The sequence below is a fragment of the Chaetodon auriga genome, chromosome 22 (genome assembly GCF_051107435.1).
Source record: "Chaetodon auriga isolate fChaAug3 chromosome 22, fChaAug3.hap1, whole genome shotgun sequence".
Taxonomy (NCBI): Eukaryota; Metazoa; Chordata; class Actinopteri; order Chaetodontiformes; family Chaetodontidae; genus Chaetodon; species Chaetodon auriga.
Genome location: NC_135095.1, coordinates 5,950,016 through 6,089,020, shown reverse-complemented (window position 1 = coordinate 6,089,020; position 139,005 = coordinate 5,950,016). Strand labels below are relative to the sequence as shown.

The window sequence follows — 139,005 nt, the reverse complement described above, 5'->3', positions numbered from 1 at the left end:
CTCAAAGGCGCCCTGCTCAGACTTGTGCCACACTTTGGGGAAATGATACAAGCTGCTCAGCATCTGACATTGTCATTTGTCATTGTCACATTCAGACATTGTCACTGCTTCTTAGTCTCCTCCTTGACTGACCGTCTTCAGACAGCTGCACCAACATCTGCTCATACCTTCACCTCCAGTCATCCACACAGACTGAGGTAAGCATGCACGCTTCATTCTGAGTTAACATTGTAATTCCAGCACAGCATTTGGCAGCCTCAACAGTTCCCTCAGGCTAAAGGTTTACATATGCACAGTTACACAATCCATATTTAGCACTCACCTTTGACACAGTTTTCCTTTAGATTCCCTCGTATGTCCCACTTTTCTGCTCCTGTGTAATAGCTGGCGGTGCATTCAGCTTCATTTATTCAGGAGACAACACAACCCAGGCTTATTTTTAAGCTAGTTTCTTGGCATTCCAACTGAATATAGAAGCACTGACGTGGTGATGTTGTATGCTGTTCCTTTTTTTTTGGTAGATACACTCTTGATACCGACCTGCTGACCCCAGAGCAGCGACTCTCCTATGAGGAAAATGGCTTCATCGTCATCAAGAATCTGGTGTCTGAAGAGGACATCAACAGGTTCAGGTGAGCATCGGAAACTCTGCAAAGACAAAAAGAAAGTTTTATCGCAGCGTCTCAGTATAAAAACATCACAACAGCAAACTCACTCAGCATGAACTGCCTGTAAAGACACTGTTATTTTATATTTGTACCAGAATGTAAATTTCATTTTTATGGATCTGAATATGATCTGTGTGTGCTCTTCAGGGAGGAGTTTGAACGCATCTGTCGACAGGAAGTGAAGGTTCCCGGTCTGCTAGTGATGAGGGATTTGGCGATCATTAAGTCAGAGTTTGTTCCAGATCAAAAAGCGGTCTCCAAACTCCAGGACTTCCAGGAAGATCCTGAACTGTTCCGGTACTGCGCCTTACCACAGGTAGAACACACACGAGTAGCTCAAAACAGGACCTTGTTTTAATCTGTCGGCTTTATGAAAAAACTGTTTTTTTTATTCTGAAAAGCAGCTTCAGTTTAATATCATTTAAACCTGAACACTCTTGGACAAAAATTCGTCTATGTCTTTCTATGTCAGATTCTTAAGTATGTGGAGTGTTTCACTGGACCCAACATCATGGCCATGCACACAATGCTGATCAACAAACCTCCCGATGCAGGTACGGAGCAATTAAATAATATTTACAAGTAGCTGGTTAACATTCATAGGTTTGGTTTTCATCTGGAACCACTGGGACCACCTGTCAATCATCCTCACTTCAAACTTAAAGGTAACCTGTGCAGTCTTTGACCACTAGTTCCTCTATGGAGCAAAGTTTTAATGAGCAGGTCCCTGTTTTGTTATCTTGCTGCCACTTTCATGCTATTCTGAGCAACAGTTGGCCGTAATGTTGTTTCACGGGTTCAGGTGTTGTGAGATGTCTCTCTTTTTGTCTCAGGTAAGAAGACGTCTCGTCACCCGATGCATCAGGATCTGCATTACTTCCCGTTCCGCCCAGCAGACAGGATCGTCTGCTCCTGGACGGCGATGGAGAAGGTGAACCGGCAGAACGGCTGCCTGGTCGTCCTGCCGGGAACACACACCGGCACCCTGCTTGAGCACGACTACCCGGAGTGGGAGGTATAAACACAAACTCACAGGAGACTCGATTACAACCGCTCGGAAGTATACTCACACATACACACTGTTTTGTGGGTCCTCAGGGTGGCGTAAACAAGATGTACCATGGAGTGCGTGGCTACAACCCGCACCACCCCAGGGTGCACCTGGAGATGGAGAAGGGCGACACGGTCTTCTTCCATCCACTGCTGATCCACGGCTCTGGCATGAACCTGACGCAGGGCTTCCGCAAGGTACCCATAATCCATCTGGAAAATCATAACAATGGATGTGATGCAAATACACACGGTGAATTATATTATCAATTTGAAAACGTGAACGTGTGTGTGTGTTTCCAGGCCATCTCCTGCCATTACGCCAGCGCCGACTGCTATTACATCGACGTGAAGGGAACCACTCAGGAGAACATTGAGAAAGAGGTGATGGAGATCGCAGCCAGGAAATATGCTATGGGCGGCGAAATGGCCCTCAAGGTCAGATATTCACATTACGTTCATCTTTTTAGTACCATTGAATATATTCATATAATATGAAGTATAATATGAGTGTGAAAGTGTTTGATACAGTTCAATTAGCTCTGTATTTTTGATATTTTGCACTGTTTGCACACAATCCTACGTGATGATACACAATGCTGCATGATTTCAGTCATGAGAACAGATATATGAGAATGAATGGCAGTGTGTATGTTGTTGATTTTCAGCTTGCAGGCGCACACTTTAAAGCTTTGTGCAATGAAAGGCAGACACTTCTGATTTGTTTTGTTGAAATGACCCTTTAACTGTGCTCCCCCAAACAGGATACGTGGGCTTTCCGAGGCCGCCTGGTGCAAGGAGAGAGGATTTCACTGTAAAGACACCACAGGAGTGCTGCAAAAAAATTACAGGGTGACTAATCACGGTGCTGGAATTAGAGAAGATTGATGGTGATTGGATAAGAAGCAACAGGGCATGTTCACACTGGCACAGAACGTGTTCGAGGCTTTCTTTGAATGCTCTGTAAAGCCATCATTAAGACGTTCATATCATACAGTCTCTAATTTCCCTTCATGACGGAGGAGTGTAATATTTATTTGGCCTCAGAGTTTGTTCCTCATTGTAACATTTCGGAAATGAAATCGAGAAAACAGAAAACACCTCATGCTACTTGCCTTGCAGCAGTTTACAGCTCAACAGCGTGAATGCATCCTGAAAAGATCGGTCGGCGCATTGACTCAGAAAAGAAAGACTTATTATGCTTGAAAGAGGTGGAGCGAGGTCGAGAGGGAGAGAGAAGGTGAAGGGAGTGAAAGAGAGTGTTGAAAGCTTTGTGTGAGAAATGTGTGAATAATTAGTGATGACTGTAGCTCTTGTTAATTAACACTAACAGAGGCCTTGATCTTACGCTGCCTTATGTATAGGTATCATTGTGACGATGATGAGTTAATGGACGTTTGTTTTCTAGAATCTTGCTGTGATGAGGGAAATGTGTTAACACTAATGATAGAAAAGGACTCCTATAATAATGAGACGTGTACAATTGTAACTAGTAAATAATAGTTTTGTAATAAGATTGTAAATGATAAAGTCTACAGCATAAATAAGAGCAACTAATGTAATAAAATCTTGAAATTCTGAAAGCATAATAGTTATACGTGGCATGCAGTAATCCAATTCATGACATAAGTAATCTGCTGATTATGTTAAATCAAGTAAGTAATGTGCCGATCATGATTTAATATGTGTTTATTGATTGATTTATCTGAAAAGTCTGCTTTGTCCAAGTGATAATGACGCTGTGTGAAGTCTGGTGGCATCAAGTAATGACACTGAGGCAGGTGGAAATGTGTTGTGCTTCATTAGGGGTGAAAATTATGTAACCAGGCAGAATAACCCCTAACTTAAGGGATTATGGGTAGGTTAATCATTCTCAGTATCTGCCCTCCACACATGTTCCGTGCTGTTCTAGGTGCATCAGAGGAAGTTGCTCAACACTAAATGACATTTCAAAGGTCACATGTTAGTCTCAGAAGGTTTGGCTGTTTTCAGATGGAGGCCCAGTTATTTCCTGGCTCCCCACAGTGGAACCCCCCCCCCCACCACCACCACCATAAAAAACCCACCTGATCCAGCACAGCTAAGAGAGTGTGTGCGTGGGTGTACTCAAGTGGCGGCTTTGTTCAAACCCAGAAGGAAGCTCTCAGATCTTAGTTTAATCCAGAAATGCAGGAAATTCATTCACATGCAAGAGAGCTCAGATGCTGAGGCTTTGTCGCAGTCAGCATCACAGGAGGTGGTAAACTGCCTCACACACACACACACACACACACACATTTGTGCGCATAAGCACAAATGCACAGAGGGACACACTTAAAAACTGACACAAACATGAACCCTACAGCTTAGCAAAAGCAGATTCAGGTGTATTTACATACATATGCCCACAGGCAGCATGCTCACTCAAAAGATATATGTATAAATACACATTTGTACTGGCACACACATGCAAATTCACAGAAATGAGCACACAGCGAAGTTTCTCACACACAGGTCTAACTGCAGGCTCACTGACTGCTGAACGCTCCCCAGACTGTAGATCTGTTGTCATTTTTCTGAGCAAAGCGGCCGGTCGTCTCTGCCCAGTTTCCTTTGTAGGAAACTGACACACAATTCAGATTTCACAACATCAGGCACAGTTAAAGGAAAAACCCAGAGCAACCTCTGAACTTCGCGTCTCCCAATTCAGGCGACGCTCCTCATATGCAGTTCAATAGCCTGCAGCACAATGTAGCATTAATCACAGGTTAGTGCAATAAGGTATGCTGAGCCTAGAGTGTATTCATACCTGGAAGGATAATGAAGGGGTCCAGTACAGTTTCAGGATGTTACCGCCTGCACACACTCTGCCTGCGAGGGAAATATACATCAGTCAATACAGAAAGGTAACAATGCACAATAGAGCATGTTATAAAAGGTAGAAAAAAAGAGCTCTCTTAAATTCTGTTACTAGATAATACTACATTATCTATACTTATAATATTCTACCTATACAGTATAATAGATCTTCTTTTGAGGGGACTTATGGTTGATTTCAGCCTGACACTTTGTCAAGTAGTCTTCAAATTGCAAAATGACCCATTTACCTCCCATAATAAAGTTCAGGCTTAGTGAACTTTGGTTAGCAAATACACTAAACATAAACAGTACATGTCTCTGTGAACATGTGGAAGACTGTTCAAACTCCATCAACTTATAGAGGCAAAAAGACCTCTGACCTCCAGAATGAGTCTTTGATAAAGGGCTGGTGGTGAGAGACATGTCCTCATTCATGTCAGCCACCCATACTTGGCCAAAGAAATTCATCTCATTGCTACTCGTGACATGGACATGATTTGATGTCCTATCCTGTAAATCCAGCTTGCGGCTCTGGTTACCTGAAGGCACCACAGCAGCAGACAGGCCTCTCACTTCCTGGTCCCATTTTTCAGAATTACAGAGGCAGAAAAGCCCTCATTGCTGATGATACTTAACTGTTACAGATTGCTCCTTAAGTCTAGATTCCGTGTTAAAATCCTGTGAAGACCCAGAAAACAATACACCAAATATAATTCACATCAATTTCTGCATGTTTAAAGCTGCTTTGTTCAATACTTCTATAGCTATAGGGGTCATATGACTATGCGCAATGTGAAAAGGGGTCACTCGTGACAAACCCACAGAGAGCTATCACCTTAATGTTTTGGTCATCCAGCTGGTGCCTGTGCTTTTTAGGTTCAGACTCATTGCTTTAGTCAACCTCATTTGTAGCCACGGCAGGCGATGATACAGCCACAGTACGCTACCTGCCCTGCACTCAACTGTAGACATACAAATTAGCGACAAGTCTGTCAACATAATAGAGCATTTTGCAGCTTAAAGAGTCAGATATTTCTCTCAGGAGACCAGAAACATGACCCCAAATGAAAATGCTAATGCTGCTCTTTGTCTGCAGGATGTGTAAGCAGGTTATCGTTTGCTAACATGGTGGCACATCAACTTTATGAGGTGACAGTATGTCAACATGTTGTGCTGCATCCTGTCGCTGTGGTTTAAGTGAAATGATGCATACATACCGCAAGCTAGCAGTGATTCAAGAAAGTCTCCATGATACTCTGTGTATACATATAGCACTTTGAATCTGTATCATCAGGGGTCACCAATGAACAGGGACATCTTGATTTCTGACTTCCGTGTAGTACAAATCCTGGTTTCCATTCCACTGCCCTCTTCTTTTTTCACCTCGCCCCATCACTCATCCTTTTCCACCATGTTTACTTCTTCTTCTTCTTCTCCTCTGGGCAATTGAATTTCCAGCAGCTTCCCTCCCCTCCCTGACCCTTTCTCTTCCTCTTTCTCCTCCCACTCTCCCTGCCTCTCCCACCTTCCTCCCTTCCCTCACTCATCTTTCTCAGTTCACTTCAGTTAGGTTAGGTGTGCTGTTAGGTCCAGTAGAGGTCTTGCTTTCCTGGCTCAGGATGTCCTGGACTCGAGTCATTGTGCTTTCTTTGCTCACCACCCTCCTAATCCTCACCTGTGAGTACCTTGTCTGGGTGGATGGGGAAAAGGGAATTTGGGAAAGGGGGATTTTTGGATTATACATCCTCAGGGGAGATAGACGGAATAGTTTTTAGGGAACAATGCACTAATAAGTGCTGTCATCCCTTAATATGGAAAAGAATACATTAGAAATCTGGTGGTATTTTCTTGCCTGGATCATGACCTTTGTGGGTATCAGGGATTAAATAAATTCTACATATATTCTTAAGTGCAAGTTTAATAATAGCATATAATTTGTTCACTATTGTTTAGGGGCATAAATGGATCACTGTGAATCAAATTGGAAAACTTTTGTGAAAGTTTGATTGGATTAATGGTTAAATCTAACGTCCGATTACAAATATCCTGAGGGAAAAATCTGGCTCACATCTGAACTCATAATCGCACTAAAGTTTTCAGTCATTGTTCTCAGCGATGAGAACAGGCAAGTGAGGACAGTAAATGTTGTATGTTGGACTATAGGAGCCAAGGCAATGTTACTCAGCTGTTACTCAGACCAATCAGTGAACTATTGGGCGTGGCATCGATAATGATGACAGTGAGGCGCACAAGTCTGAATTGTGAGTGAAGTGAAATTTGATGGATGTCCTTGCAAGGCGAGACATCTTCCAATTGACGGTAATTCGCAAAAATTATGGTTTGGGCTATTTTAATCCTGTTTTATATGTGCTCCATCGATCATGTGTAAAGGGACAATAGCCAACGCAGTCTTCCATATACGGTGACGATGGAGACGCCTGTGACACTAATCTTGTGTGACTTAGCTTTTGTGTTTTTATAATTTCATTTTACATGTATTTTTTGTTTGCGGTTTCATTTGTATCAGCCTTGAGACATAATTTCTAACTGTAAGATGAAGTAGTAGCTAGCATATGACATTTTTGGCACAAACAGCAAACAATGGCTAAGTTAAGATGTAGGAAGTCATGATTTCTTTAAATATTGTGTGTATACATTTTAAAATCTGGGCAAATGCGTACAGTTTGAGATATAGTTATACAACTTTCAACATGCATCTGCCAATAGTAAAGTTACAATGTTGGCCTCATGTGCTTGCTTTGTATTTAAAGACAAGAAATTATAATTTCTCCATTTCCTCACACTGTAGTTTCCAGTGTGATGGAATGTGCAGCGGTCCGGGACGACTCAAAAGAAGACAATTCTGAAGGTGATAGCTGTTCAACGCCCTCTCACTGTTTCACATAACCTTGCTACATATGCCTGCCTTACGTGACCTTCACCTTCTGACCTCTGACTTTAAGGGGCAGCACGGCAGGTGTTCATGCCCGAGTCGGATGCCTCCAACTTCTTCAAACGCCGCAGTCGCCGCTCAGTCCGATACTATGAGTATCAAGGTAAGTCCTTTTAATATCTGTCTAGCTGGCTGCTGTTATCTGCCAGGAGGAAAGTGTTTTGAGCTGTGTGCAATGTGCTTAAGGGCTGTCAGTCATCTCACTGGCAGAAAACAGCAGGATTGTGAGTAAAGTGGTTGCTCGGTTATATTTATTTATATTTGGTGTTATGTGCGGTTGACTTGCCTCAGTGTTGCCCGAGTGCTTTATGCGTGTACATTGTGGACAGTATAAAATATGGCATGTTTGGCCTCCCATAGAGAACTTGTGTGTGTGTATGTGTGGGAGTGTTGGTTTATTGGTTTGTAGTTGGACTCTGAAGATGATATGGTTTGAGGTTTTGACTGCAAGCTGTGAAAGTCCAAGAGAGAAATAGAAAGAGAGTAATGGAAACTCAAGCAGGTGTTGTTCTATAGAGTGGCAGCTCTTAAATCTGACAGACACACACACGCACACACACAACCTGGAGGCTGTAGAGGGAGTCACAGGGTAGTATGGAGCAGGCTCTCCCTTTCTCAGTTTCTTAGTACAATAAGCTCATTCTTCCACTGCCAGCATCCTGTACGATACAGAACGCCAGCGCACCTCAAACCAAATGAACAAACACACAAAAGAGGTGTTTCTGGACAATCCTGCATATACATAGGAACTTATTATACATACTCTATCACCAAAATCTTTCTAAAAAGTAAAAACAGGATTCCCATACTCTTTAAGCTGAGATAAAAGCAGAAAAAAGGCCAGACTTACCGAAATGATTTTCAATGATTGTCACCTTTTCAGTGAAGTTTGTCCTTGTTACTTCATCCTTTTCACCGGTGGAAAACCCATCAGAGAAGCCCATGCGTGCCCCTGAGCAGGCCTCCAGAGACAGGCTGTGGGTCATTTCACCTTGCCCACCCATTAGAGCGCTAAACGGGCCTCGGTGCTGGACAAACAGGCCCACATTCTTGGAAAAGGAAAAAAAAAAAAGGCTGACTATGTTCCTTGCCACCTCGGTTCATGGGAACATGAGGGGACAGCTGTGGGACTCGTTTGTATGGACTTTATTTTTGTCGCAAATTCATACCAGGCAGGACCTACCTCAATAGCTTGTCGTGGTTTGTCAGCCAATTTCATTATTTCGTATAATCTTTTTAACCTAACTTGTAGTAAGATAAAAGTAACAAAATTTACACAGAAAAAGAGAAGTTTCGTGCTGCATTGCTCTATTATTCTAAAGATAACACACAAAGCGGGTATGTCCAATATTTCCAACAGATGCTGGATGATTGCATAACCAAGTGTGACCTCAGTGCAACTGTCTTATAGCTATAGTTGTCTTTTCCAAACTTCTTATGATTTTCCCTTTTACCATATGATCTGTTACTCAGAGTCCAAGAGGAGTTAGTTAGGAAAGACATAAGGACATTATGTCAAAATTCATTGTGGAGTAGACAGTCTCCTATTTCAAGTAAGCCTCGTGCTGTCACTTTAGCATACTTCATATTCAAGAACAGTATTCCAAAAAGATGATTGAGCAGTGTCAAAATAAAGATGGGGTTGGAGGCAGAGGCAGCAGAAATACCTGTTAACAGGCGAGTAGTTTTACATGTGAAGTGACTGTGACGGTGGGTGTGAGCCATGTACAGCTAAGCCCCAAATCAGCGACCTATTTGGAGGGAAAATCAGTTTGCAGACTGTTTGCAGGACTGTGTGTTGACATGAAATGTGATGTAATCCTTACACTTTTCACAAGCTTGTTGTGATTCGAGTAAAATGAACTTAAAGAAGAACTCAGACGGCCTGGTAATGTGTACAGTGGCTGCCCTGTACCTGCATGGGAGGGGATGTTTGGTATTTTACAGTGATGGGGGAGGGAGGTGTCGGCGTTTACACGATTTTCTAACACATTACAGTGAGGAGTATGGGTTACCCATTTTAATTTGCTTTTAACACCTCACTAGGCCCATGAGAGTTACTCATTTAAATCTAATAATTGTGTAAACATAAGCTACTTATTCAAACTCAAATTTTGACCTGATGAGGGTGCTCAATGAAAATTCAGGGGAGAAATCTGTGCATCAAACTCAATAGCAATCCATCAGGTAGGTGTTGTAATTTGTGACTCATAATAAAAAAAAATGTCACCCTCTTGGTGGCAGCAGTGGACTCGGGTGATCATCAAAGTCAGTAGCCCTGGTTTCATCTTCTGTGGAGCAGCAATGTCTGAAGATTTGGTGCGCATACATCAAGTAGATGTTGAATATTGCACAAGGCAAATAAAAACTTGGACCTCCAGTGAGGCTACAGGGCAGGTCAAGGAACCACCAAAGTCATTAGGATTCATCCTCTAAGACCATGAATGTCTGTACAAAATCTAACATCAATCCTGTTCAACCATCCATTGGATTACTTCTCAGCTCTTCTTTCCCTTCTCGTCTCCACAGCTGAGCAGAGGGTGAGGCTTTCTGCAGACGAGCGCAGGAGGGAGTACAATGAGGAGCAAAGGAACGAGTACGAGAACTACGCTGAGGAGGACCGTGATGGTAGGACATGGCTGCAGCTGCTTTCAGTTTCACAAGCTTTCCCCTTGACTGTCTTTCCTCGACTTGAGGGTACAGTCATCAAGTGCTTGAAGCTGAAACTAATTCCATTTCCTATGAAATAATAGACATAACCTTCCATTTTCCACCCCTTTTCACCCCTAATTTAGCAACTTTATGTCATGCTGTGAAGGCTAACCTTAATTGATCGTTGCGAAAAACCTTACATTTACTTGAAGACAGAGTCCTAGTTTGTGTCTTAAATGAACTTCACGACACCCACGAGCCTCTGGACCACTGCAGAGCGTCTGAGACTCCACACCGAATCGAAGTGACCATTTGTGGTCGACCACAAGCTGACAATCTTCCCTGTGGTTGTCTGTCCGGTGTGATATAGCTGCAGTGAGTTTCTAAACTAAGAACTGCTGACCATAAAGATGTGACTTGGTTTTATATGTAAGCAACACAGTGTTTTGGGTGGTTTGGGTTGATGAGTTGTTACAGGAAAACAAAAAGATCTCTACCAGGTCACACCAAAGTTTTGTAGAAACGGCCAAATGTCAAAACTGTTATATTTCTTATGTCTCTATTAGCTCTTTCTACTGCATTTACGCCATGCAAGTAGAGGGGGGAAGAACAAAAATATCACCTGTTATTCTGAATTGAAAATGTACTTTATTCTAAAATGGTTAACCCCATTGCTAGCCCTGTTGTCCCACCAGTTTATTGGAAATTTAGCCTAAATTAGCTATTTTTTCACGTGACATATTTGTAACAAGTCATTAGTAAGTGAAACCAGACAAAACAAATTGCATTTGTTGACTGAATTGACTGAATTTGTGTTACTTTTGGACTTTAAGTAGACGTTCTGCTAGTGGGCCGTTTTGTTTGTGGTTTATTGAGGCGTGTTGAGGCGTGCTGAGGCGTGCACTTGTAGTTGTATCCACCAAGTGGATACTGGAGCTAACTATTGTAGCTACAAGTATAACTACAACTAATATGGTTTTTGCTTTCTGGCTGCTTGTAATTACAGTCTATATGATAATACGTGTAAGCCGGTTTGCTAATCCAAAGCTAGCTAATTGCTAACAATTTATATATATTATCACCTTATAACTGATATATCAACTGTGTTAGCACACAGTGGCCTACACATTTGGAGACATGGAGCATATTAGCTTTCATCTGGTGTTTCAGGCACCCTGACAACTATCCTGAGAGAAAAATCTGGCTCTTCGCCGCTAAATGCTGCACTATGCTCAGCAGCTAGTCCCTCATTTTGCTTGCCTGCTGTTAAGTGCTGCACTGCTAATTGCTATGGCTAAAAATTCCAAATGCTAACCAAAAGAGTAAAGCTGTGGGCTGGAAAACCAAAACAATTAGCTACAAGACGCTATAAAGATGGACAGAGGCGAGGGGCACTGCAAAGTTGAGTGATAATTTTAACTGTGATTGGAAAATCAGTATTGTACGTATTAGTCATGTGATCCTTTGCTAATATAGAAATATTGATTTTAGCCACTTTTAAAATTTATTTTTTACATTTCTCTTCATCCACAGAGCAAAATGAGAGATCGAGGGAGATAAATGAACAGCTGCGAGAGTATCACTATGACGGCCTGTATCCTCGCTACTACTGGTTCCACTGAGTGCAGCTATGGAGGACTGGGCTGCAGCACATCTTATCGGCACAGTGCTTACACAGCCCAACACATCACAATGTACATGTCTTAGTTATCTCCATGTTTTTTCCTACTTTAATCTACAAGATAAAGGGTTTCTTCTCTTTTTTTTAACAAAGCCTAAATTGTGCAATATTTATCTCCATGTCAAACTGTAAAATGTGCATTTTCTGTATTGCTTAACTATCATATTAAATGGAGGTATACATTTTGCATGCTTGTTTTTACTGTCTTTTTTTTACCTGTACATACAAGCTACTCAGTGTCCAGCAATAAATCAACCTCTTTCATTGACAGCTGACTTGTTTTGCTTGAGGGGGATTGTAGCTTTATTTTTTGCAAAGAAACTGACTTTTAAATAAAGAGGAGTTTCCTGATTCCCAGACCACTGATGTGTTTTTGCTCGCACTAGCACTGTCTGGTATTTGGAGTATTTAAAGGGAGGGAGGCGGCGTGGAATAAAAGAGAAGATGAGGTGAGCTGCAGAAGTCATCAGGCCAAAATGAATCCCACATTCCAGAGTGGAAATATTAGACACAAACTGGGCAAAGGACAGACAGAGGAGGAGAGAGAGAGGGAAAGAAGTGGCGACGGGATAATGAGTGCAAATTAAACCCTCAAAATGATGTGGCATGGCACGCCGTACTTGCTAAACACACAGCTTCAAATCCAAAAGCCTTATTTTATCTTGATGATTCCACCTCAGACCTTTCCTGTTCAAGGCCGTGTGGATTGGCTCGCAGACTTGAATGAGCGCCACCTGGCCTCAGTCATCACGCCAACACATGGAGTGTGTTAGAGGACGGTTGTGTCCTGTTACAGGAGACTGGTTCAGTCCCTGTAAACCTACTGTTTAAGAAGGGCTTCTTAGAGGCAATAATGTTTCAACCTCCCACTGTTACAATAAAGAAGTGCTGTTATTTTTGTTATATAAGCAGCCGGCCTCGTCTTTATTGGGTTCCTACATTTTCCAGGCTACCTTTCAACCACCTGTGCAGGAGAGGCATAAAAATACTGCTTTAATCGCATCACTTTTACTCAAACTCAACCTGCTTTGCATTATGTGGGTTATATACATTTTGTCTCCATTACCACCAACATCTAACATTTATTTGAAATAAATCACCACCCAGCACAGCAGGAAATAATTAAAAGCTGCCACACTTCCATGGATTACTCTTCAGTTTGAGAGTCACAGGTGTTACTAATAAAATGATCAATGGCTCTGTTCTATTCAAGTGTCCCAGTAAGTCATGACAGGGAGCCAGCATGAACAATACCAGGACCCTGAAACTTAGGCAGCTAAATGGACTTCAGCCATCTTTTTTTTTTTAATTTGCATGTGCTTTTCCTACTGTGACATGTCAGATTGTCTTTTGGGATGAGGACCTAACAGTCAGGAAGCCATTAAAGATGACATTGGAAAACATGTTTGCCACCATACTATTAAATTAGTACTGATTCCACACTTTCCAGATTGACACCAGAATCTGAGCTCAGCTTTTCTTAACCGCAGTATCTATCAACTGAGTAGAGACATTCGACGTGAAATGTTGCAAATGATTGCTTTAATCAGCTTATTTCCAGCACATCAATAATATTGTTCATATCTCCATGATCAAAACAACTAACTTTAAAAACAACATTTGTACAAACCTAAAAATCTAAATACACGTTCCCTCAACCACCAGCTCCTTGCTGTCACTTGCTGTTGAGGAACTTGCCGTGCTCCTCTCCTCGAGGCTGGAGAAGCTCACCGGCGATCTTTGGTCCGGCTTTCTCCTGAAATAAAATGGAAAGAGCAACATCAGGTCCGTTTTCTTTCGCAACAGCGATTATTATTTTTTCCTTTTGAAATGATCTACGAGGCAGAGAGAGATCTTACCTTCAGCATCCCATCTCGCTCCCATTTAAACAGACCACAGTTACTGAAATGGTAAAACGTCATTAGTTATGATGAACACGTTTTTTCGACATTTGCGTGACCAGAGTGAGTGAAAATCAAATGAGGAAGACATGTCAAAAGCATTAAGAGTCTTACCTGCAGTGTTTGTGGGGCAGTCTGTCCAGAGCGATGGCTCTCTGTCCACAGGGACATTTGAAGAAACGTTTCACGGCATCGTGCCACCGCAGGTCATGATTCTGCTCCACACAACGATCCGCCGGCTTGAAGTACGTGTAACAACACTGGTAGCAAAGGGACATGGGATATAACAACCTCCCTCTCCTACCTCTCAATGAGAGACAGACATTTCTATATCCATACATTCACGCATCTTAATCAAACTCAGTACCTTTCTGCAGGTAACAGCACGACACTTCATCTCTCTGATGCCCTTCATCTTCTCCTCCATCTGCTCCTTCTTCACCAGAGGATCAAAGTAGTGCTCCTGCAGCTGGTACTCAGCCTGAGAAGAGATTCAGATGGAAAAGTCTTTAAGTCAGACACATTTTGCAATATTTTAAAGGTAAATCTGTTTCAAATCTATGTGCAACAGTTGTAAATCTAATGGGCTAGGAAAACAAGTCTGAATAGATGCTTGTTTTAAAGAGCAGCTTGTCATACCGCCTGCAGCGCTGCCCCGTGGCGAGATTTGGCATTGAGGATCTTTTGAAACTCCTCTGACTGGACGTAGAGGAGTTGATCTCGCTTCTTCTTCTGGGCTGGTTCCTCCTCCTCGTTAGTGGACGATTCATCTGCACAGGAAGCAAAAGGACAGGCTATGACAAGCAAGTATAAAGCCTTTTATCTACAACTTAACTGACCGCAGAACTCTAAATTACTCAAGGTTTATGAACAACATCTACGCATATGAAGTGTGTCTGTACCCTTGGGTGAGGTGAGATTCTTCTCCACCCGGGCGCTGATCTCAGTGCTGCTACTCCTCTTCCTCTTCACAGCATTGGGGTCTTCCTTTTCAAGCCCGATCCCTTTGCTTCTCAGCTTCTTCAGAGCAGCCAGCTTGGCAGCTGATAGGCTGAGAGCGCTGGAGGTGGGCGCTGGTGGTGGGCTCTTATCAAAGAACAGGATGTCTTCCCCCTCTGAGAAGCCTCGGCCCAGGGTGGGGGTGTGTGGAGCCGCGGGGCTTTGGGTGGCCTTGGGGACCTCAGATGCTACTTTCGGGGATGTCAGACCATCCCGGCCCAGTGAGGACGACGACCCGGGTCTGGGCCCAGCTGAGCTCTGCAGCACCCTCTTCTGGATCTCATCTGCTCTGCGCAGGCGGTTCTGCAGAAGCTCCCGCTGCCTCTGTTTCTGCTGCTTCAGCAGGTCTGAGGCGGAGATGGACTGAACTGAAGGTCCAGCTGCTTCTTTAGAGACTGAGGATGGACAACAACGTAAACACCAAGCTACTGTATCAACCTGTGAACAGCCCAGGCCACAGACATTACTTTATTTATACATTTTTTTGGGTGAATTAGCACAGCGAAAGTAAATAGTGACTATTGATAAAGGATTGAACATCACTGAACTGGACTCTAAATTCACAGCTCTTTCAGATTCAGGTGAACTTCTTATTTTCTTTACACTATTTGGGGTGTATTTGTGCTCAGATCCGATATACTGCCTCTTCACACAGGTCAGTACACTGTTTTGGAAGAAGAATCTGTCTGTCCAGTGTGTCATCTGGAACAAGTAGAGAACAATTCAACCCTAACCCTTTGTGTCAGTAACAGCTGGTTGATTACAACTGAGGGATGGGAGATGAGATGCCAGGGCACTTAACTAAAATACAAGTCATTCATAAACTTATAGCTGAGATCGTCAAAGGCACAGAGATATTTCCAGGGTGTGTACCTGTTTGGCTGCCCTGTGTTAAGTGCTTCTTCAGCTGCAAAGCGCCGGGTGTTGGCATCGACATCAGGCTCTTAAATTCATTCGAACAACCTGAAACTTCACCAGACTGCATGGCTGTAAAAACAAACAAACAAAAGTACAACACAAAGCCACAAACAATTTTACTTTTACAGCTTTTGCAGTCAGTTGTTCAATGTTCTCTGCCTTCACAGTCACTGTCAAGAGTGAAACTGACAGTCGTGAAGTGTAGTAGGAGTGTGTGTAAGACAGAGACAATGGGAACTCACCCAGTCTCTTGGCCTGATCGACGAGCTGAGCCGAGCCCTTCACAAACAGCTTGTCCAAAGTCTTCTGAGTGGGTTTATTCGGCTTGGATGCCGTTCTGCAACACACAGATCTGTTACTGGAAATGTCCGGTTGCTCACATTCTTGCCCAGTCCCACACGGTGTTCCTGGCTTCCTAAGTTGCAGTTAGTCCTGCACAAATTGACTTCAGCACACACTGTGAAAGTGCGAACGGAATTTCAGCCAGAATCCAAACTGGACAGAGTTGTGACCTCAGCACAGGATGTGTTATTGTCTGCGACAGTGTCTTTTGGATACAATCATGAGATGACTGCAACTCTTAAATCGCACACATAGGGGCTTCCATTATTACGGCATTCATTTTTTGTATTTGTGAAATGGCTACATGGATCACTCACAGTGAGGCGGCACAGGCGGCTGAGGACATGCCGCCGTAGTAGAAGCCGTCCTGACACAGACGCTCTCTCAGGCTGCCGCCCTTCCCCTTCACCTTGTTGGGAGCTTTTCCAGAAAACGACGACTGCAGCTCGGCCCTCTTCGAGCTCATCTTCTTATACTGAGCCTTAACGTGATACTGGCAGAACTGGCACTCGTACTGTAAACGAACAACCCCGCAGAAACAAGATAAGATGGAATATTGATCCCTGATGAGAAAGGAAAACATTTCAATCTGCACACAAACACGCACACACAGCAGGAGAAAATGGACCCACCATGTTAACAATCTGGGAGCAGGGGTCTCCGTTCTTCTTCATGGCCTTGCAGGTGCCGTAGTCCTGAGCTTCACCCATCAGCAACACCTTCTGTGGGTGGTCCACCGTCAGGCTCACCTGCACATGTTCAACACAAGCTTTTATTATAAACTGCAATGTGCTTTCATTATTTTCCTTGGTTACAACAATGATAAATTAATGGCTTCAGTTATTTTTCATGCAAAAAGGGAAAAATGTTCAGTGGTTACAGCTAATCTGTAGACTTATTGATGATGAAAATAAAGTGAAGTGAATACTGTTGCAGAATAAGGATGTTAACACTGAAACTTTTAAAAGAGAGACGGTGGTTAAGATTCTAAAATAACATGCTCAGAAAAAGCAGAAGGAGGGCAACGACAAAGGGAAGAGAACTGCAAAAAGCCAAAAAAGAACACCCCACTAACTTTGCATCACAGTCTTATTACATCGTTTTTTTTTAAATACCAAAGCCAAAATTGTGTGTTAATGATCTGACCACAGCACATGATTTCATGATTTATGAGAAAGGTCCCACTGAGACACGAGAGGCTGCGTCTAAACTGTGACTGCAATGAAGGTGACTCCTCGAATCTCCTCTTTTCCGAGATTAGAGGCTCTGAACTCAAACCTTCTGTGGGTGGTAAGGGTGTGTGTGTGTGTGTGTGAGAGAGAAAGAGAGAGAGAGAGAGTGGTGCTTTTGGGAACAGCTATGGCTTTCCTCGCCACATTCCTCTCTTAACATCTCAGTTTGTCATGCGATGCTGACCCCAGCGACCTTACCGGCTATTTTCATCAACACTACCAGTCTGTATTCTGCTTTTATTGGCTGAAGTTTTCGTTGCCAAACCAGTCAATGTACGAAAAAAAAAAAAAAAAATCTCACAACCAGTTCAGTAAAACATAAATAAAACACGGTTATCACTTCACCACGAGTGAAAAACGGGTCATTTTCAAGGGTAATAAGCGACAAGTGACACGCAACATCGTTTTGACCCAGTTTTCTGCCACCTGGTTCTGTTCTTTCATCTCTCTGCTCTTCTACTGTAATGTCTACACATGGCTCATCTTTGTGTAAAATCAGCAGAATCTAAGATGTTTCATGTAAGAAAAGAATAAAAATTACCAGCTAGGCTTTGATTGTACTTAATCATTTGCAAAATAATCTCGCCTGGATGTGTTATTTCTATCTTTGTTTTTATTTATTTATTTGAAAATCATGTAACAGGCCCCCACAAATACATGAATATATGGAAAACCCTGGTATATTCTGTTTAGTCTGTCCACTCACCCCGTCATATCCGTCTTTCGGCTTCATGGGGTTTGGGTTGAGGAGGCCGATGACGGTGCCTGGCTCCGTCTTCCAGTGTTCTTTATGGACTTCACCAAACAGGAGCAGAGACACAAACACTTCCAGGTTATGGAGGTCGTTCAGCTTCCAGATGCTGAAGGTTTTGCCCTGCAGAGGAAGCGCTTGGTCAAAAATGAGGCAGTTCGCAGTATTTCCAATACATTTTTGAACTTAAATGTAGCTTGGGATGAATTTCAGTGCATAGACCTACACTGCTGTTGCTTTGTGGCGTGGCCTTGTTGACCAGCACTGCAAAAGTCACCCAGTCGCTGTCCTCCAGCTTCTCCCGAGCCAAGCGCTCCGGCAGCTGCGACAGACGGATCAGACGGCGGTCAGCCATCTTGTGGTCCATGTCGCTAGAGGAAACTCTGGGTTTTCTGAGACGGAAAAGAGCCCAGATTCAGACGGACAGGAAAGTCTGGATTTATTTGCATGCATGAGACTCAAAATTCTGGCTTTTAGCAGCTGACTTTTTTTTCTTTTTCATTTCTGTCATTTCAGTGTCCTCACCTGAGCCGCAGTCCTGAGTATCTCTCAACAGCCACATCCTTAGGAAGAGGAGGAAGAGAAGATGGTTTTGGCTGTCCAGCTGGTGCAGGTCTGCTCTGGGAGGACGGAGGTGAACGCAGAGGATTGGTGACCTTGCTGGTGCTCTCTACAGGCTGGAAGGAGCTGCCGAGCTTTATCTCCACCAGTGGCCCTCTGTCCTCTGATGAGAAACACAGAATTACAATGTCAAACTTCTTTGTGTAATTCTGGTTTATGCAAATGGATGGACAAGGATTAGTTCTGTACCTGGCGAAGTGCTGGGTTTGGGATGGTGAGCTACCCTGGGTTTGCGCTTGAAGGAGTCAGCATTGTTGAGCTGATCAAAAAAGTCAGAAGATTCCTGGAGCTTCACACTTCCTCCTCTGACTGGAGTGGATGAAGATGTTGTTGCTTTCAGAAGACGAAGGGAAAAAAAAGCACAATGAATTTTGGAGCTGTTATGCGCAGCTGCTTGTGTCTTTGTAATTTACTTTGTACTTTATGTATAAAATAAAAGTGGTAAATGTTTACCGGCTTGTGTCTTGGTCTTCTGTGCGGCTGATTTGGCCTGCGTCACTTTGGAGGTCGGCTGTTGAGGGGGTGTCGGTTTGGGGGTCATCTGTTTGGGACCAGCCGAGCCCCCTGCAGATGTGACTGGAGTGGAGGATGAGGTGGAAACCTTCTGGCTTCTTTCCAACTGCTGCTGTAACCGCTGCATCTGCTCCTGCATGCGCCTCAGCTCGTCTGATGGAGGAAGACATAAAGCTCCACTGGTGAACCCAAAAAGCAACACTTTAATGAACCAAATTACATGATTGTATAACAACTAGCAGCAGATCTGAGGAGAGACTGCAACAGCACAAACCTTGTAAATCCTCCTTGGACCTATCCAGGCTCTCACATGGTTTTCCTCCACTTTCCTTCTCCTTAGTGTCTTTCTCTTCATCTTCAATGTCATCCACATCTCCGAAAATATCCGACACTGCATCTTCTGTCCCAACATCTCGCCCTTCCTCCTCAACGCAATCTTCGTACTCTTCCTCCTCATCATTGTCGTCGTCAAACAGGGCGTCCAAGTCGTCTGCCTGCTCCTGATTGCCCTGCTCTTCTCCGACACCCTCATTCTCAGCCAGCAGCGCAATCAAAATGTTCAGATCATCCTCACCTGGACAGAGAAGTTATAAACTGATTTCTGTTTTGACAGATTCATAAAGCTGCACTTGTGCTTTAAATCCTGACCCTTACCGTCCATTTTAGAGATGTTTACGGTGTGTGCTGATTTCAGATGACCTGGTGACCTAAAGACCTGCAGACGCTTAGAGAGATCATAGTCCTATGAAAATCATGTTAGATCACAGTTTAATGACAATTATTCTTTGTGATTACTTGAATCTGTTAAGTTAAATTATTGGTACAAGCACTGTCTCAGTCACTGCTGATGTCTGTGTAACTACACAATAAAATATGTTTGCACAAGGACAGAACACAAAGTGGCAATCATCATATAGTGGAAAGTAATTTCAATGTGTGTATACCCACGGTGTATCACGCAAAAAATGCCCTGCAAACAGTGTCAATCTGTCCAGAGCATTAAAACACTGTGCAGGCAAAACACTCAGGCTGTCTATTCCGGAAAGACATTTTAAATCATTTGAAAGAGATGAGGAAAAAACTGAAATTCAGGTTCAGCCTGAGACAACGACCTCGTTCATCGGGCCCATTTAAACAGTCAGTCATTTAAACAGTTCAGTTCAACACTGAGCATGCCAAACAGTTACTGAAGTCATCATTAAATATCAACATTTGTTTGTTTCCTCTGTGAATATCAATACGAAACATTAACAAGATATTTTCAGCTTTCCGTCTATTTACAGTAACTCAAGGATAATGAAACCGCCAACTTACCTTCGAGCTGTGTTACAGCTTTGTGTCCTTTGCTAGCTCTAATGCAACTTTGAAGGATTTTACAGTGACGTCCAACCAGTCAATGTACGGCGTATTTTTCAATATTTAGCATTACGCGCAGCAATGTACGAGTCAAAAGGTTATATTTTATAAAAATGACACATTAGGCCTGTATTATAATCTTCCCTAGCTGCCTTCATACAGGGGGATGAAATCCAAACTGGCGCTAAACGAAGGACCCAGCTGTGTTGTCAAAGTTCTGATAGGTGTCGAACGATCTGCCTCAGTGAAAAAAGAAAACATTTCTCTATCATACATATTTTTTTTAACCAGATACAAAGATCGGATTTCTTCTACGTGTAAGACTATATTAATGTGAGAAGAAATATATTAAGCAACATTTCTGCTGATATTGACTATTTGTAATAATTGTGCACGGGAAACTCGCGAGCCTAAAAGGTGTTGTCACAAGGGTGGGACCCTGAAATCTGTCCCCGATACTTAGCTCACAGTCACAGTTAGTTCCTCGCATGGGCTTTTAAACCCAGTTGTGGTACCTGTCCAAACTTCAGCCACAGCCTCTACTGCACTGCCTTTTGCAGTACGCGCTTTGTTGAGCTCCATAACTGTCTCAGCCCGTCCGCTGAGAGCACTTTCAAGACATTTCCTACGATGGAGGGTGAGTTACGTTAGCGTTGTGCAGATAATGCAGATGACTGCTTTTAATTTACACTATCCACTACACAGCATTAACTATTGCTAACTTTAGAATGCTATTCCACATGCCCCATATATTATGTGCTATGAAAATACTGGGTAAAATTTACTAGGTAGCTAACGCTAGCAAGCTAAGTGTTAGCTAAGGTTTCCATTGTAAACAAGCCTCACGTGCTCTGCCTTTGGCAACGTTTGCCCCGTGAAGCTATAAAGAATGATGTCACCCTTGTCTGTTATCGACATGAGATTGGTTAACCCCATCGTTAAATTATATGACCGTAACATCACCGGTTTGTCATTAAATTTAAAGTGAATGGCACCTTTTCTTTAGCTGTTCAATTGGCTAGTGAGTGTATGGCAGGTGTACGTGTGCGAGTGAGTCAGAGTGAGTCAAGTAAAATCAGTGTGATTGGACATGAAGTAATCTGTACTGTGTGGTTTAACGTTTTATAGATCTATCCTGGGTGCCTCCATCCTTTCAAATCCTGAATAGAAGCGGTGGCTATATCTCTGGGATCGTGAACTCGGAAGAAGAACTGAGAACCCTGTTAGAAAACCACAAAACAGCCACTCTCACTTCTTTCAACAAGTGGTAACGTTATGTATGAAATAACCTTTTCTGGATTTGTGTTTCTTTTCAGTTTGATTTGGTTGACATTAACATGGCCCTTTCTTATGATCCCAGGTCTGACACTGTGAAAGACTCCAGCAAACTGAGACGGCTGTGGCAAGTGGAGGACTACTCTGAAGATACCCCCCTGTGTGTTACAAAGAGAGTCATTCTGACGTGTCATCATGGCAAAGCGCCATGTAGAAGACCCTCTTCAGCGAACACTGTACAGAATAAGGCTATCAAATAATGACCCTTTGAATTGAAACGCTCTGATATCTGATCAGAGATTCAAATCTACATGTTTCTGATTACTTTTTGGATATTTTGTTGATCTCAGTTTGTGTGGCTGCACCAATCATTGATGATCTTGCCCAGCAGGAGGCTTCTCTGGAGCATGCCTGTAAGAAAAAGAGGATCCGGAAAGGGAAGAAATTGGACTGTCCAGCAAAACTATTTATTCGACATGTGATGAGGTGATTTTTTTTTAGCTTTACTTTAAAGAATGATTCCATTTGTGATCTCCACAAAACTGAAAAGGTGTGATTCTTTTGCAAAACCTCTTTTTTTTCTTTTAATTGCTTTAGGTATGACACATTTAGTGTGAAAGGAGATGCCTCCAGAGCCAGAAAAGAAGACGCCATGAAGAGGCTAAAGCAAGAATTGGCCCAAAGAAACCCACCAACCTCAACATTTATCCACGTCAAAATTCCACTGTTGGAAGCTCACCAAAACCACACCATGGACTCAGGATGCTGCTTCTCAAAACATATACGCCCCAAAGCGAGAGACAAAATCCAGGAGATGGCAGGACTGGGAATAACCTCTGTCACATTTGTAGAAAGACCCTTGAAGCAAAATGTGTTGACAGACTTATGCAAATCCTATGAAGAAGATCAGCACTACTTCCCAGTGACATTACACATCTCCAAGTTGGAGCTAGAACCTTTTGGCAGAGAAGAAGAGGTGTATTCAACAGGGGCAGAACAGGAAGTAGCAGGAAACAGCGATGATGACACTTTTTCATCACTTCTTCCAGGCCTGCTGCTGGATGAAGCACACAGTAACTCTGAAGACACAGTAGCAAGTCAAGAGGTGAGTTTAGGTGCTAATTGCATGAGAATATGAAATACTTTACAACTGCCTAAGTTGACTTTTAAGTAATAAACTTGTAAAAGATACTCAAGGATCCTTTCATTAGAATTAACCTTCACAATGTTTATTACACATAGGTACCAACTTACCCAGATGAAGCTGCTCGCAAAGAGAGAAAAAAGCTACTGAAGGAGCTAAATGCCATAAGGAGGTTGTCCAACATGTGCACGGATGCGGCCAAACTGGCGAAACTAAAAGCTGGGATCAAGGCTCTCCATGGAAAGTTTAAGAACTCCTTACAGAAACCACCATTGTCGCCATCAGCTTCTGCACGAACACGAGCACCAAAGCGTAAAAACACCACTGGGCTGCCAACCACAAAGACTGTGCAAAGGGACAATATGGACCATGAATACTGAAGCAAGCATTGGGGCAGGCTCTGCAGAGTACTGAGTTTCTTGCTGGGATACTAAAAAAAAAAATATTGGGGAAAGCTATTCATCATACATGTCTTATTGCACAGCTCTCAACAGCTGCTGAAGTTCAAATATGTGCAATTTGTTGTTACAGCCCTTGTGCAGATTTCACACACAAGGTGTTTGTAAGACCTCAGGTGCCACTGTGTTCAGTTTCATTACATAAAATATCTGTATCAGAGAAATAAGCTGCTGGGTTTTGTTTTGTCACAGTACGACTAAAAGCAGTTAAAATTTTTCAGAGTATTTTTATTTTCATTCACAGAAGTACAGCGTGGAATCAGAAGGCCTCTCCAATCGACAGACTACAGAATCAGCAGGGTGTGGCAGTCTTCTGCACATAGACTTTAAAAGGCTGTCACATACAGTAACAGGTTGATTAACAAGTTAAATATATTAGGTTCAAATTACCAGGAGTCATCTGCAAGTCAAAATAAAATATATATATATATCCTTATAATAAAGTGCCTACATGGTGCATGCTCCTTTTTCCAACAACAAACCACTCTTGGGCAAAAATATCCTTTCAAAGCTGAAAATATAGAATTTCATTTGTTTTGATAAGGAAACCGTCAAAAAATTAAAAAAGCCATCAGCGATCAAACACTTTGTAAACAAATGCAACTTGTAAAAGCTGAACTTAATGTGTGCACGACAGGCAGACAGCGTGTTCGTGCAGCCTCCGTTTAGATATTCCAGACTTGTTTTGCTCTGAAGACACAAATCTTCAGTTCTTCGCTACAGCAGCAAACAATGCACCAGATGACATGGGCCCAAAAAATGCAACATGTGTTCTACAATACTTTTGATGTTCTATTCCAAATCAAAGGAATTTTCAGATTTAACAAACTGGAGAGGGCCGACTGCTTTCAGATTTGAAATCCTTCTTAAACTCCACCAAGAGCATTCATTCTGGGACGGGAGATCATCATGGAACCATGGAGTGTCGTCTCAGGGACATCAGAGGAGGTACAGGTAAAAGCATAGGAAGACTCAGATTACGGTGCTAATGGAGTCGCTGTTGTTGTGGATGCTTGTACTGATGGAGGACTAGTTGATGCAGTCCATGATGTGGATCTGCAGGGAGTCCAGGTCGGGCAGGATCTCATTGCACTTGGGACAGGCATGTTCGGGAATATTCCCCTGATGTTGCCAGTCAGTACCTGAGAGTCAGAGACACTGGTCACAACCTGAACATGCTGGACAGATGTTCAGTAAATCCACCAAACTAGCACTTCTTCCAAAATGCGACGTATGTTGCAACACATTCCTTCAAATTCAGCATACAGACATGAGACTGGTATCAATGGAGTTTGTACACAGCCTGACAGAAGCGTGTCTGGAAGGAGACACTGAGGACTTAAAAAAAAAAAAAGCATGTGTACCTCTTCCAACCAGAGTAGCGCTGGCCCCATGTACATTTCCCCCCGCTGACACGTGTCTTCTCTGCATCTCATTCAGTGACCGCCTGCAGAGAAACAGGAGAAAAACAGCTGTAGGAAAGAGAACAGGGTCCCCACTGACAGAGGGTCTCACACATCCAGGTCAGGAGGACGTGATGCAACTCCACGTCTACAGCTCTCGGTTACCAGTTGAACTGACCGACAGGCGTGAAGAGCGTGTTCTGCTTGATTCTGTACCTGCCCAGTGACTCCATCTCCTCCTGCAGATGGGTGTTCTGCTTCTTCACATACTCCAGCTGAGCAGCCAGACGCTCCCTCTCTTCATGGAGCTTCTCCCTCGCTGCTCGCTCTGCGTAGAAGTCTGAGGAGTACACCTCCGCCTGCACAGCAGAAAACGGGACGACCGCCATGAAGCTGAAATTTGACGACCTAATCAAAGTCAAAACATTTATACGCCCACTGACCTGAGCCTGGAAGACAGATATGGTCTCCAGCTCCTTCTCCTTCTGGAAGATCTCCTGCTTCATTTGATCAATCTTGTCCTGTTTGGCAACCAGGGCCTCTTCGGCGGCAGTCAGCTGTCCCTGCAACTGGTCCACCACCTCCTTCTGCACCAGCTGGGACTGCAGGACCAGAGGGCAAAGGTCAAACATGTCTGCTTCTCATATACCTGCTGAAAATCAGAACGATTTGGTTTGATTATATGTTGCCAAAATGAGAAAAGGCTCCTCATTAACCTCTCTCTTCTTCTTCTCCTCCTTGAGTTCGTTGTAGTCTTCAAACAGTTTGGTGTAGGCGTCCTTCAGCTGGGCCAGAGTGTTCCTGTGGAGGGAGGGAGGGCGTTATCGATGACTCTGTGCGAGTCCAAATCAGAGCTAATCATTACTGCGATATAAAAAATGGGGCCTTCTGAAATCAAATCAATGCAAATCAGTGTTGTCTGATAAGTTCTGTCTGTACATGTTACAAAAAATATTTCAAAATGGTTCAGATTTCTCATTTTTCTGCAGAGTAAACGCAGTTGAGCTTCACATGACCCAGTCAGCATCTGTATACAGTGCATGTGTGTGTGTTGCCTCTGACCTCTCCTCTCCAGCCTTCCTCTGCTCCAGCTGGCTCTGGGCCTGCATGCTGTCCAGCTGCAGCTTCAGCCGTTCATTCTCCGACTGAACAGCCTGTTTCTCCACCAGCTGGGCCTTCAGGGTGGCCACGTCCTGCTCCACCTCCCGACATCTGTGCAAAAGTGGGTGCGGATCGATTAAGCCCGTGAACATCGACTGAAAGAGGGAACCTTTGCCTTCCTTAAAGGATCCAAATATGTAAACAATATTCAGAAATTCCTATCTTTTGTGACTGTGTGGGTATTTATTTCTGCATGCGGGTCTAACCTGTCCTGCAGGTTCTTCTTCATGCCTTCTGCTTCATCCAGCTTGCTCTGGGCCTGCTGCAATTCTTTGAACAGCGTCATCATGTGAGATTTCAGATTCTCCACCTCAGACGCCGCCTGAAATACAAGAAACAGTTTGCAAAACAAACAAACTGATTTTACTGATAGTGGTTTTAAGAAGCGTTCCTGAGCTCATGTAGTGATTTCCCTTGCATGTGTTCATCATTACTCCAAACATTTCCCGCCACTGCTAGTTTTTTGTATCATTATACCTTCTCCTCTTTCCCAGAATCCTCCTTGGTCTCTGTAGTCTCTGCTTGGACGGTCTGTGTTGATTTGTCGACATTGCTCTTCCTTTCCTCCAGCTCTCTTATTCTGTTGGATAATTCATTTCAAGAGGTGAGATTCAATAAAAAAACAAAGCGCTGTAAGTTGTTGTGTTTCCTGATGCTCTAAACTTTGATAAGAGAGCAGCTTATTTAGCCGCGAGCTGCTGCCTTAAGTTGCCGATCTCTACCTGGCAGCATAGGACTGTATCTTGGCCTGCAGCTGCTCGGCCCGCTGCGTCTCATTCCTCAGCGACTGGAGGAGCTGACTGACCGTCACCTCCTCGCTGTCCAGCCGGGACGCCGTCATGCTCAGCTCCGGGCGTCTGCTGCGCTCCAGACCACACACATCGTTCACGCCGTCGACGCCTCCGTCCTGAGAGGAAAGTTAGATCAAAGAAACTTCAGTTTATGCACGTGTTATTTCATCAAAATCATACAATGAAACTTTTTTTTTCTTTTTTCTTTAAATTACAACTCTGTGTGTGTGCATGTGTGTTGCTCTTCACCGACACCCTGATGATCTCAATGAAGGAGTCGCTGTGTGAGTCCTGGTCGGCCTTCAGCTGCAGCTCAGAGTTCATTGCCACCAGGTCGTTCTTCTCCGCCTGCAGGCGAGCAACCTGGGCACGCAGGGCGTCCAGCTCTGTGCTCTGATTGGACGACACCACCTGGAGACGACATCGCACGTCACCCACACAGATTCATGAAGCAGTTTAAGCGTTGATTTAGAAATCTAGTGCAACTCACCGGCAAGCCTGACTTCCCCTGCTCCCCGATTCTCCTGCTCAGCTCCTGGTTTTGGAGGGTCAGCGCCTCCATGCGGGTCCGAGCCTCCTCCAGCCTGCTTTCCAGGAAGTCCCGCTCCTCCCGCTGCTTCTCCCTCCATGCAGTCAGACCCTCAAAACGCTCCTTCATCGTCAGGTTGGTCTGACGCAGGGCCTCTGAGCAAGAGACACACGGAGGATTTGAGTGAATGAACGTTGTACGAGCCAAATCATTTGAATTTTGACCCTTTCTATATCTATTGAGCCGTTTTGGCCTCCCCTGGCCAGCTGCACACTGTTCCAGCTGCTCTGTCACACTACACCTCACCCTTCAGGTCTCGGTTCTCCTGGATGAGGATGTTCATCTGCTGCAGGGTTTCCTCCAGTGTGCCAGACTGACCGGAAGAGCGAGAGATGTCGCCGTTCATCATGGGGCCTCCAGATGCCATGATGCTGCAAGGAAGACGAGGAAAGAGACACACGTACAGAAGCTGTGAGAAGCAGTTATCAACTTGATTTGTCATTTTGTGGTTTGTTAATGCAGCAAATCAGTTTTAGGGTTTTAAATACACCTGATATTAGTATATATCCACTGACATCACATTACCTTTTCTGAATTCAACACAAGCTGTGTGGATACAGTCAGTTTTTGAAAGACTAAGACTAAAAATTCTCATTTTGAGGGGAGTTTTACCATTGCCACACAGTATGAATACGGACTGTGAACACTTTGAATGAAATCCCCTTCCACTCTCCTCAGTCTGATGGTCTTCATTTGCGTATTTTGTCGCCAGTAAAGTATGTAGCATCACATGCTGACATCACCAAGTGACTCAGTGCTTTCAGCATGCAGCAGGGAAGCAGCACACAGCCAGTCAAGCAGATCACATGATAATGCAAGTCCATTACACTAATAGAGAGCAGTATGCTGTGCACACTGTGCTCTGCTTCTGTCCTCATTCAATCACTGAGTCTACGATAAATAAACAATCATGACTGACGCCACAAATAACGCGAGATATCACGGTTGAACTGGAACCTAGGTGCATTACAGAGGATACCAGTGGGACTAATACTACTTAAAAAAAAAAACCAAAACACTGAATATTACAGACACACTGTCGCTCTGTGAAAACGTTTCAGGGGTAGAGTTGCGGTTTCTGTTCAACGTTAGGTCGAGCATTTTTACTTTCGCTTTCTTTGGGTGGGCCTGTCCCGTGTATGACTCTTGGTAAACACTGAAAAGTTAGCACAGTAACTTACACAACACGGATGTGGTTCAGCCAGAGACAAACTGCGTCACATCAAATGTTAAACAAGTCGAAACGTTAGAACTCACCTGCTGTCAACTCCTGGACTAAACAATGTCGGGATGTTCGCTCCAGGAATACATAGAAACAATCGGAGAGACGGCAAGCTGTGTCGATCAACCTTGCTGTTCCACTTCTGGTTTGTAGCAACGTCAAGTCACGTACAGGATCAGCGTGCTTCCGGTAATGATTTCCAAAATAAAACCAGTCTCATCTTTTTTTCAGTTTGAGTGTAGGAGAATTGACCATAACTATAACCGTGGCCAGATATTTGTTTTATGTTTTCTTATAATCGATTTTTACTGATTGTTAGTGGTCATTTAATCATTTTAATAAACATAACATTTAAGTGTAAGTGTGTATGTGTACAATTAGGCTGTAGTACGTCAAGTTTCCAACTTTAAGGCCAATTTTTTCAAGCGTTTTCTAGTTTTAGCTTTTATTTCGAAGGCTTAGTTACCTGTCTTCCTGTTTGCACAGGTCTCAATGTCGCTGATTCGACGCAACTGTGACTCGTGCGGATTGAACGAAGGTTTTCGTTTCCTCACCGTGACGTCGCAGACCAGTGACTCGATGTGAGAACGAAGCGCAGCCTCGTGTGACCGTATCCTCTGTGGGGACTGTCCATCCGCATGTTTTCCACATCAGCGGCGGGCGGGGCCAGCGCACAGCTGACAGCGGGAATTCCCTTCAGGAGTCACCTTGCACTCTGACAGCGTTAAAGGAAAGACTGGAGATTCCCGAACCTGCGCAGACCGTCATGCTATAAAAATATAAAATATGAATTCAAATAAAAATGTATCGTGCTGTAATATGAATACTATTTTAAAAAACAAATCAGTGTCATTATAGAATATAAATGCAGTGTAATAAGCTTTAAAATAATATATACTTGTTTACAAAGTGGCCCATGGAAGCAAATGATCAAATTTTATTTTGTTTAATCAGATCATCTGTTACATAAAAAGAAAAATATGTGTTCATGTCAGTGTCCACTAGATGGCACTGTTGCCTTGGCAAAATACATACTGCCAGAATAGATCAATGAAGTCTCAGTACTGATGGGCGGGGGGGGACTACTTTAGCATGATCTGTGTGTATTCTGAGGCCGAACTGTGTGCTGTTTTATGGAGAACAGATTTAGGAACAGGAGATAGATCCACACAGCTGATAGATCCACACAAAACCTACACTGACGTATCATGATGTCCGTAACCTTGGCTTTTATGGTCTGCTGTGCTGTGGGCTGTTGCTATCAGCCACTGAGACTTATCCACATTATTCACTTGGAACCTGTTCAAGAAACCACCTGAAGAACAACTTCTGATCATGCTCTCCATCATTTAAACCAATTAGCTACTACTACAGTGTTTAGATATTATCTTGGATGGTTTCAAATGCGCTGAAGGGAAAATGGAAAATTCTAAAGAATTAGACACAAAAGCAGCTCAGGTCGGTGATGACCTGGATTAAAAAAAAAAAAAATAAAAATCTAGTGATGTAATGTAATGCTTGCGTTTTGCCACAATGGATACGATTACTATTTGTATATGCATACTGTTATATTCATTGATATTATGTTTCCCTGACAGTTTTTAGGACATTATCGACCTCAACAGGTTTAGTACCTTAATATTTATCTCCAATTCTAATATTTTCCGACGAAATAGCTCTTCAGCGCCCCAACAAGCTCACGTGGAAACGTACAATGTCGGAGCGTCACATCAGTCCTTGAACGCAGCGCCCGTGTGCTCTGGTGGGGCTTGTCGCTCCCACAGCAGCCAGATGAGATGGAGGCAGTGGGAGCACAGCAACAGGTTGGAGTTGCTGAAGTTTCTGCGGCTTGATTTAACTGTTGCGTTCACTTTAAGAGGCTGCAAAGGTGATACGAGCTGAGCATCTGCGAGTTTGGTTAATGGACAAATGCACTGTGGGCGAATTTTGTGTGCAAAGTTACTTGGCGTGTATTTAGAGGTGTTTTGGTCAAGCACAGCATCCTTACGCGTCAAGGCAACCATCAGAAGTTCCTAAAACTTTTTTGTTCGCTTTTTTTTAGCTCACTTCTGGCAACTTGGGTGCTTGAGGGGACTTTTGTTCAGTCAAGCATCACCACAGGGTTTACAAACGAGAAGCTTGTAACTCCTCTCGGGCTCTTCAGGATGTTTGCCGCCGCTCTCCTACTCGCAGCGCTCGGCGTTTTTACGCATCTGGACACTTTTACGCACGGGTGCCAGCTCCCCTCCGAGTGGCGGCCGCTGAGCGAGGGCTGCCGGGCGGAGCTGGCGGAGATCATCGTGTACGCCCGGGTCCTGGCGATCCACCGGGAGCCCATGGGCGGCGGGGCGGGCAGCCTGTACAACTCGCTGCCCTTTGGGTTCGGGTATGGATACGAGGGCGCAGAGGAAGGGCTGCTGTACTCTGCGGAGGTGGAGCTGCTGTGCGACCAGGCCTGGGGCAGCATGCTGGAGGTGCCCTCTGGATCAAGACTCAACCTGACCGGACTGGGGTACCTGTCCTGCCAGTCCCACACAGTGATGGAGAACTACTCCTACTTCTTCTTCCTCAGGTGAGGTGCAAGGCTCGGACACAGTTATCCATGTGTTTTCCAGCACACACTTGGACTCTAAACACAAAGTCAAACAGTCCAGAAATGAGTTTTACTGTCGCCATTAAAATTAAACCACATCCCATAAAACGTTTTGCCAGACAGAAGTGCATTTTGCAAAACAGCAATTTTGAACCAACAGTGCAATAACTCTTCAGAACTTGTTTTGGAGAAAACTGTAATCTACAGTCAGATGTGTAAACAAGACTACTGCATTTAAATATCATTTTGAGGCATACCACTAGAGGCTGTGTAAATACTTCCATTAAGTGAGACTTGAAATGTTGCACTTTTTATTCACAGCATCTGTCTGCCAGCTGGAGTTGCTTGTTCTTTTCTAAAGGAAGATTCTACCTGCAAAACAAACTACAGGCTCATTAAATGCGATGCACTATAAGCTATGAAATGCTGCAGTTTATGAATCTTGCATTCAATTTGATTCCTGCAAATTCCACACCTCAGCTACTGGACAGGCCGATGGTTCCTCCAGCAGCTTCAGCTTTCTCCTCACAGCTTTCCTCTCCTCTGCAGGATGGATGAGAACTACAACATCCTCCCCCACGGTGTCAACTTCCAGGATGCCATCTTCCCCGACACGTCCGAGAACAGGCGCACCTTCTCCAGCCTCTTCCAGTTCTCCAACTGCACCCAAGGCAGCCAGCCTTTCCACACCTTCAGCCCTGAGTGGGACACTCAGGAGGACAACAGGGTAGGGCAACACTCATACGTTTTCATGTGTAATGTCAACTGTTTTTCATTTGAACGGCTAAAACGAAGCCAAGAATTGACTGAGAGCTGGTTGCCACAGTAAAGACAGCTGTTTCCTTGAACACAAAAATGATTCCCATCTCTGTGTACAACCTCATCACCTCCTGAGAAGATGAAAAATGTCCCCTTCAACTGTCGGGTCAACTTTTTTGGGTGTTTGCAGTGGACGTAAAGAAACCCGACACCAGACAAACTGGAGCTGGAGGGACTAATAACTGCTGTTGGAGTGTTGTGGTTTGTTGTATTCACAGCCTGAATATACTGTTGTAGCTAAAATGTGAATGTGAGTGCAGTGAGAGAGCAGAGCAAGGTCCTGGTTTGTGTGTGTGTGTGTGTGTGTGTGTGTGTGTGTGTGAGATGTGAACACCTAATCCTGAGCTGAATTGTGACTCTGCTGACAGGAATGTGGTGAGGATCAGTAGAAACACAGTTTAACTACCCTCTAGCGAAGTACAGAGCTACACAAACACACACAAACACACACACACACACACACACACACACACACACACACACACACACACACACAAGCATGAAAGAATACAGGGATACTTAGACACAGGAAAATTGATTACACTCTTAATAGATTCCCAGCGTGTGGTTGGTCACATGGAATCACGCCCCAGCCAGTTGAAGATCAAAGCAATGGCTGATTGGTCGAGGTTCGTCCATCCGTCTGTTCACTTGGCTCCTCAGGCAGACAGGACACTGACTGTACAGAGGTCAAGGGTCAAATAGCAGAGATCCACATCTTTGACAGGCAACAGTATGCAAGTGTGTTCGTCTGCAGCTTTGATTCATATCAGTATGAAGGAACGTAGCCTGCTGACCTGGGACCAGATAGAAGCCGGACCCTGTCAGAAGTCGGCTGCTGGCATTTATTATCGCACCTCCTCTGAGCGAGCTGAGCGCGTCACACTTCAGACAAGACAGAACACAGCAGCCGGACGTGGAGCTACGCGTGTCTTCGTCCTCCTTAGGAGCGACTTGAGACTCAGCCTGGACTTCCTCTGCCTCCATTGACTCCACCTGGACTTTAAAATACATGAGAGCAGATTAGCATTCAGAAAATCAAAAAGTGATACAGGCCGAGCATCACACAGCATCTGCATCATTTCACTCATGGAAGAATCAGTGCATTTGCACCTGTTTGTGTAATTAGTGACAGAAAGTGGCTAAATTACATCTATTAGCATCATTGCATGAGGAGTCTGTTGCAGCTTGTGTCTCACCGACCTGAACGCCGCCTGCAGCATACACAGAGAGAAATACGCTTAATTGTTTCTGAAAGGGATTCGTGGCTCTTATTTCCGTTGCCTGCAGTCAAAGCTGCAGAGCTAAATCAGGAAAGGTGCAGCGGTGTAGCGTCTTCTTCTTCTCCCTGTTGCTTCGGCTTTGACCTGCAGGACGTGTCCACTGGGCTGTGTGGTCAAAGGTCAGTGAGGCAGGGGTTAAAGTCACTGCTCATCTAGAGGACGAGCACTCACATGTAGAGGCTGAGACCTTCAGGCAAAGTGGAACAAAACAGGTGTTTTGGGTGTTTTGCTGTGGGAATTTATGGAGGGGTTTGAAATGGAAGGACCCTCTTCTTCCTCTTCATGTCCCTCCTTACCCCTCCATGTTTCCTGGCCCTGTGTCTTTTGAATTTGAAAGCATCGGGTTTGAAGCAAAAAAAAAAAAAAAAAGCTTTCTTTTTGTCTGATTTGCTTTGGCTGCAAATGAAAAGACATTGAAAACAGAAGAACAAGATCCCATTTCTAATTTCAGTATCTAGAAGTCTGACTTTTGTCCAGAGGATGTGCTCCCCTGGCTGCACCGCTCTCTCTCTCATTTTAGGTCTCAGACATCCTTCAGCTGGAGTTTTAACGCAAAACATCCCTAAAAACGGGGAGGTGGTTTGCTTCTGGTTTCAGCCTCGTGGGAACCAGACGCCCCTCCAGAAGCACAGACAAGAGACTTCCTCCACTTTTCTGCCAGAACCTTCAATTAGCTTTTGTGAAAGCCTCCTCTTATCAGCAGCACTCAGAGCAGCTTCAGCCATGAGCTGGAGGTAGAGACCGCTGTAAGCCAAGCAATCTTACACATTTCTCTTTTCACATTTTCTCCCATCTCTCGATAGGCCACGTTATGATAAAGACAAATTCCCCACATACTTCTTAATCAGCACATTTCCACAATAATGTCTCCATAATGTAACCACAGCGAGGGAGCACTCCGGCTGTAACTGTCATGTAAACACCTTTTACAAGTTCTCTGACTCTCATTAACATTTTATGTGGACGCTTAGTGGGATGAAAGGAGGACAACACAGTTTGTCTTTTTCACTCAGGAGTTAAAGCTCAGGATGTGTGTGTGTCCTTTCTCTGTCTCCCACTTTATTTTTCTCATCTTTGTTTTTCTTTCTTTCTTGGCCTCCCCGTTGTTCCTTTTACCTCTTCACCTCTCACTGTCTCTTTCCGTCTTATTGTCTCTGTCCTCTAACCATCCGTTTCCATGCTCACCACACACGCACAAGACAAAGTCTCTTTGACGTCAATAGGGAAGCTCTAAAGACACTGAATGTATATGTGAGTGTGTGGTAGTTGGGGGGACTCATGCTGAGTTCTTGTACAAAGTTAGAAAGAGGGATCAAAAGTGTGCAGAAATAAATGAGCTGTCAGGTCAGGCTGGACACACACAAAGACACGTCTCTGCTCTTCATTCTGTCTTCATCGATCTGTGGATGAACTCACGTAAATGCAGACGGTTCTGCAGTCTGAGTGTCAGTCCTAACAGTCAGAGGTATTAAAACCGTCCTCAGCGACATTGAAGCTGCTGTCATGAGGTGCCCGCGGCTGCTTTCAGGTGATTGGTCAGTGAGTATGAGGAAGGTGAAATTGCCACATAACATTAGCATTCTTTTGAAATCATGTTTCTGGCCATCTGACAAATTGAAGTCCAATATTCACTCTCCTTTAAGCTCTGTTTTTGGTCTCCACCAACTCCTGAGGGAAATCCTTAAACCTCACCATGTTCACCAGCTGGTCGCTAACTGTGTGGTGCTCAGCAGGTAGCGTACAGCGGGTTTTTCCGAACTTTCGAACAGAAACAACTTCCTGCTGAGACAATCGTCTGTGACTTCTTTTATTTTACATGCAGTCTTTTAATTCCATTGTCAGTTTAAGAATATTGTTTAAGGCATCTTTACAAGCATTTGATTGGATTTTTAACAAATGACGACTCTCCTCCTAAACGTTGACGCCCTGCAGCCTCGACAGAGCTTTGGACAAAGAGACCTTCTGTGTTCAAACTGAAGGTCCTCACTTGAATTTGAGGGCATTTTGTACATGCATGTGTCTTCACATGTCCTCTAAATACTGTTTATACAGATGATGCTGAACAGCAGGCAGGTGACGCCGGATGTTTTGACAGGTGTTGTGCGTTTGTGTGTCCATGTGTGTGTTTGGGGCATCCCACTGAGAGGCTTCCTATGAGAATGAGAGAGGGATCACACTGTAACAAAAATGTACCAATGTTATGTAATGTGGATTTGACTTTTGTTTTGAGAAATGGGAAGAAAGAGGCTTCCCTTAAAGGGTCAGTTCACCTCAGTTGCAAAGAAAAAAATGAAAAGACAGAAAAAAAAACAATAATAGATAAGAATTAAGATAAGATAAAGCCAACAGTGCAGTTTAATGCTGAGTGTGCAAAATTTCTAAGGAAAGTAAAATAAAGTTCAAAGTGCAAAGTCCCTCAGATGATGTCTTCTCTCCGTCCACAGAGGAATGACATTGTTTCAGAGTCAAAAGTATGTTTTACTTATTGATATATTCAAATATTCAAATCATTCATTTCATATAAAGACAAATTTGAAGATGTGTTTGGTAAAAACCTCTGATCTCCAGTCCCACTGATGCCAGAAAATTACAGTTTAGGGAACTCTGTGAAGCCTACGTGGAGCTTAGGTTGAAAGCTAGCGCGTAGATCAGTGACTGAAAGCGACATCTGAGCTGAGACATCTGTCATCCAAGCAGCTTTAAACTGTCTTGAACTGAATCAAAGTTCAACATTGTGAAGATACACTTCACTTCCTTGCACAGTGCGTTGATACCACTGTCCTGTCTTTGCATTAGCTGTGGAGCTAAATCCAGCAGTTGATTAGTTTAATACAAAACTGAAAACGGGGGAAAATAGCCTGGTTCACAGTCACTCAGACCAGCTGCTGGATGTGAATGTGAATCGTATGCTGAATTGGCACAACTTTTTACTTAAGTACCAGTGAAAATCAGGTTCATGAGCATTCAAAACACATTTGCAGTACAATTGCATTCTATCGCTAATTTGTTGTTAAGAAGCTTAAAGATACTTAAAGTGAAGTGAAGTCATTGCAAGTACACAGTATACTGACTTTTCTATACTTAAATTGTATTTCTAATACACGGAATTATACTCTTTTTTTGTCCCAGGATGTCATAAAAATTCATGTTTCAGTGACTTTAGCACAGCAAAGAATAACCACAGTAATTCAGTCACTGACTCAATACACTATCAAACACACAACCTCTGGTGATCCTGGCGCAGTGGACTCTGCTGTATTTATTAGCAACGTGTTAATGGAACACAGGAGGCCGATTAGCATTCGCTTCAACTGAGATAACAACATGGTGGCCGTGATGGGGTTTTATAGATTTTTTTCAGGTTTGTTTGTTCTCCTGACAAAGTGCAGGCGTATATGAACACACTTGCATTCCCCACTGTGTCTACGAGAGCACTCACCCCTGTTAACCCTGCTGCTCCAGGTCAGCTCTGGTCTACCAACGAGATGGAAAATCAGGGCCCCTGAAACATCAAAGTCCGTGACCCTCGCATTGTCAGGCAAGGGGTGGGAGGTCCTAGGGGTGAAACATTTATGTTACACAGACACACATAAACAGCATACGTCGTCTTGTCGTGTTTTTGTGCTGGTAGCAGGGAGCCTGTGTGGATAAATGTAACAGACGAGGGTCAGGACCTCGACTTTATTTCCCCATCCTCCCTCCTTCCAAGTGTGATGGGCTTTGCAGAGGAGAAGAAAAACATGAGTGAGGGAGAAATAATAGCAGTGTGGAGATCAAAGCAAAAAAAAAAGCACTTTCTCAGAGAGGCTGCTGGGAAAATCACATCACCAGTGCTCCCACACTGTACAGCCAGCTGACTGGATGGCAACTGGTGGTTTACAACACTCTGGTTTGCCTGTTAAGAAAACAGCCCTCCATGTACTGTGTGTTAACTCACTTTCCCTCTCCTCCTTTCTCCAGCTGCTGTGCTCCTCGGTGCAGGCCGCGTTGTTCGAGGAGGAGGAGCGAGGCCGCAAGCTGCAGGACCGCCTGGCCGCGGCGGAGAGGAGGAACCGGCAGCTGAAGGAGCGCGTCCGCAAGGTGAAGCGCTCCTTGAGGAACGCCCGCAAGGCTGCGCGCAAGGCCGAGCAGGAGGCGCAGGGGCTGCAAGAGAAGCTGAAGGCTGCAGAGTGGAGGGCAGGGCATCACCTCAACGCCATCACACAGGAGGAGCCTCCACCCGGGCGCTACGCGAGCACGGGGAAGCGCCAGCGAATGCAACTTTAACTAATCCCACACTCCCCAAACTGCCACCCACCTGGACTGAAAACTGGCTGTGGAGAGCGAGAGACTGCTGGGCGGCCTCTATGTAAGGGACAGACAAATAGCAACGGTCACATAGGAGTAAACACACTTTTAAAGTAATAATCTCCATAGTTTTCTTGTAAATAAACTAGTCTTTCTCTCTTTTGTAACCCCTCTTTTGTTACACTACAAGAGTGATGGTCAGCACCGTTCCTGGTCATCTGACAAAAAGTGAATCAAGAGAGTCAAACATTTATTTTCTCCATGAAGTGGAGCACTACTTAAACACTGCGCCTGCCGCTCAGAGCTCCTCTCAGGCTGTGGTCACATAGGACGTGTTTTTGCCCCATCACAAAGCAGGAGCCTGAAGAGTGATGCGTTATTCTGTCTGACACACAACCTGAAGTAAAATTAGTTAATGTTTTAAAGCAAAGAGATGGAAAAAAAAGTAATATATTGGTCTGTTTATGTTGGAACAAGATGATGAGCGCAAGGAATTTAGCTGAGGTCAGTGTATAAATCAGGCTGAGTATGAGTCAGGCTGTGAAAACAGTTGTGTAATATCTCTTGTGGCACTTTGGCAAGTCTTAAAAATAACCCAAGTGATGTCATTGGGGTTATTTTGGCTTCTTTTTTTTTTTTTTTTTTACAGAAATTCTCATTACAGAAAGTGTCACATGTTGCAGGTTGAGTTAGCTTAAAACTTTTGTTAGCAGACAGTTGATTTATGCATCCAGAAGGCACAAAGCAACATTAACATTCATGAGGAGTTAGCCACCTGCTAAATGCTCCACTATGTTCACTGGCTAGTTTGTCCCTGGCCTTGTGCTGTACAGTGACTTTATTAGAGTTTTTCACTCCAGAAAAAAGCTGCCTGCTGCAAATGGAAACAGTGCTGATGAGGGCAATTAAACTGAATCAAACCTTAACATTGCAGGCCAAAAAAAAACTAAACAATGAGCTGAAATCAGCCAAATACTCTGTAGAGCTCAGCAGAACTGCACAGTCGGTGGATAATTCATCACTATAAGTGACCCCTTCCACAGTACACATAGTAATTTGAGCCATTGTTAGTATAAAAATATTGACAGTAGCAGCTTTAATTAATTGAAAGACTTTTTTAGTCTTTTAGTTTTTGCTGCTTTGTGTGAACAAAGAAAAGACACATTCAAAAATGCCTTTTATGTAATCACAGCCTAATGACGCAATAAGAGGAGTTACATTTCATTTTCTAATGTGATTTATCAGCTATTTCTACAACTGAAATTATGGGCAGAGAGTGGTGTAACTGAGAATGAGAAGATGTTTGAGGTTTTGTTCTGAATTTGAGTTTTTAAAGTCTGGAACATCAGCTTGTATGTGGACGTTTCTGTGTTTGAGTGCTTTTCTGCATATAAAATTTGATTTGGATGAACACCCCTGTGAACGTGACAGTGTTTCGAAGTAGGATATTAACATCTGGGTCACTGGAGTAAAAAAAACAAAAACAAGCAAACAGCCACACACACTGAGCGGTTCAGTTAAGCCCTGCAGCATCACACCGAGAGTGAAAAGAGAGGTGAAGGTCAGGAGACGTTTTATGTGTACATGTGTTCGGGGAGCCAAAGAAATGAGTGCATGTGTGTGTGTGTGCGGACATGTGTTGCTCATGTTGTGGGCACACAATGTAAATCATTACATTTTAGGGTTAGGTTAATGTAAGGTGAGAGCAAGAGTTAGAATTAGGCAAGTAGTGGTTATGGTTAAGGTAAGTGTCAAGGAAATGAATGTAGTCCCCAAAAGTGTTGGAAACATGACTCCCCGTGTGTGTGTGTGTGTGTGTGTGTGTGTGTGTGTGTGTGTGTGTGTGTGTGTGTGTGTGTGTGTGTGTGTGTGTGTGTGTCTGGTCCATCAAGTGACTGGAATGTGTTTGTGTGGGCAGCAATGTTCTGAACAGCAGGAAGTCCCTGAAATATTCCTCTAATTCAGTCTGGACAACCAAAAGCTCTGGAGGGAGGCGAGCAGCCGTCGCATCACGGGACCGCAGCGAATGCATCGAAAACATCAAATCACCAAAAGATGACAACACGAGAGGCAGGGTGGATGGAGAGGGAGCGGCGGAGATGTGTTCATCAAAAGCTAAATTGCAGTTTCTCTCTTGTGGCACAAACATAATCAGACGCTCATGATGAGGCGGCGATGGCGAGGTGCTGTTTGATGACCTGCGGTTGGTGACTGAGATGCTGAAATGATAAAAGGAAAACAAAAAAGGCATTGCAGACGTTCATAGTGTATGTATAGTCAACATCCAGATAACACAGGTACTGGAGATACTTCATGCATCTGTTAGCCCTGCAGCAGCTAAACATGAACATGAAGTTTCAGGTTAAATGTTACTGCAGAATCATTGAAAGAAATGCAGCATAAAAGTATCAGTCTGTAACCGACAGCCCACGCTGTCCTGCTGACAAATTCTCAGACAGAATAATTCAAAAGGTTAAAGCCACGATGTGTCCAATTCATATGTGATTACAGTAGATTTCAAGTTGGAGTGTTTGGAGAAAAATCTGACTCAATGAAAAATGGTGCAGTCCAATCACCTGAGTGACCCGGGGTGGTCTTTTTTAATATGCAACCTGGGGGTCACCAAAGTTGAGCTTTTAAAATTCTTTACATAGCGGCTTTAAATATCTGATTCGCACATCATGGTCACTCAAAACTTAAGGACATGCAATGAATGCCTGGCCATAACACTGTACAGTAAATAGATAGCCACTCAGGCTAACAGAACATTGCTGTGGTTGCTAATAAACCGGCTTGCTGATGGTGCACCATGGACACTTTAGACACTCTGGGCCTGCATTCATGTATCAGATCTCCTCCTTAGGGTTGAGAGGATGTTGAGAGTTGTGTTAGTGCATTTAAAAGAGCATAATTTTGTCCCAAAGTCATTTCCCTTCAAAGTAAAAATGATTCTTGAAGTCATTACTGATGTTGTCGTGCTACTGCAAGATAGCTTTAAGCTTACTACCTGCTTGCAAACAGACAGTGGGACAGTGGATGGAAACATCACAGGACCCCCTGCTGTCTGTCCAAATGACACGGGCGGTCTTTGCACAATTCAAATTCCCCAGCATGCCACAATCCCACCTCTATTTCCTGTGAGACTGCGTGCTATCTCCCTGTTTCAGATGATCTGCCTGTAATTAGTTTTATGGAATATACATATGCTGCATGGCAAAGAACAAAACAACATGTCTCTGCGGGGGGGTGGGGGGTGGAGAAACCCTGCAGCGACAGAAGGCTGGAGAAGAGGATGGGAGACAGGGGAAGGGAGGGTTAAGCCCTGAATTAAAGATGAGGAGAAATCAGTTTAAGAAGCAGAGAGATCAGTGACTCTGAGCACAAACACACTTACAGCTTGACAGCCAAAGTCAACAAGCGGTGTTTGTATGTGTGTGTCTGACGGGTAATTTTGATTTAGCGGAAATTCAATTCTGCTGCTTTGCTGTGTGAGTGTGTGTGTGTGTATGTGCGCGCACGCACAGTTTTCAGCTGTGTGCATGTTATTGGGCATGAGTGTCAAAGGGATATAGAATACTTTTATTTCCCAATTTTCATTTCAGTGCTTTAGTGTGAGTGTGTGAGAGGGATGAATAATTTTGAATGGGCCAAGGCATTCAATCTGTGTGTGTGTGTGTGTGTGTGTGTGTGTGTGTGTGTGTGTGTGTGTGTGTGTGTGTGTCCTCTGTACTGAACCAAGATAGACATTCAGGAGGAAAATGTCCTACCGAGATGGAGGGAAAAAGCAGAGGAAGTGTGATGACTTGAACCACAGGAAGCTCCGCCTGGTCAAACTCTGTTAATAACGGACCAATATTAACACAACCATCTGTGATGAGCAAAGACGAACCTTCAGGCGAAGGCAGCTCAGCGGGGAAAACTCAACATCATCTCAAGCCACGCTGCACTCACTTCAGCGGAGGATAATTTAAAAATGATCTCCAAAATGAGCTTGCTTTCAAACATGAGCAATGTTAGCTTATTCACGACAGTGTTGACAAGAGCAGGAAGAAGTTGGCAGCTTTTCTGTCTCATGTTGATGTATCACCTCACACTAATGGTTTCCTTCTGTCTTCAGTCATGTTTAGAGCCAATAGAACAAACAGACACATATTTACTGCAGTGCAATATTAAGTGAGGCTGTGTCTGCTGGAGTGTTGAGAGTTGAGAACCCCACCAGGCACCAGATACATCATGATGGAGAACTAAACAGTCGCGGTTTGCTGTTATTGTGTCTCCAGCAATATTAGCGGTGCTGTGAGGCTACACTGCTCACAATGACAGTGCTAACTGTGGCATTGCCAATGAGTGATTCAAGGCATTTGTTGGCAGGAGGAATGCATTGGCGGATGAATACATACACAATGCATGCAGCAGGTAGATTAAGAGTTTAAGGTGAGTCAGGTAGCTGTCGTACCTCTTCAAGTCCTCCCCTGTCCAAGTGGATCAATGACCCAACACAATGGAGAGACATTTCTGGATTATCTGGACAGTTTTAAATATTTGAACTGAATTTGAATGCATCTCAGTGAGGCTGATGTCATGTTTATGGATGCAGCAATACTGAATGACTGTACTCCAGCAGCTGAACTATCCATCAGCAGCAACTGTCACCAGCATCTTTCACTATTTACAACACTGGCAGTGAATATTCATGCATCTTTCATACTGAACGATTGCTCGTAGTTTCACAACAGCTTCACACATCAACATATGTTGAAGTGCCAGTCTTTCCCCAAAAGGGGCCTTGGCAGCGTATGTCACACCTTCCAAAAATGCACATATGTTGAAATATATTTTTAAAGTAAAAGCACCATTAATGGGTTTACTTATTTCAGCCAATAGCTTATCGAAGAACCATCCACTCTGGCGCTGGGCAGCTGTGAACAGTCAGCAAAGCTTGGAAACTGCTGTTGCAGAAACGCACTGATATTGCAAAAATGCTCAGCAGTCTCCAGCCTCTTCAAGCCTGTAAACGTGTTTTTATCTGAACTCCTACTGAACCCTTTGTTGCAACTGCACAATCGTTTAAGTGAGGATACTAGAGTGAATACCCAAAGGAGAATCCATGCAGGCTGAACATACTTTCATATGAGGAAATAACATCTGCAGACAGTATGTTTTTAATGCTATAGCCCTCATAATGTATTCCAACATGTGCCTCATGTGTTTGCAACATCTGATCTGTCTTCTGTCTGCTAAACATATGCTCTACAGCACACACATATATATATATAGGTATAAATAGGCTAAATGTCAGTAGAAGTGGTTGAGAGTGTCTGGTGTCTGCTTTATATCCGCATGCATGGATCCTGGAATTTGCAAGTGTTGAAATATTGAGCGCAAACACACAGAGACACACACATGGCTTTACATTTGTTGGAAATGTAGTGCTAATTCTGAGGAGTAGTACTGACAAACCACCCCTATCTTATTCTGCCAGACACCATTGCACACACACAAAAACACGAGCTATATTCCGATCATTCAGGATTTATTCCAGGAGAAACACAAACGAAACACAATCAGTCGTTCTGGCCTGTGTCATCATGGTAACTCTGATATGTGCACATGATTGTCGAAGGCATCTGATATACAAGCCCCATTAACAGAAAGTCATCATCATCATTATCATCACAGCACAATAAGTGCGGCAGGCAGTGCCCGCTCTGAGACATGAGTGTGTCGTCGGTGTGACGACGTGCACAGGATGGGAGTTTGTTGTGGTCACATGCAGAGAGTAAATACAATACAGCCAGCTAACTCAGCAGGCTCTGGACAAGGACAGCCACAGGGAGACACTGGGTCCAAAAAAGGAGCTCGTGTAAAGTTTCAGCCCCATGAACGATTCTGACAGGCAGAGCTGCTCTCATTAGCTGAGACAGATCTTAAGGGCAGCGATGAGGGACAAACATAGGTTAGACTTAAACACAGCTGCTAGAACGGCAGCTCTGCAATACATTTACTGATGCTAATGAAAAGCTAGCAACTCCTTCAGTCCATGCAACAATGCTAATGCTGTGGCTCCTAAAGCATTTGGCAACAATTCAAACACTCACATTATGAGTAAATATACTTCCTTGTCTAGTCGAATAAGTCCAATGAGCATAGAGCAACAGATAGAGACAATAAAACAAATATATTTTTGTGTAAAATTAAGCATTACATCCACACAAAGTAGCCTAAATAAATAAAATACTACATAAAATACAGCCATTAGCCACATGTGCTTGACCTCCTTGGCTTTTGTCCTTTTGGGATAAAAAAAAAAATTCAAGAGAAAAATACCCTAATTTAGCTATATGAAGCAAGCTAAGTTAGCTAGCTGAAATTAAGCTAGCTACCATATGTTATGGCTAGCTTGTCATACAAGGCTAATGCTAACTAGGTAAGCTTATGTAGTAAATTTCAAGGTCATGAAAGAATGAAAAGCCAGAGTCTTCAGTCTTTATATTTTTTCATTTGAAATTTTACCAGTTTTTGTAACATTTGCCCCTGGAACGGCGCTAGCTTTGAAGCTATTTTGGCCACAGTCTGAATTGCAGATAACTTGACGACTACTGGCCAAAAGAAATCAACTTGTTCTTTTTTGTTGCAATAACCAATGAGATTATTTCTGCCTCTCAAAACTGTTTGTGGAACTGAAACTCTTGACTAAACTCATCTTTTTGTGGCTCAGGCATCTCGACCCGTGCATGTCTGTACATAGAGATACTAACATCATACAAGGGCATATAAGATTATGCAAACACTCATGGTGAAATTGAATTCTTGAAGCACTTTTTTTCCGACATGCTTGTGTTTTCATCTTTTGTGACGTTGCACTTCGGCGGCGTCTTGGTTAAAAAAAAGGTCCGAGGAGTGTGAGCTCAGGGGGGCGGACGGGAGCGGGTCGCAGCCGCCCCTCGTCCTCAACAGTGTGTTTCTGAGTCGGTCACAGCTTTGGATTTCTTCCTTTAGAATGGCAAAAAACGTAAGCCTGAGTTCAGTAAACGATGCTTTCAATTGGAGTTGGACTGACGCTGAAGTGGTGGTGGAACACTGATGGCATTAAACTGCACTGTGTGGCTCTGCAGTCTCACAGTGCTGGACAGTATATGAAAGCAAACTGCAGTCGGGAGTAAAGGGGATTTCAGTTTTTTTTTTTTTTTTTTTTGACATTAAACATTCCATAGAGAATACAATCAACTTCCCTCGACACGCACTCGCTCACTCATTCACTCTCACGTGCCTGAACAGCAAAACATTTGTAAATATTATCTTGAAAATGATCATTCGTATTCACAGTCTATTTACAGTAGCATCTTTAACGCAGAAAGAGTCATTCAGATTTTTTTTTGTTGTTGTTGAACAGCAGACATAAAACCACTGAGCAGCATGAACCCGAACCCTCTGCCTGCCTCACAATACATTCGTAAACCCAAACGTCCAGACTGAAGTGGACGACATCACATTTAATGAAACATTCTCGCAGTGTTGGCTGGTGATCCAAACCTGGCGCCCTGTTTCTCCCCTGCAGCTCATTCAATAATAATAATAATAATAATTACTAGTTAAATGATTATATTGTCTAAGATCTTTCTATCTACACCTGCTGATGTTGTTTCCTTTGCTTCCTGATCCCACTTCCAAGGAAAAGCATTGACGACACGCTTAAAAAATGTTAAAAAAATGCATAGCAATCAATGGGTATGTATACATGGTTACAGTGAGTACTTAGATTAAGGTGATCATTGGAATAAAGCCCTTACATGGTTGAAAGTTTCCCTCAGCTAACACAGAGATAATTGCGTGGTTTGACTTGAGAGTTGGGTGAGGAGAGAAAAATGTAACACAAGACCCTGCTGTAAAAAATTGAATATATATGTCTGAAAGGTGAACTGTGAAGCCATGCAGCACGAGACACATGGGTGTTGTAATTCAGTAAGAAACACTAAAAAGTACGCTTTCTCTACGACAGCACGTTTGAAACAACAAAATAAATCAGGCTAACTGGCCCTTTCTTACACACCTAACTCTATTACTGAACTAAAACTCTATTGTGACTGGATTAGTTGCTAGAACAACATGCATAAAGTAACTGACAGTGTTTTCAGTCAAATCAACAACCGCGTCAGCGTTGTTACCACATATGCAGGTTTCACAATTTCTGCTTCAGCTTGAACAGCAGTGCAGCAGATCTGGTGTGTGTGTGTGTGTGTGTGTGTGTGTGTGTTTGCAGCTCGTACACAGGAACGACTGGAGGGATCGAGGTGTTCTGTTAAAGTACAACTCCTGCATCATTAGCATGAACACAGGCACTGTTATTTTGAGCTATCACCTATGGTGCCGGGCTGCTGCACATGCGTACCAGCGCAACAAATGTGTGTTAATCCACCGCTGAAAATAGTCCCCAAAAATGCACTTCTTCCTTCTGTAACGTAGCGTAACTATATATTTGTGACTCATTTTGAAGATTTACTTTAGCTTAGGGCTAAAGATAGGGTAGTAAGGTATTGAGAAGCAGGCTAGCACACTGTTGCAGTGGCAAAGAACAGTGCAGAGGTTACAGAAGGAAGGAAGGAAGTTGTGCTCTTAAAGAACAGAGAGGACGAATGCAGAGATTTAAACTGGATAGCATTCACAAATGTATAGCCTTTTAGTCGACTTCAGTGCCAAACAGGTGGAGCTCAATACACACAAAAACACAACGAGCCAGAAGTGAATTCCTCAAAGCTTGGGTGAGAGTTGATTTACTGTCATTCATACCCATCTTTGACTTCCATCCAGCTGTGGTCTCACACTCCTCTGACAAGCCAAACAGATCAAAACAAGCACTATGAATAATGTGCAGATGCTTTTCAGCACCACTGTGTGCAGATAATAAAAAAAATGTAAGATTAGGAAGGGACCAAAGGTCAGAAAACGTCTCTCCATATTCATTTGCAGCTGGAGTTCAGCCCTTAATTTTAGGTCACTCACAAAGCTTCATATCTGACTGGTTCTGTTCTAACCAATTCATCAAGTACAACGAACCCAGTTGTCTTCATGTCTAGCACTGGCCTTTGGCAATGATTCACAATAAAGGGATCAGTAGAATTGCATCTGATGGCTGTCTGATATGTGTCAGTGAGCACCCAACGCTGCTCTCTGAAAGGGCTCCATCAGGGAGTCACATTAAACTGTCATTCTAAACTCAAGACTATTGATTAAAATTTGCCAGTGCTGGACCATTGTGAGAACAGAGCTTTGCAAACCAGGCTTCAGATCTGGGTCGGGTCATCTGTTAATCGGCGGTTCGGTCCTCAACTGCTGTGTATTGGGCTTTAAGAGTTTTCAAATTTGGATTTAAATCAACAATAAAAAGCGCCACCTTTTCACTGATTCTTTTCCTGGCGATACTCTCTATGAGTGATATAGATTCTCAGCTGAGGGAATACATGACACATGCGAACTCGCTGAGCTGTACATTGGTATTGCCACTGAACGAAGCTGTGTAGTTACATGTACGCATCGCTTTGTGGTTTTATGCCACAGCAACCCTCACACGTTCAGTTGGTGATGCAGAAAATCCTTTTTTCCCCCGTTTGCTTCAGGTAATACTAACACTTTAAATCACGAGTCGCTAAAACACTGCAGTCAGAACACGGCTAATATCTTGAGCCCTGGATCATTAACTGTGATGCCACAACGCAGGGACCAAAAACACTGACAGGAAAACCTAAACCAGGAAGTCAGTATTGGCCAGCTCACAGTGCAGCTGCAGTTTTCCCTGAGCACTTCTGAGCTGGGCGCAGCTTGACGATGCAAAAAGGTGTGATCATGGCTTTTTTCGAGGGGGGAGGAACAGTAGCAGGCAGCAGCTTCTCCATCTTGGATTTTGTGTCCACACAGGCCAAATATCCACGTGAGAGGCAGTTAGGTATCTCAGAGATCGGCGCTGTGCTGCTTGTGGCTGCTTACCTTGGGAACTCAAAGCTATCATGGAGTCGCTAACATTCTCAACTGGAGGCAGTTTTCCTATGAATACCTCTCTATCCTACACTAAACCTGCTCTGTGTTTCATAGTAACCTGTATGTGTGTCCCTTAAAGGGTGATTGTTATAAAAATCTTACAAAGTAAGAAAACAATAAACAAATCAGAATCTTTCAGACAATAAACAAACGTTGTACAATGCTCTGACATCCACTCTGGGCTTTTTTTTTTTGTGTTAAATAAAGGTTTACAATCTCAACTCTCTGATAAACATAAGTGGATGGCGGCTAATCCGTGTCTGAGAAACATCTGACCCTCTCTGTGCAAAATACATAAAGCGCTTACTCATGTTTTCATAGCTCAACAGTCGTATGGTACTTTTAAAGCACTTCTTAAAGCACAAACGAACAAACAAACAAGCCCATAAGGACATAGAAAATGTCTTAAAGGTGCTATACGTAGCGTTTTTACATGAATAAATCATTGTCACATCAGGTGGCTACATTCGTAAAATTAGTGTAAACGAATCAGGTCATCGTGAAGAAGACCTTCTGTATGAGCCTCTACTCTGCGTTCAAGCAGTCCCCAGGTCAGATTTGGGGAGAAATCTGCTGGATTGCTTTATGGCACGAAACAGGAAGAAGGTGCTGCTATTCCAGAGCAAACAGAGCCAAAGCATTCAGAGATTTTGGTGAAATAAGAAAAAACACAAGGGTTATGGAAAATGGGGTCTTAATGTAAAGAACAGCTGTTAATTAGTGTGAGGTAGAGGCGGCCAATCGTCTTGGCCATGGTCTTATCTATTTACAGTAATTATACCAAAGTAGCACGATCAATTTGACAATGACGCTTGCTTTTCAGAAGTTACACATACCACCTTTAAAATTAACAGTAATAATAAACAATAAAACAATCCAGTTGCCAACAGTCAAACCTAATTTGGAAAAAAGCTGAATAAAGTGGCGCAGGAAAGACCAGATTCAAGAGGGAAGCTGATGTGGACTGACATTGAATAATACGATACCACCGGCCCCACCGTGAACCACCAATTACTGCTTAAGCTCGCAGCAGCAGACACCTATTCATCATGAAACGGCAACCAATCACCGCAGGCCGTGCAAACACCCTCAGTGGGAGTCAGTGGCCGCGCTGTTGCTGTGGCGGCAGGGATCCGACGCGGCGTCCTGGTGGGTGGGTGGTGGGTGTACAGTATGGCGCTGTGTGGCTTGAATCGGTGGGGTGGAGGTCAAGTCCTCTGCTCTCCCGGGAGCAGGGCGGGGAACTGGCTGGGTGGGCGCATCCAAGTGGAAATGCAGTGAGGAGAGGGAGGGAAGAAGAAGAAGAAGGGGCATCCTCTTCCTCTCCTTTCATCCTCCATCTCTTTCCGTCTCTCTGCCTCACAGCGCTGTGGCCTCCCAGCTGGTTCCCCGCGGGACCTGGCGTCACTTGGTCTCTGTGAGCACCGGGGCGGGAACTGCTGAGGGATGTGGCCGGTTCAGCTCTGCCCCGGCGGCGGGAGACGAAGCTGCGGACGCCAGGCTGCAGGGCGTGACTGGTGCAGCTACACCTGAGAGGGGAGAGTCAGTACATGGCTTTTCTAATCCTGCAACTGACCCTCTGCTAGCTAGCAAGGTAATTAAGCTAATGGAAGCTTCATGAGTGGGTTGAAAAGTGGACAGTGGATGTGCTATCGTGAAAAGTTTCACTGACTCATACTTACATTCCTTGCGAGGAGCTGCTATGTTGTTGTCTATGGATGAGGCTTTGCTGGCGGCCGTGGTGGTGCTCTGGCTCTGCGCCGCCTGGCCGGTGTTTGGGCTCTGAGCTGGCTGGTTCTGGCCCGCCTGGGCCGGCTTCTGCATCTGGCTCGGCCTGGTCGGCGGGTTGGAGGCGTCCATGCTGCTCCCCATGCTGCTGCCAAGCTGCAGCCGCCTCATGTGCCGGACCACAGCGGTGGCATTGAACGCTTGCTGGAGAGAGGACACAGAGAGTTCTGACTTTGCCTCAATTATGTGTCTCTTGTGAAAATAGGATGTTTTGGTGTGACAGAACAGTAAACCAAATGAATGAATGAATGAATGTTTATCATGTAAATAAAGGGTTTTAAAAACTGCTAACACATGTGCTACATTCTCACTAATTACGCTATTATGTTGCCAAATAATTGGCACATCATTGTAGCTACTTCTTTAGCTCATACAAATCAATTAACACCAAACCATGGAAACAATGACGAATGCAACCATGAAGCATCACTGCTTAACTCAGAAATGTTCAGACAAGCTTTATATTTGGTTATTTTTTACACTATGTATATATGCAATTCAAAGATTTTGCCGCATCTCCTTTCAAACTTATTTGGTCATTTGGTAATAAGTGCATAAAGTTGCTTTCAACAACTATGATTATTTAGGAAAAGCCTTCAGTATAAACCACTAGATGGCAGTATAAGACAATGATCATCAGAACATGACAATATTTAATGGGCTTAATCTAATTAGATTCACCAAAAGTTCTGGTTGGGGGGAAGATGTCATTATCAGATCTCCTGCAAGTCAAAACCAGTCCAACTTCGATGACGTCATCGCTGATGCTGTGTGTGTCACAGCCTCAGGTGTCTCACAACATTACAGGCTAGTAGCTACAAGTGCTGTCAAAAGAACCAAAATCAGTGTCGAATTCTTTCTTTATTGACGCAGTTCTAAAAATAACTGCAGTTGAAAAATTTTTAGCCTGCTTTCTGTCATACCCAAATTTAGCCCTGCTGACGCGGATGAAATACAACTATCCAGCACTGGTTAGCACACTGAAAAGATATGTTGTAGAACTTCACTTGTGCATTGAGCTCCGTAACATTAATGCTAGCTAGCTAACATTAACCTGCTGACACTGTTAGCAAATAGCATTTTAAAGCCTCTGAGGTTAGTGTGAATGTTACCATAAGCAAACTAATGATGCTTGCTTGTTGATGGTGAGTCACCTTGTAGCTGTCCAGCTACAGCATGTTTGGCTGGGTGAGATCTTATTCACCAAAAGACTTTGGTGAAAGTCCCCCCAAATATCCAATTGCAGAAGCGGCACCTTTCTTTGCCGTCTTATTCTCTGGGGGTGCCGTTGGTGACGGTCCAGGGTTTTGGTTGCTTTCTCCGCTAACAGTTGGAGCTTTTTTAATGAGGTACAGGTTCATTGCAGCAGCCAACTTCACTGCAGGTGCAGGACTGCCTGGCCTCTGTCAGGTATCGTAACAGCAGCGTTTGTACCTTAAACTGATGGCTTAATGCAGGATTAGGATATTGGCCCAAACTACATACAAAAACTAAAAATTTTCCATCCTCTCTTTTTTTTTCCATACTTATCCAGACCTGAAAATTAGTAACCCAAATTCCAGACTTTTACACGCACTGTCGTAAACCTGTATCAAGGATTTTTTTAAACGATAATATTGTAAAGATCAAAAAAAGCAATGTTTCATTTCATAGGGGCTTTGAAGCTACAGAGCTGAATCTGTTTTCAATGAGCTGGCACGAGTGCAAAGATACCATGATGTGGTCTTCTGTTGCAGTTTGTCTTCCATTAAAAACACCTGAGGCTCAAGTATTACACTGTGCTATTAGCACCCAGAGCTAAGAGTGACGTCCTGTGTGAAGAGCAGCTCTTAGGGAAAGAATAAGTTGTCTCAAGCCTTTGCATTACCCTACAGAGTCCAGGCCCTGAAAACACAGACCATCGTTCGAGGAGTCGTATTGGAGGAATCCAAAAGTTTCCTGCAACAGAGCCAAGACCACCAAATATAAACTGCAGTAAACAACATTTACCCTCCATTTGCTCTTGGCGAAGTTCTTCCTGATCTGTCGGCTGACTGACTCATGGATGTTCTTGCAGAGCGCTGTATCCCCAGCGATCCTAATGTGTACACACACACACACACATACAAACACAAATTCTCTGTTAGCACATCAATATCTGTATTGATTTAATGCCTGTGTATGACATTCTGTGTGTGTGTGTGTGTGTGTGTGTGTGTGTGTGTGTTTCTCTAACCAGGGGTGTCTGAGTGCCAGTTCACAGGTGAAGCGCTTAGCCGGATCTTTTTCCATCAGACTGCTGATAAAATCCTTGGCTGGAGGAAAAAAAACATCAAAAAACGCCATAAACATCAGTGAGTTTGGACAAAAAAGAAATCAGTGACATAAATAATTCTGACAATCTTTGACATTTCAATCCATCTGAATTGCTTGTGCAAATGTCCACCTGCACGGACTGCCATTTTTTGTTGGCGTCTGCAGAAAAGCTAAGCAATGATGTTATGAGGGTTAAATAAAATAGCAGAAATCAGTAAAAAACTCCAGTTTAGGACTCTAAACAAATGTTCCACATTCAAATTTCTATTCGAATTGTAAAAAAGACAATATATTTGATTGTGAAAATTAGTTTCTGCTATCCAGAAATTTCAGTTTTTTTGGTTAATACCAGGAAAATCTGTTGAAATATACTTAAAGATGTCAAAAACAGTCCAGCTCTACACAAGGTTGTCGCTGCTTTTTTTTGATGAATTTGAAATATAGGTCAAGCACTTAATTCACCAACACGGTGGAGGACATTATTTCATTTATTCCTTTTGTAATGTGTCGGTGTGTTGATCTTTCATATTGATGATTATATTGAAATGATACAAAAGCCACATGTCTGATGCTGTATTGGTTTTTCCTCTTGTGGAACGTAACGTTCAAAAGTAGATCCTCGAATGGTTTGAACCTCGTGGTTTCTTTAGAGGGAATATTCAAACGTCATTTTTGGCCAGTTTTGACGGCCCTGCTCTGGTTTGGACGATTTCCATCTGCTGTATCTAAAGAGGAAACCAGACTCTTTGGAAACACCAGGGTTTACCTACCAGCACATAAATAATACACAAACAGACACACACACACACACACACACACACACACACTGGACTGGAATCTCGAACAGGTTTCCAGGAAACACAAACTGGTTTTATTGCCAGGCTTCCCACATAGCTGTGGTAGTGAGTGATACACCACCAGCACGGCCACCCCCACCTCCCCCCACACGCACACGCACACACTTTCCCAAATACATTCATTCCAGGCGCATGACATCAGAGGCTGTGACGGAGAGGTGGTGTGTGGTCCATATGTGCCACATGGTGGATGGAGGAGGAGGAATGGAAAATGATCAAGGAAGCAGAAGATGGAGGAGGCGGAGGAGGAGAAGGAGGACAAAGGCTCACCTGAGTCCGATATGTCGTCCCAGTACGGTGCGTCAAACTCGTAGTCGGCTTTCAGGATCTGTTCAAACAGCTTAGAGTCGTTTTCATCGTAAAACGGAGGGTAACCACACAGCCTGCAGACAAGAGGTTTTCTCAGTCAGCCGTTCGTTCTGTGATTCGCGGATTCATTGATGACATCATTATTTTTTTCCTCATTCAGCCACTGATTAGAGTGACATGCATGTGTCAATCCACAAAAAACATTTAAAGACATTATTTTCATGTTTCCTGTTCTCAGAACGTTTTCTCTCACTCCAAACTGAATATCGTCTGTTGATTGGACAAAAAAAGCTATTTGAAGATGTTAAATCATCAAAGTGACTTTAAAATTCCAATTTTATACACCGAGCAATTAATGTCCTACCCTCCTACCTGTGTTTCCTCTACCCCTCCATGTCATGTCAGTTTCTCCGCGTTTGGCCTTGTGTGTGTGTGTGTGTGTGTGTGTGTGTGTGTACATCTGGACTTGGCATTTCCCTGCAATCTCAGCTCACCTACACCTGCTTCTAGCACCAATCAGCCACCACAGCTGCAGCCAATCCACACTCACCTACCAGATCTCCTCACCAGTCTTTTGAGTGCTGTACTCACTAGCCTCTGTTCTTTTGCTGCTTCTGACTTGGCCTCGTCTGTATGACTAATACGATTCTCTCTGTGCCTCAGGATCATCTCCTCCATCCACCTCTGCCCAGCTCCAGTCCACCACCTGAAGTAAACACTGACTCACTGCACCTACCTGCCCGCTCCTCGCCTGGATCAACTTCTGTGAACATTATCCAAGCAAAATATTATTTTACACTGACTTTTGGTAGAATCTCCAACCGAGTTGTAACTACAAAAGAACAAAGTACGTTGAGGTTTTTGTCTCCAGCTCCAAAAAACACTACTGCACTAAACATCAATCTGATTCTTCTATTCTCGTCCTGCTCTGGATTGAAGTGGTGTCTTTTAATTGTTTAAGTGTCTTCATGGTGTCTTGTCCGTGTTTGTGGTAGGGGACACAGTGATTTTGGTCGCCAGCCTCCTGTGCTCCAAGCCTGGGCCGTAGTTGGCTGTATCACCTTAATCATGTTAACATGAGATTACTGGTTCCCAGTGTTGGTGAACACAAATTAACTGACGCTCCAGTCTGATTCTCCATAATGAGCCAACTGAACCAACAGCAGAGCGGCTGCTCAACCAAAAACTGAACCTCATTAGTGAAGTTCTGGATGCACCAAGAGATTTTCATAAAAACTCATTAAAATGCCGTTCTCCATCGATACACACACACACACACACACACACACACACAAAGAAGAAAGTTTCTGCCTGCAGTGAGCAAAGTGAGGCTTTCCGTTTGTTTTTCTGGCTTCTCATTTGGTTAAAGACCCAACTGTCACTCAGCGAACCCTCCACTCCATCGAACACACACACACACACACACACACTGAAACACACACACGTCAGGAGGAAAGTCGGGTTCCGCCTGGTGTGAAGAGATGCTTCCCTCTTGTTTTTCTGCTTTCACATTTGGTTGGAGACTCAGCCGTCGCTCGCCATCCATTCCACTGAACCACACGCGCATGCACACACACACACACACACACACACACACACAGGATCCCAGGTGATTATCATGGATGATTACCTGATGTGATCTTTCCACCTGAGCAGCAGCTAAAAGCTAACAAGGTCTGAATCCCAACGCTAATTGTGCTAATTGCCAGCAGGGAGCCGTTCTCCCTCCCTCCCTCCCTCCCTCCCTCCCCGTCTCTCTCTCTGTCTTCCTCCAATGAGACGGCAGCCTGCGCCAACCTCATTTTACTCATTTATCGAAAAGGCTTAATTTAACATGCAGTTTATAGACATATAAAGACACACGCACACACACAGACTGCGACACATACAAACACACCATTGCATGTAACAGGAAAGAAAGAGAGAGAGAGAGAGAGAGAGAGGGAGAGAGAGGGAGAGAGAGAGCCGTGGGGGTGGGGGTGGGGGGGGTGAGTGACGTTCACTTTTCACATGGCAAATCTGTTTGAGACGCTAAAGTTCATGCTTCCTTTCTGCCACCATTAACCTGCTGCTGACCTCTGACCTCTGATCTGACCTCATGCTCAAGATAATAATGTTTCTATCAGGTGGAGCACACACACACACACACACACACACACACACACACACACACACACTCACATCAATAGAGATACAGATGGGGAAACACACACACACACACACCTTTAAACAATTAAAGCAGTGGCTGCAGGCATCAACATCGTATACACATTAGCGGTCATACTCTAAAAACACACACACAAACACACACCCTCGACATAACAGTAACCTGAGCACACAGATATTGTTGTTTTCATTGTTCACGTCCACTCAAACGTGCACATGCACTCACGCACGCACTTGTGGTAAGAGGTGGGGGGTGACGCGGCAGAAGAAAAATAAAAAGCAGGGAAAAAGAAATCTCGCCTGCAGCTCCATATCCATACAAGGCCATTCAGCAGAGCTCCATCTGGCTCTAATGTCAGCACACAAGCAACATCATTAACACACATACTCTCAAAACACACACACACACACGGGACAAGCTCAGGATCCATGCAAACGTTAGCATATGTAAGCATTGCTAGCTGTTATTGCAGTTGCTAGCGCTCGCTAGCTTAATGAAAAGAAGGTGAAGCTGGTTTGTCGTTGGGTTTTAGGAGTCTGTAATAAATCACAGAGCAGCCTGCGGTTTCGAGTGTGTGTACAAGCTTAGCTGGAGGTGAATCATTCTGTGTCTCACTCTTGTTTTCAGTCGATGTTTTACTGTTACAGATTCCTGTGTGATGAGGAGGACGGAGGTCATAGATTTATTAGGCCATGTTTTTTGTTTTTTTTTGTCCTAAATTCTAAAGTCATGAGTCAAAACTGATCAACGCTCTGCTTTCAGGTGTTGAGAGTCAGCTGTTGTGTTTAAAAGGCCCCGCACATCCACACAGGTGGTTCCACTTGTTCTGGCTAATTAGACCTCTGCTCACGTTAAACGGGGCTGAGAACAGGCCTTTTTATCACAGCCGACACTTTGACTTATCAGAGTCAAATGAGTCAAATCTTGCAACAAAAGAGAGTTGCAAGAGATGTTTGCAACTTCTTATCTGACATGAGGTGTTAAATGAAGTAGTTCCTGGTGAGAAACTGGTGAACACTGTGACTTGATACAAAGAGGACAAGCTGGTACTTACAGGATGTAGGCGATCACTCCAATGGACCAGCAGTCCACCGCCTTACTGTACGGCTTCTGGGCAAGAACCTCTGGAGCTGAAGGTGAAAGGAAATGCTGGTTACATGGCGCCTTGTTTTGGAATTATTGCAACTTCAGTGCTCATGTGCCTCCATTTTGCAGTAGCCTGGAGTTTCACCAAGCTTAAATGTAGATGTGTTTTTAGTAGCGTTTTATGTTCCTGTCAGCTGGAGGTCCAGTTAAAGTGCTGTGTGATTTGCGTTTTATAAGGCTGAAAACAGCCAAAATATGCAGACTCTCCATGTCGGTTCAAATTAAAATCACATGTCAGATTTGTTAACGGTGGGAAATTTTCTGCAGGAGGTACACGACTGAAAAATACCCTCAAAAAACCCAAAACAAAAACCCAAACAAAGCAATGATGTCACCACTGAAAGACTTTTATTAAACGTGTTTAGTCTTCTTCCAGTGTATTTAAACACAGAGCGAAGTGCTGTTTGGTAAAATCAGACATATTTCTGCTGTTCATGTAAACTGGGGCCAGATGCATGAAACTTTGTGTAGACTCACAACTAAAACTAGACAGAAGCGTGCATACACATTCGTTTCATCAGATTTATAAAGCCGTGCACAAGCATCGTTTCCACTCCCACCGCTGCCCAGAAATGGATGCAGAAACAGCATCAAACATCTGTACACATCTATACTCCACCGCTCGTTAGGCCTGTCAATGAGAAGAAAAGTGCAACTGTGTTTCATCAGTGGGATTCTCCAAGAGAACAGCCGTCATTAAGCATGACTGTAGTGGTGGTGGCTATTTATAGCGCGAGTACCACTCAACACATGTACCTGTAAACCATCATCATGGTGATAATCTCAGTAAAGGTCAGAAGAACGATCGATGATTAATCAAAAGACTGAAACAGACTTCATAAAGTGCAGTTCAGGATGAAATGAGAGATCATTAAGAGGGAAATGACGGCTCCACTGTAAGTAAAAACCTGTAGCTCCCTCTTGAAAACCTAATGCACGCCCGCTCTGAAGCAGGTGTGAGGCGCACACGTTCTCACCGCACAATCGTCCCTTATAAAAAACAGTTTACAGTATATGTGTGAAAAGGTGTGTGCGTGTTTTTTTGTGCCCACACATCATTTCTACATCTGGCCCCTGATGTTTGTAAGGCAGGCAGGCCCGGCCTGACCTTCCTCTGCAGCTCATTACCGAGGCCCGGACAGAGCAAATTACTGATGACAGTGAGCTCAGCATAACATCACCTCACACACACACACACACACACACACACAAGGCTGGACGGATAGATTGGTCACACACACACACATGAAAAAATACTGATCGTATCTGGGGCAAAATCTAAACTTTGCACACATGTGCTGAATCAGAATGCTCAGCTTTGTTTATAGGTCTACCCTGACTCACTGTGAAGGTGTGTGTGTGCGTGTGTTCTTGTTTAGCTGGATTCAGAATTAGGACATTTTCACACAGTGAGGTCATTGTGTCTGGTGCTCACTGCTTCAATGAGCGGGTTTCGAGTCAAACGCGCTGATGGAGGGTAAATGTGTAAAGTGTGGTCGTAATCTGAAATGTTTTTCTTGCTCTCTTTAAATCGCTTCCTGCGCTCACGTCTCACCGCTCTGGTATTTTTACAAATCACCTGTCGAACACTGCGCTGGCATCACCGTCCTCAGACTTTCCGTTCAGGAAGTTTGAGTCTCTGTTCTTCCTCTTCTGTTTCCAAACAAACTGCTGTTGTTGATTGCGTCGTGCCAAAATTTGTGTCTCGCTAATGATGAATTTTTTTTTTTTTTTTTTTTGGGATGGAAAACAAATCAGGTCAAAGGCGTGTCTGCAGCTGCTTCACAGTAAAAGCGACAAGGAGTCAGACAAAGGTGTTGCAGCAAACTGTGTTTTATACATCACTATATATCTATTTATTATGTTGAATATATGAATCTCATGAGCTATTTTGTTCTGGTCTATTTGGACAACGGATACGAGTCTTCCAGGCCAACTCTGACTCATTTACAATCCTTTTATTTTTCCCTGTTGATCAGTGAGCGCTGTCTATCAAATTAACTAAAAATAAAACACAGTGAAGGAGGTGTCACTGGGAAGCTGTGACAGTGACATAGCAGCAGGTGTGATATGTGTAATAATTGATCCAATGCTTGTTCTAGAAACTTTTCAGCAATGACTCAGCAGATATTTTGGCTTAATCTTATGTAATTTCTGTTCAAAGAGGTTGTTGGGGACAAAAAAACCTGGACCTGCTGCTGATACCGCAGGTGTGCTCTTATGATAAGTTCAGCTCAGCTTTATGTTCATGCATTATGGTGGAACACTGAACAGTAGTTCCTCAGCTCTGTGAACCTGCCTTGTGTCTGAGAACTCTGTGTACCCAGGGAGGTAATTTTGTCAATGGAAAGTCTTCATAAGTACAGGAAAACAACGCATGTGATTACACATACTCATGCTCATCGCTCAGGCCTGGTTTTCATTTGGCGCGCTCTGAGTTATATTTAGACACACATTGTCTGGAGTGGAAATGCCTTGTGGCCAAGCAAACCTCTGCAGGAGGGCGGGGATGGGGGGCCTGGGTTGGGGGTGAAGCCCGAAATGAGATAGAGGGATGGATGAGAAGGGTACAGAGAGGCATGTGGCAAAAGAGGGAGAATGACATGAAGATTTGACCATTTTAAGTCAAATCCTGGCTGGTGGGACTTCTTCTGAGTGTGTGTGTGCCTCCACATGTGCATACCTGAAGCATTAGAATCTGAGTTTACTGAAGTTGGCCTGACGGGGGCGCTACAAATTCAATTTCAAGTTTAACAAATTGTTATTAATGTATCTGCATGTCTGTATTTCTATGACAGATTTATTTATGTGAGAGTTTCTGTGATGTTTGTCAGGACAGCCAGTCTGTTTGTGTTCCAACATGAAAGTGTGTGTGCTGTCAACTGCCGAACATCTGTCTCTTATAACGACGCGCGCACACACACAGAAACACACATATGCACGCAGGCAGATGCACTCAGCTTCACACGCAAATCAATGCACACACACAAAAAAAGATACGTCCAAATGTATGTATGCATTCACACATTCATACTAGCGCACACACACACACACACACACACACACACACACACACACACACACAACTGTTTGGTCCCCGGGAATGAACAAGGATGATGCAGAGAGCAGGAAGCGTAAATGGCGTCAGATGGAAGCAACATTTGCTCTTTGAATCTTTCATTCGTTGGATTGTCGCCGGCAGAAATCCAGCAAAGTCAGCTCAGTGCATATTTACACGCTGTGACACAACGAGACATAAAACCCGAGCTGTGACCTCCTTCACCAAACCACGACGCTGATATGAACGCAAAATCCCTAAGCCCCTCCCTCAAACAGTGACTGTCCAATCACAGCTCAGCAATTAGGCACAGCATGTCTGTCGAACACAACAACAAATGGTGACTTTGGGGAGGGAAGAGGGAGACTACAGACACCTGGAGACCAGGGAAGACCGGCTAACTTACCCACATATCCCGGCGTGCCGCAGGCGGTGGACATGACGTCGCCGCTGCCCTCCATCTTGGACAGACCGAAGTCGCTGATCATGATCTTTGACTCGTCTTGAGGATTAAAGTACAGCAAGTTCTCTGGCTGGAGGATGAAGACGGAGATTTCAGGTCATTTTAGTCAATTTATTGTCTCATGTAAGAAAAACCTGAGCTAATGAACTTTAAATGTGACAAAACACAGGCCTCCTTTCTTCCTCATTTTACAGTGGCGCTTTTACGGAGGTCTCTGCGACCAATCCCCTCTCCCCCAACAGCCGGCACACGACTCGTTGACCCATAATGCACCGCGAGTGTCAAGTCAGTGGCTTTATTGCTGCAGTAAATCATTGGCTGTCACGTAAAAACAAACTGCTTGTGCGGATTTAAAATGTGGGAGGTGTGTATGTGTGTGTGTGTGTGTGTGTGTGTGTGTGTGTGTGTGTGTCCATGTATTACTCTCATTGTGGGGATTCACCTTACTTGTGGAGACAAAACACAGGTCCAGGAAATGAAAGTAAGTCTATGTAATGTTCCCAAAAGTGATGAAAACCTACCATCTGTATGAGTGTGTCACAGTACCTTCAGGTCTCGGTGTACGATGCCCATCTTGTGCAGGTAGTTCACGGCGTCCAGGACTTGTCGAATCAGCGTGCTCGCATCCTTCTCCGTGTAGAAACCTTTTTCCACGATTCGGTCGAACAGTTCGCCGCCGGACACCCTGCAGAATGAGAAGCCATGCGTGTGTGTCAGTGTATTGTGATTACTGATTCCCAACTGAATTAAAAATCTCCCCACATACAGTAAGACCAAAATCTTTGTGTAGCATGAGTGACACAGCTTCTGGGAAAGATAAATTATGAAGCATCTTACAAAAACACACATCAGAACTTAGCACTTGTGCTCCATTATCAATTGGAATTCTGCTCTTGAAAGGAGTCAAAGCTTCTGCCAAAATATTCTTGACATATCTGCAGTGCGGGTCTATGTAAGCACACTGAAACCCACCGATGCTGGAAAAAAAAACACATGACCCAAGAAAAACACGTAATGAAGTTCGTCTGTAATCGCTCCCCTCTGGCAGATTCTTTCAATATTTACTTTCATGTTTTATGACTCCAGATCACATGAAATGACTTGTTCAGGTGTAGATACAGTATGCACAGATGGCCGCTGGCTCGTCATCTGCTGCGCAGACACACAGCTCCCCCTGCTGGAGGGTAATCTGCCTTCACCTCACAGTATCATCTCATTCTCCATGTGAATGTGGACTGTTTGCAGGACAAATGGCAGCAAAAAGTGCAGACATAAATAAGCAACAGCAGCAATAATTGTACATATAAAACCACTAATAACAATAGTAGCAGCAGTAGTAGTAGTAGTGGCAGTAGTAGTAGTAGTAATTCAACCACCCTTGTTGTATTCTCTGTACTGCATGTTTATACCTAAAAGCATAATGAAGTACACACACAGGCATCTGCACTCAAGCTCTAATATACACAAGGTTGTGACCACAAACGTGCAGACACACAAGAATACACAAAGCACATGCACACGCGCACACACACACACACACACAGATCACATGCACGGAGACAGATCAGATTAGAGCCTGTGGAAGTTAAAGTCTAATGAAGTTTCTGAAAAAAGAGATCAGAATTAATTGCTAATCCTCTCTCTCTTCAAAGAGGGCAGCGACTCGTTGGGTTTCAGAGGCAGTCATGTCTGGGAATGACAAGAAAGGGCTAAATACACACACACACACACACACACACACACACACACACACACACACACACACACACACACACACACACACACACACACACAGAGCAAACGGGAGATCAGCCACCAGGCTGCATGGTTGCGTAAGCGTTTGCGTAAGGAGACCATGGCAATCAGACAGGAGCACCCACACAAGAACACACAGGGACACACATGGGCACACACACACACACACACACACACACACACACACACACACACACACACACACAAAAATGCAGATGCAAGGGAAGGACCGCATGAACACACACACACACAGACACAAACATATTAAAACGCACTCATAAACGCACAGACATGAAAAACACAAGCATACACACACAAGGTCACACATACACATGTAAACACAACACACACACAGTTAACACAGTGTCACACACATACACAAAGCTAGTTAAACAAGGCTCAAGGATTTCATTTGATAACAACAGAGTTCTCAAAAACATCCAACGGTGAGGAGGTCGAACCCTGACAGCTTCTCCATGTCCCCGGCTGAGTCCACCCCGCTCCCTGTTTACCCCAGTGCTCATGTCTGGAATGATTGGCAGTAACAAAATAATATCTCATCAATTCATTAACGTCACTCGTCTCTTGTGATTGGACAGCAGGAAACCCAGGCAGACGAGGGTCAGACAGTCCATATTTATTTCTGACTCAGACATATTCTTACCTTTATAGGACAGTACGTGTGGAAACTGTGCATTAGAGAAAAGAACAGCACACAACACTGTGCAGCAGCTAACGTGGCCATGAAAACGATGTCAACCACAGAGGAACAAGACACATTAAAGCCACAGCAGAATGATCTCCAGCTAGCTGGTTTTCTAGAACATTATGATGTCAAAGCAAAGTTGACCTTTGACCTTTTGGATATAAAACACCATTGCTTCATTGTTTTATCCTATTGTGTGACTTTTTGTCAGTATTAGTGTGTGATTCTTAAAGTTTTGGCCAAAAACGTGTGTTACAGTGACCTCTGATCACCAAAATATTATCAGCTCATCCTTGAGAATTTTCAATGTCATTACGAGAATGGGACGGAGGGACGTACGTATGCACAGACGGACAAACGGATTTGTCCTCGCCTTTTTAACAACTTCCATACAGCATGAACAATTCTGCGGTGACCTTTAAAGGCCCTCCGCACCCGTTGTCCATCCGCGCAGGTGTTTTCACTTATTAAGCCGATTAAAGCTCTTGTGAGCAACGCGTGGGCGCGAACACACTGTGCTTTCATTGGGTGGGCTCCAAATCTGAGCGCCACTGTGGCGGTTTGTGCTGTTTGGGTGTGGTTTCAATTGGACACTGAACGCGGCACACGCTGCTTATGTCCACCTGGATCGGCATCTTTAAAAACACACTTCTTATTGGTCCATGAAGTTCGTTCGCATCGTTAATGTAGACTCTATCACCACCTCCTGGTCAGACAGGCTTGTTTGAGTGCTTAGAAATGCTTTTGTTCTGTGTTTATGGAGATATTTTGTTACATGTGCGGACAATGTTTTTTTCAAAGGAGGGGGAAAACATATGTCTACATGTGGTGAAGGCCTGAAGCAGCTAATTGGGACTCAGCCATCAGTGACTCTATCATTTACACCTGTGCCCACTTCCACCTATTCCTCCTGTGACATGTCAAAATGTCATTCTCAGTCATCTTCAGATGCTTTCTTGAAGCAAGGAAATGTTCATCTCAACTGCTGAATGAATGAATTTCCATATTAAATATGGCCACGCTTTCTTTCACCATCCCTCCATCCATCTCGCCTCTGTCAGCTGATCTGTTTAGAGGCAGGCGGTGTTATTGCTCTCTCTGCTGACAGTTGTGCATTAAGGCTGACAGGAGGCCTTATTTTCAAGCCTCTGTGTGTGTGTATGTGTGTGTGTGTATGTGATGCATGCTGTTCACCGCAGCAGAGATGAAGAGTCTTTACAGTCTTGGGACCTGACTGACTAATCACAGCAAAGAGTCGGAGGTCTGACTGGAGCTACTGAGCTGCTGCTGGGATTAGCAGTCAACAGGGGAGGAGAGCCCCACTGCTCCTCAGGCTGCACTTACTCCGGCTTGCTTTCTTTGATCCAGTCGATCTTTGCTCACATAAACACTTACATCAGATTAAGGCAATTCTGTGGAAACGGTAACGTAAACACTATAATTACACTAATGAAGCTCCAGTGAAAGATCAGTCAGGGGGACCGTTCCTCTGCACGCTCAGGCCTGTAGTTTATTTCATTCACTCCCCTCACGCATGCTCACTCATCACTTCTTTGCTGTCACTGTCTCTGCAAATTGAGATATTAGCTGTTCTCATCAGCTGATCACATCTATGCAACAGCACAGCGACACACCTTCATTGTGAGCCCATCATGTCTCTGCTGTCTTTTCAAATATTCAGTCATCAGCTCCACCTCCACCATGAGCGATGCCCTTTTACGGGTCGCTCTGGTTTATTGACAGCATTCTAATATATCAGCACAACGTAACTTGGGTGAGTAAACTGTAAAATGACAAGACGGTATGACACAATTTTACCAAAGAAATCAATATTTACTATTTTTTTTTTTTTTAATTTAGAAGCTTGTTGGGGAGAATCTTGTTTGTAACTCGGAGCCGACCCATCTGCCCATTAAGGTTTATTGTTTTATTGTTATTGACGTTTTTACTTCAAAATGTGACGTTGATTTGATGCTATCAGAATTTAATGGTTCTCACCTGCATAAATTGATTAAGCCTAATAAGTAAAACGCAGCAGAATGAAAATTCAGATAAATAAGTTACAAAAACCAACTAAGAAATAGCCTGTTACTGTGTCCTGCTGCCTCGGGTTCCCTTTGCAAATCCACATCTTTATTGTCCACTCATGTGGAAATTTGTTTTTGGCTTCAAAGCAAAGTACAAGGTGTGATAAAAATGAAAAGAAAAGCAAGGGACCTGCTATAAACAAAGGGAGATGAAAAACAAAGCTAATCCTCTTCACCACCACGTAATCTGCATCCCAGTATGAAAGGGGAAACACGATAGTATGAAATTGTTTTTTTTCCACTCAGCTGATGGTTTTTATAAAACCTGGTTTAGGTGCTGCAGTCCCCTTTGAAGAGTGAAGGAAAATAACTTGCAAGAAGACATCGTCACCCAACATTGGTTACATTAAGGGATGTCTATAAGTGTTATTCCTTCATAGGTTTCAAAAGTGGCAGAAAAAACACAGCGACCGGCAGTGAAAAAAAGTTCATTTCAGCCCCTCCTAATATGCAATTCACAATACACACAACATCAATAGAAAGCCCAAGTTGCACTGGGTTGCATCGATTTTCATAGCAGCGCGGACTGATTGCCTCCCTGCGGTTGAGGTTACATAAGACAAGCTGTGATGAACGGGAACGAAGGAAACGCTGTCAGACTGCATTGATCTGCCACACGGCGACTGCACAGAAAATGCTCCAAAATCCTCGTTCCGAAATGAGATCCCTGTCTACTGAAAAAACAAAAACAAAAACAAAACCCTGACATCTCAATAACTGCACATAATTACAACAACTGAGGTTACTTATTACAGGAGTGACTTCTCAAATTTGTGGAGCAGAAAGCCCCACTTTCACATTTGCTGAATCGCCGCTGGAAATTGTGATCAGAACAATTTGCTGTTGCCACTTCCAGCATCTAATGGACATGACTGCTTTATGTTCCAGGAGATCAGCTGTACAGTGATGAAGCCGCCGCGTACAGCTTAAGGAGGGACAGCCTGCAGCACTGGGGCCAGATGAAAAGCGAGACTGAACCATTCTCTCGTCTGATGCTCTTCTATATTTTAACATGTTTTTCCACAGTGAAGCGTTTCTCTGATTCTCTGTATGAAAATGAGACAAGCAGAATCTCAAACGAGAACGTGAGATTTCCGAAGGTAGAAACGATGCTCTTAGGTGATTCACAAGCTTGTCTAAACATGGAAAAGATATCAGATAAAAAAAGGAGAGTTAGTGCTGAATTAAAGCTGCATTCAATCATCTTTTGACAATTTTAGCATTCATTTAGAGTCCAATATTCACTCTACATTAAGCGGCAAGATGCTAAAAAGCTGTTGAGAACTGAAGGTAAGTTTCGTTGGGAGTGTACAGTTCTGTTCCCACTTCTGTACAAATCTTACATTCATAAGTTAAATCCATAATGATAAAAATATAGTTACTTTACATTTTAGGTTTTGAGACACTTCAAATCTTCACAATAATCTTCACAATAAATCTGTCATGCTGATTGATAATGCCACCTGCTGTAAGGTCACCTTGAAATGTTATAACCCAGGCATCACCTTTGGCCTTGTAACTATGGAAACTAATCCATATTCCATGAACAGATGGTGCCTTAAAAAAAAATGATTGGAAGAAAGGAAAAATGCAAGTGAGCGGGCGAACAAGCGACGAGAGGCGACGGCGGAGGAACTAAGGTGTGATATGAGAGGAGAGGAAGCTATGAAATGAAAGAAGAGGAGAGCAGATGGTGTTAGACAGGAGAGAAAACGGATGCAAGGATGCAGGGAGGTGTACAGGAGGATGACGGAGCGGAGGTGGGGTCTTTCCTGTTACAGTCTGTGTCACACTTTGTTGGAATTAAAACTGTGTTGTGCTCTCAAAGCAATTCATGTAATCTCAGACTGGCTGGCATAAAAAAATACTGTGAAAGCACTAAATTGAAACTGCAGGTTGTACAGTCATCCTCTCGGGGTGAAGACTGACTGACGATGTGCTATGGAGCAGAAATAAGTACATAACCGGCAGTATTTGCAATAAACTCGACTGCTGCCCAGAGATGGAGTACTGACGGCAAGCACTATTTCAGTAAAACGTCCATTCGAAGTGATGAAACCCTATTTGTTTTAAACATTTGGATAAAATGTAATCTATAATACTGGTGGTAATCACCTTTCTGTGTCAGTGTCAGAATTTCAAGCTGCAATTAGTAGCCTTGATGTCCAGAGCATAAATCAAGTCATCGAACAGGGATTATGTCTTCCTCCTCAGGTGACGGCAGCCGGGCCAGGAAACATAAATGCTCTGTTAACCGGTTTATCCGCCACAACAGGAGGCTCAAAGCAAAAGGTTAACATTGTAGGTAAACAGCTTAATCGGAGGGAGAGCTTTGACTAAAGTCTGGCCAACGGAGGGATTTCAGGTGATGTAACGCACTCCTCGGCAGACATGTTGGAGGAACTTCAGCTCTGCGAAAGGCTGAATGTGTTCCTTAATTTACCGTTTGAGCGTCTGACAGGAAGTGGACGGACATGACTAATCTCTGCGCTCACTGTGACTGGAAAGCGATTATTTGTTCTGTGAAGTATTATCATTATGTCAGCTTGTTGGCTTGCTAGCCAGGAGCTACAGATGAGAATTAGCCTTAGAAGAGTCTCGCTTTAACTGCAGTAAATAACTTTGGACAGAGGAATAACACATAAATGACAAGCTGAATTAATGATTAATACACTGCACTTTTGTTCAGTTTATTTAGCCAGTTTTGCTGACACAGCCGTATTATGACGACCAGTATTTTACAGTAGCTCATGTTAGCTAATGTTAGCATACTTAGATATTATAACTTAGAATTTGTTACTTGAATGCACCTGTTTTCTGGTCTCAACTGCAGTAAAAACACTGCTACCCCTTAAGTATACATTAACAGGGAAGCGGTATTCCTACTGCCTTCAGCCTGATGGTACATGCACAGCAGGCAGTCAGTTTTCCTTACATGACAGCCTTTAGCCTGGATTGAAAATGCCCCACTCTGCCTGCTGCTGAACATAAATACCATTAAATATCAGTGATGTCAGTTAAAATCTCCATTATCATATGAGATCTGACTTAATTATGCCACAGCGACCTCCTCAGGAGCCAGATCTGCGCACTTTATCAACCCGTTGCTGAGAATATCACCAGTGTTCGGCACAGCAGCCTGTTTAAGACACAGCAGATCAGTAGCTTTTAGCAGTTTCCTCCACAGTTATACTATTAAATTTGTGATACACTGAAAGCCTTTGCATGCAGTGACTGTGAATTTTATGCTGCTGTTGTAAAGCTCCTTTGACTTGCTTGTCTTTTAAGTTGTCAGCTGTCAGACTGTTTAATGTAGTGCTGTGTTCACATACCTACTGTTTGCACGACTGTGTGATTCATGTTTTAACGGCTTGCTATTGCATCCATGCAATATTGCACATATTTGACTTTGTATAAATGTATATATAAATATATATATATGGTTTATTTTGTATCTTTTATTCCCTTCTATGTCCCTTTTTTTGCTTGCTGTCTGTAACACCCTGATTTATCTAATCCTAAAACACATTATGCTGTTGGCTGTGAATCTTTAAAAAGCTTGAAGATTACTTGTCCAACCCATTAGAATGATTAAGACATAGAGGAAAGCCCAGCGATGCAAACATCATTGTAAACAACATGTAAATCCTCATTAAGGCTAAAATCTGCAAGTTTAGACATTCATCCAAGTTGCATTTTTTATTGATTATGACATTCAGCTGCTGCGTGAGCTCCTGAACTCGAGCAGAGAAAATGCAATTAATCATATCAGTATAACTGGAGAACTCAATTGAGTGTGTTATTAAGTACAAATATTACATTTGGCTTTACGCTTTCTATCGCTGACTTCATGCAACACTCACGCGGTCTTAAGGGCTTTATGATTAGTCTATGTGCATGTGTGGACATTTTCTTAATATCCAAAAGCAAAACAGCAGTTTGTTGGAAATTAAACCAAAAAGTGCAAAGGAAATCCATAAAGCTACGATCTTAGTGTGCTCCTAATTTAAGTATTAGCACAGAGCGCCAACCACAAAATCTCGTGGATTAGCCGCTTAATGTCATTCAGAAGGTAAACTTGGTTTTATTTGTGCGAAATCGAAGGACCCAAAGACACGTGGTAGGTGAACAGATAATCCGCTGACATCGGCCTGTAAACATAGTTACTGTTGTGTAATCTCCAGCCATGACTTCCACCTGAACTTGACTGAAATGTTTCCAGAACGAGTGCCAAACTTCCACACCAACTTCTCCTCTTACGTAAGCGGTAAGTAACCTTGCAGAGGAGGTTAGTAGGGCGCCCATGGGTGAGCCTTCCTGCCTCCCTCTACAGCTGACCATCAAAGCAGAGATGCTACTGATGTAATAGCGGCCTTGTAGGTGTGCGGTGTGTTTTGTGGGCGTGTGGGAGCATGGGTGGGCTGTGCGAGACGTCACCTCAATAGAGCTGTCACTGAAGTTAATAGTGTGCATGTGTGTGTTGGTGTGTCCGGTGACGGGTGGGTGGGCAGGTGTGCCACAGTAAATCAAAGCGTTGCTGGTCACAGTTTAGCGCTGACAGGCTGCACAGATAGGATCAGCTTGCTAAATGTTAACTGTGAATAAAGAGTCACATCCTCGGCGGGTAAACACAGAGAGACAAACGAGAGCATGAAGGTTGGACTCACAGCTGCATTATCAGGTAGAGGTGGTCAGGACTCTCGTAGATGTCCTCCAGCGCCACAATGTTCTCATGCTTGATCCTGCAAAGCAAAGGCAAACCATGAGGAGAGCTTTTCACTTCAAAGCTGCGGCATCGCCCTCCATCACACAATAACGCATTAACAGAAATAAATGACTTTTAATCCGAAACGGTCGCTGTCGAACCGCAAAAACATGGCTCCCCCCATTAGCTTCTGCCATGTGAATAAACACGACTGATAATCCACAGTAATACTCTGACAGTGTTTCATCTAGAGTGGCCTTATAATCCGGACATCATTATCCAGATTTCAACATTTTTAAAGCTTAAAGAACTCATCTCAAGGTCCGTTTAGTTTTTCAGCTTTCAGTCATATTACATGATCTTCTGGCCAGTTTCCAGTAAAGGCCATCTGCTGATGAAGGACCACGTGACATGACTGAAAGCTATACAGCAGCTACTAGATGGACCTTGAGGTGAGATTGTGTCAGATGCTAAACCTCATTTGTCAAGCTGACAGGGCAGCTTCACCTGAAGAAGACCGTGAGATGCGGATGAAAGCCCTAGAAAACTCGCCATCAAACAGTAAGCGAGAACATTTCAGGGATTCAAATCCATTTTCATCTTTCCCTCTCCTTTCCGCTCCTTACTGTCAGTTCTCTCCTGATTTCTCCATGGTTACAGCGTTGTGATGAGGATGTTTCCGTCCCTCTGTGTGTGTGTGTGTGTGTGTGTGTGTATGTGTGTGTAGGTGTACATTCGTTATCCTAACACCTCATACCTTGTAGAAACACGATTGATTTTGTGTGTGGGTGTGTGGGTTAATCATCCTCTGCATTGTGGACGAGGTAATTCCCCCTGGTCTATATCCTTCAAACACACAGGCACGCATGCACACAGCCACACACACACACACACACACACGCACGCGCACACTTCACCCTAAAATGGAATGACTTATCCTTAAATGAAGGAGAGTCCCTACAATGTAGCTGCGTGAACAGATTTATGTCCCCACAATATGAGCAATGTACATGCAAACACACACACGTGCTCACACGCACGCAGGAACGCACAGCAGGTGCACAGGTGAGCATCTAACACTTATTACGGAGTGCATGACCTCCGCGACGGCAGAGCTGAGACGTGACTCATGCACACACACACACATGCGTGTGCGCATTGAAAAGGGATAATGTGTGTGTATCCGAGCCCTGCCTGGGATAATGAAGGGCTGGCAGCAAACAGTCTGAGTGTAATGGCTGAGGAGAGCATTCAGAAAAACATGACAGGCTTTAAGCTGCAGTTAGCTGCTCTCATTCATGGATTTCTCCTGCTCGCATCCTCTATTACTGCTCCACACAGCTTGTAATGTGGCCATTTGTATCTACGTCCTATCTCTGAAATGATCTTCATACACATTATCTCGGACTTATTTTGAACTGATGAGCTGATTAATTGTTTAGTTGATGGGCAGAAAATGAATATACAATTATTTTGGTATAGTGATCAGGTTCCTATATTTTGTACTACGGAAAATGAGCAAGAAATACAAGCTGTCAGGATGACAGTTCTCGAAATGTCTTGATTTTTCTGTCATTTTTTTCCACCAACAGATCTTAAGCTTTATTTGCCGTGGAAGGACGTCATCCTGATTTGTTAAGTAATCCACCAGATTTCCCTCCAAAGCCGGCCTGGTGTCTCACTGCGCGCTGGCTGCCAGTCTGCTCACTGATGCTCTCGTTTGTTTACACTAATGACACTCATTTGTCTAAATGAATGTCGGCATCTCTCCTTCATTACTAGAGGTAATTCTCATTTTCTCTAATGTTGCCCAGTGCAGCCAAATGAACAAATTCATTGTGCTTAATAGCACAATATACCTGTGTTGTCACAGCACGGAGCACATTTCTATGTAACTGTGTGGTTGCATGCTTGTGTGTAAGAGTCCTTGTTTTTTTTTCTTTTGAAAGGAGGCAAAAAGTGCTCTTTCTGGAGGCTTGGGTGAGACATTTCCTGTCCTCTAAGGCACTTAGAGTAATAATTTGTCTCTTTTTCTAGCAAGCTGGTTTCAGTTCTTCCCAGATCAAGTCAGCCGGCCACCCTGACTTCTCATATGTATTCAGCCAGTAGAATTTGATACTTTCCATCCTTTCCATGGACTGGACCGTTCACGCATACTTTAATCTCCGACAAAGAGCACAGAATCCAAACAGAATTCACAACAGCGATCATATTTTTAATACTGTGCAGCTGTTTTGTGCTCACAGACAGAAGTTTCAGTCGTGATATGTGTGTGTGCGTGTGTGTGTGTGTGTGTGTGGTAGGTGGGCTGTGGATCGTGACCCGGGGGCGGGGGGTTGGGGTGCGTAGAAGAGAGAGGAGATGCACAGTTGCCCCGGTAACCAGGAATTAGGAGGCTTATGTGTGTGCGTATGTGTGTGCTATGCCTAACAGCACTCACTTCCTCAGCACGGCGATCTCGTTCTCGATGCTGCTCTCCTTCCCCTTCAGAGCCTTTTTAGGGATGCACTTCACCGCAAACATCCGGCCGGTCAGCCTCTCCTGGGCCAGGACCACCTCGGAAAACGCCCCTCTGCGAACACATAAACAACAGCGTCACGTCGGGCGTGACCGGGTCATTTAGTGGACGATGCAGCCCTCCGTCTTGCGGCGTCCTGCTGCTTTTCACATTAAAGTTTACATGACACAGAGCTGAGAAACAAATTGGATTCTGTCAGCTGTTGGGGGGGGGGGGGGCTGTCCACCCTGCAGGGTCTAATCTACAAGAAATTCATCTGAAATAGCGAAACTCGTCCCTAAATCTTCACCCTCACATAAACCAGCGAGATAAAAACAAGAAGCACATTGAGTGTTTATAGAAAAGATCTCCAGCAGCAGCATATAGGCCCGTCCTTTTCCAGAAATGTTATGTTAGCTGTTGCAGCTAGCAGTCTTATCTTGATGTCCATCATTTCCACAGCATACATTAAATCTGCACGATTGCCAGGAAGGAAAAACGTGCAAGCATCAGTCTTAAATAAATCACTGCAGACTTGAGCGGCCTCGCTGTTGCGTCCTTAAAGCAGAACTTGAGTTATTTAGTGTTCACTTGCAGTGAACTTCATGTGTAACCCCTTGCATCTTTAGAGAACTGAGACTCCCATTTTCGGAGCCATCGCTGAAAATTAACACAGAAAACAAAGACAAAACTCCCTTTCTTCTAAACAGCCAGTATATCACCACATATAACACAATGTGACTTCAGTTGTTGCCTTTGAGATCCCATTTCCAACCAATACAGGTGTCTGATAATCTTAATATGCAGAAAATTACACTGCAGTGGTAATGTGATTGAATCTGCCGAGTGTAACATGAGAACATTAGCAATTTCTTTTATTTATTCACTTAGAACGACCGCGGCGCCTGAAAATAATTTCAAATTTTCGTTTCTTGCAACATAAAAACTGATGATCCTCAATAATGTTCACGGCGCCAGTATTAAGCTGAACGCTGGGAAATTCAAATTCAGCCCCTTCAGTTGTTGTATGTGTGCGCGTGCGTCAGGAAGACAAGCAGGGCGATGAATGAAGATGAGCTTATTGTGAGTTAATCTGCCTGAACCGCGTGTTGACTCCCGTGTCGATCTGCCTTCAGCTCCACCCTTGTCACATTAGAGTAAACATCTCTCCATCCTTATCTCTCCTCTCTCTGTTTCGCTCCCCTCCTTCTGCCTCCTCATCTGTACATCGCTCAAGCTACCTGCATCTGACACACATACAAATTTACAATGTTCTGAGACCCACTAAAAGCACAATGATATTGAATTTAAAACCGCAATAAGGCTATTTCAAGGCGCTTCACGGCCTGGCTGACTGCTGTACTTCAGACCATTCGCCCATATGAGCTTGCACAAGAAATCCTCAGACAGAGGTCTTTCTAGTCTGGAGCCCAGGCTTAGATCTCAAGGGGGACAGACAGAAACTGTGCATTCGAGGCAGAAAGACTGTACAACAACCTTTCTGTGAAAATCAAACTGTGTTGACACAACACTGATATTTCCTCATAAACTGCAGCGGCGAACATGTCAGCAAACAGCAGACACGGAGCAACATCAGCGTTCATTCAAAGCCGTGTCTCCGGTGGCCGATACTGACACCTCGATTTTAATACAGCTTCCTGAGTGATGCTTTTTTGATATCAATTTTTATAAAATCCCTTTTAACAAAAAGAAAATGACATTCCACATTATGGCACTTTACGGTAATTACTCACTTCAGTGGAGGAAGCTATTCACAGACCGGGGAGCAGCTGGAGAAACTAACTACAGTGGTATTTATGCTTAATGGAGCTAAGTTCATGTTCCTCTCATCAGGTCAGATTTTTGATTTGCCCAATATTTTGTCATGTACAGATGAACTGCAGTCTATCAATCACGACACACCTGCAACACTAATGACTCCCATCAGCTTCAGATGTAATTTATTAGTGTGAATTAGCAAGAGTTAGCATGCAGCAAGCTAAAATCTGAATCTACACGACACGAATGGAAAGCAGAAGTAATAAAGAGACAGGAAGTGTTGATGAACGCTGCCACTATGTTTTAAGATTGTTCTACTAACCTTGTTCTTTTGATTAAACATTTCATTCTAATATCTGTCAAGGTCTATTTCAACCAGCCACAGCTCAATTCAAGACTTCATTTCCACCTCACCATCGCACACACCTGCCTGCCTGGAAAATGAATTTCACATCGTGCTGCCTCTCACTGAAAGGCGACCTGCAGTACAATCGACCGCCGCGCTAAACCGTCATGCACCTCCCTCCCCCTGCTCCTCGCTGAGGTTTCCATTCACGGCTGGTGTGAATGAGCGCTTTATCGCATCAATATGTGAGCGCTGCCGTGCGGAAAGCCCTCGAGCCCTTCAGAGCGAAGAACATTTGACAAGGCGCCCGTGTGCCACAGGGCCGAACACCGGCGTACCATCACAGAAGCCGCTCTGCAGCTGCCGTTCCTGCGGCGCCCGCTCCGGGTGTTCTTCTCACGCCTCTCAGCGAGAATCTCGCTCTTCTTCTCACCTTCGCTTCTCTTTGTCTCTCACCTCACGCCGCACACATCTTTTACAATGACGTGTGATCATACCGCCGGTTGCCCCTGGTGGCCTCTGCGGACTGTCTGGTGACCGATCAGATCACTTCAATTGCCTTGCATGCACACGCGCACACACACACACACACACACACACACACACAATAGATAATGGCTGCTGTGGGTTTCGGTGACGTCAAGACCAGACAAAACCAGTGGGCTGTGCAGGTTGTGATGATGCTGCTTCACCTACACACATGCATGCATGCACACACACACACACACACACACACACACACACACACACACACGCACACGCACACACACATCTGAGCCTTTCATGCATTACCCTCTGAGAGACACTCTAGGCCTGTGTGTGTGTGTCTTCTTCCCAAGCAACGGTACGTGATGTTACCCTTAATCTGCACTCCCCTCCCCCATAATCCCAATAATCCCACAATTATAACAGCGGACAACAAACACATTCCGTCTGATAAAACCAGAATCGGGCATAACAAGGCCACTCCACTTTGATGATCTTTTCAAAATTTCTGCTTCCTCAGTCAATCCAAAATGATTCCACTGCTGCATAGGTGTAATTACTGTAAACAAACATTGTCGTTGCGTTAGAGACAACTGATTCTCTTTACCTCCATCTCTCACCAGTGGTATTGGTAATCACGGCACACAGTGAATCTTAGATTTTCGCAGCAGCGGTTCTTATTAATCATCGCAGGTGGGCAGACTGCAGCTGCACTTGCTTTTGTGTTGTGATTGTGTTGGTAAATCGAGGATTTTTCATCGGAGGTGTCAAATAATTCAGCGATGACACATTATGAAACAGAGGAGCAACTGCTAAACGCCGCAACAGCGCATATTTTTATAATAACATTGGATCAAAAGACAATGTGCAACGTTAAACAGGAGAACACACAGAGAATTTTCGCGCACCTCTGCTCTTCCGCTTAGCTCTACTGAGCACTTAAAACTGGTAAGGAAACAGAGGATCAAAGCATTCTCTATGGTCGCTACTGTGCTTTGTCCACCTCAAACACACTGTACTACTAAGACTACTTAAAAACAACATCTATGAAGGAATAACATCAGAATAAATGTCATTTTAAAATCAAACTTCACTCAATTCAACAATCACAGGTAGCATTTAACCCAACTATAGCTCTCAACACATGCTGCATTGGAGATTCTGCACCAATATGTCAAGACGGCGCTCCCCACCATCATCATCATCACAACACCAAATGATGGAATAGCTGTAGGATAAACAATGCTGATGCACTGCTGATCAACACTGACGTACACATGCACAAACTCTGTTCATTCATGGTGAACATTCTGTCTGAATGGTGGGAACTTTAGGGGACGTTACATAGACTAACATTCACTTCCTGGAGACTTAACCACTACTTACCTAATCCTAAACCCTAACCTCAAAACCGAGTCTTCACCCTAAAATTTAATGACTGTTTGGTCCCATTAAGGAAGGCGAATCCCCACAATGTGACTGTATAAACAGATTTATGTCACCACAATGTGAGTAACACACACACACAGAGACACACACACAGACACGTACATGCACTAAAGGACCAGTGGGGTTCATTTGATTGGATGAAGGAGGCTTGTATAACATCTGGCAGCTGTGTTCACATACTGGCCTGTGTGTGTGTGTGTGTGTGTGTGTGTGTGTGTGTGTGTGTTGGGGGCTGACTAGCTGGCAGTCCCTGCTTGCCTTACCCGCGGCAACAATGATTGCATTTCCTCCTGTATGAACCTGTGTAATTGTGTCAGTCGAGCTCCACTGCCTCTGTCAGTGCGTCGAAAAGGAGGAGATGTATTGGCAGCGAGGGCGTGTGTGCGTGTGTGTTTCTCCATCAAATGCATACCCAACAGCGAAACAGTCCGTCTCACACACACACACACACACACACACAGAGTAGAGGAGAGAGATAGAAATAGAGAGACTAGAATAGGCTGACAAGGTGACAGTGACACATTTAACGTGGGGACTGACAGCAGCCATCAGTGTTTCTCAATGTCAAGCTGAAAATAAATTCAGCCTAAAAAGTTGTTCAGTCATCACATTCGCGTCGTTTCTGTGGGCCACCATGAAACAATCATACACAGAGAAATCCATTAGAGGCGAGGTGAAGAGGCCACAGGAAAACACGGGCTGGGGTGTGATGTGAACAAAGGCTGCTGAAGGATGTGGCTTCAGCACCAACTGTGTATATCAAACTTTGCTTGAGCAACAGTAAAACATGTCCCTGCCCCCCGTTAGTTTAGCTTAGCTACTAGCTATGATGAGATGAAAAGCTGATGCTAAAACAAGAGTCCAGAGCCAGGCGAGTGGCTCTATGAGAGTGTACGCAGGCACGGCGGTGCTTTGAGCTACATGCTAAAGTCAGTATGCTAACGTGCACAATGCTATGTGCACAACGTAATGTCTGTATGCTAGCATGCTAGTGCTGAGCAGGTATAATATTCGGCATGTTCGCCGTGGTAGTTCAGTGTGTTCTGCAGGTCATTTGGTGATCGGACAGAATATTGGACAAATTCAGGGGATCACCAAAGTGTGATACGATGTGTGGGAAGCGGTTCAGTCAGGATCAACAAACTGAAGTGTTGTCCGCCGTGCTGACTGCTGAGCTTTCGATGAATCTGCCTCATATCCTCTCGATTAGCTGAGTAATCATTTGGTGTATACAGTGCTGATTATGCAGCATCTCACAGCTGAGAAGATGGCATTTTAGCATTTTTCCACGTAAAATGACTGAAACGATGAATTGATTATTCAGAACGGTCATGTAATTGATTGCTGGAATAATCGTTTCAGCTCCACTTCAGACTGACACTGGATTTGCAGGGAAAAAAATGCAGCCCCCTCGTTCATTAACGAGATTACGCAGCGGGCTCAGAGGAAAAAAAAAAAAACTAAACACAAACAAACAAAGGTTTGTCTGGAAAACAAGCGGAACCTTGTTCAACATTCGCCGTGATAACACGTGACCACAACGAGCGGCACGGGCCCATCAAATGAATGCAAGCGCCAGGATTGCGTTTCACCTCCTATCTCCAAGAGGTTTGTGATGTCTGCTCCCATCACTATGACAGGCTTTTATTTGCAGAGTCTAAATTTATCTGCTTTATTTTGGCTTTAATAACATTGATCTGACCTCTAAATCCAGCCGCGTACGAACAGCATTGTTTGATAAAATGAAATGCAGGAGAGCCTCAAAAAACATTGATTTACCGGATGAGAATGGGAGCTAAATGGCAAAAGGGATGGCTGGTTAGCTTTCTGGATACATATGGCTCACACACACACACACACACACACACACACGCATGCAGAGAGGGATAATGTCAGCTCAGTAGGTCTGCGCCTGTCCGATCAATAATTATCAGTTTAATCAAAGCAGAAGTGGTTGTCTCTGAATGGACTCTGCTCACACACACACACACACACACACACACACACACGCACACACACACACACACACACACACACACACACACACACACACACATTAACATAGCAGAAGGCCTGATAATGACAGAGCATGGACAAGGACAATTATCCAGCGCCGAGCTGTCGTCATCACCGAGCAGACCACGTACACACACACTGACACACATGCACCATTATTTTCATGTGCTTTGAATAAAAGGTAATCTGCTTGAACTGTGTGTCACTGCCAATGAAAAGACAGGCCAGCTCCTGAAACACACAGTGCACACACACACACACACACACAGGTAGCTGATAGGCTGTAAATGAGACAAAGATAGAAGGAAAACCCAAAGCAGAGAGAGAATAGAAAGACGAGAAGAAAGAAAAAATGTGTGAGATGCACAAGACTGAATATTTCCATCTCTTATTCATCTTGGGCTTAAATATTTAATTGATTTGAAACATGTCACATCAATAAATTACAAGAACAAGATGCTGCAGATCATATATAGCCGTGTGTAAAACTGATGTAGCAAAGAAGGATTAAGAACACTTGAGAGGACACTGAAATGAAGCACTGACCCAATACAGGAAAATCTATCCAACTGACCAACAAACACAAGCGGTGAAGTGATCACACATTGACGACCTGATAATACAGAGGTTTAAGGGATCGTCGATCACCTTACAGCCCCCCAAAAACGATCCCGCGACCTGCTGTAGCTTTCTGACCTGCAGGTGGAAAACAGCTGATTTTAATCACTATGGCAACAGGAAGCAGGACATGATGGGCAAGGATTTTCTTACAGCTGCTGTATAAAGGCAGCGGAGCGGAAAAACAGGTCTGTTGTCTCACACGCGCGCACACAAACAAACACGCACGCGCAGTTTTCAGCAACACCTCGCTAACATAACTAGTCTCCATATTTAAATATAAAACAAACGCTCGGAGTGAAACGAGGGAAAGAGGGCTAAGAGCCTCCTTCCTTGTGTGTCTTCCTTCCTCTCTTTGTGTGTGTGTGTGTGCACGCGCTATATGCCTTTATTGCAGAGTGCGTAGGCTTAAATAGCACTGTTGCCACGGCAGCAATTAAGTGCCAATTATAGTCCATATTCTCACTGAGGCCAGAGAGAGAGAGAGAGTGAGTGAAAGAAAATGCCTACACAGTCTTCTATGCAATTAAGACAAAAATCCACCAAACAGACACATCAACTAGAAACTGGCCTAAAAGCTCTAGACGTTGTAATCCAGCCCATTGTCCATATGGGTGTTAAGACTGGGCTCCACTCCACCAGCAATACCGCAACAGATGGGACATGCATGCAGAGCTCTGTAGGACAAAATTAAACATTAACAGGAAAACATGAAGCAGGGCGTGCGGGGTGAGATTACTTCAGGACACTATCTGATGCCACTGAACATTCGAAAGAGATGAATCAATGGACTGGATTCACATCAAAGACACGCTGAGGTCTCATCTGAGGATACCCGAGAACTGCGATACAAATCATAATTCACAACTGGAAAGCAAACCCAAAACAGAGATTCAACCAAAACAAACAGACGCTTGTCTGGATGGCGAACGTCTCCGAACTGCAGACAAAACAAACTGTTTTCTGTGGCTAAACTGTGACTTTCACAGGCTGCACCTTTCCACAGAATGATGCCAGTGCTAACATGCTCACCATCAGCAGGTATCAGGTTTGCCATGTTCAACGTCTCGCTCTCACGTGCTAACATGCTAACATTTTCAGCAGGTGACGCGCAGCAAACCACAAATCCTGATAGATTGACTTTTCAAAAGAGACACAGAATTCAGGAGTGCCTTAAGATGTGTGTGTGTGTGTGTGTGTGTGTTTATGTGTGTGTAACTCCATGGAAAAAGGGAGTGACTGAAAGATGATGCTTCCTGTCTGCTTCGTATGTTCGCATCAAACGGACATGGACACGCATGCACAGACCCGCACAAAAGCCAAGCCTATGAGGTATGGATTTGCCATGGCAACAGCCTTGACCACGACTGGGATGTCGGGAGACTTCCCTTTCTGTTTACATTAATCACCATGGAAACAGCTTCAGCCTGTGTGTGAGGACGTGCGTGGACTCTGGGCAATCCAGTGTTGTGTGTGAAAGCCGGTGCGTGGGCGTTTCATGGTCATGTATGCTTTTGAATCCGTGTGTGTGTGTGACTGTGTGTGTGCATGATCAATCTGAGGGTAAAAAAAAGGGGGATTGCATGTTTTTAAATGTAGAACAGTGACAGTGACGATCAAGAATAAGGCAGAGTGATGAGCAGAACAGAGTCACAACCAAGAGCTATTAGCTTCTGTCAGGAGTCTGTTGTAAAAGTTACAGTTACTTCCAGTTACAACCAGGTGGATTCTGCTCTTTCGGGTGTATCATCAGTTGTATAAGATCAACACTGCCTCCGCAAACTTTATTTTATCAAATGATCCAATGACTATGTGAAAGACATCTCTTGTAGCTGCAAACAGGGCTGCAGTTGCTCGTAGCCCGACGCAGCATTTTAGCACATTTCAGCTCATTGTTTTGGTTTTCCAACCCACATGTTCACTGTTTTGGTTCACTGTTCTCAGTAACTTTGTTCCAGACGCAGCAGGAAGCTGGTTTTCAGAGGAAAAAGCTGCGATAAACCCACTGCACAATGCATGCCTGGAATAGCAAGCACGCAGAGTTAGTGGCAAGCAGGTGAACAGAGGGCTGCTAGCATGGCTGCAGACCGTCATCTTGTTATAATAAGGATGGATCACATGGCTATGTCCAATGTGTGAGCTTTTTAGCTTCTTTCAGCTAATTGTTTTGTCAGCAGCTACTTAACATTTTTCTTTATACAAATATAACAATTGAAAATGGCCTCAAATGTACACTAAAAACAGCTGAGCTTTACTTAACCGCCTCAGTGAGAAAGCTATTCAGATGATAGACCATGAGGTGACTCTGCAATTTGTCTCCTGTGACCTTGGAGATTCCCCTCGCCACTTGCATGCACGCATCTGCACAATGGATGGCCGACAATAGCGTCGAACGTGGTACAAAGCTGAGGGCAGTGACAGCAGCACAAATAGCCAGTAAGCGTATCAAGAGCCATGCAGAGTGAGGGGCACGCAGAGCGACACGAGGGAGGTCAGTGATGGCAGAGAGGGGAGACAATTTCATCGCTCGTCTTCATTTCACAGGCCCGAGATAAAACGACATGACCTAACATGTCGCAGGCCGCGTTGGAGGTCCTCAAGCTCTAATAAGGGGTGAGGAAGCAGTGATGGGAAACAGCATTTGTCAGGAGATGAGAGGGAGGACTCTTTTGTGATATCTGTACAGTAAGTGAGCCAGTTAACCAGTGAGGGAGGGTTTCACTGTTTAAAATGCAGCATTACAGCCACTAATCCCAGTTACTCCAATAATTGATATTTACTATAACTGTACTTATGAGGGGAAAACAACTGTATTGCCACTCTATATTACCTGTTAGGCTGCTGGGGATTTTGTTTACATGTATTCCACGCTGTGGGTAAATATCACTGTATTTGCCTAAGACGCAGCCCTTTCATTATGTGAGACTGTGTAACAGCGGAGTCACAGGCAGGAGGCCAACATATTGATTTCCTCTGGCTCCTCTGTTGGTACAGAGGCAGCCACCCAGTCCTTTAAAAGTGCAGTATACACTCAACACCCTCAATCCAAAACTAAAAGGGAAAAAATGTGCAATGGAGACGTGAATCGTCCCACGTGTGCAGCTAAAGTCACTCCTGCATCAGCTGACTTCCATTCACAGTCACTGCTCATTCTCCAGCTGTGTGGCTGACTTCTGATGTCCAATCATATTCATGCAGGTTTACGGTTGGTGTACATGCCCATATGTGTTATTAATAGTTAATGCATAGGAGACATGCTGCCATTGTTAAGTCTACTGAAGGAATGAAGCTGCTGTCCTGAATCTTTTTTTTGTGTTTTCTTTGCAAAACGATCTTTCCAAGGACTGAACACTCTGTCGAGCTGAAGCCTCGGCATCAGTTTAAAGTCTTAACAAAACCATCACAGGCTGTTCAGAGAGAACAACAAAGAGAGTGTCACTGAAGGGCTCTGCAGTTTCACCACAACAAGCTGTTAAATGTGGCTCTTTGTTTCCCATCTGCTTGTTAGACATGGAAATCAGTAATTAACAAATGCATCTTGCTCCGTGATGGAGGCCTACAGTTTGCTTTGCTATTGTATCGGCTGTATCGGTGTAAGCAGGCCTATGTTTAAAGATGATGTTGTTGTGTGGTGGCTGCAGACTGCAATTTCCATCACTGATACACACACATGCTCATACTCGTCTTCCCTTCTCATGAAACTATGCGTTCACTTCGCTGGCATCTCTTTCACACATGCACAACGCCTAACGACGTATACCGCCGTCACACCCAGACACAGTGACACACGAGAGAACAGCTGTTAACAGGACTGTGTTCCAGTACCACAGCGATTCGGTCACCTTTATCTTGGCTCTTGCTCAACAAGTTCATGTCATCACTGCTAATGTCACAACAGCGCAGTTAAAGATACACACGCCAAGCGAGCCTGTTCATATGAATGAGTGTGGGCGGGTCGGCTCCATGACTGACATTTGAAAGCAATATTAGCATTGAGGCGGGGCTGGATGATATCACCTTAGATTGATGTCAGCCAATCAGGAGCCAGTATCTCCCAGTTCATTCGTCTTGTGTAAAAACGCTTCAGCAGTGTCGAGAGTTTCATCAAAATCTACCAAGCGGCATCTCACACATTGAATGAACAGTGAATTTGCATGCGCTCCGAAAAATTGATTCACAAAAAGTAGGTTTTGCAGTCGAACATGATGTGATGTTGCCAGGCAACCAGATGAGACACCAGGAAGTCACTACACCTGGCCAGGAAACCATGTTTTTGTACAGATTAAACAAACAAGATGCAACATGTTGATTAGTGAGTTTTAGAGCTGTTGAGAAGTTCAATGTCCTGATCTCTATTTGCTCCCAGCTGAGAGACACAATGAAACCTCTTCTGACCAATCAGGATCACATGCAAAATCACGCTTTTCTGGAAATCCAGTGAGCCTCATCCCAGACACTGCATGTGAGGTACAGGTGGTTTTTCCCACTAGTAAAATCTGGATGACGATTATGTCACAATGATGTCATCCCAGGAATGCACAAATTAAATGGTGAAACACACATCTGCTCAGGAGCGTTTATGACAGGTATGATGTATGTGTGTGTGTGTGTGTGTGTACAAGTCAAGTGGCTTTCAGACAAATGAATGAAAGCTAGACAGTATTGCTACATAGCAATGTTGCTCTGACTAGACTAATGACGCATGTTGTGTTTTCTCACGCACACACATCAGCACACACAGTTGGGTGTGAACAAATGACGATACAGTTATTGCATATAAACAAATCTCTCTCTCTCTCTCTCTCTCTCTCTCTCTCTCAAGCTGGTGACAGAGTCAGAGACACTTTAAAACTTTGGCAACTTCAAGATTTGTGTGTGTGTGTGTGGCATTGTGTTCCGCTCAAGGACGACTTGAGCATAACTGGGCCAAGCTGCGGCAGATAAACAGCCACACACACATACACACACTGATCTAAGTACAGTAGTGGGACTCAGTGAAAGTAGGTCTGCTATTATACAGAAAAAGCCTCTAGGGTGCAGATGAGTGTGCGTGTGTGTGTGTGTGTGTGTGTGTGTGTGTGTGTGTGTGTGTGTGTGTGTGTGTGTAATACTCTTGTGAAGTGTAATGTCTAGCAGAGCAGAAAGTGTGTGTGTCATTTTACAGTATTGTTATGTGTGTGTATGTGTGTGTTAGTTTTAGCATGCTTTAAACAAAAAAATGGGCTAACACGAATCCGTTCCGCTCCTGCGTGTGTGTGTGTGTGTGTGTGTGTGTGTGTGTGTGTGTGTTTGCGTGTGTGTGTGAGAGAGAGAGGCAGAGCAAGCCAGAGATTCTCTGACATTTTCATTTTCAGATAGTGTGTGTGTCTGTGGGTGATGTTTTCGTGACTTGGCTCATGTCTGAATGTGTGTTTTCTGTGTGTGTGTGTGTGTGTGTGTGTGTGTGTGTGTGTGTGTGTGCGCACTCTGCCCTAAATTACCTGTCCAGAAGACAGAGTGTGTGCTGGCCAGCGGTGGAGTTGCTGCGGCGCCGCTTCCATTAACGGCAGTGATCACTCACAATCTGATGGGCAACAGCTAGCTGTTGCCACGGCAACCTGCTGCGTGCGTCTGCCAGATATTATTTGGGTACACGTTGTCACACTGTAACTAATCTCAGCAATCTGACTGCTATAGGATAAGACCCCAGAACTGTTATTACGATGAACGAGATGCTAAATGACGACAAGCAGCGGCTGAGTTATTAGCAAATAAAACGTGAAATAAAAATGAGTGTGTGATAAAACTAACTACGGACATAAAAATGTCTTTTCCACTGGTCACGATGACCAACTGGATCACACAGATCACACATCAAGGCTGGACAGTCTGAAACTGTATTTAAGCTAATATGATGATAAGTTGATGGTGGCAAAGATTTGGGACTTTCTACAGGGAGGAACTACATGTTTCAAGAGTGTTAGTGTAAATATAATCTGACACAATTCATGTTAGATATTGGCACAAGCGTGCTGCGTGTTTATTGGCTCACTGATTTCGTCCTGATACTTGTTAGTATCAATGCAAAGGGGTTGGTTCCTTAAACACACAATAATAATGGGTGTAAATTCATGTGTGAAGTGTCTTTGTACAGCTTTTCCAGTTGGTCCTATGGAACAGGCTACATGCTAAAGTGTACTAAACTTAAGCCCTTAGGCTCAACAAACCCAAACACTTGGATGCAGAAAAGAGATTTCCAATGTGATATATTTCAGATTTTTACTAAATCACCTGATTACAATTTAAGTAATTATACATTGTCTTGATTTATAATCAGAAGCAAGCAAAGTCTGAAGATGAATGCTAGTTAAGGCCTAATTACGTGGACGCATCGACGTTGGGGAGATTGGACAAAAGTGTTCTGTTCCAGCTGTTTTTTCTCCCAACGTCATAAGGAAGCTAATCACCTAATCAACAGCTGATTACTAACTGCAGTCCAAACCCATCAATTACAAGAAAATGCAATGTATTAATACTATTTTACAGACGCGGGTGGTGTTAAAGTACAGCCTCTGGTCAGTGGAGGCAGCACTGAGCACAATTTTGCTTGTGTACTACTTTAGATCTACTTAACTGGAGCACGCAGAGCAGGTCGAGGGGAAAAGGCTTCACTGAACAAGGAAACAGTGATATTTCATCACAACAACAAAATACAAGAGGTCTGAATTGAACAATTTAAGCCTCAATTTGTGCCCTGTGATGCTCCCCGCAGACAAAAAACGAAAGGCTGGGCTTCTGGCTAATATTGTGGAATGAAACTGGCTGTTCGGTATTAGCTGTGGCGCTGCTTTGATTTGATCTAGGACAGACAGACAAGAAAGAGTATTCATATTAACACTGCAGCCATATACTGAACATCAACATCTCATGTACCAGAGAGCGCTCACACACACCATGGTGAGTACAGTCAAACTGATGTGAGGTTCCTGGTTCTGTTCATACGGGCTGGGGTGAATTTGTCTCTTTTTGCAAACTTTGCGTCTCGTCTTGTTCTGAAAATCAATCCCAGCCGTGCAGCAGAGAGGAAAGCTCAGATCTCGGCGCTCCTCGCAGAGAGACGGCGGCAGGCTCAGACTGAGACCGTCTGACTGATAGTTCATTCAGGATTTTGAACAGCGCCAGGCATCCTCTCCTCAGTGGGCGGTGGTCTGTCCGGTGAGCTTACCCCTTAACTCATTCTCGCTGTGATCACAATGATTACTGTGCGTCTCCCAGCTTCGACTCTCCACTCTACATGAGGGGCCGCCGGGTTGCGTTCGGAGTGAACTCTAAAAGCACAAAGCAGGAAAAAGAGTGCTGTTCCTTCAGAGACAGAAGCTTTCTGGTGACAGCAGATGGTGGAAGGAAAGGAAGGCTGATTGAAAAATCAATTCCAACATATTTATCCTTTAGCGGTGGAACAGGACACCCCGAGCGGGCCCCGAGGCCAACCCTTTAGGCCTGTATGTGCTTCTATTCCCCACCCTCATTGCTCTTCATTACAATTCCCCTTTTCCATTCTGTTATCTCTCCTTCCTCCTCTTCCTCCTCCTCTGCTCGGGTATTTTGTTATATTTTGCACCGCCGCTGTCAGAAGCAGCAGAGCCTCAAGGGAAAATACGCTAAGCTGCTTTCTCACTTGGCTTTCTGTTCAGGTAGACGCTGCACACACACAGAAACTGAGCAACTGTTACATTTTCTCTCGAATAAATAATAAAAAATTATAATCTAGAACGTTTTTTTTATGTAAATAAACATTTTCCTTTGTTCTGCCTGCCTTGTTTGACAGTCGTTTAATGGATATCCAGCTTTCCAACAGCTTTTCCATGAGCTTCTCTGAGCACAGCGGGAACAGCATTAAGAAGCTACTGCATCCCTGTCAGTTCAACCCTCATGCACTTCTGCTGCAATGAAATGAATTATGGGAAATCTGAGAATGAATTAAGCATCGACCTGAAGCCCAGACGTGATATATAGTGCGACACTTAGCTGATCGCTCTTGTGGTTTGCTGCTCTGGGGGAGCGCTGGCCCTAACAGGATATACAGGTAACGCAGGGAAGCTTGAAGTGAACGCAGCACACGGTCTGAAAGTATTTCCCTAAGGGTAAGCACAACACTGGCTGGCAGATTTAATCTTGATTTATTCGGGAAACAGGGTCTGCTCTGTTTCAGCCGCATTCTGCATCACAGTCACATCTCATATCTGACCACAGGCGTTACTGCTCAGAGGAGAGGATCTCTTTCACTTTCAGGTTTGCTCAGCTGCTTCGACGTGATTGTCTATCACTCCTTTTTTCTTTGCCAAAAAATACAAGGGTGGTCTCCTAGCAAGCCAAGATTGAAGAAATACTGCAAAGCCTAACTTCTTGCAGCATCGCACAATTATAAAATCTTCTAAAAACACTTTATTCCTTCAACTATTCTAACTGTATTTTCTGTCAGGTTTATTATGATATACGATTGTCTAAATGCTGTTTAAAAGCCTTCTTCACGCTGCCAGGATACACTCAGGTCACTGAATCCCTCCTCTTCCCAGACATAACACAGAGGACACGACCTTCGCGTGAATCCTCAGGTTTCCTGGCATCCGTATTTCTGTGTGTGTGTGTGTGTGCGATCGAGAGACACAGAGAGCGAGCGAGTGATTGTAATTCAGTCTGTGAGGTTGCATGTGCAGGCCACTCAACAACGTCTTGCAATAAGTACCATTACGCTCTCTCTCGCTGTACTATCTATCCATATTTGCTGAAATGTTAATATAAATATTCAATCAGAAATTGTCACATTACTGAAACATGTCTGCGGGGCCATGTAAGATGACAAAAGCACTTATTTGCGCGCTGCGTGTCGGCTGAGAGCAGAGCTGCAACAGCACAGCACAAATGACCACATAACATCTTCTGCTGACGTGTAATGAGGTTTTGAGAGACCAACAGCCTGCAGGAACACATTAAACAACACCGCTCGCATGGCTGCAACTCCGCTGACCCCCAGCACCCTGTCGGCCTTGATCACCAAAATACGGTCACCCACCCAACTGCTAACTTCATCATAACAAGCAACATTTGTCTCCCAGCAGGCCGCGGCCCTGATTTCTCCCTTTAACAGCAGATGTTGTTGTCGAGACCCTTTAGGATTGCCAAAAAAAAAAACAGGCCTGAAACCAAATCCTCCACTCAGGAGCATTAACATCGAGCGTCCTGTTTCCTCAGCTGCCCCACAGCACCTGCCTTCGCTCTGCGTCCCCGCAACGTTCGCGCGCCTCATCTGTGTCTGCACATCACGCAGAGTCGCTCTCTTGCACGTGTGCGCGCTCTGTGCAACACTCCATCCTCAACCGTGTTTCTGGAAAGATTTTAATAGATCACGAGGGAAAAGCGTTTTGTCTTGCGTCCATGAACTGACACAAGCTGAGTCACAGCGGGACATCAGGGCAAGTTGCCCCCGACAAATATGGAAAGAGTGAAGTGCTTTTCATGGGTAATGCCGAGCGTCTGAGAAATCGGACTTTATGCAAAGCAAACGGTGCAGCGTGAGCTGAATGCTACGGCAATAAAGTGACAAAGTGAAAGGTCATGTGTTTAAAGGTTCGGGCGGTGTGTGTTGCAACGTGGAAAATGTCTGAGCTTAAACTCAGAGGACGATTTTGAGCGTCTGAACGATTAGCGAACACGTGGCTGTGTTTACATACATGAGCAGCAACACGCCGGCGTGCGCACAGCTGTCGGGGCGACGCAGCTCATGTGTGTCACTACAGCACAGAGACAACAGGCTGTCAGCACGGGGCCATTATAAGCTGGATGCGATCGCAGAGAGGCTTAAAATAGAGCGCTGATCCGATAATGGACTAAAGTTTATGATCATTAATACTCAGAGGTCTGGACACACGTGTCAATCTGTGCAGAGAGATGGATGGCGCCCCTCCCCCTCCACACACACACACACACACACACACACACACACACACACAAATTCACATTAAATGCATCTAGTGATGAGTAAAGTCCTGACAGCTGGCAAATGCAAGTGTTTTATTTGCTGCATGTAGGCAAAAAGTGACTTTTCCCCTCTGCTGCTTTTAAATGTCCTGCTCAGCGTGTGTGTGCATGTGTGTGTGTGTGTGTGTGTGTGTGTGTGGGCGGCTTGTGTGACATGACTGTAGCTCAAATTTAGCAGCGCTGAGATGCCAAACTGAGATCAGCATATTCAGCGTTCATCTAGGTTGAAATCACCCGCTCGTCTAGAACTAGAAGACGCACAGAAGCATCGGCGTCAGCGGTGATGTCAATAACAACAGACTCACCAGCAGCGCTGTCAACAGAGCGACAAGAGCAACAGCAGCGTTAGAGGATCACTGGAGCGCAGTGCATCTCGGTCTCATTTTGATTCATATTGGCAGACAGAATGAAGGTGACCTGTCAAATTTTGGGTGTGTTCACTTTCAGTTCTACCTCTAAACACAGCAGTTTAGAACAGCCGTTATCTTTTTGATGCCTTTATCTCAGGATCACAAGTTGATTAGGGTTGGCCGAGTCAGATGTAACAAATGATGTTGGCTATCAGTAATTTGTTGAGTTCATAGCCGGTTGTTTTTTGTTGGGGGAGGGGGGCACTTTTTGTAATTTCATTTTGCTAATTTAATGGTCTGCCTCCAAAGACCGAGTGAGGGCTGCTGCTCAGCGACAGACTCTGATCAATGAGCCCGGTCGCACAAAGAGGCAGCGAGGAGAAAAAACAGCATGTAGAGCCAAAATATTCTCTCATCTAGCTCTGTGAATTAAGGGTTTCTTTTGACCAAACAGAGCCGGCGGTTGTTGGAATAGCGGAGGCGGTTTTGGCGATTTTTAGTTTGCGTCCGTCAAGTTTGAATGACGTGAAGATCACGTCAGCAGAACGCCAAACAACAACATCATCAGCAAAACAACACGGACGACGTCGGCGTTCCCCACCAACATACTGGTTGATGACATTACCAAAGCCAACAACAACAACAACAACAACAACAACAACAACTGGTTCATGGCAGCAACAAACAACAAGTAACAGCCTGAGAGGACTCGAGCGAAGAAAAGCTGGCAGAAAGAGAGGAGAGGATGGAACAGACGGAGAGGATAAGCTTGCCGACATACTGTGAGTATTCAAATGACACTCCAGTGTGTTCAAATGTGTTTGTGAATGTGTACAAGCGTGCACCAATTTAGAAACACACAGGCCCAACCCCCCCCCACACTCCAAATATCATTAAAATCCGAATATGGACAAGTGTAATATCCAAATCACTGCTGCACTTTTTGATGAAGGTAAACTGTGTGACAACATATTGTTAGAAATGAAGCGCTGTGGTGCTGCAGATCTGCCCGGACCCACAAATCACATCCTCCAGACGTAAGAAAACGTGCTTGTTTGTGACGGACTGGAGCAGAAATCGCATCATTATTACATTTTCATATTTTCTGCAGTGAAAATGAGATGCATCCATTACCATTTCCACTAAATTAATGACTCAAATCCATCAAAATAATCACAATATGATTCTTTTTTTTTCATATTGTTCAACTCTAACACACACGCACTCTGACAGCACTGCACATCTAGGCACACACTGGCACACACACTGTCAAAAAACATGGGCCAGCAGTCCGCTGATGAAGATGGTTTTACAAAGCAAACAATCGTCTTTTGTTCTATTTATAAGGTGCTATTTATAACAGGGATGAAAGCACAGAAACTTCACAATCTGCATTGTGTTCTCTTCAAAAATGAGTAAAGTAACAGAGGAAAGCTTGTCTGAGTTTAGCGCAGGGACACACAGGGAGATGTGTGACAGAGCAACAGACATAAAGAGGAAGATATAGAGACATAAAGAGGGAGGGGGGGGGGGGCTCTGCAGTCCCAGAAACAGTGGAGAGAACAGTGCCAGCAGCAGGGAAGTAGAGCATCAATTAAGGGCAGAGTGCCCTAGATGGCACAGTGACATTCCCACAATGCATCACCATCATGGCCACCACTTTACTGTCTCTATCTCGCTCTCGCGCACACGTTGTCTTTGTGCAGAGCGACTTGGAGAGACGCTCCACTGTGTGCATGTAGTCCCTGACCTCTGGCCTCTCAACCTGGAGTCTGAAACATGAGGCTAATCTGAACTTTGGCAACGCGGTGGTGAGTGACGGAGAGCCGAAATGTGCTCACACACGCCCATAAAAGCTCCCTTTCTCTCTTCTTCTTCATTGTCTTTTCTGTTTTTTTGCACTTGTTCTTACTGTGATCCCTCCTGCTGGGAGCTGTGGCCTACCTGACAGACACACACACACACACACACACACACACACACACACACACACACACACACACACACACGCACGCACACAACAAAGAACACACTCCTGTTGGTTCTGAATTATTGAACAGTGAGCAACAGGGATACACACAGAATACACACCAAGGGAGGGTAATAAGACACTTTGGAGAGCCTCATGTACATGCCTGCAAACACACACGCATACATACACACACACACACACACACACACACACCTGCCAGCATAAGTTAATACTGACAAGATTAATCCAGTATTAGGGGACAGAAAATGCTATGTCACACACTCAGAAGGGATATTATAAGGCCCAGAACAGAAGACACACCCGCACACACAAACACACACTAGCCAGTGTGTGCAAGGGTGACCCAGTGTGAGGAGCCAGTGTCCCATCTGTGACGTCACATCCTGTCAGTACAGATGCAGCTCAGAAACGCTGACGCAGAAACATTCAACACTGCAGTAACACTCACACTGGTCTTAAGCCTTGGTTTTCCCACGTGTGCTGCTGCACCATGAATGCACCGCTGCTGCCCGGTGAATCCCACTTGTTCAGCCCGCCGGCTGATTTTGCACAACACATTTTTGTTTGGTTCCAGGCGGCTGCTTTCATCCCTGCTCCTTTCGCCTCATCACGCTGATAAAAACTCTCATCTGTTTCCGACTGAGTCACTGCTCCCATCTCTCCTCTTCCTCTACCTCTCCTTCATCCTGCTTTTCCATGCTAATCGCAAATCACTTCCCCATCTCCCAAACACTCCCCCCTCCTTCCTCTTTTCTGCTGATGCATCAGGTTCAAAGATCCGTCAGCAACTCTGGTTAATGTGTGGCTACAACATGGCCGACTTGGATCACTGAGCCCTGTACCATTCTGCATTCAAGTGTCTGTGTGTCACATCCGGTCAACATTTCAGGTGTGTTTGGAGCACCAAACCCCTGCCAGCTGGCTGTCCATCTTCATTGTGTCATCGCACAGCATGAGCGAACTTCCTTCTATTCAGGGGAAGTTTTCCTAATCCCCGGGCAGTTAATCCCAATCTGAGTGTCCCCCTCCAGGCTGCCATCCAAACAGACGCAGCTCATCCCTCACAGCAGGAAACGCAGAGGGGGCAACACAAGATGCTTACAGGAACTGGCTGTCAGAGATTTAGGGGGCGTTGACCTGAACTCTGTTGTGTTTGAATAAGGAGAGGGAAGAAAATGGATCAAGGACGAAGAAGAGGAAGAGAAGGGGATTTTTTTTGAACATTGAGTTGGAGATGAAAAATCCCCTTCATGACCCACATGAAAGAGAAAGTGCCTGAATCTAATTGGAAAAAGACTGGGAGTGTAACAGTGACACTGTCACTCTGCTGCCGAGAGGCTGAAATTCCTGCGGTCTGTCAAAGCCTCGCTGTCATCAACAAGAAAATCTCCTCGGGGATTTTACAGAATGTGCCAAAAAAGATGAAGCACTGAATGATGATACGATCAACTTTTTAAGCACCACAGTCAACCAGAGTCATTGTACAAGTCCCTCTATAAACAGCACAACACTGAGGGAGCATTAGTTATGGCGTAAGAGATTAAAACAAAATGCTCAGAGGGTCCGTGAAGCATCCATAAATTCATTAAAGAATACAGAGTTTGCAGGCAAACTGGAGGTATTTTGAATAGGGTAAATATAACAGGAATTTCGTAATGTGGCTATCATATCACGGATTCATACAACAACAATCATTAGCCCTGTGTACAACCCCAATATAAGTTATTTTAGACACATTAGAAAAATACTACACCTGGTGTAATGATACTACAAAGTGGGGACTCACAACCAGGGGGTATATGTACCCCAAAGATACCAGGAGGAACGTGAAGTCAAACCTATCTAAAAAAAAAAAAAAAAAAAAAAAAGAATAAATAAATAAAGTAATGAGCACACAGTTGGAACAGAAAGCTGAAAGCAGCGTTTCAAAGTTTCAGTGTCTCTGGTAATATCGCTGGAGGACTGTGTTTACGTCAATAAGGTGACCGTAAACTCACCGTGGAGCCCCACATGGACACTGGAGCCCAGTGGGAGCGTTACTGTAATACCGCGGAGGTATCTGACGTGAAGTTAGTGAAAGCAGCGTGTACTCACGTGCCGAGGACTTCTTTAAAATCAAAAATCTTCTTGATGTCGTCGACTTGTTTTTTCCACGTCTCTCCTCTGCCGGTGTCTCCGTTCTCCCGTGCCATGGCGCTGCTTTACCGGCCCAAGTCCGACCGACACTGGGCTGCGGGAGGAAGGATGCGGAGGGGAAAAAGAAAATAAGAGCGGGGTATTTTTTCTTTTTTTTACAAAGGGAGAAGAAGAATGAAGCTGAGGTGAGTGTCAGAGGTTGGAGAGTCCCGGTGGTCTGTGCTCCGCTGCTGCAGGACCATGTGAGTCCTGCAGGTTACCGTGTGTCCCTGCTGCCTCCCTCCTCCTCTTGTTCCCGCTCTCCCTCCTCCTCCTCCTCCTCCTCCTCCTCCCCTTCGGCCGTCTGGACAGCAGCTGTCAGCGTCACGAGGAGATAATAGCGCTTCTCGTCTGGACCGTCAAAATAAAAGACTGTTGATAATATTACAGCATGAGTGCGAAAACATTAGATATCATATTTACTCTTAAGATAGTCCAATAAAAATAAACTATATACTACTATTATTCCAGTATTAGGACTGATGATATGAAGTCGAAACAGAAATATTCATTTTAATAGAAATAAAATGAACACCAGAAAGAGTAAAATCAATGCAAGAATCCCGAACGTCGGCTGCACAATTAGGAAACATACAGGGAATATAAATGTGTTTTTAAATGAGTTTTGGTCTGTATAATGAGCAAAACATGTTACATGAACATGTTATAAAACCAAAGCAGAATTCGTTTCATGGTTTGGAAAGGCGACCATTTGTTTACTATTTTATTTTATTTTATTTTTGTAACTGTTTAGGGAATTTACATTGGCTGTCTCTAATGATGTTATTTGTCTAACGGTTTAGTAGTCCTTTTGAGAGATTACTGTTGTTACGATAATAATCAAGGCCAACTCAAGAGCAAAGTTGTACCTCACTTACACAAACTGAACTATTACACCACTGAAAAACCCTTACGTTTGTTATGTAATGTGACAATTTCACAGTTAGGCAATTTGATGGTATCAATTTCACACGCTTCCAAAACAACGCATTTCTGCTCTGCTTTTATTCTGAAGGCAATGCCCCCGGTTTCCTGTATTACGCTGTTTACGTGTGTCTAGCTTGACCGCGGACCTGCTGCCACCTGCAACTGTCTACACACCGTTAATTGCTGCGCTGTCGGCACGATTTCTGGGTTTCACTCGTCCACCAACAATTTGATGCGTTGAAAATCTTGGTTTTCTCTTGTTAACTCGTAACTCCTAACTCTACTGTATAAATGTCCTTAAACAGAGCCGTATTGTGGCAGCGCATGTTGTTATGGCAATAAAGGGAGCTGGTGGGATGCTGTTCATGCATCCTGTCCGACACACACACACACACACACACACACACACACACACACACACACACACACACACACACAGATGTGTGCATGTGAGTCCGGTCAGGACGTGGCAGCAGTAAATTCGCAATGCGCCAACTTGCTGATGACAACCATCATGCTCCCATCACCATTTGGGATCCCCACAGGCGTCGGTATGGCTCAGCACAGCAGACCGGGGATCAGCAGTGCAGCTGCAGGTTCACCTGGGTTTAACCGGCCCGCATAACACCTGGATTACAAAGTTTCACATTGCAGGGGAGCACTGATCCCCCAGACTCTGACAGCTGCAGGTGCTGAGGTCAGCTCAGGCCGGGTTACTGCTCTCTCTCTCTCTCTCTCTCTCACACACACACACACACACACACACACACACACACACACTCGTCCGGACTCCTGGCCTTGTTGCTGTGTGTCTGTGTAATACCGGTGGGGGACACAGGAGGGAGGGAGGGAGAGAGAGAGGGAGAGGATAATGTGTTGCAGCTTCAGCTGCTCATGAGTATTCCGGCTGCAAACTACTGCAGCTCTTCTTCAGCAGGAACCAAGGAAAACTCCTCTCCCTCCTCCCTTCCCCCTTCCCTTCCCTCCCCTTCCTTTCCCTTCCCCCTTCCTCCCCCTCATCCTTTACTCTGAGTCAGCAAATCTGACCTCCCCCAATGAAAGATGATTACCCAGCTGCAGATGAAGGAGGGCAAAGGAGAGGGGGACATTAGAGAGATGGTTAAAAAGAGGTATGAAGGTTGAGGGAGACGAAGGGGCAGACTCCCCTGAATGCAGCTTAAACACTGCCATAAATTGCAGTCGACCTATTTGCACACACACAGAAATGATCTCATTGGCTGGGCTAATAAGTGGAGCCAAAGAAGGACCGGAGGCTTGTTTTTTTCTGTTTGCACCAAAAATTCCATCCATTGCAGCCTTTTGTTTTCCAGACAAACTAATCCATATGAGCTCCTGTCTTTACTTTGTGTCTGATTGCTCAGAGCACAGGGGCCATTTATCATCAGGTATGTTTCTCTGCACCGGCTACTGGTTTGGTGGAACTTGTTTTTTTTGCAGCAGGTCTGTGCAGGTTTTCTTCAGCAGCAGGCGTCCATCTGTAGATTCTGTCGGTCTGCAGATTTTGAAAGACTGAGATGTGTGATGCGCTACAATATGTCAGCCCATCATCTGATGATTCCCTAACATATATTGTACATTTGACAGACGCAGGTGTAAATAACAAAATAGACGATGACTGACTTCTGAATAGTACAAGGCCATTGTTAATGTTATTAGTAACATCTGCGCTTTGCTCTCTGTGAAGAAGTCCAAATGTACGCTATGAAAAAGGCTGATTAGATTAACCCCCAACGTTTCCCAGAGGAGTAATTATTGATAATCTTACCGGTTGAATTAAATAGGAGGTGCAAAGGAAGCAATTTTCCTCCACTTGACTAAAGGAGAAGTTTGCTTGACAAAGACACAGAAACAGATGAGAGCAATGAGACTGAACCAAAACTAAGAGCTGCAAGGAAAAAGTTAGTGTGAATCACCCTTTTTATATACTTGAGGTCATCTGATCCATTATTATTCTAAAAATATTAAATATTGCAGCTTTAAGTTGCCAGTTTATTAGACTTATACTGCTTAGCCTATTGCTTTTTACTGAATGGAGTTCATCATTGGCTAAGCTTTGTATTTATCAGAGCACCACTGCAGCACAAATTACCAAAGGAAAATATGAATCTCAATGGAGAGCAGCCATTTAAACATCACACGTCGAGGTTTGGCTTATATGCAACAAACCCCCACCGCAGGTCAACCCAGGACACCTCCTCCACCTCTGGGTGCTATGTTTACAGCCAGGTTCATATTTATAATGATGATTAATGTGCAGATTCCCCACAATATGCACCTTGGATGCTGTTTCCCGTCCCCAGCGTTTCACCCGGGGAGCTGTGACTCTCATCGCACCAGCTCTTTCCATCTCCCTGTAATTGCTCTATCAATCCGGCGAATGCACAGCCGTGCATGCACAGCTCATTTAGCTCCCGGCGTAATGAGAGCTGTTGCGTAAAAGCACAATCAATTTCTGACGTGCGGGTTTGCAGCGCCCACCAGACTGACAGCCGAGCCAATACACGACAAGAAGTTTAATGGTGTTTTTTGGAGCAGCGGTCTACAGCGATGCATGATGGGAAAACGGGACTCTAAAAAGAGCGCCCGGAGCGGCTCGGAGCGATGAGTGTGTCGAAACTGCTCAGAGGGAAATTGGCAGGGGGAGATGGAGGAGCGGGGACGGCTGGACAGGAAAAAAAATGAAAGGTGACTCAGTGATGAATGGCTTTAGTGTTAAGTCTGTCACAGCCTCACACAAACACACACCTACGATGGCATCTGAAATCTGGAGACACTTTGCATGTCAGATACATCAACGGTTAGAAAAGCAGGAATTCTTTAACTGTTAGCGAACACATCCCCCTGAAGTAACACAATCCCCCCCCCCCACACATAAAAAAACAAAAAAACATTCCCTCCACATAATCATCAGCGAGGTGGAGCTCGGCGGCGGTGGAGGCGAAGAACAACTCAACAGACGTGAATCCTCAAAGAACCGTTAGCTCGCTCTGCTAATTGAGCCTGCAAGAGCTATTTAAGAAGCCCTGCTTTTTAAGTACCGTTCACAGAGCAGCGTGAGAGAGAGCAGGCTGAAATCAAAAACAAGCTCAGAACTGGACAGAGGGTTAAGAGTCACTTCATGCAGAGGACACTATATACTGTCGAGGGCTGTTGACACCAGCAGCTATGCTTCAGGTTTCAGAGGAGCCGTGTCACTGTGGAGCGTTCTCCTCCTCCTCCTCCTCCTCCTCTTCAGAATCTTCCTGTTGGCTTTTCTTCTGTAGAGGAGGACAAAGAGCAGGAGAGGAGGTTGAAGTTCAAGATACAGCTTGTTTCCCCACTGTTATTTTCTAATTCTAACCACACTGGAGTGTGTCGTAGATTCACCCTGGAGAAAACAGGTGAATCTTAAAACCGGGTCTGTGATAGAACGTCAACTCGCTCCACGCCAGCCTGATGAGGACTATTACTGACTAGTTTGTCTCTTAAGGTTGATTCTGATGCTAGCCAAAATAAGTTAGCACCCAAGCATCCTACCAGTTTGAGGAAGTCGATGAGTTTGTAGGCGTCTTCTCCGGCGGAGAGGTCAACGAAGTCCCGTGGGATTCTGTAGCTCAGGCAGGGGCTGGGCTGCACCGTCACCTCGCTGGTGGTGTAGCGAAACGCTGGGCCTTCCTGCGCGTGCAGAGAAAACCACGTAATTACCAATGAAACCGTTCTGAGCTTTTGCCAAGGTCCAGACGAGCATGTCTCACGATGGCTGACCTGCTGCTGGGAGATCTCCCCACCGGACGCCAGCTCCTCCCAGCTGAACAGCAGCGAGTCGGTCACCTCTCCGAACGGGTTCAGGTCTATCAGCCACACCCTCCCCTGTAACACACACACAGAACACATACTGGAAGAGCAACTCAGCGTGCAAGCGGCCTTTTTGAATGTTGACTCTATTAAAATTGCTCACCAGACTATCTCTGTAGACATCGAACACGACTGGAACAGAGAAAAAACAGCTGTATAAACAACTCTACATGTGCAGTCATTTCACATTTACATTATATGCACGTGACAAATTGACAAATGACACATTTGCTCCTGTGCCCGTTCTCCACAGTTAATATTTAATGACTCTCAGGAGCAGAGGAGAGCTGAAGGAGGTGCGGAGCTTTAAAAAAAGGAACGCTGATGCTCACAGTCTTCGTCCAGGAAGTTGTACTGGATGTGCTGGCTGAAGAACTCCTGTATGGCCTGACAGATCTGCTCCTCCTGCTTCGAAATGTGCTGGTAATACTGAGTGTAGTCTCTCTGGGAGATGGCTGAGAACAGACAGAAACACCATCAGTGGAGCTCAAATTGAGTTTTATAATTGTTTCTAAATTAGCCTGCTGAGTAGACGAACAGCTCAAATATCATTATATCACTGTTACATCACACCTTTTCTCCCCATATCAGACATACTCAGCTCAGTGTGATAACAGTGCACTCTTGCTAGATCAACCCAGCATGTTTCCCTCCAACACGATGTATCAGATGGCCTGAGATGGCCTCTTCAGCTGACAGCAATCACTAATATCCTAAAATGTTGATGAATGTGAGCGTGAGAGTTTTTACCGATCAGTTTGTTTTCTTTGACGAAGCAGCGGAATTCTCCACCGGGAATCAGCTCGCTCCACTTTCTCAGGACCAGCTGAGGACAGAAGACAACACAGCTGACAAGATCCATCGTGGTGTGAGTGCGTGTGAATGAATCCTTGTGTGAACAGTGAGCATTAAGCCACAGGAGCTAAAAAGCCTCTCTGGCGGCAGGATGGGACTCATTTCAAATACAAGCTAATGATGCTATTTTAAAAAGCCATACTGGAGACACTGTAGTACTGCTGTTAGTACAGTTCATCTTTTTGATTGTTAAATACCTCATAGTTTATGACTGGATCTGGGGAGTCTTGGTCACTACATACAAGGAATCTGCAAAGACACAAATGATGGTTACAACTGAATACTTTCTGTTGTTTTCATTACAATCAAGAAGTTTGAAAGAGAGTGCAACAAACAAGCATATATAAAAATAGCTTTCCACTGCCTAAATGTATGTCATGCAAAGTGGTAAAAGCGTGAGGCATAAATCCACATCGCAGCTATTTCTCCAGCTGCCACTTGTGTTTTACTGCAGATTGATATCGGCCCGTGCGCTTCAAACCCGGTTATTTTTTTGATCTGGGTTGTCATCTAAATGCAAAAATAAGTGTGTGCGTGCATTGATGTTGCTGGATAGCGAGGCTTACGGCTGCGTGAGGTCGTGGGCGATGAAGTCGGAGCTTTTGAAGAGCAGAAATATATCGCTGAGGCTGTGACACTGCAGGGAACTGTTCAGAGCAATCCAGTTAGCATCCTGAAAGGGCACACACACATTTGTGTCTCAATCCTCAATGCTGGCAGTGTTACAAGAAGCAATTCTTATTCTTCAGTGCCCTGAAAAGTACAGGGCTTAAAAAAGTACAGTTTTTCCTTTTTCATAAACAGCCAAGTGCAGCGTTTTACCCGTGGAGCGCTCCAGTTGAGTTTGGGAAACACACGCCCACCGAGGGCGTTTATGGCCTCCAGCACTTTAGAGGTGAATTCTGGGAACTCGGGCGCCTGGCAGACACATAGCCACATCATCACAAGGAAGATAAACTCAGAAATAAATAAATTCAGTGTGTTTGTTGGGCCTTCATAATACAGACTGCATTTGGATGAGAAACATTCAGTGTGCTTACAGTGACAGTGGTGGTTGTCTCATCATCTGACCACTAGAGGGCAGCAGAGGAGAAGAAGAAGGATTGAAATTAACATTACAGATCTAATGACTGTTAGACTGTGCAAAGCTACAAGTAATGCAATAAGATGATGGCATTTCTCCCGGATAACACACTCTGAAAACACAGTAGACATCAAAACATTTGATTTTCATGTGTATTTCATGTCTTTCACTGCAAATCAATGCTTACTATATCTAAGTTTGCCTACTTTTGAGTAGCTGTGGTGGGTCAGCATAATACTGGAAAGGAATACCTGAATGTCTTCCTCTGCATTTGAGTCGCTGTTGTTCATGTGTGTCTGCTGTGTGTTATGGTCACTGAGGGTAGGAGAAACAAACAGGTGAGTGTGTGACCGTAACAGCAGAGTCATTCAGTAACATCACTCATCGGCCACAAACAAGCAGCATCTTTACACAGGTCACCTCACTGTGTCTCAAATATTGAAGGAGAAGACCGTAAGTGGCAAGACTTGATCATCTCTGGTCATTCCAACAAAGGCAGCTTAAACAGCATTTGTGTGTTTGTGTGTGTGTGTGTGTGTGTGTGTGTGTGTGGACTCATACCTGCCAGAGACTACCAGTGTCCCATCGTCCAGTAAATAGTCTATTACATTCTGAGGCAGTGGGAGAATAAGACTGGAATAAAGCAAAGTGATAATACCACTTGTAAATATGTTAATAATAAACGACAAATAGACAGAAGTGGAAGGAAGCTGCTCTGAAAAGCTATTAAAACACAACTGTTAAAGCTAACGACGGGGAGATGGCAGATACTGACTTCTATCTGGTACCTAGCGTTAGCTTGCAGGCTAAATGGACTATGTCTCAAAGCTACAACAGTGAAACGATTTGCTGGAATTTACGTACAAACGCAAGCAGCCTACCTTTTAATCGTATGTTTCTTGAATATCGGATACCAAACCGAAAACTGACAGTTGACAACTTGCTCCTTCTTCATGCTGCAATATCCTGTAACGGTAAAGTGTCCATCAGTAAATATCTTCCGACCCCCCCAGATATATTGGAAAAGTTCGGGGCCGCATTCTCATTCAGAAACTTGGCATTTTGGGGGAATATCGCTCTATATTTTTAATGTTCTGATTTTCTAACCTAATTTAATTCCCATTGTCAAAGCTTTGTTGCTAGAACTATGTAATAAATTTGCGCTTTCAGCGGGGGAAGTCTTTCTGAGGTGCACAGGTCGACGTGATTTACGATTTTATAGATCGTTTATGGAAGAGAGCAATCACTCCATACCGTTAAAAAAAAAACTAGAGGCGTAACCTAAGTAAACGTAAGATAATAAGACCAGTAAGGCCAGTATTGTTGGACAACAATATTTGCTGTTTAACCATATTTATATACTTTATTGTAAATGATTACTAAATGCAGCATTATCCCCAAAAGGTTATGTCTGCTATGATATTGATGAATTTCTACTTTAAACGTGTGGTAGAAATGACTCCAAAAACATTGGCTAATAATTCAATACAATCTTTCACCTCGACTCTGGTGACGTTTGCGGTACCCGGAAGCAGTAGTAGAGTGACTCCTCGTTCTTTCTATACCATCCGTACTCCTTCTTAGAAACCGTTGGGATTTCACGTGAGTCAAGTTTGACTTCTTTTCCATTTTAAATGATTGTTTAAAGTTTAGAATACACGACCTCCAGTCCCCTATAGCATTGTCAAATGTAAAGCAGCAGCTAGCTGCCTTTAAACAAGCACGGAAACGAACAGAAAAGCTAAATGTGCAATTGTAACGGCCAGGTTAGCGTTTCCTTTGTAGCAGCTAATTGAACAGCTCATGATTAGAAACGTGTCGTCAGCACTGAAGTTGTGCTTCTTTGTATTTTGTTGTAATTCTCTGTCGAGCTCTTACCCTTTGTCTATAAGCTTTCTAACTCCACTTTCATCCATTTCCAGTTGTCCAGATTATGAAAATGAGCAACTCTGAGGAACCCAAAGGGAGCACTACTCCACACATAGTGAAAGAAGAGGTACGTCTGTTTTTTTAGTGTTTTTAAAAGGGATCTCTCAGACAGAAACCTCTATGACAGCTGCCTTGAAATACTCCACATGGACTCTGACTTCAGCCTATAATGTACACTGATAGTTTTAGTAGCCACACCTGCAAAGTATAATCTAATTTAATACAATAACACATCAGTAAATCGTGTCTTTGCATAAGCTTCTCAAATGTGTGTTTTACTGTGGGACTTTTGTATTGGATTGCCTCTCATAGCTAAACTATGGCGATCTCACTGTCTTTTGAGCAGCCATGCACCCTTTCAGAGCCATTCAGCATCTTAGAACACTATTGATGCTAAAGTATACTACAACAACATACCCATGATCTTAAAAAAAGGCTTTCCAAAATACAGTATTTGGCCCTTGTGGACAGAAATTTGCAGGAGAATATAAATGACCATAAATAAGACACATACCACATTTCAACCAGTTACAAGTTAGAAATTTCTCAATTACACAAATTAAACCAAACGGCTCACATTCAGATCATTGATCGATCAATCATCAGCTCAGTGCGTTTACTCTCTGTGTTGCAGGTCATTGCAGCAGGAAAATGGGTCAAGCTGGAGAAGACGACATACGTGGACCCTGCGGGAAACACCAGGTACTGCTCTGTCTTCGACTGATGTGACTGCACGGTCACACGAGTTTCCTGTGCACAGTTTCATTCCCTGTTTTCATCCATCAGAACCTGGGAAACCGCAAAAAGGACAACGAGACGAGCCAACACAGAAGCAGATGGTGAGCGTCTCTGCTTTTTTTTACCCCCCATTTGCTGGGTCAGTCAGACTTTGAGTTGTATAAGCTGTACTACGCTTGTCCCGTAGGTGTTGGAATCATCGCCCTGCTGAAACGGACGCTCCACAAAGACTGCGTTGTGATGGTGAAGCAGTTTCGTCCCCCAATGGGATGCCACACCTTGGAGTTTCCTGCAGGTCAGATGGCTTTCCGCAGATGTCTTGAACACACTCTGTAGACACACAGACACACAACTTATTTTGGTACCACACAAATTGGGGCTGTTGAGACTTTTGTTAACCATCAGTGCCGTGTGTGTTTTCACTGTGTGTGCTGCTCCCAGGGTTGATTGATGAGGGGGAAAGTGCGGAGGTTGCTGCACTGAGGGAGCTAAAAGAAGAAACCGGCTACAAAGGGGAAGTCGTCGGAGTCACTCCAGGTATCATCGCGCTTGCTTGTGTAGGGGAGGTTCAGGAGTCAGCGGTGCAAAGTGAAAAGAAGCTCCATACTCATTTTTATCTTGCACACATGGTGGTAATGTTATTGTTGTGATGGCAGTGACATGCCTGGACCCTGGTCTGTCTAACTGCACCACCCAGATCGTCCTGGTCAACATCAATGGAGATGAAATGGAGAATATCAACCCGACACAACAGCTCGGTGAGCAGACCAACTCTTTTATGCACTTAGTAATCCATTTACTTTCTCCCTTGTTCAGTTATTCACTCTCTGGCTCATCCATTCCTTCAATCAGTCACTTGTTTTTTGTTTTTTTTTGTTTTTTTTAATACGGTCCTGTTGCAGAGGCTACTGTGCTGTCGCGAACACTGGTTTTATTTATGAGGAAGGAGGGGAAATTTTTTATTACCCACCTCCAGCTGTGATCTTAACCTTGTCTGAATGGGGCTTCAGTCCTAAGATTAACATGGAGCTTAAATATGTAACAGAAATCAGCTGAAATGAGATAAAACCTAATGCAAAAGTAACGTTAATCATATCATTGCATCATATTAGATCATTTCTGTCACAGTACAGCTCTACAGTGAGGGGCTGTTGACAGCTGCAGTCATGCTCTGAGGCGACATTTTTGTGAATGAAACACAAAACTCCACAAGATGTTTTTTTTGGCCCAGACTGTTATCATCCCGACACATGAGCTGTGTTGAGCACACACATGCACCTATTTATGAACGAGTGGCATTCAGCAAGTTGATACAAGCAGCTTACAACGGGTTTGTGAAGTCATAGGAACAGGTTTGCTGAATCTGACCTGAAACGCCCTCAGAAAAAGAAAAAGAAAGTGAGAGATTTTGGATGAGGAGGAATAAAGAGGAGGAGGAGGAGGAGGAGTGCGAAAATATTGTTTTCCACAAGGCTCACAGCCACTGTTCTGCATTTTAATAATCCATTTGTGTGTAATGTAAAAACCTGTTGGATAATCTTGCTCTCTTTTGTTCTTCCGCAGGCGATGGAGGTGAGTTATGTCCCTTATTACATCAGGAATAATCCCTTTCTCTTATCAAGCAGATCCTCACACAAGCCCTTTCTCCTCCCTTTCTAGAGTTCGTTGAAGTCATCCTTTTGCCTCTCGATGAATTCCAGACGAAAATAGATGGTGAGGCTTCAGCTTTCTCACAGCGATGTTTGTGCGCGAGTGATGCAAACGCACCGACTGACTCTCAGCCTGTTTTTTTTCTTTCCGCAGATCTGCTGAAGAAAGAAAAAATCGTGGTGGACGCCAAAGTGTACATCTTCGCCATGGGCATGGCTCAGGCCTTCTTTAAGCCGAGGGAGCTCCCCGTCCTGAAGCAGTGAAGCAGAACGTTCAGGATGAAGACTGTGAGGATGAAATCGCCTTTGCTGTTACATGGGGCTCCTACAAATTGGGGAATGTATTGGAAATTCTATGAAGAAATTGTATGAAAAGTTGTGGTTGCGCTGTGGTTTTCGAGCCCTTGTAACCTCATATTTAAATATTTGCAGTGACCATCCATCCATCATTCAGAGGATGCAACACAGCTGTGTGCGTAAATCCTGCTGAACAGAAAAAATCGTAATCAAAAGGCCTTGGATTTAGAAACCAAAGCTACGAAGGAGCCCTGTTTACACTACATGTCCTGGACCACTTTTTGTTCTCAGTATTGGAGGTACTGCCTTATACCTCAAGGCCTGACACATACACGTGTGTACGCTTGATGCACAGTATGTTTCAGGCTTTAGCGGTTTTTGCCTTAAGTGACAAGTAGTCATTTCCAGGTTTTAATGAGATTACAAGTAGTTTGATGAGATGCCCTTTGCTTTCATTTTTATCTACTGATTGTCAGACATTCCTTTATGTGTGCTAACATACTGTTTCACTGACTTAACGGGAGAATGTCTAAACAGCTTTCCGGTGAAGTCTGTTGGAATTAATTCTTGCTTCATTGAGTTCAATGTATTAGTCTTTGTCTTTTGGTTCACTTCAGAGCTGAATTGCAGATTGTGACGACGGCCTGTCTGGTTTTTTTTGCACTAATGTTTAGCATCATACAGAGAGATCCATCAATCCACACAAAACCAGAGAGGGGTGAGCAGCTGAATCATGCAAGCTCCACATCCTTCCTCTGGATTTTGACTGAAGGCATTCACAGCCATCCAATAACTAAATATAGAGGTCATCAGTCACGAAATAGCTTGTGCAATATGACAGTTGTTTCAGACGGTATTTGGTTTGTATATTAACACCAGTGTTAATAACATGAGGGGGATTTTTCTTTGAGTAGCTCCACTGTAATGTACAACAGAGATTCTGCATTGACATAGAAAGTAGCCTGTTCATTGGAAATAATTTATGCTGTGCCTCTAACTTTGTTATGGTGCATTTAACTGGATACTTAACTAGCAACTAGAAATTACTGACCAACGAATAAACGTGATACTACCTTTGCTCTTACCTGAATTTGTGTTTCTGTCTCAAACTGACATAGTTTCATTGGTTTGCTTATATTTAACTGGCCATTATTAAACTTTAAAAATCTATTTTTATACAGCATAAACAAGGGTTTGAGCACCACAGTATTTTTCAGTGCATTACAAGTTACCTAAAAATATCAACAACATCAGGTGATGCTGTAGCATGACATCCGAGTTCTGACTGTCTGATATAAGTTAAAACCAAAGACATGAGTGGCACGTTCAGTCCTGTTGGAGAGGTTTCATCCAGACAGTTTTTTCATGTTAATGTTATATCAACTACAATAACATATTTGAGCTCTAGGCCACTCACACTTTGCTTCCACAGCTATAAAAAACTCTGTGTTGTTGTGGCTTGGCTGATGCCTTTTATTTTTTTTAATGTTGCAGTTATATAGCATTATTGCCAGGAAAACGTCCTGTGGATATATGTGTGAAAACGACATCAATGCAAAGGCTTGATCATAACTGTTTAGCTGTAATTAGGTTGGACAGCATGTTATTAATTGAACTTTTCAGTTCTGCCGACAAACTGCCACGCACTCCAGTCCAGTAGGTGACGGTAATTCAGCTTATTGATAGTTTTCCAAGAAGAAGACGAGCTGACCAATCACGTAGCTAGAACTTTCGCTAAACCAAAGCTAGCTCGCTGTGGTGTATGTTTTTCACAACAAATACAATAAGTCAGTAAGAACATTAATTAGTATGTTGACATTAGGGGAGCGGCACATTTGAGTTTTGGGACGGGGTCGTGGTTGTAAACCTAAAGGAAATGTGCTGTTCACAAGTTTAAAATAAGGTAGAAACAGTTGTTTACTGATATTTATTAGCCATAGCACCGACGGTTCGATGCTATCTTGTATCTGTTTAGAGGCTGCGACGACAGTGTTTTTGTTTAGTTTGCTAAGTTTTAACTTCAGCAAAACAAATTCTGAATCATTGACATAAAGTTACGCAGTTTTTTCTCTTTCTTTTTAAATAAAATCCCTATGAGCTGGACGGATGGAGGAGGCTGTCAAAGGTAACGTTAAGTAAATTAATTGTCAATAAAGCTTGAGGCAAAATTCACCCGTTTAGAGCAAAGGGGGGAGCCAGTGGCTTCTAAAAGGATATGACTGGCTGGTAATTAGTCAAAATGATCATGTACAGTATGAAACCGGCATCCTTGTTCAACCCTAGCACTGTAAACACTTAACAGTGTACATACCATTGTAGACAGGAAAGCTAAATGGCTCACATTGTAGAAGGACAATCCCACAAACTGGAATGTTGTGTGGTTTCCCTAGGGAAAGTCAAAAGGAGGCACCTGAACGCAGCAGAGTGTGATGAACTGGGGCGAAGTGCAGAGGGCAGTAATGCCCTCACCCTGCCCCACGCCGTCAAGCATGGGCAAGGCAGCCGCGACCCCAGCCGGTGGCTTTACCCTAAGACACCCACCAAGCGACGGAAGTGTGGTAATCTGCTATAAACTTTCTGTCAAATCGAACTGTATGATCTTGTAGTAGGACTCTTGCCAAAGTCAGTCAGTCCACCAATGTTGTCTTCAAAATGCCAGTAGTTCCTCAGAGGATGCTTATTGATCTGAAGCAACTGTGGTTTGGTCACAAGCACATAAGTTGAAGTCTGGCAAGATGAATTCTCGGCTTGCATGATCTCTTGTGACCTTGTGATCTCGTGAATGCAGCTGCCTTGCAAGGTAATAAAATAATGTCCCACTTTGAATGTTCTGTCTCACTTCTTACACCAGCAGCATCCTCCTCAGGAAGTCCTGCTGGGCAACAGAAGGGCATCAATGACTTTTTCTCTGTGACAAGAGTCATCAGTACCAGTCCGCACAAATCCTCCCAGCCTCGGTCTTCCACACACACAAATCGACTCAATGGAGAGCTTTTTCCAAAAGGAGAGCCAGAGATTGCGAAAGAGGAGGAGGATGACTGTGTCAGCATGTTAGCTGCTGCAATGACACCAGAACCTGAAGCAGAGGAGGACGAGGTTGACGATGTTAGCCTGTTAGCTGCCGTGATGGGGCCAGAGTCTAAGACAAAGCAGGAGGAGGTGGATTATCTGGAGGGAATGACAGCAGAGATGTTTGGGGACGATGATGAATTTGACCGATGTGACAGTGACATTCACAAGGAGGACGAGGAGGTGGAGGCCCTCCCTGACGCCCACTATGGGCTCCTGGGCAGCAGCAAGGTTCTGCTGCAGCCCCAGGGTTGCATAGAGGACCTTCCAGAGGAGTTGCTGAGGCAAGTACTGTGCCAGGTCCCCGCCCAGGATCTCTACCGCAATGTCAGCCTTGCTTGCCATCGCTGGAGAAACATCGTCCAAGACAGCAAGGTTAAACAAACCACAGTTACATTAAGTTGCATAAAAGCAGCAGGGTATGGTGGTGCATTTCAAAATTAAGTAACATTATCAAACATCAAATTAACATAGCTGTTGTGAATGTTATGTGTTGGTTCCTTTGTGCAGTTTGTCCCCTTCAAGAAACAATATTACCGCTACGTGATGAGGGAGCAGGCCACAGAACTGGAGATCCTCTCCGTCCTGAGGAGCAGTGGCATAACAAATCCAGCATCATCACAGCACAGCATACGATACCTTGTTATGTAAGTCTGCATTTCCTTTGCAAGGGACATTTCTGCAATGATACGTACTGGAAGAAGAGGCTCTCAGATGTTTGTTTTAGGCTTACTGACAACAGCAATCCCAGTCATTATCTCGTCTGTGTGTGTTTTGGTCAGTTTAATGGCACAGCATAAGGTAGGAGAGCGGGTGAGACCGGAGGATGTTCTGGAGTGTGTTAAGAAACATCGCCTCTTTCCTCAGGCCGAAGCCTCTATAAGATTACGTATTCCTGACATTCAGAAGCACTTTAACCTCAGCGTGGAGGTATGACTTGCACACACAAATACACAAAGGCCCTCTTGTAATCATATTGTGAAACTGGAGTTCAGTGTGCATGTGACCTCTGTGGAACTTACCCAAAAGTTTTCCTGTCCCATCTCCAGGGTCCCAACCCTTACGCAGCCATGGCTGTCATACTGATCCTAAGTGAGAGTGTTGCTGACGTGCAGGCCTTGGTGTCTCTGCTCAGCGGCTGCATGTCAGACACCGCCATCACAGAGTACCTCAGCCACATGGCCATGATGTTGCTCGCCTTAAAGAGGAACGACATCCAGATTAGCAACAGGTAAGAGCTGCGAGTGTCAGCAGCTTTAACATTCCCACCTCACTCTCGTCAGCCTCCCCAACGATGCTTCTCTTTTTGACCTCTCTAGGTTGCATTACAACATCTACTATGTACTTCACCTGATGGAGAACGGGCCCTTTTCTGTTGGCCCCGGTCAGAGCGGGTGAGGATCAGAATGAGAACTAAATACAGCCTGCTTTGTTTATTAACTTCTTCATCAGGATAGACAATATTTATTCCAACTTCCATCTTTCTGCAAACAGTTTTTTGTTAAGTCTCTATGGCAAGTCAAATGTGTTTAGACAGCTTCTTCACTTCATGCTACTCATGTGATACTACGCCAACAGGAACTGGACTGAAGTGATGCTTGTCTGAGGAGGTTTAGTTGTTTTAACAGTCAGCATTTTTTGTGCGTGCGTGCATGTGTGTGTGTCAACCAGGCGGCCTCAGATCCACCTCACGCGTGAACAGCAGCTGATCCTCAGCCACGACATCCAGGAAGACCATGTGGTGAAGATCGTGGCTTTTGCAGGTACAATGGCGGCCGTCGCTGCTCATCGGCATCCATATTCTGTAAAATAATTTTACTTCGTCAAGAACACACTAAAGCAAAATTATAAAATAAGTAACGCTGAGTAAAACGCTCAGCTTCTCATTATTATTACTGACCACTGCTCAGACCTTTATAAGGGCAAGTTTGTTTTGGTTGCAGTACGCCTCTGAAACGTTGCCTGAAGGTCAATAATAAGTTTTGGCCGTGTTGCTGTGTGTACCAGCCTTGCAGATCAGGGCTCTTAGTGCCATAACTGTCTGCCGCAGGTACAGGCAAGACGACCACGCTGGTGAAGTACGCCGAGCAACGGCCACACCTCCGCTTCCTGTACGTGGCCTTCAACAAGTCGGTGGCCAGTGAGGCGCAGCGCCGCTTCCCCAGCAATGTAGACTGCAAGACTGTCCACGCATTGGCCTTCAAGGACGTCGGGAGGAGGTAAGAATGCCCTCAGGTGTCCTCAGGGACAGTCAAATGTTTCAGTTTTTGTATTTGGAAGTACAGACTGTGGACAGAAAGAGGTGGCTGTGGAATGTTGTTCTGCTTCAGTATATATTTTGATGTTAAAATGTAATGTAATGTAATGTCATTCTGGCCCAGAGCACCATGATAACAGTGCTGCCAATGGGAAGTTCTGCTTCTCAGTTCAGTTGAAGAAGAGCAGGTGACGAAACTTTCCGGCGTGTTATGGAGAAGATGTGGACACTAAAACAGAATGTGGAAGTGTAATAATAAAGGGTAAAATGGACGTTACTGTTTTTTGTTTGCTCACTGCGGTGAACTCCCGTCAGTGGTTCTGTGTCTGCACGTACTAGCTTGATGACTAACTTCTCTGGGGAGGAAGTCTGACCTGGAAAAAGAAGTTTGGTTAACATATTTTGGGTCAGTCGTATGGGAGAAACTTTGAATTTGGCAATTAAATTTCTCAAGTTTTGCTCCAAGTAATACAATGGGAGGTGTATGCTAATAAGATAACATTTTTTCCAAATAGTATTACTTGATGAATTAAGTAAATGATCAATTGCACATGTTGTCCGCTCATTATTTAGTTACAAGACTGGATTCTGAAAGCGATAATATAGCAAATGGGGGATTTAATATCAGCTGATAGCCGTTAGAACCAAATTGCCACATGCATCACATTCAACTCAAAAAGCACAGTGTATGTATTGAATTTGGCAATTGTTGCTTCTCTGTGATCTTCCTCTTGGCAGCTACCATCTTCATAAGAAGCTAACCTTCAGCCTGAAGCCGTTCACCCTCAACTCCGTTTTGCCTGAAGGCCGTGGCGGCTTTATCAAAGCCAAAGTGGTGACCTCAACTCTCAATGCCTTCATGGCTTCGACGGACCGGACTATCACCACTAGACACGTTCCCAGCACCCGTGCAACCAAGAACGGCCACAGGGAGGAAATAGACCAACATGAAAAACCAGTACGGACACATGAATGTATACAAGTTTGCCTGTAGTGTGAATAAATCATAATCGCAGCAAAGTCTTATTTAAATTCTATGTCTTTCATCATGGAATCCTAGTTGTTTGTCCACGATGCGCGGACAATCTGGAACAAAATGATGGATCTCAATGAGACAGAAGAAGAAGCCTACTACATGACCCACGATGGTACGGCAGCTGTGAATGAGTGAAATGAATACGCAGGAGGTCATTCTGATATAAGAAGCAATGCCTCTAATATCAGAATAAAACAGAGCTTTTCATTCCCAGGTTACCTTAAGTTATGGCAGCTCCAAATCCCAAAGCCCCAGTTGTCTGACCGCTACGACGTCCTCTTCATCGATGAGGCCCAGGACTGCACGCCAGGTAATGACATGATAACTGTTGCACAGGCCTGCAGGACTGAGGAAGAGTATAACTGTGATTATTTTGCTTAACTTTGTGATGACGATGGAATTTACCTTCCCTCCCAGCCATCATGGATGTGCTTCTATCTCAGAGCTGTGGGAAAATCCTGGTTGGAGATCCTCATCAGCAGATCTACACCTTCAAAGGAGCTGTCAATGCCCTGCACACCGCGGACCACACGCACATCTACTACCTGACACAGGTATACTGTCTGTTATCTGTTCACCGGAAGGAGAGTGCTAATACTAGACTGACAGTCACATGAAGATGGTCTTGTGTTCAGCCCTCTGCAGTTCAGGATTAATCAGAAAAATAAACCTCCCTGCTGCTGATGTCTTTGTCCAGAGCTTCCGGTTTGGTGCTGAAATTGCTTATGTGGGTGCCACCATCCTCAATGTGTGCAAGAGTGTGCAGAAGATTCTAGTGGGAGGAAAGCAAAAAGGTAAAGTATGTTATCTACATATAAATACATATAACGTTCTCAAGAAAATGCAGGATTTAATGTCCTAAAAGCTTCAAATATTTCTACGATCCATTCCATAGGGGGCGTGTGTGACGAGACTGCAGAAAACATGACAGCAGCTATGAGCGCAGGTGTCAGCCATTGTCGGGGGAAGACGGCCATCTTGTCGAGATGCAATCTCAGTGTGTTCAGTGAAGCTGTCCGGCTCACTGACGCCAACCCGCTCTGCCGGATCCACTTCATAGGAGTGAGCCTATATACATATATCTGCTCACAGATGCACACAAAGCCAGCTAGCCCACAAAGCCTGTGCCCAGTGTTTATGCTAAGTTACGCTAGCCGGCTCCATGATTTCCACCCTGTTAAGAAGAAAGTATGGGAATAAACATACAGTATTTGTGGATTTCAGCAGACATTTTGTCAAAATTAGACATTACAATAATAGGTATAGGCAAATGTTAGCGCAAATGTGACTAGTATTCAGAAGTCCCACGTTGATCAGACACTTATATGTCCACATTTTCCTTTAGGGTGTCACAGGTATCGGCCTGAATCGGATCCTGGATATCTGGCAGCTGATGCAGGACTCAAGAGAGGTGAGCCGAGGGCCAGGCCAGCAACCAAAATGTAAGATTCAGACAAACGCACACATATTTATCCCATGAGTTATTTCCTTTTTAAAAGAAAAAAACGTTGACTTTATGTTGAATTTGCTCTGCTTTCAGTTATCAGAGATCCCCTGATTCGCTCCTTCGCCAGGAGAAGTCAGAATCCCTTCTGGGCCCTGAAGAAGTACGTCACACAGACGGAGGACAAGGAGCTGGAGGCCAAACTCAGCATCGTTGAAAAATATGGAAGTCGCATCCCTGAGCTGGTGATGCGCCTGAAAAGCTGCTATGAAAATGACCTCAACAACGCAGGTATGCAAAGAAACATATGCATAGTTTGACTCACTGTATGATATCTGATTCCCACCATTCTCAGGCCTTGGCCCAAAACATGACAAGGAAAATTGACATTCATGACCATGAATCTCCGTCTTTCATTACGTTTTGACTTAACCCGCCTGCCTGTCCATTGGTTCCTACTGAAGATGTCAGTCATTAGTTTTACAGACAAGCTGTAATCCTCATGCTGGGATTCTAGTCATTCTTCTTGCAGTGCACTTGATTGAGTCCCACTTTGTTCCTGATGTTTACCGTTTGGTCCCAGACTTCATTGTGGGAACAGTCCACAAGGCCAAAGGTCTGGAGTTCGACACTGTGATGGTCTCCGAAGGCTTCACCAAGGTCCCTTCCTCGAGACACAACCTGCACTTCAATCCCTACTTCTCGTTCGGTGCGTTTCTTCTCTTATACATATATTTTACATTCTAGCTTTTTGATCGACGGTCTTCTCGTATTATCCTATCCTACATTAAGTATGAATACTTCTCTTCCCTGCTCAGCTAACATTCCTGATGATGAGTGGAACCTCCTGTATGTGGCGGTGACTCGTGCCAAGACCTCACTGGTCATCACTAAGACCATCCGTCGCATCCTCACAGTGGCTGGAGTAAGACATAATCTCACAGTGCCCCTCACTCCTTATCCTGAATGCATCTGCAGGTTCATGTTATGTTTACATATTCCAAGTCACTGTTACATCTGATAGCTGAATGCACAAACATCTGCACTACAGCTGGTATAAAATGTTAGCACTTCACCCCAAGTGATATTGTGCACATATTAAACAGTATATGCCAAGAAAAACAAAACCAAGAATATCATGACCGTCCACCCATTAATCAAACTTTTAGTAGTGCAGAGCTAAGGTTTGTTTGTTAGCCAGCTAGCTAACAGCACGGTACGTTAGTGTGTCTTCGCGTGCTCCAGTGGACTGCTTCAGTAACTTCGTCTGTCTCTCCCTGACGGATACTGCTGTCCTATTTGTTTTCACAGTCTGGATAGAATTAACTAAACCTCCACCTCCTGCAGTTCGAGGAGTACATGTGTCTGCACCTGTACCGTGGGTGTTGAAGGGGGCGTCCAACTAGCATCCAACTCTGAGTCACTGTAATTCTCCATGTTACTTATGACATGCTCGCTCTTCAGTGTTCAACTTCATAACCAGCACGTCCTCCTGGCCACCACCGCCTCTATCACTTGCTTTTCTTTTGTTGTCTTCTGCTGTCAGGATGCTGTGGTTGTGTTGAAGAGAGTGGGTGTTGCCTGTGGTTCTGAAAGTTCCTTATCTCGCACTTCTACAGTAACATGATGTAGACTAACATAAATCATTGCCAGTTTCACTTCCTGTGAAAGTGTTTTAGTGCTTGGTTAATTCTTTGTGCAAGTCAGGAATGTCATAAAATCCTACAAGTTGGTACTTTTACAAGAATATACGTGAACTGGTTTTCTTATTGGTTGCATTTGATGGGTTATGACCTATCAAAATTGACACTCTACACCAGGAGCAGTATCATCCCACAGCAGAAGCAGGAAGTGGAAACAACTTGCTGTTTAGTCTTTAAGATTTTTCAACCAAGAGGCATTATTAGGGCTGGATTAGATTACGTACTTTAAGACAGCATGGGCTCCATTCTCCAGTTGCTTCAAAGCTCCACACCCTTACTTCAGTGACCTGACATGACCTGGACCTGGCTGGTGTCCTGTTTTTTCAGTCATTGTGACGAATCAACAAACCAAGGCAACAACAGCTAAACCGAAGCTGGATTTGTGTACACTTCACTGTTTGGACTTCTCTTTTCTCGTCTCCTCTGCCGTCATACAAGTGATAAGAATAAATTACTATTGTTGGCACAGCCTGTGCAGAGAAAAAACATCCATCACTCTTAAGTGCGGCTCCAGCAGCTGTAGAAGTGTTGCATTGTCTCCCATTGAAGATCCTCATTGAGGACAAAAGTGAGCTTCCCTTCAACATCTCCCTCTGGATTGAACAATTAGGCAAATGGTTGCAGCTGTACCTCTGTCTGATTTATCTCCAGATAAATTATAAAATGTCTGGACAACTAAACAAAAACACTTGAAATATGATTGTTGCAAATTGGATCCATGCCTAGTGGAGGTGGCTTGAAATGCGATTCCAGTCAGATTTCTACAGATGTGTCTCGAATTGCATTTCAATGTGTCCATTGCATCACTCAAAATCAAATCCAGAGCAACAGAAGTGAATCAGAACGACTGAGCAGAACTGCTACTACAATTTTGCTCTAAATAAAACAGATGAGGCCAGTTAACGAGAAACATCAGCGTTAATAATGAGGGTAATTGCTCTTGTTTGTTAATGGGGATCATTGCTCCACTTAACCAGACTGTCTGCATTTGTGCGCAGTGGCCAGTGGGAAGGCCAAAGATTGACACCACCAGAGATGTGATTCAGTGTGAGAAAGTTAACACAGCACAACACAGATTAGATACATCTGCTGGAGAACACAGGCACTCAGCAAGGGTGGTCTTGAAGCACATTCCTCAACTGGTCTGGCCCATTATTAGGGGCTTGAGTTTCAACTGAGATGATGACATATCAGAAGTATTTGTAGCAGGTCTGTGGAGGATTGCTTTCCCACTATTCTTTGTTACAGTTATGAGAAAATGCGAGTGGGCTGAAATGATCAGGAGATGTAATGAAATGGGTGTGACAATAAAGCTGTTTGAAATAGTGGAAGCTATCTTCAAGCTATTGCCTGTTTCTAAAATTGGCTTCTGTTTATGTTCAGTGTGCTGAATGCATTTTCCTCCTCTTTTGCACAGCTATTGTTTTTTTTCATTTGGAAACTGAAAACTCAAAAACTTGAGAAAAAATGAGCCTAGATTCAATTTGTCATTTTGTACCGTAAGCTCAGTTGTCTGCCTTGTCCTCTCTCCACCACCGTCTCCAGGAATACTTCCTGAAGTCGCAGATGCCCAGCTCCTTGCTGAAGGCGGGCGAGCCTGTCCCGTGTATCGTCACAGACTGCCCCAACTGCGTCACGCCCAGCTCGGCCTTCGTCATGTGGAAACGACAGATGAAATGTGTAAGAGTTAGCGTTTTGGGAAGGCTGTATTGAAAAATAAATATTCCAGACGTTACTTGCTGTGACTTCTAGTCTCCCTCTTTTGTCCTATCCAGACGGATGGTGTGTCTGATGGAGGCCCGCTGTGTGAGAGGTGTGTGTGGACTCGCATCGGGCCCACTGCCTTCCTCATGACTGACGACGTGCTCTCGATGGCCGAAATGCCCCGAAGACTCGGCCCGCTGGACCACCACGTGATGTTCCTGGCACTTTTTTAGCGCAGCTTGTTTTCCAGGACCTAAAATTAAACTGTTTTCTTTTATGCATTGTGGGAGAAGGACTGGACATCACTGTTTGAAACACTGACCAGACAAGCAATGTAAGGGACACTGAAACAGACTGAAAACTATTTACATTGTAACTGTTTTGTATTTTTGTTAAGATGTGTATTTTTATTGGTGAGATACAGGAAATTGGTTGTTGTAATATCTGATTGAGATGCCTGTGTCCCCCAGTGGCCCTCAGTGGAAGACTGAGGTTTAACTGGAGAGCACAGTGTGATTGACACTGTTTGAGTATTAAAAAAACAAGAAATTGCTGGCCGACTTCATCAATTTTACTTAAAAAGAAACAACAATGTCACATTTAGTGAGTGTCATTCTCCTTTAATCAAATCTTTTTTTGGCAGTTTGTGTTTTAAAAGACAGATAATGAGGTGAAAACTTAACTTTGCATTCCATCCGTGGTTTTGGATGTAGTACTTATAAGACTCCACATTGTGTGTTTGGCAGAGAACCCACAAACGACTGAACTGAGATTAACTGAATTCTGCTTTAAGATCTTCCTGCCAGACAGCTGTTACCTATCAGCCCCAGCCTCTTTGGAACACTGTCAAACAGGATTTCCAGTAATTACAACATACCACAGAATCCTCCAGTACATTAGATAAAACCAGAGCATATCGTATAACCTAAAGTACTCGAACACAAAGTCGTGTACAAGAGACTAGGCTGATTTATTCATCCTGAGCATATACGACTGAAATTTTCTTACATTATCAGAATTTCAGCATGAGTGGGGTCAGCCTACACTGGTGTTGAGCAGCTGTGAGTTTCAGTCTGCAGAAGAGTGACAGAAGCATAGAACAGGAACTATTTTGTTTGCACTTTTGGCAAAGAAAGTGTTTTGGTGTTACTTGGTTCTCAAGTTTACTTTTGGAACAGGGGAACTCAAAGAACTTCAGTGGGAAATTACCAACATCTGGAAAGGGACATATTGACTTAACTCTTATGTAATGTGTCAATATAGTTTTGACTTGAAAGCTGATTCTATTCTCAGCAGCCACAGAAGTCCTTCATTTTAAAGACGTCTAGTATCTTTTAAGCAATATGTACAATTATACAAACTGAAAGTGTGGAGCAGCAGCAACAAAAAAAAAAAAGAGCAAAGGCTGATTCACACTGTCTGAAAAAGCTGCTGACCCATGACATATTTCATGAGCGATTTCAGTGGAAAATCATTCATTGTGGCTTTTTCCATACTGACCATTATAAAACAAAGAAAATGTTAAGTCCATATGTAGGCATACAAAAAAATGAATGAATGAAAAACATTTAAAAAAATACTATTAAACATGCAGTTGTTCATAAATATCAGGAGTCTCAGGAAAAGACACATTTCAATCATTGTACAGTGATTAATAAGACATGCTTTTGAAGCACCTCATGGAAACGTTTACTGGTGCCACACAGTAATATGTTCTGGACACAGTTAGTTGCTAAAAGCCAAGAACTGAGGAGGAAGCTTTCGTGTTCAGTGTGAGACAACAAGCACAATGAACATAAAGTGACTTGTTCAGATTTCTGGTGAGCGGCGGCAGATGCGCGCTCTGCTCTAACCACAAGCAGGGGCGGTTCTTTACCTAACACCTGCTGAGGGAACTGAGATCATTTCCTTTACATCTCATCTCAGAATTTGGGGATTTTAACAACCTGGGGACAGTTGATATTCAAGAGGCAGATAGAACCAGCTAGTGCTGCGACCATTTAGCATGTGCTGTAACCATTTTGGCTACCACGGTGCTCCAGGACACTTTTCCCTTATAATTAAAAGCACTTTTTAAGCTTATTCCGGTATTTCTGGACACAGTCTGTTACACCACGGTGGCTACAACTTAAAACAGCCAATCAGCTGCATACACCCATGGCCATGGTTCGGTTCAACCACAGAAATTGCCCCAGTTAAAAAAAAACCAAAAACCAAAAAACATTGACAGCCAGGTGTGTGTACACGTGTGGACTGCTCTTGATATCTGAGAGGCACTTGAAAAGGCGCACTTTTATTTTGTTTTTCCAATGTTGTTTCTTTCGCACTTTTTAGCAGGACAAACAAATTCCATCTATCTCCAAAATCTATTTTTTGTGATGTGGGTAAACTCACCCTGCTATACAGGGTTGGACACACATTAACACTTACAAACACTTGGGTCAGTGTCCCTAGCTCACTGCTAACTGTTAGCTGGTTGTTGTTTTAGCAAATATTCCTCAAAGGTAACATTACAGCAGCTAAACAAACAGCTAAGCAAATACTTAGCTTGTTGGTTCAGTAAGGTCTTACAAGCTCAGTCGAAAAAGACTGATAATGTCCATGAAGGCTGGCACTCTGCTACTCACAGAAGAAATAGACTTGCCACAGTTATGCTTGCTAATTAGCCTAGCTTAGCTTACAGCTAACCATATTAGCCTTTAGCACTTCAGGTAGGCACTTAGCTAGCCTGCTGACCTTTCAAAATCATGAATGCTGTGGAGAAGAATGAGTAAAACAAGCGGCTGCACACTACATTTTGACCAAAGTTTGTGCTTTGCCACTTTTATTTTTAGCTGTGCCTCTGACAAATTGTGTACCTGAGTCTGCTGCCAGCACATACAAAATGTCTCCATCATTTAATTTTCCACTCTCTAATGGCAAAACCCTTTAACTCTACAGTTAATTAATTTTACGAACATACAATTAGAGTGCAGAGTATCACCAAGATCATATAATCCTCACAGTTTACAGTTTACAATCAAGACTGTTCCATTAAATAATTATCAACTATTCCCGTGACAAGACCAAAATCAACAACTCCTGTCTGTGGCACTCAGCACCAGGTTCACTGGTTCAAGATGTAAATCTCGAAAAACTCGTCAGGAACGATTTTGAAAATGGCAGAATAATTCCCTAAAACAGCTGGGTACTGTAGTTTTGGCCAAACTGTATTCAAACCGGAGTAAATTGTAGAACTATTTTCAGATGCGACTTGTTCCGTTGGTGATTATTCCTGGCAGTGGAAGGATATACGTGAGATTGATTCAGGCAATACTTGTCAGGAAGTACTTATCCAAAATAGGCACCGCCTGTTGTAGCACCAGGTGAATGGCCACAAGGTCTTCAAAATGTCAGATGTCAAATGCAGTTCAAATATTTGGTTTAAGTGTCTTGTGAACTGCTCAGAAAAAGGTTGCAAGTTCATATTCTTGGGAATGTGCAAACAACAAATGTCACATCAAGCCAGCCATGATGCTTTCTGGTAACACTGACAGAACGTCAAATGCGTTGTGGGACCGAGGATGATTACACACTCTCCAGTCCTGTGTGCAGGTAATAACCCGTCCTTCACTGCATGGAGACGATCCATCGAGCTCCAGTGAAGCTGCTGCTCTCCGCCACAGCAGCAGGTCACAGGGAAAAAAGTCTACGACGCTGGTGCGGATGGATCATGATTCATGGGCATCTGCTCTTCTGCTGTGTGCTGTGGGGCGAAGTTTTTTGACCTCCTAAGGTGTAAAGGAAACAGTGATGACATTTTTTACAGAACAGTTAATCTAACTTTGTGATCACTGATGGATAAACATGTATAGTTCAATTCTTTTACCTAAATTGGAGTTATTTCAGCAAGTGAGTTTGACACAATTGCAGAAATACATAGAATTATTTTCAAAACCTACGGAAATCCTGTTATGTCCCCATGATTTTTTTCTGGCTTACCTTCTATAACATAAGAAGCTGATTCCAATCAAAGCACAGACAATCACCAGTGAAGCGAAGGCGATCATCGCTGTTGTTGTGCTGCTAAGTTCTGTCAGTAAGAGAGACACGGTCAACATAAAATGTTCCCCCTGTATACTACTGATTCTCTTCTAGTAGGAGATTTAGTACAATGATGTCAAAGCTTACTGGAGATGGACACAGAAGGAATAGCTGTCCTGTTGTTTGAAGGCTCAGCGGTGGTTGAGGTCGATGTTGTCCCGTCTGTTGCTTTGGTTTGTATCACAAAATCTGTTTTTCCAGCAGGGAGAAAAAGGTTGAATAAGATTTTTTTTGTCAGTCAGTCGTACATGAACAGCTACAACTAACCCTAATCCCTCTGATATTTCGATAATTTTAAGTCAGGCATGTATGAAGCTGCTCAGTTGAATTCTTAAAATGCTATAATTTTCCTCTTAGAATCGAGAATAAGTAAAATGCATGAATGTTCCTATTAAAAGTACAAAAATTATTAAAATTGCTGCAGTGAAATACAAGAATTCTGGTGAGTTTGAAGGATAATAAATAACAGACAGAAATTACAATTTATTTTTAAATTTATTTATTTTTTTTTAATAAATCGTCTCATCTTTGCAATGATGTACCACATGTATTTGTATTGACTGAAAAACCAATATTTTTTAAGGTTAATCATTTACAATGTCCTCCTTTAATATCCCAAATATCATACAGGTATATTGCTATCATCAACAGAAATGTAGGGGGACAATCTTACATATATACTAAAGCATACATAATGTTGGACACAATGGCTGATGGTTGCGCTTATTCCTACAGTGAAGACAGCGCTCTTCTCATTTGCTCTCTGTTTAGCTGCTGTGCTTTTTCCTACTTGTCTCGAGCTACAAAATCTGAACTCCATGACACACTGCCAACGTCTTCTGCCTGTGAGTTAGCTCATGATAACTCAACTCGACCAGATTTAAAAGCCCAGCTATCTAAATGACACAATAACTTCCCAAAGACTCGCTGAATCCAGAGACGGCTGCTAATAAGACTGGACATACTGTGAGATAAAAGAGACTTTACTGCAATTGATCTCAATGCGCTGCAGTACAGTACACAGAGAAACGCAGGTGTGTTTCTCATGCTCTAAAACAAAAAGAATGAATGATGCAACATTCGGTCGGAGTGAAGCAAACATTCCATAAGGTGCAAACAAGATGCTAAACAGATACTAAACAAGGTAGAAATGTGTAGTGCAATATGCAGGACAAGAACTGAAACAAGACAAGGCATGAAAGTCTTATGATGGGTGTCAGCCAAAAGAAAAAGACAAAAACGTCTGTCGAGCAAAGGGGGAAAAACTCATCGACAACAGAGACGATTCAAGAGGCGCTGCTATATAAGGTGCACATCAAGAGCAACATAGGGATTGCACAGTTAAAACATACTGCATTCCAGGTGCGATGGTCTGTGACATACAGGAGAAAATCCCTCAGCTGATGAAACACCCTCAAAATGTATCATATTATTCTACATATAGCGACCAATGATGTTTGCAAAGAGTGCCAAAAGAGGATTTTATCGAACAGTTTAACTGTCTGCTGCATCTCGCTACGTATCACCACCGTTCAAATCAACAACCAGCAAATCTCCCTTGCATCAGTGCAGACAGGAAACAACATGCCTAGGACTGCCCTGTCCCACTGCACTAAAATATGTCTCCTCTTTCTCCCTCTTGGCATGTACCAACTGCCCTGCACAGTGGCCCCCACCAACACACAGAGGCTTGCCCTTCCTCTGGATATCATGTGCCTATTCTTGTCATGATAAGAAGTGGAATAAACAAACACCGCTCCACTCATTCTGCAGATTTACCCCTTACTCCTCAGCCACAGCCTGTCGCCCAAAATAATTGAAACACCCACTAAATTTTGCTTTATTAAATCTCAGGTCTTTTGCAGGCAAGCTGTTATTAATCAATGGTTTAATCATCAAGTATAATCTTGATTTTCTGATTGAACTGCATCACCCCCTCGCACCTTCAGCTTTATGAGCAAAGCTAGAGTGCATAGGAAAGGAAAGCCGGCTTCTTTTGTATGTTGCTCCTGTATTCTGAAGCATTTACAGGCCACCTGAACACAGTGCAAACTTCATCGGCTTTGTTGAACTGCTGTCTATCATCGGCACTGACTTCACAAACAAACAACTTCACAAACATCTCCCAGGGAATTGCGACTGATGTTGCTCTTTCTGACCATTCCTGTGCTTTCTTTGAGGTTACTGTCTCAGTGCATGCATTTATAGTTAAGAACTGAGAAATGGAAAGCAGTCCTTCTGCAATGAATTCATCTTATTCTTCAATGATAAAATTCAGATAATTAGACAAGCTATCGGGTCCTCCATCTGGTATGGGGTCTGTATTGTCCTTGCATCCATCTAACATCATTAGATTTCAGTGCTGCATTTGACAAGGCACAGTGCTAAACTGATTTGAGTCCTATTTGTAGGACAGGGACCTCTTTGTGTGCACTGGTAATTACACATCTGTGCAGGCAAAAATAAGGGTTAGGGTTAGGCTCCATTCTCGAGTCTCTTTTGTTCAACAGCTACATGCTCCCACTCGTGCAGATTATGGAAAACAACCAAATATACAGTGACTATGATCCCAAACAAGAACTGAGTGAGTGCCTTGAACAAATCAATGACTGAATGAGCCAAAACATCCTCCAGTTAAATGAAAATAAACCTGAAATTATTGTCTTTGTACCCAAAGGAGAACGATTAAAAGTCAGCGCCCCCCTTCAATCGCTAACTAGGCCAGAAATCTTAGTGTAGTCATGGACTCCAACCCTTTTTTTTTTTTTGGCTTCCTGTGTGTTACAGAGTTGATTTTAAAACTCTACTGCTGCTTTGTAAAGCACTGAATAATATGGGACCCGAAACTTCAAGAAAACTTGAAGTCTGTCCTAGCTTTGTTATTTTAAGTCAGGACATGAGACTTTTCTGCTTACCACTGCATTTTATTAAGTTAAATTTAGGACTATCCATTCACATTTTGCACTGCTCTATAGCTGTTCTGTAATCTTTATTCTGTTGTTCAATCTGTATTTACCATTATATCTTATTATTTAATCTTATGTTTTACTTTGTTTTAATCATTTTATACTGTCTTTTTTATATTGCTAGGTGTGTCTTTTACATCTTGTCTTGATGCCTTTATGTATGTCTTATGTAATGCTGATTGGTTGGAAGTTACCGATAAAACCTTATCTGATACAAATCAGCTATAAGTAACAATAATGTGGGGGCCAAGTAGGAAAATCAGCATAGCACATGTGACTGTAAGCTCCTGTGTTTACCCGGTGAGTGATCTGACTGGACCTGCAGACCAGGGGAGGTTGGCTCTGTGTTGTCTGTTCCTGCAGATACTGAAGCTGAGATGCTTATACTCTGAGTCATCTGTAGGCTGGTGGAGGCTGCTGTTGATAAGAAAAGAATGAGACTTCTCTTATACAGCTGAGGGCATGACTGCATTACTCCTGCTAATACTACTTGTATCTTTGTTACACACTACCTCTGCTGCTTCTTCTACCATCACTGCTATTTGTAAAACTACTGTTGAAGAAAGCAAAGTCATACTGTGATTTGAAGAGTCCAGTCTTTACTCATGCAGGTAACAAGTGACTGTGTGATACAGAAGTACTGCAAGTAAGCACTGTTCCACAAGTGTGCTACACACACTGTTAAGAATATTCATCAGACATAATATGCCACAAAATGAATAACAAAAAATGAAAAAACATGCAAAGATTTGTGTTAGTTTGTTTAATATTATTACTACAGTTATAACTGCTGTCACTTCCAGTAACAGTACTAGTTATACTCTTATAACACCAAGCAAAAGATAAGATAAGATAAGACTTTATTGCTCCCCCACCGGGGAAATTAAGTCGTTACAGCCAGCATGTATTCAAAAAAAAGGCAAACAAAAGCACAAATGCTGCTACTTCTACAGCCAGTAAAGCACCAGAACAACCATTATATTGCTACTACTGATACTAATACTACAACTACCTTTACTACTGGTACTACTTCTACGACTCAGGGAGGAAGAAACAAACAGGCCGGTCTACTTATTCCATTTTCCACTTAGATGTACCAGATAGTCATACCAGTGACTAGAATGCAACATTTATTAAAATCATTATTTAGACCTGTGCTCCACTACGTTCAACCTAGCTGCTAATTCACTGGACCCATTGTTAATCAAAAATACTAATTAAGGCAGCTTTAAAAGCTTTAGAGTATTTTTAACCACTTTTGTGCAACAATAGCAATATAACACAACCACTGCAGAGTCTGGGTCGACTGAAAAGGCTAAGGAGAATGGTTCATTTGCTAATAGCTCATTTGTTTGAGCTGTAACTGTAGACCAGTTTCAGTTTTGAACATCTGGCCTTGTGGAACATGAGTGTAACTAGTAGCATTAACAATGGCTGAATTCCATTGAAGTTATCTGGGGTCCTGTAACGCTTAATGTGGATTTCCTGCTATGACAAGTCAAGGGTACAGGCATGTCATGAACACATGTGCATGATTCAACACAGAAAAATGAGAACCACTATCTACTGCATTACATTTTGCATTGTATTTACCTCAGTTTATTATGATATTTATATAATACTATGCAATGAAAGCAGTTTATCAGAGCTAAATAACCACGTTGGTCTCTCATTGAAGGCATGCAGCTACCCATCTCTTGAGCCTCCTACAACCATTAATGCTGCTGTTACTACAACTACTATTGGCACAGATAATACCTTTACTACTGCTGCTTCTAATCATTACTACCAACACAACTGCTGTTACCACAACTGCAATCATTTGCTAATGCTAATCACTAAAACTGTACGAACAAAAATGATCTAGCCAGTCGAATCAAAACAGGAGGGTTTTTTGTTCGTCATTAGTGCTTATTAATCATTAGTTCATTAGTATTTCTGTCTTCAAATTTCATGCAAATATAGAACTCACTGACTGTGGTGGTAACGATGGAGTCATGGGGAAAATCTGTGTGACCCTCTGCAAGATCAGACCAACATTAGTCATGAATGTGAAAACAGTACTTCCCCCCTCATTCATGCATACAGATACACTTACTTGTTGCTGTGGTGCTTGGTGGCTGTGTTGTGGTTCCCTTTGGGTCAGCTGAAACACAACACATAGTTTGAAAAATATGTGTTCATCATCTGAAACTATGAACAGTTTACACATAAACAGTTGGCCAGCCATGACCATTTTACTCTACATAACACCAAACACTACATCTCACTGTATGCAGATGATACACAGCTCTTTGTCTAGATTGTCCCTCCATTTCTTCACAACCTCCTAAAAATACTTTATAATTTTAGGTAAAAAATTATTTGTTTATTTTCATACTTTGAGCAAGAAAGCTACGCTGTCGCCAAACAGCATGCTGCACATTTCTGGAAGAGATTTCCAGAGATGCTTCTGAACCAACCAGCGTGTTTAGAGTAGAATTTTATGGTCTATGAAGAAGATGGTTGTGGCAGAGGAGAGTGATGCGAATAGAAACTCCCATTTCTTCTTTTCTGTGTGCTAAATTGCCCGTGGGTGTGAACATGAGCATGAATGGTTGCTTATCTCTGTCAGCCTTATCATAAACTGGCAACCTGTTCAGAGTGTTTCTCGCCTCTCACCCAATGTCAGCTGGGATCAGCTCCATCCCTCCACAACCCTCTGAAGGATAAACAGTTATAGTTAACGGATGGATGGATGGCTAACGTATGTGTACTTAAGTACCATTCATTTGTTCTCTCTGTGAGTTGCCAAATCAGTGTCATTTATAAACTGCTGTAATAGAGCATTGGCTCATGTCAGTCCTCATACAGTAGGTACTTCCTTCCTTCCACCAAGTCACATACTCTGTATAAACAGGGAGTGATCCACTAGAGTCAGGTTACATGTATCAGTACAAACACACTGGCCTAACACTGTTTATGAAGAATACAATTCTAAATGGTTTGCTGTGCTGCAGCCCGACAGTTGTGTTATACTTGTGTTTTCTTTGGAGCAAACACCAATTTTCACAAGTTTGAGTGGAAAATCTGCATTCTCAGTTTATACCTCTGAATGACAGCACTGCTCTGTCTCTCTGTAGTGACTTCCAGCACCTATGGAATATGTTTTTGATTGGGAAGATAGTTTTGAGCCCGATGAGCCAGTCCCCATACAACTATAATGGTAACTGGGTGGAGAGGTATTCTGCCTCACTCGAGTTCAGTCTTCTGCTCAATCAGTTTGAATTTTGTGAGTGATGTAAAGACAAAGAACCAATAACACTCACGTATACACCGGAGCGACGGCTCTTTCCACTTTGCGACACTGCTATTTAGCTTGCATCTGGTGAGATCTGAGGTTCCCGCCTTCCTCACATAACCTCTTATACACCTGTAGCGAAAAGTGCCGTCTATTTGGAAGCAGGTCGTTGGTGGAGGCTCAGTTAGAATTCGAAGAGGAATTTTTGGGCAAGGACAATCGACTCCCTCTGGAAGAAAAAACATCACGTGGTCAAAGTTAAAATGCAGATGCAGAGATTCACGAAGGGATGGCGAAACAGGATTAATTAAAAAGAGAGCAATCCTGGAGTGTAGAAATACTCAAGTAAAAGTCATGCATTCAAAGTATTACAAGTAAATGTACAGAAGTCTTAACATTAAAATTTACTTTCAGTACCAACAGTAAAAGCACTCATAATGCAGAATGCTGTACTTGAGTAATTGCCTCAGTTTCATTCCACCACTGAAAAACAGTCCCACCGGAACAGGTTTCACTTGTCAATGAGTCATGTTGGAATTGTGCAGATTTTTTCCGAAGACAACTCTACACATAATATAGGATTTACTGATCTTTTGCTCTATGGCAACTCCATAATCTGTTTTATAGTACATGTTTAGATTAATCAGTAACACGTGGATACAGGTGATTAGAGTAGCTCTCGCCTAAAGCTCTGTTTACCAAGATTGAAAAGGAATCTGAGTGTTACATGGTAAAAATTCATAGAAGTGAACTGAACCTGAAACTGAATCTGAAAATTGATTATCTGCTTATGCACTGTAGATGAAAGATCCTTGATCTCTTTGACTGCTCACCTGTCTCCCAAGGCACAGGAATGGTCTGAACTCCTTCAAATGTCATCGTCTATGTTGTCACTGCAGTGTTATCTATATGTTTTGTTCAGAGTTTACATTGACTGGATTGTGTTTTGTTAATGTGTTTGTCTTGTTTAGTCATAGTTTCAGATTGTACAAACCCTCTCAGACGGTAGTGGCTGAGAAAGGGAAAGTTAAAGTAATGATACAAAATATTTTCATTTTTTTCTAATTGTTATTTTGCGTTGCCCTGATTTGCAACAAATCATCACAGCATACACCTACAGTAAAAATGAAGACTCTTTAAAAGGACTTGTGAATATGATTTTATGTGTGAAGTGCGGTGAGTTCATTTTGCACTTACCGCCGTTGGAGCAGCGCACAGCTCCGAGCAGACTGATCATCATAACGCACACAGAAAACAAGGCTGAACCCAGATCCATCTGTCAGCTCTGTAGAGAATTACAACATGATCGCCAAATAAACCACGACCGGTAAGCCCGTCCTCACATTGCGCCGTCCTGGTGCCACTGCTCTTCTGTCACTTTCGACTTTCACTTCAATACGGGCGGATCGTAGTGGATCACGTGGTCTGTAGTCGCTCCCATGCGGACGCCATGTTTGTAGTTCCGCGGCAAAACATACGCTCGCAGCATGGCTCACGTTGGGTCACGCCTCATATATTTTCTTTTTTCAGTCGAACGTACATTTACAGTGACCATACATGTTATGTTATAAGGCGGGACATAACTATTATTAAAGAGCATTCCTCTTGTGCAGTCTTATGGTTCGAGGAAGACGAGTAGCTGGTGCATTGGTGGCGATAAGGTCATCCAGCCGCTAGGCGGAGCAAGAGCGGGGCATGAAACCAAATGCAGACTGTCGCGCTCAGTTTGTTGTTGTGCTCGTGGTGTTTCCTTCAATTCCGCACAGCGAGGAGCTAACGCTATATCAAATGTGCCGATAAACCTTTTTATGTTATAGGCACTTACATTTAGTTAATGTCTAGGTATTTCTGAAACAGGTAAGTTGAAAACAAGCTAAATGCTATGTTTGTTCTTAGCATAATATATTTAGGAAAAAGCAGTTAAGTAGCCGTGTTAGCATTAGCCAACGTTAGCTAGACTAGTTAATATTTAGTCAGTTTCTCCCGGCCTCTGAGGTTTCAAATGGCCGGCTTACCTAAATATAGTGATGAGACAAAGATCTCGAACGTGTTGCATTCGATGAATACACAGATGAGTTACAAAAGGTGAGCCAACTTTTCAGTCAGGCCGGTGCCACGCACAGTTTCTATTCAAGTGAGGGTGAACGAAACGATCACCCTTAAGCCAACTGAAACGTGTCCCTGTGTCTGCACGAAACAGAAGCGCTGACGGGCAGCAATGTCGCTATATGATGACCTCGGTGTGGCTGCCAGTGACACCAAGACCGAAGGATGGTCCAAGAACTTCAAGCTGCTGCAGTCCCAGCTGAAGGTGAAGAAGGCGGCTCTGACCCAGGCTAAGGTATGCACATGCAATACAGTTACGCCCATAGGTATGAACAGGTAATATGGTGCACGTATGACACATTGGGAAAGATCAACAAGGATGACTTGATTAAATCCTTGGAGGACAAGGAGGATACTTGATACTGATATTGATGCCGGTGGAAAAAAAGCATATACAGTAGAGATTATAAGCAACAAATGAAATAGTGAGTTCACAGCTAATGTGCTGTGAGTATTCAGATTGCCGAACTATTTAAACAAGGAAACAGTGTTAACCCAACATGTACACATCCATTGATTTTGTGTGTGTGCATGTGTAGACCCAGCGGATGAAGCAGACCACTGTCTTGGCTCCAGTCATTGACCTAAAGAGAGGAGGCTCCAGTGATGAGAGACAGATCACAGACACTCCTCCACATGCTGCCGCTGGACTCAAGGTCTGTCTTATTCAGTGAACCTTGTCATCATTGTTTGTGAAATGCATTTCATCTTAGTTTTTGAAGTGGTTTGGATGTTTCAAGCCGCTTGATTTGATTTCTCTTGATTTGATTTGGCTGGATCTGGGCCAAAGATGCAGAGTGAAAACATCAATACGACGTGTTAATGATATGATCAGAGCACTTCAAGGGGCTGTGATGCAGCTGCACAAAGACTACCTTTTATCTGTTGAAAATAAATCTAAATCACTTACAGCGAGGTTCACGGATGCCATCTCTATCTCTCTCTCATATTTTGGACTGTCCTGTGTGTGTGTGTGTGCTTCAGGACGCAGTGCCCAGTGGTTTCTCCTCTGGCGATGTGCTGATCCCATTGGCAGACGAGTACGATCCAATGTTCCCCAACGACTACGAGAAGGTGGTGAAGCGACACAGAGAAGAACGACAGCGGCAGAGGGAGCAGGAGCGGCAGAAGGAGATCGAGGAGAGAGAAAAGTAATGCTAATGTTCATTAAGAGATGAAAACAGCAGCAGGGGTTAAACATGAGAGACTATAACCTAGGACACAGGTGTGCTAAATTTGTGTTGATAAAACGCTGTAAATGATGGGGGGGATGTTCATTTGTCTGTAATTTTATGCTAGCCATAACATGCGGCCTTCATGTAATAGTAATTTTTAAGAAACTAAAGAGAGTGTACTTCAATGTTGAATGTTAACAGGAACACCAGACACCTGTTTGAATCTTGAACTTGGTTTTTTGCAGGAAGAGGAAAGACAGGCATGACAGTGGAGCTCCAAGTGGTTTCTCTCGTTTCCCAGCAGCAGAGGGCGACTCAGATGAGGAGGAGGACTACGAGAAAGAGCGAAGGAAACGAAGTGAGTGGTTTACATATGGAGTGCCCGTAGAAATAGTCACCATCCTCTGACTTTTTCACATTTTCATCGTTCCGGCTTTGAGTCAGAACTCTAGCCTGAATTTTAAATGCTTTTTTTTGGTCACAGGTTAAGAGGAGGGTCAACTGCAAGAGCATAGTATACCACTCAACGACGTAAAGGAGAAACAAAAGTGCATCAGGCTTTTTAGCATTGATGGATAACATGACAATGTGGAAGCACAGACGCAGATGATTAGATACATTAGATTTAGCATCTGTTTGGTTCATTCATCAACCAAAACAATGTCTAAACTTCACTTTTCTAACATGATGCATCATATTATTCACCTCTCTCTCTCTCTTTGCCCCCCAGGTATGGGCGGAGCAGCTATCGCACCTCCTTCTTCACTTGTGGACAGGGACGGTAAGTCTTCTGACCCATCGGGTGAAACTGTGTTGGTTTTAAACATCAGCAGAATAAGTACGCAGTAATAGCAGCAGAGGGCACTGTTGGCTATATCATTAGTGTGAAGGAAAGTCAAAGCAAGACTTCTAAAATCAGGTTGTTGTTTTTTTCAATAGAATTCAAAATATATGTAAATGATAATCTAAAATATGAATTTTATTCTGGCTGACAACAGTAAACATGACATAGAGCTGAGAAATCGAACCTGGTTGTGCTCCTCGGTGCTTAGTGGTTGTGTTTTTCTGGGTTTTTTAGGCTCATCTTCATTCTCCTATGAGGATGAAGGTCGTCCTGCCAGAGGCTCAAAGGCCGCCATCCCTCCACCTATGTATGAGGACTCAGACCGGCCACGTTCACCGCCTGGACCAACCAGCTCCTTCCTAGCCAACATGGGGTGGGTGGGACACACACACACTGACAGACACATAACAGCCATGTTTTTGTATTACAACCTAAACTGATTTCTAGTGGAATGAAAAAAAGGTTACTCCAAAAGCTGTAATTTTATTGCAGTTGGCACATTCACAGTATATCAGTATTATGATAATTCAAACATGCAAATCTGACATGGTAAATTGCAGTGTGTACAGTTTTTTTTTTTTTAATCAGAAGGTTTTTTTGCTCCCTGTCTACTCCCACAGAGGTACGGTGGCCCATAAGATCATGCAGAAGTATGGCTTCAAAGAAGGCCAGGGCCTGGGGAAGCACGAGCAGGGCCTCAGCACAGCGCTGTCTGTGGAGAAGACCAGCAAGAGAGGAGGAAAGATCATCATAGGAGACGCTGCAGAAAAACGTACGTCCTGCATTTTTCTGCTCTTATTCATTTAAATACACTCACCGGCCACTTATTAGGTACACCTGTTCAATCACAAGGCAGTGACTCAGTGCATGCATGGAAAGGACGACACACTGCATCTGCTTTTTGTTGACAGGCGTCATGACGCATTGACATCATATTGATGCTCCGTGTTACACGCAGGGACTACTTGTTATTTTCTTTATTGCTGAAATAAAACATTTATTGCAGTTTTGTATTCCTAAATTGCCTCGCAGGCCTGATCAAACGGTCTCGCGGGCTTGTGTACAGCCTGGAGGCCAGGCGTTCGCCACCTCTGTTCTACTGCCTGCTTCCAGCAGGATAATGTACTGTGCCACAAAGCTCAATTCTGAGCGCAAAATGGCTCCACCCCACAACTAGCAAGGTGTCCCTAATAAAGTGGCTGGAGAGTATGCCTTTGTTTTTTTGCTGCCAACGTTCTCCTTCCATGGTCGATGTTATTTATGCCTCACTCTGATTTTCTTTGTCCATTTTTTTTTTACCTGTCACTTTGCTTTCCTTCAAGTCCTTTTTTTACCTGTCAGCCGCATGAACTGGTCTTTGCTTGTATCGTCTCCAGAGCTTTCGTTGTTTTGTCTCCGTCTGTGGTTAACTGGCTTTGGCTTTTAGTTGAGAAGGAAGCTTTTGGTTTCACTTTTGATCGTCATGGTGTCATTCCAGGATCAGCTCGATGTTTTACTGTGATTTTGTGTGCATGTCTTTGTTCTCTTTCATTGTGTGTGTGCGTGCGTGCGTGTGTGTGTGTGTGTGTGTGTGTGTGTGTGTGTGTGTGTGTGTGTGTGTGTGTGTGTGTGTGACTGAGCAGCAGGGTCAAGCCAGTCAGGTGCTGCTGAGACTTCAGGCGGAGGTTCTGCAGGTTGGCCTCCACTTCCATTTTCTCTCTCCCATTACACACAGTGCACTGTCCAGCTTGTCTTTCACTCTTGCAGTGTATGTGTGTGTGTTTGCATGTGTTTATCCATGTACTGTGTGCGTTTATCTACCATACACAGTCACCAAATTGAAAGTAGTGATGCTTTGTGTCTGTTTTGAAGTTGAGTGGTTCCCAAACCTTGCCATCTAAAAAAGTTTGGTGTTATGCCATGGTGATGAGTAGAATAGTTTTGCATGTTTTTCTGCTGAATGTGTGCTAACACTGCACTCTTTGCTTATTTTGTCATTTTGGTTTAATTTCATGTTGTTTGAATCTGGTCTCCTTCTCTAACAGCCCCCAGTTCTTGCCTGCATTTCCTATTTTCCCTGATTCTTCTAACCTATTCTCCTCCTAACCTCAAGACAGTGATTAAGTTCAGCAAAATCCACAATACATCTTAAATATGCCCTAACAGGATAGTGCTTAAAGTTGCACAAAGACTGGAAACAGAGGGAAACAGGTGGTGTGACTCTGTCTAACAGTAACAAAATCTGCCTACTGTGAGAGAAACTAAACATATCACACAAATAATAACGGTTGAATATCTTTGTTGCACATGTGAGCATGTTGAATGTCTTATTGCACATGTCTAAATGATCTTTTCTGTAGATCTAATCTTGTTCAATTTCCATGCCTGATTGATCTGAATGTAATCTAGCATGTAGCATGTTAACTTACCCAGTGAAGTCTAACCTGATTGCTCATAAACATAAAAGTGTTCATGGAGCTCTGGGAGTACTAGCAGAAGGTTGCTAATCGGTACCAGGCAGATAGTTGGTAGAGGGTACTCGAACTCCCTGTGTTCATACTGGCTGCATAGTCTGGCACACACCCTCCATGTTACTGTAAGACAGAGCCAGGCTAGCTGTTTCAGCCTGTTTCCAATTGTATGCTAAGCTAAGTTAACCAGCTGCTAGCTTCATAATTACAGTGTAGAAATGAGAGGGGTACCCATCTTCTCATTTAACTCCCTGCCAAAGAGCCACTTTTTTCGCTTTAAAGATTAAAATCCACATAACAACCGGAGAATTGGCTGTTTAGCAGCAACTGTGACCCTGTGAAATAATTGCTAAAGCAAATGTCATGATGAAGTGGCTTAACAAGACCTGCGGGCTTTGAAATGAAATGCCATTTTTAACCTTTGCCTCTTTCTGGATGCAGTGTATGCTGTTGGCCACTAGATATCATGGTTGGATGTCAGTCTGCAGTGATGTGATTCATCACTGCAGTTTTATTTATTCATTTATTTTTCCAGCCGAACTGCTATAGTTGTATGAGTTTACATTTTTGAAGGATTTTACAGCCAATCAACAGGAATCCCTGTTATCAGCACAGAGGAAGAGCTTAGATGAGTATACAGACAGTCTAAGACGTTATCTCCCTGTTCTCATTTAGGAATATAGACCAGAACACCAGGTACCCCCTAAAGAACAATTTGTGGCCCCTGTTAACCAGTTTGGGGACCACTGGTCTTAGTGTTCGAGTTTAACCAAGAACTAGCTGACAAGATCTTATGTAATACACTGTGTATGTACATGTATACATGCACTGCAGTCAGTTATGCAGGAATAGCACCGATCGTGTTGAACTTCAGCGACCCTATTAGAGTGTTTTTTCAGCAGCATGTATAAAACCATAAAAGCAGTGTGCAAGTGTGACAGAAACAGCCGGACGTGGCAGAAAAAGTGGATGTCGTGTTGGCTCAGCAAACACAGAACCATGTTTTTTTTAACAGCTTTTGAACAAAATATGTGCTGGATTGTTTCATTTATCACACGCATTGAATCAAGCTCAATACAATACGATAAAACTTACGGTTGCACATTGAGTTGCTCCATCCAGAGCTCCAGCAGCCTGTGAACACTCCTGAGGAGACAAAAAAAAAGCATGATGTTGGTTTCTGCTTCCATCTAACCAGCGGACTCTTCCAAGAAGTCAGAGGCCAACCCGCTCACAGAGATCCTCAAAAACCCCACCAAAGTGGTGCTGCTGAGGGTATGTTTTTTACCAAATATCAACATTTCAGCACTGAAAAAAGTCATTGTCAAGCATAATCCAAACTGGAAATAAGCCTTTTTTATTAAGTTTACACAAAAATGCTAAAATCTTTGTGTGTAAAGTTGAGTTTGACCTTGTGAAGCTGTATTTGAGGTTGCGGCGGGTACATCAGACCTCATGAATTATGTCTGTTGTCTGTGTGTCTTGTAGAACATGGTGGGCCGAGGAGAGGTGGACGAAGACCTGGAGGGAGAGACGAAAGAGGAGTGCGAGAAATACGGCAAAGTGGTTAAATGCGTCATTTTTGAGGTGAGAGCAGAGGACTGCAATAGGTGAAGTGGATGTATTGATGCCAGTAACACCGTCACCAAAAAAAACGCCTTTTTTTTCCTCAGATTGCAGATGTGCCAGATGATGAAGCTGTCAGGATATTTCTGGAGTTTGAGAGGGTGGAGTCGGCCATCAAAGGTCAGTATTTAGTTGTCGTACGTGCACAACAATGAGGCCTCTTCCTGGAAAAAAAAAACACTGAAAAATGTCATCTTCCACATTTCCTCAGTGATTCTGCTCTCAGAGTCATTTTGAAATCAGAATGGCATTTCCATACACAAGCAACTTTTTTTTTTAATCATCTTCATGTAATTGCATCACTTTATCCGACCATTGTGTAACTGCTCTAATAATATGGGTGAAAGTGTGTCCCATTCTAAATGGGTTGGCCCAGATCAGAAACAAGGTGAGACTCGGCTCCCTGCGGTGTTACATCATACGTGGCCCAGCAACCCAGCCATCTCCCTGCGGCACCGGCGGCACCGCGCTTACATCAGAGCTCCGAGAAAGCAGGACAGACCCTCAAAGAACGATGTAGAGAGCCGCAGTCATCAGTGTCACAAGGACACGCCGCAAGAGCTATTTCTATAGATGATGATGAAACATTTTATGGGTCCCAGCAGGGAAAGACGCTTGCCTTTCCTCTAAAGGTCAGAGTTCACACAGGAACGGGTTGGATTTGACCACCGCAAACATTAGGATTTAACCCAGTTCCACCTCATTTCCTTCTGTGACTGCATGAAATTTCAGTGGTCACCCTTTTCCTTTTATGTTAGCTGGAATTCAAAGTTTTTATTTTGACTAGAATCATTCCAGGGTAGGAGCACAGAGAGCGTATCAGGGTAGCATCTGAGCCTTGGCCTTGTTTGAAGTTGTTTCCCCCTCATGGTGGTGAATAGGCTGTTTGTCAGGCCCGTCACACCTGCCTTGTTTGGTCCGGACTTACAGATGTGAAAGTTCTGCAGACCAATCTGGACCAAACAGCCGTATCCTTGGTGTGATGGAAAGAAACTCAGAAACTGGGGAAAGTTAAAGAAATAGTTCAGCATTTTTGAAAACGTGTCTCATTTCCTATCAGGCTGAGAGTTAGTCGAGAGGATTGGCACCACTTTCCTGTCTGACTGTTAAATACAAAGCTGTAGCCAAAAGCCAGTTAGCTTAGCATAAAGGCTAGAAACAAGGGAACGGCTTGCCTGGCTCTGCCTAAACTTGGTGAAAGGTGAAAGAATCTGCCTGCCGGCACATTCAAAGCTCACTAATGTGTATGTTATACCTTGTTTGTTTATTGTAAAAATGACAAGTTGTGGTTTTACGGAGGGTGATGTGCCAGACCAGTTCACATTTGGCTACATTGACATACAGGAGTCTAAACTGGTTGCTGGTTAAACTGGTTATTTCCCAAAATGCCTGAATGATTTCCTCAAAAGAATACATTGTGCTGTCTCCATACACATACAGCCTGTGATTCAGGATGTGATGAGGTTTACAGCGAAACAATCTTCCAGTCTAATCACTTTGTTTTGTACATCCAGTGTCAGCACACTGGAGCTGATGTGCACACGCATGAATGAAAAGTACTGCATGAAATGTGCTGACTGAGGCGATCGTAAGTGTCCGACAAGCAAATGGATTGGACCTGTTACAGGACGCAAACACTGTGAGGTTGTTCGTTTCATTGATAAGGTTTAACCCTGCCAGACAGGACAGAATGAACACTGTCCTTTTTAACAGACGTTACCTGGTGTGCGTTTGTGTCTTTTTGTGAACGTTCAGACAGCATTTACTCGGCGACAATACCGGGAAACAACACCGATGCCATATTTCCCAGATGTGTGAGAGCCAAAGCAAAGTTGTTTTTCTTTTTAGGGCTTTTATCACTGCCACTGAGGGCAGACTGTTAGCATCAGTCAGCTGCTTGCCACAACAGTTTGTTCCACACAAATCATCTCTTCTTAGAATAAGAGGCCACTGCTGCGGAGGTTACAGGAAAATCAGCAACAGAACTATGTAAAACAAACCAGCTTATTATCATTTGGCGTATGTCACTTCTTCGTGTAGACCTTGTCAAGAGGAACTCTGGGACACCTATTCAAATAAATACGAATGCTATATTATGCAGCGTCTAACCCTGTTTAATATGTGAAGGTAGACGTAGTGGTTTTCTGTCACATGGCAGGTCTAATCCTGTCGCTGAAAGGTTTATCTGTGTACTCCAGCACAGTCTGACCTCTGTCTTTCTCCTCTGCAGCCGTGGTGGATCTGAACGGACGTTATTTCGGCGGGCGGGTCGTCAAGGCCTGCTTCTACAATCTAGACAAGTTTCGGATTTTGGACCTCGGCGAGCAAGTTTAATGCCCCCCCTTTCCTCTGGCACTGACAGACGCTATGAGCACGCATCTTGTACATAATAAACCTTTTTTTATATTTCCTGAACAGCAGTGAAGTGCATGTAGTGATGTGTCCACGGTGTAGATTGTTTGTGTTTTCCTGATGGAAAATACCTTTATGTTAAGACAAATTAAATACTGTCAACTACGTCTAGATTACGGTTTCCTTTATTCATGTTCCATGCAAATGTAACGGTTTTCTGTCATTATTCGAGTCAGTATAGCCAGTTATTGAATTTAGACATCAGCCTAGTCATGCTGACTGTCCCACAGTTGTTTTTCAGTTTCAGAATATGAAATATTTCATCATGGTGTAAACACTTTCTAGCAAAATCATAAATTGAACTCAAAACCTGCACACATCCTGTCATGGAGCGGCTTCTAATATCCAAGAAGCCTAGTTTCCCTCTCAATTTCGTCTGACATAACTCTGGTTCCACAGTAGTGTTAGTGCATCCCCAGGGTCCCATAGTCTTAACTTAGCCATGATGGATTATGGGAAGGGGAATGGGACAGTGAACGCAGGCCCAGCCTCATTCAGAACTTACGTAAGTGCGCCTAAAGGGCCCTGGAGGTTCCAGTGAAGGATCCCACCGGAGCAGGTTTAATTCAGATCAGAGAAACAGGTTGGATGGAAAACCATAAACGAGAAGAGAGACTCATCTGAAAGATGTCATTCCTTCACTCATGTTGCAGGGGTCAAAGGTTGAGGGGATATGGATGAACCTGGAAAAGGTAAAGATGTTTCACTGACTATAGAAAGACTGAAACGTCCCACAAGCAGGTTTACTGTTGATCTGTTAAGAGTTCAGTTAAAAGTACATCTCCTTGAAAAGCTGAAAATTAGAAAATTAAATTCAGCCTGGTTACAATGTAGTGATTTTAAAAAGAAAAAAGTTTAATTCCTTGATGCGCTCTTAGAAAAATGAAACGCAAACGTACATGAGGCCATGCTGTGTTTAAGGGTCAGCAGCAGGTTTGTTTTGGCCCCAGTCAGGCCTGGAGCAGCAGTGTGTGGAATCTGTGTGTATATGTGGGATATAGGGGCGAAACCGATGGTGAGAGCATGTCCTGAACATGCACAGCAGAGCGATGTGATTGGCTGTCAGAGGCCTATTAAACCCTGACCTAAATACCAGTGGGTGCGACTTGAGACGAGGTCGAGAGGTCACAATGTGTGTGACTTAAAGTGGCTGAGGGGCCACTGTGTGTGTCTAGGGGCCTGTAGGTTGACCTGGATATGTTGTGTCCAGGATGATACCTCTGTTCACTGTGTTTAGTTAATGTGGCTTGGAAGGAAGACCCTCTACCTTATTCCACTGTACAAAAGTACTAATGCAACAGAGTATTACAAGTAGAAGTCCTTGAGCAAAATTCAGCAAAATATACTTGAGGCATCAAAGGTGAAAGTACTAATTTTGCAAAAATTATTAATATGTGCATGAATGCATTAGTAACATTTTACTGTTGCAGCTGGTCAATGTGGAACTACTGTAGTTTTCACTACTTTTAATTCTTTAATCTTTGCATTTAGTGTGAAATAGCAGATAAATTTACTTCTTGGGTCCTTTAATGGTTTCTGAAATCAAACCGTATGAGAGGTTTTGAGGACAAATGCCTCTTTGGTGGAACATCTAACAACTCACAGACATCTGACACATGAAAAGAGGCCCCCTGTGAAGGGCCGCAAGCCAAAACCACTGGTTTCATCTTAGTGTACTTTATATAATAAGTTAATTGTGTGTTTTTATGTACAATATTAATCTGGAAAGCAACTATTAAGTGCCTAATAAATGTAGCAGAGCCTCTGAGATGCAGTGGAGTGAAAATATAAAGTAGCACAACATGGAAAAACTCAAATACAAGTACCTCAAAATACGGGAGTACAGGATGTGTGCGATTTAGCTTTTAGAGTGCTAGAAAATCAGAGACTAAGTCAAACTCCACAAGTCAGTGTGATTTAAAGTAAAAACACTGGATAACCTGCAGCAAACATACTTAGACTTGAACAAGCAAACGCATTGTTGACCTGACCGTGTTTTACTGTGTACTCTCTTCTAATCCTCACCTACAAACCAGGAAGAATGTCCAGAGAGACGTCAATCAAAGTACATTTCATTACCGACTAAAGTCTTAATCAAGTGTTTTCCTCACAAATATCATTTTAATTACTTTACACTCAAACCGAGCCCCATTTGAATTCACAGCTATTTTTAAGGAAAGTTGGCCAAGATAGACGCGCAGTTTATCCTCCTGAGGCAAAATACAATCTAAATCACTGTCAAACTCTAAGCAGCAATATAAGCGCCAAATTAAACCAAGGCAATCTTCTTTTATTTCCATACTTAATACAACAGTAAGACATTATAATGAAATTGCAAAAGCCTCGGCTGAATCATCAGCTTTTATCCCAGCAGGCATGTTTTCCTCCGCCAGCCTCTGCAGTGAAAATAAAAGTTATTGTAAGCTGAAGGAAGGTGACAATCTTATCCTATAAAAAAACCCACAAACTGCATTATTGTCCCTATAAACTTTATCTTTCCTGCTCTCCTTTTCTAAAGCAAGGCTTAGAGAGTCTTTCACCATCAGGACAAACAGCTGACACAAACCAAGTTAGGTTTCTCAACCACAGTTTCTTCACCTGAACACTTTCAGGCTGTGACATGCGTGAATCCTTCGGATCATGACCTGACCTTGTGCCACTTTCTTCACATGTGTTGAGAAAATAACTGCAGTCATGCTCAGTGAGTAAGGATGTTCAGCGCATAAATATCGCAGTTATGCTCCCATTTCCTTCGGTTTCACAGCCGCCCTTTGTTCAGGACGTCGGCAGGAAAGAGTTTGTCACTCGGATTAATAAATTCCATTAAATAAACAGGAAATCAGTTGGAATGAGGTCAGAATGAAGTGTTTGGGAAAAGGTTGGAGAGAGTTCAGGGGGTTTTCAAGTCAACGCCAAGACAAA

The 139,005-nt window shown here is 43.6% G+C and overlaps 12 protein-coding genes across 22 annotated transcripts in view; 7 read left to right on the top strand and 5 right to left on the bottom strand.

Annotated features, from left to right (window-relative positions):
• Positions 1-3,301, top strand: part of phyh (phytanoyl-CoA 2-hydroxylase) — a 4,461-nt gene extending 1,160 nt beyond the window's left edge. Inside the window, exons 2-9 of one of the 2 annotated variants that reach the window (XM_076722256.1) lie at positions 142-197; positions 522-632; positions 816-984; positions 1,141-1,222; positions 1,502-1,683; positions 1,767-1,916; positions 2,022-2,156; positions 2,483-3,301. In XM_076722256.1, the coding sequence (XP_076578371.1) occupies positions 142-197; positions 522-632; positions 816-984; positions 1,141-1,222; positions 1,502-1,683; positions 1,767-1,916; positions 2,022-2,156; positions 2,483-2,536 (939 nt within the window). In that variant the 3' untranslated portion in view covers positions 2,537-3,301. Of the gene's footprint in view, positions 1-95; positions 198-521; positions 633-815; positions 985-1,140; positions 1,223-1,501; positions 1,684-1,766; positions 1,917-2,021; positions 2,157-2,482 lie in introns of both variants that reach the window. The other variant, XM_076722257.1, reaches the window with a different exon arrangement.
• A 2,406-nt stretch (positions 3,302-5,707) lies between these two features.
• Positions 5,708-12,200, top strand: ucmaa (upper zone of growth plate and cartilage matrix associated a). 2 transcript variants are annotated; one of them, XM_076722259.1, is made up of 5 exons: positions 5,708-6,233; positions 7,366-7,425; positions 7,520-7,612; positions 10,039-10,137; positions 11,695-12,200. In XM_076722259.1, exons 1-5 carry the CDS (start codon positions 6,176-6,178, stop codon positions 11,781-11,783), a joined length of 399 nt encoding a protein of 132 aa, XP_076578374.1. In that variant the 5' UTR covers positions 5,708-6,175; the 3' UTR covers positions 11,784-12,200. The 2 variants fall into 2 exon arrangements, with proteins under 2 accessions (XP_076578374.1, XP_076578373.1); XM_076722258.1 differs by lacking the exon at positions 5,708-6,233 and adding an exon at positions 6,560-6,817.
• A 1,163-nt stretch (positions 12,201-13,363) lies between these two features.
• On the bottom strand, positions 13,364-20,673 carry mcm10 (minichromosome maintenance 10 replication initiation factor). Its single transcript, XM_076722266.1, has 18 exons — positions 20,434-20,673; positions 19,774-19,843; positions 19,394-19,693; positions 19,060-19,272; positions 18,796-18,939; positions 18,511-18,709; positions 18,212-18,377; positions 17,941-18,108; positions 16,635-16,751; positions 16,320-16,516; positions 15,903-15,997; positions 15,616-15,729; positions 14,646-15,137; positions 14,383-14,513; positions 14,111-14,224; positions 13,858-14,003; positions 13,702-13,744; positions 13,364-13,598 (listed from the first exon to the last, which is right to left on the bottom strand). The coding sequence occupies exons 2-18, from the start codon at positions 19,778-19,780 to the stop codon at positions 13,518-13,520; spliced, it is 2,727 nt and encodes a 908-aa protein (XP_076578381.1). The 5' UTR covers positions 19,781-19,843; positions 20,434-20,673; the 3' UTR covers positions 13,364-13,517.
• Positions 20,674-20,900: 227 nt separating this feature from the next.
• LOC143314928 (calcium-responsive transcription factor-like) lies at positions 20,901-23,568 on the top strand. Of its 2 annotated transcripts, XM_076722269.1 has the most exons (6): positions 20,901-21,112; positions 21,604-21,742; positions 21,836-21,986; positions 22,142-22,236; positions 22,348-22,855; positions 22,993-23,568. In XM_076722269.1, exons 1-6 carry the CDS (start codon positions 21,106-21,108, stop codon positions 23,272-23,274), a joined length of 1,182 nt encoding a protein of 393 aa, XP_076578384.1. In that variant the 5' UTR covers positions 20,901-21,105; the 3' UTR covers positions 23,275-23,568. The 2 variants fall into 2 exon arrangements, with proteins under 2 accessions (XP_076578384.1, XP_076578385.1); XM_076722270.1 differs by lacking the exon at positions 20,901-21,112 and having other exon boundaries at positions 21,627-21,752; positions 22,993-23,514.
• Positions 23,562-28,692, bottom strand: optn (optineurin). The gene is made up of 13 exons (XM_076722268.1): positions 28,554-28,692; positions 27,543-27,667; positions 27,198-27,391; positions 26,957-27,118; positions 26,639-26,823; positions 26,394-26,496; positions 26,123-26,238; positions 25,818-25,967; positions 25,472-25,556; positions 25,199-25,357; positions 24,972-25,114; positions 24,717-24,799; positions 23,562-24,494 (listed from the first exon to the last, which is right to left on the bottom strand). The coding sequence occupies exons 2-13, from the start codon at positions 27,661-27,663 to the stop codon at positions 24,382-24,384; spliced, it is 1,614 nt and encodes a 537-aa protein (XP_076578383.1). The 5' UTR covers positions 27,664-27,667; positions 28,554-28,692; the 3' UTR covers positions 23,562-24,381.
• Positions 28,693-30,322: 1,630 nt separating this feature from the next.
• Positions 30,323-38,912, top strand: ccdc3a (coiled-coil domain containing 3a). The gene is made up of 3 exons (XM_076721916.1): positions 30,323-31,090; positions 31,661-31,838; positions 37,174-38,912. The coding sequence occupies exons 1-3, from the start codon at positions 30,684-30,686 to the stop codon at positions 37,477-37,479; spliced, it is 891 nt and encodes a 296-aa protein (XP_076578031.1). The 5' UTR covers positions 30,323-30,683; the 3' UTR covers positions 37,480-38,912.
• Positions 38,913-44,695: 5,783 nt separating this feature from the next.
• On the bottom strand, positions 44,696-92,900 carry camk1da (calcium/calmodulin-dependent protein kinase 1Da). The gene is made up of 11 exons (XM_076721858.1): positions 92,514-92,900; positions 71,309-71,440; positions 68,831-68,905; positions 60,162-60,300; positions 59,559-59,685; positions 56,003-56,078; positions 52,743-52,855; positions 51,536-51,614; positions 51,310-51,397; positions 49,215-49,464; positions 44,696-49,061 (listed from the first exon to the last, which is right to left on the bottom strand). The coding sequence occupies exons 1-11, from the start codon at positions 92,609-92,611 to the stop codon at positions 48,937-48,939; spliced, it is 1,302 nt and encodes a 433-aa protein (XP_076577973.1). The 5' UTR covers positions 92,612-92,900; the 3' UTR covers positions 44,696-48,936.
• Positions 92,901-93,336: 436 nt separating this feature from the next.
• On the bottom strand, positions 93,337-100,313 carry cdc123 (cell division cycle 123 homolog (S. cerevisiae)). Of its 2 annotated transcripts, XM_076722705.1 has the most exons (13): positions 100,197-100,313; positions 99,877-99,948; positions 99,567-99,630; positions 99,272-99,304; positions 99,054-99,149; positions 98,798-98,904; positions 98,429-98,480; positions 98,127-98,202; positions 97,709-97,831; positions 97,480-97,508; positions 97,287-97,391; positions 97,059-97,196; positions 93,337-96,799 (listed from the first exon to the last, which is right to left on the bottom strand). In XM_076722705.1, the coding sequence occupies exons 1-13, from the start codon at positions 100,268-100,270 to the stop codon at positions 96,734-96,736; spliced, it is 1,035 nt and encodes a 344-aa protein (XP_076578820.1). In that variant the 5' UTR covers positions 100,271-100,313; the 3' UTR covers positions 93,337-96,733. The 2 variants fall into 2 exon arrangements, with proteins under 2 accessions (XP_076578820.1, XP_076578819.1); XM_076722704.1 differs by having other exon boundaries at positions 96,234-96,799; positions 97,059-97,391.
• A 545-nt stretch (positions 100,314-100,858) lies between these two features.
• On the top strand, positions 100,859-105,012 carry nudt5 (nudix (nucleoside diphosphate linked moiety X)-type motif 5). The gene is made up of 10 exons (XM_076721915.1): positions 100,859-100,917; positions 101,238-101,311; positions 101,879-101,946; positions 102,031-102,083; positions 102,170-102,277; positions 102,424-102,519; positions 102,639-102,740; positions 103,546-103,554; positions 103,642-103,695; positions 103,786-105,012. Exons 2-10 carry the CDS (start codon positions 101,249-101,251, stop codon positions 103,893-103,895), a joined length of 663 nt encoding a protein of 220 aa, XP_076578030.1. The 5' UTR covers positions 100,859-100,917; positions 101,238-101,248; the 3' UTR covers positions 103,896-105,012.
• Positions 105,013-105,636: 624 nt separating this feature from the next.
• fbxo18 (F-box DNA helicase 1) lies at positions 105,637-115,694 on the top strand. 2 transcript variants are annotated; one of them, XM_076721909.1, is made up of 21 exons: positions 105,637-106,053; positions 106,319-106,486; positions 106,783-107,372; positions 107,508-107,644; positions 107,780-107,927; positions 108,047-108,228; positions 108,317-108,391; positions 108,669-108,760; positions 109,048-109,216; positions 109,993-110,212; positions 110,315-110,402; positions 110,505-110,600; positions 110,708-110,844; positions 110,988-111,084; positions 111,186-111,352; positions 111,636-111,732; positions 111,831-112,025; positions 112,318-112,443; positions 112,553-112,659; positions 114,983-115,117; positions 115,213-115,694. In XM_076721909.1, the coding sequence occupies exons 1-21, from the start codon at positions 106,035-106,037 to the stop codon at positions 115,372-115,374; spliced, it is 3,207 nt and encodes a 1,068-aa protein (XP_076578024.1). In that variant the 5' UTR covers positions 105,637-106,034; the 3' UTR covers positions 115,375-115,694. The 2 variants fall into 2 exon arrangements, with proteins under 2 accessions (XP_076578024.1, XP_076578023.1); XM_076721908.1 differs by having other exon boundaries at positions 105,653-106,053; positions 106,780-107,372.
• Positions 115,695-126,901, bottom strand: il15ra (interleukin 15 receptor subunit alpha). Of its 5 annotated transcripts, none has more exons than XM_076721910.1 (8): positions 126,668-126,900; positions 125,499-125,699; positions 124,289-124,336; positions 124,163-124,210; positions 122,488-122,607; positions 119,312-119,413; positions 119,123-119,213; positions 115,695-118,911 (listed from the first exon to the last, which is right to left on the bottom strand). In XM_076721910.1, exons 1-8 carry the CDS (start codon positions 126,744-126,746, stop codon positions 118,830-118,832), a joined length of 771 nt encoding a protein of 256 aa, XP_076578025.1. In that variant the 5' UTR covers positions 126,747-126,900; the 3' UTR covers positions 115,695-118,829. The 5 variants fall into 5 exon arrangements, with proteins under 5 accessions (XP_076578025.1, XP_076578026.1, XP_076578029.1 ...); XM_076721911.1 differs by having other exon boundaries at positions 122,488-122,604; XM_076721914.1 differs by lacking the exon at positions 122,488-122,607 and having other exon boundaries at positions 126,668-126,901.
• A 290-nt stretch (positions 126,902-127,191) lies between these two features.
• Positions 127,192-136,194, top strand: rbm17 (RNA binding motif protein 17). Of its 2 annotated transcripts, XM_076721924.1 has the most exons (13): positions 127,192-127,327; positions 127,671-127,811; positions 128,116-128,232; positions 128,561-128,727; positions 128,997-129,109; positions 129,482-129,532; positions 129,830-129,968; positions 130,216-130,367; positions 131,218-131,268; positions 133,244-133,320; positions 133,534-133,632; positions 133,719-133,791; positions 135,902-136,194. In XM_076721924.1, the coding sequence occupies exons 2-13, from the start codon at positions 127,689-127,691 to the stop codon at positions 136,003-136,005; spliced, it is 1,266 nt and encodes a 421-aa protein (XP_076578039.1). In that variant the 5' UTR covers positions 127,192-127,327; positions 127,671-127,688; the 3' UTR covers positions 136,006-136,194. The 2 variants fall into 2 exon arrangements, with proteins under 2 accessions (XP_076578039.1, XP_076578040.1); XM_076721925.1 differs by lacking the exon at positions 131,218-131,268.
• The last annotated feature ends 2,811 nt before the right edge of the window (positions 136,195-139,005 follow it).

What these genes read in the sequence shown, in the direction of transcription:
- camk1da (XM_076721858.1), bottom strand. Translation starts at nt 92,611, where the DNA reads ATGGCACGGGAGAACGGAGACACCGGCAGAGGAGAGACGTGGAAAAAA. An exon ending in CTCTACCTGATAATGCAGCT is followed by an intron (nt 60,301 to 68,830) that starts GTGAGTCCAACC and finishes CTCATTCTGCAG; the next exon opens with GGTGTCCGGCGGCGAACTGT. An exon ending in CGGCACGCCGGGATATGTGG is followed by an intron (nt 56,079 to 59,558) that starts GTAAGTTAGCCG and finishes TTTCACCTTCAG; the next exon opens with CTCCAGAGGTTCTTGCCCAG.
- cdc123 (XM_076722704.1), bottom strand. Translation starts at nt 100,270, where the DNA reads ATGAAGAAGGAGCAAGTTGTCAACTGTCAGTTTTCGGTTTGGTATCCG. An exon ending in TCAACTGGAGCGCTCCACGG is followed by an intron (nt 98,905 to 99,053) that starts GTAAAACGCTGC and finishes GTGCCCTTTCAG; the next exon opens with GATGCTAACTGGATTGCTCT. An exon ending in ATGTCTACAGAGATAGTCTG is followed by an intron (nt 97,392 to 97,479) that starts GTGAGCAATTTT and finishes TGTGTGTTACAG; the next exon opens with GGGAGGGTGTGGCTGATAGA.
- nudt5 (XM_076721915.1), top strand. Translation starts at nt 101,249, where the DNA reads ATGAAAATGAGCAACTCTGAGGAACCCAAAGGGAGCACTACTCCACAC. An exon ending in CACCTTGGAGTTTCCTGCAG is followed by an intron (nt 102,278 to 102,423) that starts GTCAGATGGCTT and finishes TGCTGCTCCCAG; the next exon opens with GGTTGATTGATGAGGGGGAA. An exon ending in AGTCGTCGGAGTCACTCCAG is followed by an intron (nt 102,520 to 102,638) that starts GTATCATCGCGC and finishes TTGTGATGGCAG; the next exon opens with TGACATGCCTGGACCCTGGT.
- LOC143314928 (XM_076722269.1), top strand. An exon ending in CTCACTTCTTTCAACAAGTG is followed by an intron (nt 21,743 to 21,835) that starts GTAACGTTATGT and finishes TTATGATCCCAG; the next exon opens with GTCTGACACTGTGAAAGACT. An exon ending in ACACAGTAGCAAGTCAAGAG is followed by an intron (nt 22,856 to 22,992) that starts GTGAGTTTAGGT and finishes TATTACACATAG; the next exon opens with GTACCAACTTACCCAGATGA.
- rbm17 (XM_076721924.1), top strand. Translation starts at nt 127,689, where the DNA reads ATGTCGCTATATGATGACCTCGGTGTGGCTGCCAGTGACACCAAGACC. An exon ending in CCAAAGTGGTGCTGCTGAGG is followed by an intron (nt 133,321 to 133,533) that starts GTATGTTTTTTA and finishes TGTGTCTTGTAG; the next exon opens with AACATGGTGGGCCGAGGAGA. An exon ending in TTAAATGCGTCATTTTTGAG is followed by an intron (nt 133,633 to 133,718) that starts GTGAGAGCAGAG and finishes TTTTTTCCTCAG; the next exon opens with ATTGCAGATGTGCCAGATGA.
- optn (XM_076722268.1), bottom strand. Translation starts at nt 27,663, where the DNA reads ATGGCATCTGGAGGCCCCATGATGAACGGCGACATCTCTCGCTCTTCC. An exon ending in TTGAGATCATCAGGGTGTCG is followed by an intron (nt 26,824 to 26,956) that starts GTGAAGAGCAAC and finishes CTTTCCTCTCAG; the next exon opens with GACGGAGGCGTCGACGGCGT. An exon ending in TATCTGTCTTCCAGGCTCAG is followed by an intron (nt 25,115 to 25,198) that starts GTCAGTGGGCGT and finishes TCTGCTGTGCAG; the next exon opens with GCGGAGGTGTACTCCTCAGA.
- il15ra (XM_076721910.1), bottom strand. Translation starts at nt 126,746, where the DNA reads ATGGATCTGGGTTCAGCCTTGTTTTCTGTGTGCGTTATGATGATCAGT. An exon ending in TGTGCGCTGCTCCAACGGCG is followed by an intron (nt 125,700 to 126,667) that starts GTAAGTGCAAAA and finishes TTTTTCTTCCAG; the next exon opens with AGGGAGTCGATTGTCCTTGC. An exon ending in AGCTTCTTATGTTATAGAAG is followed by an intron (nt 118,912 to 119,122) that starts GTAAGCCAGAAA and finishes TTTACACCTTAG; the next exon opens with GAGGTCAAAAAACTTCGCCC.
- fbxo18 (XM_076721908.1), top strand. An exon ending in CACCAAGCGACGGAAGTGTG is followed by an intron (nt 106,487 to 106,779) that starts GTAATCTGCTAT and finishes TTCTTACACCAG; the next exon opens with CAGCATCCTCCTCAGGAAGT. An exon ending in GCCAGGCCAGCAACCAAAAT is followed by an intron (nt 111,733 to 111,830) that starts GTAAGATTCAGA and finishes CTCTGCTTTCAG; the next exon opens with TTATCAGAGATCCCCTGATT.
- mcm10 (XM_076722266.1), bottom strand. An exon ending in CGATCAGGCCAAGAGACTGG is followed by an intron (nt 15,730 to 15,902) that starts GTGAGTTCCCAT and finishes TTGTTTTTACAG; the next exon opens with CCATGCAGTCTGGTGAAGTT. An exon ending in ACGGGGCAGCGCTGCAGGCG is followed by an intron (nt 14,225 to 14,382) that starts GTATGACAAGCT and finishes ATCTCTTCTCAG; the next exon opens with GCTGAGTACCAGCTGCAGGA.
- ccdc3a (XM_076721916.1), top strand. Translation starts at nt 30,684, where the DNA reads ATGTTTGCCGCCGCTCTCCTACTCGCAGCGCTCGGCGTTTTTACGCAT. An exon ending in TCCTACTTCTTCTTCCTCAG is followed by an intron (nt 31,091 to 31,660) that starts GTGAGGTGCAAG and finishes TCTCCTCTGCAG; the next exon opens with GATGGATGAGAACTACAACA. An exon ending in ACACTCAGGAGGACAACAGG is followed by an intron (nt 31,839 to 37,173) that starts GTAGGGCAACAC and finishes TCCTTTCTCCAG; the next exon opens with CTGCTGTGCTCCTCGGTGCA.
- ucmaa (XM_076722258.1), top strand. Translation starts at nt 6,706, where the DNA reads ATGTTGGACTATAGGAGCCAAGGCAATGTTACTCAGCTGTTACTCAGA. An exon ending in AAAAGAAGACAATTCTGAAG is followed by an intron (nt 7,426 to 7,519) that starts GTGATAGCTGTT and finishes TCTGACTTTAAG; the next exon opens with GGGCAGCACGGCAGGTGTTC. An exon ending in CCGATACTATGAGTATCAAG is followed by an intron (nt 7,613 to 10,038) that starts GTAAGTCCTTTT and finishes TCGTCTCCACAG; the next exon opens with CTGAGCAGAGGGTGAGGCTT.